The 123,654-nt window shown below is 54.4% G+C and overlaps 1 protein-coding gene across 3 annotated transcripts; it reads left to right on the top strand.

Moving 5' to 3' along the window:
- The first annotated feature begins 30,452 nt into the window (after positions 1-30,452).
- Positions 30,453-100,701, top strand: LOC128772680 (uncharacterized). Of its 3 annotated transcripts, XR_008416829.1 has the most exons (4): positions 30,453-30,797; positions 54,455-54,599; positions 69,645-69,910; positions 100,578-100,701. XR_008416829.1 is itself a non-coding variant. In XM_053888602.1 (3 exons), exons 1-3 carry the CDS (start codon positions 30,489-30,491, stop codon positions 70,166-70,168), a joined length of 771 nt encoding a protein of 256 aa, XP_053744577.1. In that variant the 5' UTR covers positions 30,453-30,488; the 3' UTR covers positions 70,169-70,273. The 3 variants fall into 3 exon arrangements, 2 of the variants coding, with proteins under 2 accessions (XP_053744577.1, XP_053744578.1); XM_053888602.1 differs by lacking the exon at positions 100,578-100,701 and having other exon boundaries at positions 30,453-30,590; positions 69,645-70,273; XM_053888603.1 differs by lacking the exon at positions 100,578-100,701 and having other exon boundaries at positions 69,645-70,273.
- Positions 100,702-123,654: the final 22,953 nt, after the last annotated feature.

Here is a 123,654-nt window from a genome sequence, read left to right as displayed (position 1 = left end):
AGGGGACGGGCAGAAAGAGGGACACACAGAATCCAAAGCAGGCTCCGAGCCGTCAGCACAGAGCCCAACGCGGGGCTCGAACTCACGAACCGCGAGATCGTGACCTGAGCCGAAGTCGGACGCTCAACCGACTGAGCCCCCCAGGAGCCCCTGAAGTACTTAACTTCTAAAAGGGAAAGAGGTGTGATGGAAATTTTTTGTTTTTGAAAACCTTGTTTGAATCCCTTCTGAGTGATTGAAATGTCTGCTTCTAATCTCAGTTTATTCTAGCGTTTGGTTTTTCAGGGCTCTGGTCGCTTTCCAGTTCTGCAAAGAACTTCTTGTGATACACATGACATACACTGGACACGGGAATCTGGAAGTATTTTCATCACTGTACTGGGCAGAGACAGCGGGTGCTGCTGTCGGCCACACGCTGTCGTTCCCTGTCCGTCCTGCACCTGTGAGAGTGGTGGCTTCCTCTGTTATTTCCAAATAAAACTTTTTTTTTTTAAAGAATTTTTTTTTTAATGTTTATTTATTTTTGAGATAGAGAGAGACAGAGCATGAACGGGGGAGGGTCAGAGAGAGAGGGAGACACAGAATCCGAAACAGGCTCCGGGCTCTGAGCTGTCAGCACAGAGCCCGACGCGGGGCTCGAACTCACGGACCGCGAGATCATGACCTGAGCCGAAGTCAGACGCTCAACTGACCGAGCCACCCAGGCGCCCCAAAAACTTTTTAGTTTTTTTAAATTTATTTTTGAGAGAGCGTGAGTCAGGGAGGGGCAGAGGCAGGAGACAGAGGATCCAAAGCGGGCTCCGCGCTGTGAGCGCAGAGCCCGATGCGGGGCTCAAACTCACGAACTAGGAGGCCGTGACCTGAGCCGAAGTCCGATGCTTACCTGGCTGAGCCACCCAGGCGCCTGTTAACGGTTCCTCCGAAAGTATTTTACCCTGAGAGAGAGAAATGTAGGGGAACCAAAATATTTTTCATGGGTATTTCCTGTCATAAAATACCATGAACATTCTGTTCTGTCTTCAAGGTGTCCATTTGATAAAATTGGTGATGTCGTCATGGCGGGGCGCATTCCTTGTCCGTGCGTTCCGGGGATGCCGCTGCTGACGCCTTTACCGTGGGGCCCACCCGGCTCTCCTTGCACACAGGTTCCGGCCGAGGTGATCCCCTCCACGGCTTGACCTACGTAGTTTGTCCTAAAACATGGCCTTTGTCAAAACACGTACTAATCTTGAGACCTCTATCCTCCTCACTACTTAATTTCGTTAATATCCGGACTCTTCCGTTCTCGGGGCGATGCTGTAAGCTGGGATGTGCCAGAAACATCTGTCCTCTTACCCAGCCGCCGCCCCCCCGCCCCCCACTGAAAAGTGTATTCCTGAACTTACTTCTTGTTACTTCTTCTGCAGTGTTTTTTCCCTGTTACCTGGTAGTACTTCCTGGCAAAATAAGATGTTTTTTTTTTGTTTTTTTCCCCCGTCAACCATTTCACGAGTATTTCAATATTCGCATTGAATATTTCAACATTTCACCATGTTTCCATGGCAGGAAGAACAGTGTTTTCTAGATGGTATGCTACTTGTTTTTTGCTCTTAAAAGACTCCTAAGCGTTTACGACGCTATTTAGCGAACGCTGCTTAAGGCGTATAGAGTTGGCGTTTTATGGGCTTAAATCTCACTGAAAACATCATGGAGGTTTGTCTTCATCTTCCGGATCTGCAGCCTCTGTGACCATGGTGGCTTGACACTCGTCATTATACAGGAAGAGACAGTCACGCACCGTGAAGAGCGGACATTTCCTACGTGAAGTATCTTTGTGAAACATCTCGAGTTTGGGGGCTCACCTCTCAGCAGATGTTACTGTTTTTTCCTTGTGTGGCTGACGGAAAGCTTCTCTGGGAGTAGAAATGTCCGCTATCGTGGCTCACCGCACTCGCCTCCTGAGACTTCTCTTCGGTCGCTGTTCCTTTTCAAGAGTCTTTTAAAGCCACTTGCCGTCTTAAGAGGGTTTGCTCAGTGAGAACCACGTAAGTGGTACACCCACGTGCGTGGGAACAGAGAGAAAGCACCGTGTGTCACCCCACTGAAAGCAAATAGCACCCCCCCCCACGCCCCATGTCTCCCTTCTGGTCCCCCCGCCCAGCTTGCATGCGGCCCGACGTGGGACTCTGACGGCAGTGGGGGAAGGCCACGTGTTTGAACTTTTATATTTTATATTTGAACTTTTAGCAAAACCTAACTTCTTGTCTCATAGAGATGAAAAGTAAATACGGACAGAGATCCTAGTTTCTTCTTCCCTACCCCCCCGGGGGTCCCCTTGCCCACTCCCGGGGTGTGTTCCCCGCGAGGAGACAACTGCTGTGGGGACTGTCCACCTAGCTAGGGGGTTGAGGCCTGGCTTGTCCAGTCACCCCAGGAGGGGGCTGTGCAGGTCCTCGTGGGGGCCCCAGGCTCCCCTGACCTCGGGCACGTGTCTTGCCTCTCGCTGGAGCCGGCCCCTCCGTGATTCCTCATCTCTGGCCCCCGTGTGCCAACGCCAGTCTCCCCGTCTCCATCCGGGTGCCCTGCTTGGGGCTGTCGTCTAGCTCACGGTGTTTGAGTCGAGGGCATGGCTTCTGTAGTTTGTTCTTTAAGAACAGAGCACCTCGCAGACCCCTTTCACCCAGGAAACCCGTCTTGGCTCTGCCCCTGCCCAGGATCCACCGTTCGGCACGTCAGCCGATTCTGGGTCTAGATAATAAAAGGTCGTGGGGCGCCTGGGTGGCTCAGTCGGTTGGGCGTCCGACTTCGGCTCAGGTCACGATCTCGCGGTCCGTGATTTCGAGCCCCGCGTCGGCTCTGGGCTGACGGCTCAGAGCCTGGAGCCTGTTTGGGATTCTGTGTCTCCCTCTCTCTCTGACCCTCCCCCGGGGGTTCATGCTCTGTCTCTCTCTTTCTCAAAAATAAATAAACATTAAAAAAAAAAAAAAAAAGGTCGTGACACTTTTTTTTCCCCCTCCATATCTCTTTTCATTTTATCCCTGTCTCCGCTGCCCGCTGTGGCTGTTTTCCACCTCAACACTCGGACAAGACGTGTGAAGGAGATCCATTGTGTTTCCTGGTTTTGATTATTGTGTGTCCTGTGAATATCTTCCTTACGCTTTTAATCTTTTGTTTTAAAAGTGTGCTTTCAAAGCAGACAATTTTCTCAACGGTGAATCGGATCCCAGAGAGTTCACTTGACTATAAACGGTGAACATTTATTTGGTTTATCACGGAGAAGTAATCTGTTCAGGTTTGAAATGCGGAGGGGCCCGCGCCTGGAAGCAGAGAATGCTGTGGTGTTCTGGAGATCTGGGTTGGGGTACGCGTGGATGTGGGTGCTGTGGGAGAGATACATTGCTTAAGCCCTAAATGTTTCCTGCGCCTCCGATCGAAGGGTGAGCTACGGTAGCCAGAGTCACTCCCTGATACACCGGCTACAAGAGCCAGCGGACGTGGAGGCGAGCGTGGTCCTCTCCTCTGGCCCGTGCGCCGCGTTTCCACGCGTCACTGTCGTGAAACCTCACCCGCGTCGCCTGCCCGCTTGTCGACGTTGGCTGGTTCTCTGTCGCTCAGCGAGTAAGGTGCAAGCCCTCGGCTCGCGTGCGGTCCCCTTTCCGCCTCGGCCACGACTTCCCTGCGTCCCTCCCTCTCCCGTCACAGACACACACGCGCACGCCCCTTTTACGCTCGTCACATCAGGACCCAGTGTTTCGGGTAAGAGCTACATTGCACAAGTGGATGCCGGGGTTGGTCTGGAGCAAGAGAGGCGGGAGGCCTCAGGCTGTAGTCCGTTCCAGAAAGTGGCCGTCTGTACCAACCAACACCTTGCCTGGGGGTCTCGTTAGCGCGCAGACTCTGACTCCGGAGCAGCTCTCGAGCGGGACCTGAGGTTCTGCATTTCTGACGGCCTTCCAGCCGCCGCTGCCGCTGGTCTGCCGGGCCCTTCGAGGAGCAGGGCTCTGAGCTGCGCGGTCCGTCGCGGTAGCCCCCTCACACACCGGCTTTCGAAAGTTACACTGATGACAATGAGGTGAACTTTGAGACTCACCGCCCGAGTCATACCAGCCGCGTTTTCTGTGCCTGCCGGATGGAACGGCACCGCGAAGAAACCTCTCCACCTCCGCGGAAGGGTCCCTGTAGCGCAGTCCGCCCGCTTAGGCTCCTCCCAAAGTGGGCCGCCCGCCAAGTCAGAGCTGGGACTGGGAATTCGCGTTAAAACAGGCCCTGCAGGGGGCTCTCGTTCTCGCCAAGACCGTGGGACCAAGGATCTAAACTCCGATGTCCCGAGGCGAGCGGGAGCTGGGAACAGGCAAATATGAGAGACACACGTGAGGCGGCCTGGTAGAGCCGACCTCTGACCTCAGAGCCACGTAGGGTGTTCGTCCCAGCGGTATTCTCAGGTGTGCAGCTGGCCCCAGGTTCGGGTGTCCTCCTGCTCTACCAGGTGCTGGCGTCTGCTGGGGACCACAGGCTGCAGCAGATTCAGGATGACCTCAGGCCGGCATGTGTGACCGGGAAACGGCTCTTCTGGGTCGTTGTCCTCCCCTCCCCCTCCCCCCTCCTCCCCTCCCCTTCTCCCCACCCTCTCCTCGCCCTCCTCCCCTCCTCCCTCTCCTCCCTTCCTCCTTCCTCCCCTCCCCTCCCCCTCACCCCTTCCTTCCTCTCCTCCCCTGCCTTCCTCCTCCCCTCCCCTCATCCCCTCCTCTCTCTATTCCCCTCCCCCTACTCCCCTCTTCCTCCTCATCCTCTCCCCCTCCTCCCCTCCCCTTCCCCCCTCGTCCCCTCCCCTTCTCCCCACCCCCTCTTCGCCCTCCTCCCCTCCTCCCTCTCCTCCCTTCCTCCTTCCTCCCCTCCCCTCCCTCTCACCCCCTCCTTCCTCTCCTCCCCTGCCTTCCTCCTCCCCTCCCCCCATCCCCTCCTCTCTCTATTCCCCTCCCCCTACTCCCCTCTTCCTCCTCATCCTCTCCCCCTCCTCCCCTCCTCTCCCTCCTCTTCCTCTCCCTCCTCTTCCTCTCCCTGCTTTTCCTCTCCCTCCTCTTCCTCTCCCTCCTTCCCCCTCCCCCCCTTTCCCTCCCTCTCCTTCCGCTCTACCTCTCCTTCCTCCCCCTCCTTCCCTCCCCCTCCTGTACCCCCCGCAGGGTAGGAGTGGATAACTTCTCTGCCCTCCCAACCGTGGGGCCGTTTCTGCTTGCTCCTGGGGGATCGCCAGGCCCATGGTCGCGAGCAGCTTGGCAGCTCATGCTTGCGTTAGCCTTCCCTCCTCTGAGCCCTCCCCTCCCGCTTCTCGGTTTACTTCACACGACCCACGTTACCCACTTTTGCGTGTTCTACGTGCAATTCCTCATCCCGGGGACCCAGGCTAAGGCAGCAGGTCTGTCCCTTAGAGTGTGTGGGCGTGTGTCATCCCGTGTCCCTGTGGTGGAGCCTGCAGAGACTCCAGACAGAAGAAGTCCCATCTGACACCCTTTGCACGGGGTTGCTGCAAAGGGGAAGCTGACCGGTGTGGACGGATCCCGGAGCAGAGCTCCACGGGGCCCAGCGGCCGCACGAAGTTCCCGTGGACTCGACTTAGTTCTTTTGTTTCTGAATGGGAGCGATGGATGGAGGACAGATAAGCCTTGGTTTAGATGCTCTTGGAGAGCGTTCTCCAAAAGCAGAAAGTAAATTAGACTCTACTGTCTGAGATTACTTTGTGCCTGATGTGACACTTGTGGTTTCTTGCTCCAAACAAAAAACCGAACTGAGAAAAGGCAACATGGAAACAGCCGTGGGTGTGGTGACGTGCCACCTGCCCCTTTCAGCCCCCGGGTAGCTGCCAGGGTGCCTGCTGCCACCAGCCCACAGCTGAGACCCTCCCCTGGCATTGCCCGCGGCTGAAGAGAGTCGTCTTTCCCAAAGTCACAGCCCTTTCCTGGTGGGATCCTGTGCCCAGCGCCTGGTCACTGCGGGGCACGAAGGCTGACTCCCTCACTTTGGATCTGACGCCCCCGTAGAAAATTCTAAGTGCTCCCTCTCCCCCCCCCCCCCAACTGGGAAGGCCTGCAGGCGTCTTCTGGACCACGGCGTCTGCCACAGGCTTGGGGGCAGAGATTGTGCTGGCTGAGGCCGAGTACAGGATGCCATAGCTCAAGGCTCTGGGGTGGAGGCGAGTGGAAACGAAACCCTGGGCATCCTCCCTGAGGCCCATCAGGGTGCCTAACTCAGCAGGGGCTCCGCCAGATTTGGTGGAAGGACCCTGACCCCGGGGGCTGTGTAGGCGGCAGGCTTTTGAGGAGTGATTCCTCTTTTTTTTCTCTTTAAGGTTTATTTTATTTTTAGAAAGAGAGCCAGCACGAGTGGGGGAGGGGCAGAGAGAGGGAGACAGCGAATCCCAAGCAGGTTCTGCGCTGTCCACTGGAGCCCGACGCAGGGATCGAATCCACGAACCGTGAGATCGTGACCTGAGCCGAAATCGAGAGTCAGACGCTCAAGCGACTGAGCGCCCAGGCGCCCCAAGCGATGCCTTCTCGGTAGCAGAATCACCAAACGTCGCCCTCGTTCCCTCTCAGTTCAGACCCACTGAGAGACTGGGCTCAGATGGAGGGCAGGGGAAGCGACAGCCCTGTCCGTAGTCGGGGGAGGTTGTGGCCTACAGGTGGGCCTGCCCGTGCTTGGCTCCCACATTAGGCACACTCGTCCCCCAGCCGGGAGTGAACACCACCGGGCACACACCTGCAGGCCTTCGGCTGGGGCGGGAGCCCGGCACGCGGTGGGAAGCACGTTCTGCTGTGGGGCGGCAGATCCAGAAAGGAGCAGGACAGGGCTGAGGCCGGCGCGCTCAGTCCTCCTGTAACCCGAGCAGGGGAGGGGGCCGCAGCCTTCCCCAGGAGCCCGTGAGGCCGGGGAAATGGAAGGTCCAGCAGCGGTCCCCACGTATTTCCGGATGTTTGCTTTTCCGTCTCTGCGCCGGCGGGCCGGCCACTGCACAGCCATCCCCTCCCCTCTCTGCCCTCACCTCTACCTCCCCTTTTCCCTCCCGTCCTCTCCCCTTCCTTCCCTCCTGTCCTTCTTTCCTTCTGCTCCTCCGGCCCCCTCTCCCTCCTGTTTTCCCCACGCCTCCACCGTGAACCCCAGACGACAGGCCGGTCTGCACAGGAAGGGTCTCTGTCCACGGATGGGGGCCCCCTTGGTCCCCAGGAGAAAGCGGTGCGGTGCGCATGTTCTGCTCGGGCCGAGGGCCACGCGGGAGTCCCAGGCAGTCGGGGAAGTCCCCGGGGGTGCTGGGCGGCCGCCACAGGGGTGCAGGTGGGTAGCCCCGAATGAGGGCAGGGTGAGGAGAGGAGGGACAAGACTCCATACCTCATTTTCTTCTCTTGAAAGTTTGCCCAGAACTGGTGCTGCCTGTACTGTCCTCACCCGTAGAGGCGTTTATTTCTACCATCGAATTCATCAGTCTTTTATTAAAGCTTACGTAAAAGCTACAAAAAACCCCATTGACATCAGGCACCAGAAAGGAAATTTCAGAGAATGATATGATCAGATTTCCGAGCTTATTGAGACCCTCTAGACACCACTGTTTCAGATCGCAAGTGTGGCCGGGTGAGCCTGTCAGTGGTGAGGGGAGGGGATGAGCTCACAGCGGCAGGAATGAGGGCCGGCTGCCCCGGGCCACACTGCAGGCCCCCCGGCTTCTCGGGAGCCGCCCCGGTGCCGTCACAGTGTGGACAGGGCATTCAGACTGCTCGGTAGGTGGAGCCCCGAGTCCCGCCCCAGGTGCCTGTCCAGCACGTGGGACCACGTGTCCCACCCCAGGTGCTTGTCCGGTACGTGGACCCCCTGTCAGCCGCCCTGGGTGCGTGCCCCGTGGCGCTCGCCTTTTGGAGCAGTGACCCCAACCTTCAAAGGCAGGTCACCCTGGCACAGTCCCGAGGCGGTATCACGTCCCCTGCTTTCCAGACGGGGAAACCGCCGGAAGGAGGGAGCCTTCCTAGAACCACGGCGTGGGCGGCAAGTGGGTTTTCCGGTCCCGGCCCCGCTGCTCCCTGTGCTCCGTCAGGCTGTCCCCCTGCCAAACACGCTCTGCAGGGGGGATACGGAAAGAGCCGTGTCGGCCTGTGGGGTGAGTGCGTGTGAACGGCGGACAGGGTTTTAGGGAGGCCCTAGAAGCAGGAGCCGTAAGGGCAGCCTTGGAAACCAAGCTCTGCGGGTTCAAACCCCACGTCCTGGCCGTGGTGACCTTGTGTGAGTTACTGAACTTCCCTGGGTCTGTAAAACGGGGGTGATAATTTCCCCTCATGGGTTTGCCGTGAGAAGGTGAGGGACGCCGTGGAGAAGTGCTCCCCAGGTGCCTGGCACACGGGAAGTGGACAGACGGCGCAGCTGTGGGCCCGCTTGGAATCAGGGCGAGTCTGTGGGCGTCTCTAGGTGGGACCAGGAACCCCCGTCCCTTCCTGCCGTACTCCCTCTGGTCCCCGCAGGCCCCCGGGGCGCCCTGGGTCCCCGCTCCGAAGAGCTGCTTCCGGACCACCCCTGGCTGCAGAAGGCACTGACCGTGACTGGGCCACCCGCTCAGTGTGCCCGCAGCTGGCCGGGGCCTCTTTCCTCTGCTGTCACCAGAGGGGCGAGGACAAGCTGCATTTGCAGAGGGGGTCCTCTACAGCAGAGTCCGACCTCTGCGGCTTGTTGAAAATGCTGATTCACAGGCCTCGCCCCAGCCGACCAGATGGGAGTGTCCGGGGGAGGGGCCCTGGCACCTGAATGTGTGGGGAGCAACCCCCCACCCCCACCCCGTGTCCTGGCCCAGGTCTCAGAGGTTCTGATGTCATCGGTCGTTAATAAATGATGCAAGTAAATAATAAATTCATAAAGCTTAATTTTTAGATGTTTCTAAGAAAGGTTGTCGTGTTTGTTTTTGGTTTGAGCAGTCTTATGAGCGATGCCTCCGTGAGGCCTTCAGCACGTACCCTGTTCGGGGTCCACGGCGCTTCTTACCCTGTGGTTTGACGTCTTCTGGCAGTGGGGGAAATTCCGGTGTTCTCTCTGGACAGAGCACCTGTGCCCCGTCTGTTCCCTCCTCTGAAGGACGCTGATGCACGCGTGCCTCCCCTAACCAGCCCTGTCCTGCACGCTCCCCTCCCTCCAGAATTTGCCATGTGTTGTTTGCGTTCTCTCTCTTCTCGCAACCTGGACCTTCTCTTCTGACCTGTCTTCGGAGTCACTGATCCTTTCTTCAGCTGTGCCTCACGTGCGACCAAACCTACCCACAGAGGTCTTAGTTTTAGCTGTTTTGTCCTTCAGTTCTAGGGTTTTTATTTGATCTTTTATTTATCTTATTTACTTTTTCAATCAGCTTATTTAAATTCCACTTAGTTAACATGCCACGTGGTATTGGTTGCAGGAGCAGAAGTGATTCATCTGTTACACACGACACCCAGTGCTCATCCCAACAGGTGCCCTCCTTAGTGCCCATCACCTGTCTGTCCCATCTCCCCTCTCCCCCCTCCAGTGACCCCTAGTTTGTTCTCTGTATTTAAGAGTCTTTTGTGGTTTCCTTCCTTCTCCGTTTTTATCTTATTTTTCCTTCCCTTCCCCTCTGTTCATCTGTTTTGTTTCTTAAATTCCACATCTGAGTGAAATCATATATCTGTCTTCCTCTGACTTATTTCACTTAGTATAACACACTCTAGTTCCATCCACGTTGTTGCAAATGGCAAGATTTCATTGTTTTCGATCGCTGAGTAACATTTCAGCGTGTGTGTGTGTGTGTGTGTGCGTGTGTGTGCGTGTGTGTGTGCAGCACATCTTCTGAATCCATTCATTCGTCGATGGGCCCTTGGGCTGTCTCCATACTTTGGCTATTGTTGATAACACTGCTATAAACATTGGGGTGCATGTGCCCCTTTGGATCTAGAGGAGAACACAGGCAACAACCTCTTTGACCTTGGTCGCAGCAGCTTCTTACTAGACAATCTGCAGAGGCAAGGGAAACAAAAGCAAAAATGAACCATTGGGACCTCATCAAGATAAAAAGCTTCTGCACAGTGAAGGAAACAATCAGCAAAACTAAAAGGCAGACACCGGAATGGGAGAAGATAATTGCAAATAACATATCGGATAAAGGGTTAGTATCCGAAATCCATAAAGAATTTACTTGATCTTTTAAAATACATGGTAATTCTTTACCAAAACCGTCCATCTGGTTTTTCATTTTCTCCAAAGTCAGTTACTTTGAAAGTCTTGGTTTAATGATTCCAAAATTGTGGAGTCTCCTTGGGTCTATTTCTGTGTCTGTTTTTCCCTTGGTTCTGAGCCTCCCACATGTCCACGGATGCTGTGTCATTTGTTTGCTGAATGTCAGATAATGATGTGAAAATGGTGAGGTGACTCAGGGGTCCAGACGATGCCTCTTCCTTCTCCCCGAGAGGATCCATTTTTGCCTTTGGAAGTGAGGGGACGGGCAGACCATCGTAACCCAGGCTGTGACTGAGCACACTGGAAGCCAGGCTTTGGTCCTTGTGCAAGCCCGTCTGTTGCTGCCAGGCTTCGGGTCCCTCCCAGAGTTGGGGCACATGCCTGTCTCCCGGGGCTTGCCCTGTCCCCCACTCCCGCTCTCCCGGGGGTCAGACGACACGGCTGTGCTTGGTCTCACAGCCTCACGGCTGCTGCTTCTGATTTGTCTCTCCTTCTCTTGGCTTCCTCACTGACCAGCTTGTACAACACACAAGTCGACTGGCTTTTAGGATTTTCTTAAGAATCAGCAAATACTTCAAGGCAAATAGCTATGCCATCAGGTCACCTTGTGGTTTCCTTCTGAGTTCGCTGAGCTGCCTTAAGACCTCACTGAAGCATATTGCTCTAGGATATTCTTAGATTCGATTTATTTATTTTTTTATGAGAGAGAGAGAGAGACAGAGACAGAGAGAGACAGAGAGAGAAAGCTGGGGAGGGGCAGACAGAGGGAGAGAGAATCCCAAGCAGGCTCTGCACTGTCAGCACAGGACCCAACTCGGGGCTCAATCCCACGACCCTGGGATCATGACCTGAGCTGAAATCAAGAGTTGGACGCTCAACCGACTGAGCCACCCAGGCGCCCCTAGGATATTTTTAAACAAAATTAAAAAACAATTTTGTCCATAGTTTCTGTTTGTTCTTCGGTAAAAGCTGATCTGTATAACTTAGTCTATCGTAGGCAAGAATGGAACTCGTAGGAATTGTTTTTTTAACCTCCTTTTATTGAAATTTTAACGTGGGAAGTGCTGGACAAAATCAGCCCTTGGCCCGATCATGAGAAATGGTTAAAAATTCTGATTTCCTGGTCCTGCCCCAGCCATACTGGATGGGACTCTCCCAGAAGACACCCGGCGGCTCGTGGTTCTGACAAGTACATCCAGCAAGGCGTTCTTGGGAAAAGTGGAACAAGTGGTTCTTGAGGGTCCTAAGCGGGGGCATTGTCCTCTGGTTGCCTAAGCATCTTTCTGTGACCCCGGGAGCCTCCCCCCTGCCATAAACCCTCACGTGTGGCGGGGGGCAGCCTGGCCGTCCCTGGGACCCGCTCTGGTTCCTGTCCGTGCTGCACCTGCAAGAGCGGTGGCGTCCTCTGTGATTTCCAGTTTCTTCCTGAGACATTTTAATCGGCGATGGAGAATGATTGGTCTTTTGCCAGCATTTCGATCTAAGAGGAAGTGACGTGCTTCTTAGAGGGACATTAATTTCAGCGGCTTTAGTGCAGAAGGCAGTGATGTGGCAGCAAGGGACCCAGATCCCGGAGACCAGGGATGTGCCGGTGTACGTGGTGGCCCAGGGTGGTTGGAGTCCCTCAGCGCCTCCTGTCCCTTTGCCCGCTCGACCTCCTGCACGTGACCAGTCACAGGACTGGAGTGCAGCTCTGAACCTCTCCGTGGCCCCCTAGCCCTGCTGGCTCCTCTGCTGTCCTGTGGACGCCCTACGGTCCTGTTGGGTCCCCTGTCTTTCCTGAACGGACTTCCTTACCTTCTTTTCTCTCCCTGCCCTCTCTCCTCCCCCCTGCTCCTCCCCACTCACTTCTGCCCACCCCGGAATTGGGACAGGGGTTGTGGTACCCTCTTCCCTGCCCTCCCTGTGTCACACTCCCCACCTGTTCTCTCCAGAACTCCCTCACAGCCATGTGGCCACGTGGAGCTCAGCCAGGGGCCCCGAGCTGTCACCCCCACCCCCCAGCCCACCTAGCAGGCTGGGGAGCGCGAGTCTGATTGGAGATCTCTTGTTGTCCCGCTCCACAGGCTGCCCAGCAAGTGCCCAAATCAGGAGGGAAAAGAGATCTGCCCAGTGGAAACAGAGAAAGGACGTGCAGAGGTATTCATAAAAGAAGAGACAGAAATAGCCATCAATAGACGAAAAACGTCCAACTGCGTGTACCACCAAAGAAGTGCAAATCAGACCTTGCGAGGGGCAAAAACTAACCAGAGCGGCTTGGGTTGTAGCTGCGACGCAGAGGGGTGGACACTCACCCGTGGTACTGGGTGAGCGTGAGTGTTTCAGACCTTCTGGAAAGCATTTGGGCAAAATCTAACAGCAATAGTATGACTTGCCATGACTTTTGACCCTGCATTTTCACTTTCCACGAAATAACAGAAGGTGTCTGCACAGTCATTTGCAAGGATGCCCAGCCTGGGGCTGTTGGCACCGCGGTGAGGGGGCGAGACCGCGGAGTATTGCCACGCGGCAAAAGCGGGCGGTCACGTACCAGGGCACGCTGGGTGGCAGTAAAAGCTTGTTGGCAAATACTTTCAAAGAGGAGGAATGTTCAAGTTCCAGAGTTCTAAGGAACATAGGTTATGGGACACCTAGGCGGCTCAGTCAAGCATCTGACTCTCGATTTCGGCTCAGGTCACGATCTCACGTTTGTGGGTTTGAGTCCCGTACCTGGCTCTGCGCTGACAGCTCGGAGCCTCCTTGCAATTCTCTGTCTCCCTCTCTGCCCCTCTCCTGCTCGTGTTCTCTCTCTCAAAATAAACAAACATTAAAAAAGAAGAAGGAAATTGAAAACAAGATGACAAAGTAGGATGTCAAAATATAATTACATTTTATGGGGAAAAAACGCTAGCAATTGCATTCTGTAGGAAAACAAATCAATGGAAGCAGATACACGACGCTGTGAACACGGCTGCGTCTCTGCTTGGGGCCTTTTAAATCCACGGTTCTATTTTGGCCTCAGCGAGCGCATCGCAGCCCCACGGCCCCGGTCAGGAGATCAGCCCTTAGGATGGATTTTGTCACCATTCCCGGCGCTGCCCTGCAAAGGGAAGCTTCCCTAGGGCCCCAGAAGGCAGGGGGTTGAGGGAAGCAGATGGCCCAGCCGAGGTGAAGCTGGTGGGATCTGGGGGCAGAGGGTCCACACGGTGGGTTGGGTCGTTACCAGGGCGAGGTGCCTGCGTTCAGGGGCGGTCCCGGGAGCGGTGGCCTCGCTGGAGGTCCGGGACCCGGTCCTGGTGGCCGCATGCTGGGACTGGGAGGCTCTGTTACAGCGGGGGGGTGCCGGCTGGGTGGCGGAGGGCCCGGGTTTCTGATTTTAAGGCTGGGAGCAGGCAGGCAGGCATTCCTGGGGAGCCCAGAAACAGAGACGGGACGCGTGCCTGTGTGAGGGCCGCAAGGCTGCATTTTCTGCAGAGCGGGCGGCTGTGCAGAACCGGTGACGGACGGACCAGCGTGGAGACGACGAGGAGCAATGAGCGCGCTGCGGTGAAAACCGGGCAGTCTGCTTCTGCCCCCTGCCCAGATCCTGACCTTCCCAACCGGTGTCCCCCCGCAGGGCGCCCCGGGTCACCGCAGCCATCACCGATGGCTCTTTTTCACGCGTACATTTTCCTCTCGCAGACCAGCACGAAAGGGCGCAGGCTTCCGGACTCCGGAACCGAAGGGCTGGGTTTGCGGCAGAGGCCGCGCGTGGCCTGTGGGCGTGGCCTGTGGGCGGGCCGTTTCATCACAGACGTTTTCGCGACAGCACGCCCCCGATTTTATTACCCAATTGTGGGCAAGATTAAAGTTCATCCGACTACTCGTTCTAGGTGAAATTCCATCATTTCCGAAAGATCAGAGGAACATTCGGGAACACGTGAACCGGTCCATTGCAAATTGCGCAGGTTGATTTACCACCCGTCGTCCGCGCACAGCAGCGGGGGCGCGAGCGGCGCCCGGCGTCACAGGCCTGTGAGTGCGGCACACGGTGTATCTTTCCGTTTCGGCCCTGGAAGAAAATACGACACCTGCCCGCCGGGAGCCATAACTTCAGCGAACGTAGGGTGCTTCAGGCTCCGCGGCTCCTGCCAGTTTGTTACCGCAGATGGATGAGAGCCCACTGTCTCATGAAATTGCTTTGGAATATTTGCAGAATGACCTTTTCCCCACTCCCTCTCTCACCAAAATGCATTAACTCCTTCCGCACAAGACGGGAAGACGCTATGCGGGCCGCTCTCCCGCCAGGCCCACGTGCAACACCGCACCCTTCGCTGTGACGGCTTCCCCGACGGGCTCCCCACCATCTGAGACACCGTCCCCCGAAGTTCCGCTCCAGAGACAGAGGAAAGGGGAAGGCACGGAGGCACCCACCGGGTGACGCCAGGATCACCATCCGGGGCTGGCTGTCTGCAAAGCCTCTGCGTTTCCACGCCCTGGGGCACGTTGTGTGTCCCCCGCTGTGGCCTGTGTCCCCTTTCCCTTGAATTGGAGCAACTCGAGTGCGTTTTCCTTCTGTCCGTGCGGGAGCTCCGGGTGCGGCTCCGTGCCCGCTCCTCTCTGCCTCTCCAGGTGCACCTTGCACCTGGGCGGGTACTCCGCGTGTGAGCCGGGCACGGTTCCGGGAGGCTGGACGCGCGTGCGCTTGGTTCTGTGACAGGGTCAGTTAACAGGAGCGTGATGGTTCCTCTCTGGTGCGGCCGCGGGGGAGGACACGGAGGGCCCCGTCGTGTGCGGTGCGGTGGGGGGTGGGGTGGGGGGAGGGCAAGGGCCCCCTCCCGCGAGGCAAGTACAAGCTGGAGACCATGAGGATGGGCTGGAGTCTGGGTCCGTTCTCCTCTGACCTAAGGTGCGGGGGCCCTGCAGAAGCCAGCGAGCGCCCTGCGTCTGGAGCGAACTTTCCGGGCCCCGTGGCTGGGGAAGCTGAAGAAGGATTCGGGGAGGATGCGCTGGTCGCCAGCCAGTCGTTGCAGCAAAGAGCTGGTCTGCGGCCCAGTGACCGTGCATCTGAGCGCCACGGCTGCTGCTTCCCTGGGGGCGCCCAGGCCTCGAAGCGCGAGCTCACCCGCCCCGGCCGGCCTGGCCACACACCTGTAGCAGGGGGCCTCGGGGAAATGCAGTCCAGCCTAACCACGGTGCCGCTCGAGAGCGTCACCGTGGTCCGTCCACCCTGGCGCCTTGACACGACTCGCATCTCGCTTAGTCTCCACATACAGACGGTAAAAGGTCACGTGTCTGGGACAGCCAAGCCCACGTGCCACCAAAAAGACACAGATCCCACCCCCAGAGGAGGATATCCGGGCCCCTTTTTGTCTCGGGGTAAAGTGTTCAGTCTTCTCTCCGCTGATTAAAACTCTCGCTCTGATGTACGTACGACGCACGTACACACACGAGGGAGAAGGTGAACTGCCGTGAACGCGCCACATCGCACGAGGGTTGACGGAGGGGAGAACACAGGTATACTTGGTTACTACACACAAACGTGTACATCAAAACAGGAAGGAAACACCCATAAACACGAGTCTCGTTTCCACAGCTGGTCCGCCGCGGTCGCAGCCGGTCATTGTCGTAAACTTCCACCGAACCCGTTACTCCTTCGATGTTCCCTCTGCTTTCGGCAGGCACCCCAGGTGGGGGGCCGAGGCCTGGGAACTGGCGAACTGTTTTGTAAAGGCTCAGGCAGCACACACGTGGCCTCCGAGGGCCATGCAGCGTCTGTCTCCGCCGCTCAGCTCTGCGAGGCAAATGGCTGCTGCTGTGTTATAATAAAACTTTATTTACAAACACAGGTAGGGGGCCAGCCTTGGCCTGTGGGCTCTGGTTGGTGACAGCCGGCTTCGGCCATTGGAACTGGATTCTCGTTTTCCAATTCGATCATAAGACATAGGAGACCCGAGAGGCACCCAGGGGACGTCCTGCATTGCACACACGCTCCTCCCGTTTCACAGTGTCACCTTCTGGGTCAGCAGAGTCACCGCCGCGTCCCCTGGCAGACACGTTCTTCCCTCTGGACCGAATGCCTCTAAACCCAGAGCCTAGCGGGTAACTACAGGAGAGGGCGGGAGAAGCCGCTTTCCCCGGAGGGAGCTGCCGGCTCCTGACCAGGTCAGGAGAGCTTAGCAGGCCCATGCCTTCATTCGGTCAGCGAGCACTTACTGAACACCTACTGTGTGTCAGGCAGGCAGAGACCATCACGCCGTTTCTGGAGCTCCCGGTCTGGTAGGGGAGACGCGTCTCACCAGTCAGTAGACACATGATTGCAAATGGATGTTGTGACAGACAACAGAGGGGGCCCCGAAGTCGGGGGGGCGAGGGGGAGCCTCTCTGAGGAGGTGGCTTTAGGGTGGATGCCTGGAAGGTAAGAAAGACGGGCTCTTGCTAAGGGCGTCGCAGCGAGGGAGGGCCTGGAGAAAGGCTGGTCTGTCTGGCTGTTTGGCCAGAGTACCGAGCCCCGCAGGGAACAGTGGGTGGGGAACGGAGTATGCAGGCTGAGCGCTGGCGGCCTGGACCTTGTTCTAGGGGCGCTGGGCAGCGTGCACAGGTCGTAGGTGGGGAGGCGGCCACACTGGTACCGGGAGACGGTGGACAGACAGGCGGCAGGAAGGGATCGGGAGGTCAGGCCGGGCCCTTCCGTCAGACAACGGGTGCACGGATCAGAGTAGTGGTCATGGAAGAGGCGGGGTGATCCGGGGGCACATCCAGAAGGTGGCTTGGACAGTGCCTGCTGGTGGGCGGTCCGAGGGAGGCCGAAAGGGGGTGACCCGGGGCTGGCGCCTGCTGACGGACAGAGAGAGGCCAGAAGGGGGTGAAGGGTGACCCCGGGTTTTGGGAAGGGGGCGCGCACACGCGCACGTGCACAAGATTGGCAGACGGGAGGGAGGGTGAGCAGACATTCAACAGGTTGTAGGAACGTGTTTTCATCACGCGGGTCTGTGCACACTTCAGCGGCAGGAACCCTGTTGACAGTGCTGTGTGGTCACGGCCACTGCCCGGCTCCGGAACCGTCTCATCTTCCCACTCGGGAGCTCGGTCCCTGTCCAGCAGGACCCCCGATCTCCCCGCCCCCCTGCCCCCCACACCCCTCCTCCGTGCCCACCCCTGCGTCCCCCCTTGCCCCCCTTTCCCCCCTCCTACCACTGCACCCCTCCCCCCCGCACCCCACCCCTGTGTCCCCCCGCCTCCCCGACGCTGACTACTGTGTTCCCATGCACTGCACCCCCCGCACCCACCCCTGCATCCGTCACCGTGACCGTGCCTGTCACAGGGACCACACGCTTGTTCTGTGATGGCCGTGGCCCACGTGGCGCCGTGGCACCAAGGCTCCTTCCTGGGTGTGGCCCCCGTGCTTCTCTGGTCACCTGCCCCCAACCCTGGCTCGCAGCCAGGTTTTCACTGTTGTGAGCACTGTTGCCCGAACGTGGGTGTGCAAGGACCTGCCTGAGAGGGGTCTCCCGGTCTTCTGGGGGTGGGTGGGGGGATCCCCGTGCCTGACACGGTCTTGCAGTCTTGGGGGGGCATCCCCGTGCCTGAGAGGGCCTCAGGGGTCTTCTGGGGGTGGGTGGGGGCTCCCCGTGCCTGACACGGTCTCCTGGTCTTCGGGGGGATCCCCGTGCCTGACACGGTCTCCTGGTCTTGGGGGGGGATCCCCGTGCCTGACACGGTCTCCTGGTCTTGGAGGGGGATCCCCGTGCCTGACACGGTCTCGTGATCTTCCAGGGAGGCGGGTGGCATCCCTGCAAGCAGATGACTGGATCAGACACTGATTCTAGTTTCAATCTTTTGGAAGAGTAGCCCTGCCGGTTTCCACAGGGGCCCCACCGTTTCACATTTCCGCCAGTAATTTCTTCCCGTCCTTGCCAACATTTGTTATCTTGTTTGTTTTTTATAAAAGTAATAGGGGCCCCTGGGTGGCTCCGTGGGTCTGACTCTTGATTTCCGCTCAGGTCTGGATCACAAGGTTGGTGAGTTGGAGGCCGAGTGGGGCTCTGTGCTGAGTGTAGAGCCTGCTTGGGATTCTCTCTCTCTGTCCCCCACCCCCACCCCCACTCGCACTCTCTCTTTCTCTCTCAAATAAACATTAAAAAAAATAAATAAATAATAGCCTTTCTAGTGGGTGTGAAGAGATGCTCGCGGTGGCTTTGACTAACGAGAGAAGACCGGTTCGGCTTGGATACTAGGCCTGGGCGTCCCAGGGGGTCAGGCACACAGTATGTGTCAGTCTGGAGCACGGAAGAGAGGAGGGAAGAGGCAACACTTCCCGGGTGACGGTCTGCCCCGCCCGGGGAAGGGGCGGTTACCGGGAGGAAGGAGAGCAGATCGGTCCTGCAGTCAGGCTGGGGACAAACAGTGATCCCTGGGGAGGAAGAGCCAGGGGCACGAGGAGAAGAGGGAGCTGCACGGAGAAGGGGTGGTTCCCTGTAAAAGGAGGGCCTCAGCAGCCTGGGGCCCCTGCGGGGGTGCCGGGGGCTTGAGACATAACGGCAGGTGTTCACTGTGGCCGCTGAGGTTCTTGTCCTCAGAGACGGTGACTCAACCCCGCATTCCTAACCTGCAGGGCAGGGGAGCCTGAAAACACACCATTTTCAGTGGAGGATGGCCTTAGACACTGCCCGTGTCTCCTCTGATGCTAGTTTAGTTGGCTCTGCGAGTGTCCAGTTATCTAGAAGGGTACGTCATTCAGGGCTCGCACCGGCCACACGTAAGAGAAAACAGATCTACCAGTGGCTTAACTACACCGGAATTCGTTTTTCACAAATCACAGGAATCCTGAAGAAGTCTATTCAGGACCAGCGCAGCTGTGTCTGGGGTTTTGTTCGTTTTTTGGCTCTCTGCTGTGTCATTCTTAATGTGTGAGTTTTATCCTCATGGTTGCAAAATGGCTGCTCCTCTTCCAGCCATCACTTTCACATTCCAGGCTGGGCACAGGCATAGGCCGGCTGAGTGGGCTTCATTTTCCCTGAGGCCTCACAGAGTAGACTTCTGTTTGCGTCTCACTGGCCGACACGTTCACCTGGTCACTTCTAACTGCAGTGGAGTTGGGAGGGATTTTAAGTTGGACACCTTGCCGTGCTGAACAAAATCAGCGTTCTGTTACTGACATGGAATTTTGAGGGAAGGAAAGAACGGGTGCTGGTTGAGCCACCAGCACGGTCTCCCGAGGGAGAAGGAGATGGCAGGCGGGGCCAGCAGAGAAGGGACACCCGGGGTGCTCATTACAAAGCCGAAATGTCACGTCAGGAATTTTTAAGCGGGGCTTGAACCGTTTTCACCTCCTTCTCGACTCAGCAAATATTTCAAACGTCTCTTTCTTTACAAATGCCCAACTCATGAGACCGTAACATTTCCCTTTACTTATGAATAATCCTTTCTGGCTGCTTAGGGAAAAAAAAAAAAAAAGAAGCAGCAGGATAAGTTAAAAATACATAATTACCCAAAGACGGTGTTAATTGTACTTCCAGATCCCAGCAGGGACCTCCATCCTGGAGAATTCATGAATGCCTGACCCGGAGAACTGTAATGAAAAAAAATGTCACTGGAGACCAACATTTTGAATTATTGATTAGAAGGGGGTTTCTAGGCTCTTTCCGTTTAATTACCCAGAAGAGGTGAAGCAGAGAGAGAGAGAGAGAGAGAGAGAGAGAGAGAGAGAGAGAGAGAGGGAGAGAGAGGGAGAGAGAGAGAGAGAAGACAGAGATTTGAAGGAGCCGGGGGTTTGGAAACTGCCGTGTGGTACCCCCTTTGTGTAAAGCTGTATAGCTGTGGGGCCGCGGGCCCAGGTTCCAAGAAAGGGGGCTTGGCAGAGGGGGCAAAAGAATGAGTGCTGAGGACCCGGCTGGGACAAGAACGCCAGGTCTGTCCTGCTGAGTGAGCAGGCTGGGTGCCCGGTCGGTGGCCTCGAGCTTCCCTCGCACGCTCCTGAGACCCCAGGACCTTAGCCAGGCACCTGCAACCCCGCTGTCCTGAGGATTTGCTGGGCTGCCCGAAAGAAACAGCAGAGAAGCCTCTTGGGACTCAGATCCTATTGGGGTGCAAAGGGATCAAGATCTTGAGAGGAAGAGGGCAGATCGAGGCCGCCTATGTTTGGGGGAAGCGTCTACGAAATGAGAGCCCGCCGGGAAGGTGTGCACTGCTGACCGAGCCCAGGGCGGCCCTAGTGAGCTTGTCACAACTTGCTGTCCGGACTGGCAGTGCCCTCCGCCTCGCCCTCTGTGACCGTCCCCCGGGCCGACCCCGTTGCCCCTCGGGCGTTGTTGGCGGTCCCTGTTCAGCCGTGATCGCTCCGACGTTGCCGTTCCCTCCAGGAGGACCCGCCCTCCCTTCCCTGCCCTGGACCGAGGCCTCCTGGCACCCAGTCTCAAGCTTCTGATACCGCGTTCTCAGCCTTTAACACTTTACGTGTTGATTCACGGACGACATAAAGCAGCATCCTAACCACTGGTGGGTGTAGGGGTGCAGTGGCTGCTGTGTGAGCACGTTGCTGTGTGACTGTCTGCCCCAGCCACCTGCAGAGTGCGGCTTGTCTTTTTTTTAACATTTATTTATTTTTGAGACAGAGAGAGAGAGAGCATGAACAGGGGAGGGTCAGAGAGAGAGGGAAACCCAGAGTCCGAAGCAGCTCCAGGCTCCGAGCTGTCAGCACAGAGCCCGACGCGGGGCTCGAACTCACGAACCTCGACATCACGACCTGAGCCGAAGTCCGACGCTGAACCGACTGAGCCGCCCAGGCGCCCCGGAGCTCACTCGTCTTGCTGGACTGGAGCTGCGACCCCCACTCTGGGCTCCCGCGACAACCATGACCTTGCCGTGACCTTGACGAGCCCAGGTCCATCACATTCGCGGGGCCACACGCCGCGGTCTCTGACGCGGACTTCCTTTGCTCAGGGGTCCTCGGTGCTGCCCCGGGTGCAGCGTCTCCCCGTCTCCGAGGCTCAGCGAGCGACACGCCCGCGCGTTGGCCACACGGTCCTTTCCGCCGCCGCTGGAGCCGGAACCGCCACGGCGCGTTCCGCAGCCACCGTTGTATGTTCCCGCCCACAGCGGACACGGCTTCCGGTTCGGGCCCGGCCCGGCAGTGCCTGTTGTTTGCCGCTTTGGGACAGGGGCCGCCCCGGTGGCTGCCGGGTGGCGTCTCTGGTGGTTTTGATGTGCATTTCCCAGTGGTTCGCGTGTGGAGCGTTACTGAGGCTGCCGGACTTTGTGATGAGACGCTCGCCCGGGAGGCGAGCGGCTCATCCCGCGAGTGTCCCTCGAGGCTGGGAGTCCAGGGGGCGGGGCCGGCCCGTGGTCAGCTCCTCAGACCCCCCCCCCCCCCCCAGCCCCGCGAGGCACCTTACAGTCCCCGCGTTACACGTGAGGGGCTCAGAGAAGTCCGGTGACCTGCTGGAGGTCACACGGCCGGTGTGGGTTGAGCCGGGAGCCTTGCTCTCGGCACCCGGGTCCCCGGCAGCTGCCGCACGGGGGTGGGCACCGCCCAGCAAGCCTGCTTCAGAGCCCACGGCGGGCAGCCCTGGTCCTGCTCCAACCGACTGGCCTCCCGTCCCGGGATTTGCCGTCGTGGCCTCTGTCCTTGTCTGGGCCCATTCGGGCCCGAGACCCTCGCTCCAGTTGGTACATGAGGTCGCACCATCAGCCCCCTGTTGAGAGTTTAAATCACTAGGTAGGAGTCTGCCTTGGCATCCACTCCGTGTGGCCGAGCAGCCCGCGGGGCCTTGACCTGGCACGTCCCCCCCTCCCTCCCACAGGTCCCAACAGGTGCACACCCTAATAGCCCACAGGGTCCCAAGTGGGTGTGGGTTCCTGAGGTGGTTTCCCCCCGCACTCCTGGTGGGGCACAGCCTCTCCTGCCCCCCAGCTCCCTCCCCTTGTGTGGCCCCTTAGAGAAAACCCCTCAGGGCGCAGCCAAACCCTGCTCTTTTCAGTGCAAGCCAGCCAGCCATGCACCTGCCGGGAGTCCCAGAAGCACCCAGTCCGTGGACCCTAATCAGGGCGTGTGCCCGGGTCAGGCTGCTCCTGCCCGGTCCGCACCCCGTCCTGGCTCCCCGTGGGCCCCTCCAGGCGGGGAGCTTCCTCCAGACCTGTGAGTCATTCTCTTCCCTGGTTCACTTTCCCTGGTGGTCCCTGAGCCGTGCCTCCCCAGCAGACACCCCACCCGCACTCGACGGGTGCTCACGAAGTCCAGCACCCCTGTGCTCGGCCAGGCTGGCCTTTGGGATGCCGAGCCGGACTCCCCACCTCGTCCAGCCTGATTCTTCCCTCACTTTTATCCTCCGAATTCAGGACGCATCCCGTGCTAGCAGGATGTGCTATGTGACCGTTGGGAATTTAGGCCATTTTCACCCCAGAGCTGGCCCCTTCCACACTCCTGCCTTCCGTGGGGACGTCCATCCCACCCCCACGCCCTCCGTGCGATTCCGCAGCTGGGACTGGGTCCCCGACCCCAGACCATGTGTCCGCCCACCCGCCGTGGGTACTGGTCCCATGGTGGCCCAGGGACCCTCTCAGCCAGGGGGAGCCTGGCAGGCTGTGCGGAAGCATATGGTGCTGGAATGTGGTGGGGCTCCCCTCCAGGGCAGGGGAGAAGAGAGCAGGCTTGGACGCGGGGCTGGGTATTAATCCCACACCGAGATGTGCCAGGTGCCTCCTCAGAGCCCTGGGCAGAGCCAGCGGCCTGCAGCCAGATGGGCCCCGAGGCCACCAGCCTGCCGCGTGTCCTGGCTGGGGAGGAAGGCACGCGGCGGAGGGGCCCGGAGGGAGGGTGGACAGCCAGCCCGAGCATCTGACCTCCCTCCCTCCGCCCCTCCTGCACTGTTATCTCAACCCCTCTTTACAGACTCGTGTCCCTGAGGGTCCCGGCATCTCGTGCCCCAGGCCCAGCACTAAGCTGGGGGTCCCGGGCCCCACCGCCCGGGAATTCTGGTCCCGCAGGCAGACGCACTGGAGACGGGACACACCATCCACCGACAGGTGTGAACCTCGCTGCCGGGACGCCCTGAAGAAGCAGGACGGGAGGGGGCGAAGGGATTCCGAGCAGACTTGCTGAGGCGCCCAGGCCGCGGCCAGGAGGACACATGGGTGCCGAGTGGCGGCAGAGAGAGGACCCGCGTCCCAGGCCACGGAGCGGAGTGTGTGTGGGCAGGAAGGGGCAGGGGGGCGGGGTGCAGGGGCCTCCGCTGACTCTGAGATAGGTGCAGGGGGGTGGGGGCCCGGCAGGCTCGTTCCGCTGCAGGAGGCACGTTTTCCGGCACAGACGGGGAAGGTGGCTGGTGACGATGGCCGTGGTCCCGGTGCTCTGTGGTGGCGGTGTGGGGGCGGGCTCCACGGGCTCCCGGGTCCCCCCAGGGAAGAAGGGGCCAGGCCACCGTGCGGACCCGCAGAGGGTGGCCGGGGCTGCTCGGGCAGCACAGAGGGGGTGCCAGCAGCCCCACGCGCACCCCGATTCCCACGCTCATCAGCGCCACCACTTTACGGTCGGGCTGGACGCGAGGCCGGCGATGGAACGGGGTGGAGAGCCGCAGCGTCTCTTCTGCTTTGCCTTTCACCTGCAGGGCTGTCCCATGCCGTCACTGGTCTACAGTCTTCCTCATGCCGCCTGGTGTGACCCTCCCACATCTCCAGCCGCCATTTCCGGTCGTGCTCCCTGGCAGCGGGCCACATACTCGCTTCCCGGCACACGGTGCCAAGCTCTCACTGCCTCAGGGCCCTTGCACATGCTAGGCCGTCTGCTTGGAGTTTCCGTCCCCTACTCAGCCTTCTGGTCGGATCTCAGATGTCGTCCCCCCCGCTTCCACACAGATCGCGTGTGCTCATTTCCCACCGCAGGTAACCGCGTGCCTGTCTTTGCGATGGTTCAGGTTGGGCATCCCCACGAGGCCTCCTGGAGGGCAGAGTGGGGTCTGTCTTGCTCGTGGCCGCGTCTTCGGCACTCGGCACGGGTCTGCACAGAGCCGGTGCTCAGAAGTAGTTATTTCTGCGACTCTGTGAAAGGCAGGGGCAGACGCTCTGTAGGCCTGACCAAGCTCGCTTTCTGGCTCGCTTCCCCCAGAAGGCCCTGTGTGCACTTCCGGCCCAGAAGGCGGGTCTTTGTCGTGAAACCAGCTTTGCCGCTTTGCCTGGGACGGAAGCAGATGCCACCCGGTCCCTATGCGTGGCTTCTGGCCGGCAGCTTGTCACCCGCGAGCGCCTGAGTTGGTCTGTGACCCTCAGCCCCTGCCCACGCGGTGGGCTCAAGCCCGGGGAGGGTGGCCCCGTGGGGTTAAGCTCTGCCCCCACAGCACTGGGTCATTTGGTGATGTGCCCTTTCCTCCCCGCTCCCCCTCGGCCCCCAAATAAGCCACTTGACTTATTGACTTATTAGCCAAGTTGACTAAGTAAACATTAAAAAATTAAAAAAAAAAAAGAATTCGATACTTTTTAAAAATGTTTTACTTATTTTTGGGAGAGAGCAAGTGGGGGAGGGGCAGAGAGAGGGGGAGACACAGAATCCGAAGCAGGCGCCAGGCTCCGAGCCGTCGGCACAGAGCCCGACGTGGGGCTCAAACCCACGAACCATAAAATCATGACCTGAGCCAAAGTCAGATGTTTAATCAACTGAACCACCCAGACACCCTCACTACTATTTTTTTAATGTTTAATTATTTTTGAGAGAGAGAGAGAGAGAGAGAGAGAGAGAGCACAAGCAGGGGAGGGGCAGAGAGAGAGGGAGACACAGAATCCGGAGCAGGCTCCAGGCTCTGAGCTGTCAGCACAGAGCCCGACGCGGGGCTCGAACTCACAGACTATGAGATCATGACCTGAGCTGAAGTCGGACGCTTAACTGACTGAGCCACCCAGGTGCCCCTAGGAATTAGGAACTTTTGTGTTCATTTTACAGATGGGGACGTGGAGACACATCAGAGAGGTAAAGGTGCTTTGCCCAATGCTGAACAGCTAGTCAGCTGTAGCCCCACCTGCTGCTCAGGGCTCTGTTCTTTCTGTCACTGGGCCCCCGAGGCTGAGGGTGACGGGTCCGCACCACGCAGGTGACTGTGTGGAGACCGGCTGTGTGCGAGGCCCAGGCTGTGAAGGGTGAACTCACACCCGACACCACTGGCCCTTAGAGGTCAGACGGTCAGGCGTAGACGCCCACACACAAGTCCCCAGAGACTCGTGCAGACCCACGACGGCCATTGTGTGCACACTTAGACCCCACGGGCAGGAACGTGCACACCTGTTAGCAGTGACCACGGTTCTCGATGAAAACCAAACAGCGGGACACGTTCGCACACGCGAGCTCAGAGGACCTGGAAGCTTCCTCAGGTTGTCTGGCCCAGCCTCCTGCTTCTAAACTGTTCAGACACCCAAACCAGCACGGAACGAGGCCTTGTCTGCTCGGAGAGGGCACGCCCCCCCAGCCACCGAGTGAGCGCTGGGGACCCTGGGGTAATGACAGGCTTCTCAAAATGGGAAGGTCGAGTTTTCTTTTTGACAGAGGTTGAAAAGCACACAGTAGAGCTGATAGGCCCCTTTCTGCCTCATGATTATGTGTGTCGTGATACAAACACTCCAACGTGTGGCTGCCGGTCCCCTCGGACGAAGCTCTGAGAGTCTGGCGGAATTGTAATACGGTGGCAGGCGTCACGCCGTGGCTTGTGACAGTCCCTGTGCTCAGCTGATGTGCTGAGCAGGTGCGCCTGGGCCAGAATCCAGGAGGAGGGCCGTGGGCTCCGTGGGGCTGTCACGGAGCCCCAGGACGAGGAGGCCGGAGCCTGGAGGCTTAGGTGGGTGTTCAGTCTCCACCGTTTCCCCTCCGGAAGCACAGAGCTTCCCGGATGCCACGTCCACACAGGGACAGCCCTGCGTGGCTTCATCTCCATGAGTTAGCGCCGTTCCTGCCACGGAGGAACTTGTCCCCCTTGAGGGAGGAGGGATCTTCAGCCCCCAGCACCCAGCCCCCAGGTCCCAGCACCCAACCCCCAGGTCCTAGCCCCCAGCACCGAGCCCGCAGCTCCCAGGCCCTAGCACCCAGCCTGCAGCACCCAGCCCGCAGCCCCCAGGTCCCAGCCCCCAGCACCCAGGCCCTAGCACCTAGCCCCTAGCACCCAGCCGCCAGCCTCCGGGTCCCAGCCCGCAGCCCCCAGCACCCAGATCCCAGCCCCCAGCACCCAGCCCCTAGCACCCAGCACCCAGTTCCTAGCACCCAGCCCGCAGCACCCAGTCCCCAGCACCCAGCTCAGAGCCCCCGGCCTCGTGAGGATGTGTGCCCCTCCATGCCCGCCCCTGTCTCAGCCGTGCTCGGTGCCCCGTCCCTGGGCCTTCCGTTCACTTCAGCTGTGACGCCTGTCTACCCACACGTGGGCCCCTAACTCGTATCTCACCGGACAGCCAGCCTTCCTCGGACGCCGGCCTTCCGTGCTCTCGGCAGCAACTGTCAGGCCGTGAACGTGACCCCTCCTGCCGTCCTCTCGTTGGAGGCTGGTGCTCCAGGCCGCGGGGGCCGCGCGTGTGCTGGGCCAGGCTGTATCCCGAAATGAGCTCTCCCTGGGAGCCGAGGTGGGAGAACAGCCACGTTTTATGAATGGGCCGGAGAGGTGCTCGAGGTTTTGCAGAAGGGAGGACCTTGGGCAGGAGAAGGGAAAGGGCTCGGCGGGCCGGGGATTCTGGAGAGCTTGCTCAGGACTCTGGCCACATGGCGCCCGCGGGGGATCCTGGGGGGCCTCGCCCAGACGCCCCCGCGGGCCAGGGCTCCGGCTTCAGCCGCTGTGCGTGTGCGCTGCCCCATCTCTGCAGCACCGCCTTCGGTCAGCGGCAGCTACTTCCCTGCAGGTTGTGTGTCCCCTCCCACCTCCCCTGTGCAGCCCGCAGCCATGCCCGGGCCCGCACACGTTCAGGAGGCCCTGCCTCCCGGGGCACCAGGCCTGGTGTGATCCCCGTCCTGGCTTAGCTTCCTCTCTGCTTCCTCCAGCCCCTGCTCCTGAGACTTTCCCCTCAGTAAGTCTCCTGCACCCACATCCTGGCTGCGGACTCTGCGAAGTGTTACAAAGACACCTGTCAGACTGCCCACCGTGCTCCCTCCTGCCGTTCAGACGTGCCCACCGTGCTCCCTTCCGCTGTTCAGACGTGCCCACCGTTGAAACGAGCCCACCGTGCTCCCTCCCACGGTTCAGACATGCCCACCGTGCTCCCTCCTGCCATTCAGACGTGCCCACCGTGCTCCCTTCCGCTGTTCAGACGTGCCCACCGTTGAAACGAGCCCACCGTGCTCCCTCCCACGGTTCAGACATGCCCACCGTGCTCCTCCTGCCATTCAGATGTGCCCACCGTGCTCCCTCCTGCCGTTCAGACATGCCAGCCGTGCTCCCTCCCGCTGTTCAGACGTGCCCACCATTGAGACGTGCCACTATGCTCCCTCCTGCCGTTCAGACATGCCCACTGTTGAGACGTGCCCACCGTGCTCCCTCCCGCCGTTCAGTCGTGCCCACCGTGCTCCTCCCGCCATTCAGACCTGCCCACTGTGCTCCCTCCCGCTGTTCAGACGTGCCCACTGTTGAGACGTGCCCACCGTGCTCCCTCCCACCAGGTGGCCTTTCTGTGAGCTCTTCCCTCTGCCTCGGATGTTGTTCCTGCTGCTGTTTGTCTAGTTAGCCCTCGTCTGCCCCCAGCTCTCAGCAGACGTCACCTCCTCAGGGAAGGTTTTCCTGGCTTCCCCGACTGAGTCAGCGTCCCTGGTACTAGATCCCCCCACCATGTAGTGTCCCCTCTCACTGTACAGTGCCCCCCTCCCCCACCGTGCGGCGTCCCCCACCTATGATTGGGTTGTTACGGTTGCAGTCTCACATCTGTGTGTGTAGGTGTCTGGTGTGCGTCTTTCCCATTAGCGTGTAGCATCCATAAGGATGGGAACTGGTCACCGCCGTATTCCCGGCGCCTAGACTGGTGCCTGGCCCGCGCTGGTGGAAGGAGGGAGTATTTGTGGAAGGGACTGCCAACAAAGGACAGCTTGAGAGAAAGTGAAGCAGGGGACAGATCGCGGGGCCAGTGCTGGCGGGTGTTCTGGAAAGGCCGGCGTGTCGAGGACGGGGAACGTGCCCTTTGGGTCTGGTGAGTGGAGGTCCTGGAAGTCAAGGTCTTGCAATGACGGAGGCTGGAGGCTGGGCCACAGCGTGGCGGGACAGCGTGGCGGGGAACTGGAGAAGGAGTGGACGTGGCCCCTCCTAGAAGGGCAGGGGGGCCAGAAAAAGGCCCCAGAGGCGGGGGGAGCCCGACCCCTCCTCTCTAAAGCCGGGTTCCACTGCAGACATACCCGCCGTGTCCCCTCCAGCGCATGCCGGTAAGCCAACGGGCCTGCTGGAGTCCTGGGGGAGGCAGGGAGGCCGGCCTTTTGTGGCCTCCCCAGGGCCGTGTGTGCCTGGAGCCTCCTCGCTGCCCTGGCACGTCCTTCAGCACACGTGGCTCCCGTCCGGGTGGCTGGTGTCCCGTCCCACCGAGAGCGCCCCTGGGGACGGCGGGACTGGAGCCACGGGGCTTCTTCAAGGTCTAGAGCAGGAGGTAAGCTTGACGGACACGGGTCATTTCCGTGGAAGAATCAAACTGGGCGCTGAGGCCGGGACACGGCGATGTCCCAGTGCTAAGGTGCCGGGAGTGTGCAGACTGGCCTGTGCGTGGAATTGAATGACTTGTGGCCCTTAGACCCTACAGACCACCGGGTTCAGCAGCCACGCGTGTCACGTGGCCAAATGCCAGCAAGGTAGCCGCGGTCCTGTGACCTGACACCCCCAGGGACAGGAGCTCCTGCTTCCTAAGGCAGCCGATGCCATCTCGGGACAGCTCTCAACCGCGTTTTTGTAAAGCTCTCCTTTCTTCTCAAAATAGATCTCCCTTCACGTTGAAAAAAGCCTTTCTTCGCCCCTGCCTATCCTTTCCTCCCTGTCGCCTCTCATCGGCCCATCCCTCTGTAGGCTGATGGAAACAGAGCTACAGAATGTTTTGGTTGTCAGGTCAGGGACCTCAGTCCACACTGCATGTTTCTGGGGAGCAGACCCTGTGGCGTCTCTGATCTCTGAGATGAGATGTCTGCCCTGCGAGAGGGGCCCTGGGTGGGAGAGGCAGGTAGGAGCCTCCCCGGCTGCCATCCAGGCTAAGGAAGGCCTGGCAGAGCCACGGCGGGTCCTGGAGAGGAAGCCGGCCATCGGGGAGCTCTGCGTCCTCCGGGACCTGGCCTGCCTCAGTGGTCCTCCTGGACCCCATCACCGGAGGGAGGGACCCCATCACCTTGGCAGACGTGAGGCTGGATTTCAGAGGCAGCTGGAGTTGTCAGGGAATTACTCTCTCTGTAGTTGGAGATCCGTGAGGCACGTCGTGGTGGTCAGTGTCCCACGGTCTCCTCTCTGTGTCTGCCTCAGAATGAAAAGAAGGCCTTGTTCCTCCTGGAAAGGGCTGTTGGTGACCACAGATATGCACATGTTTGGGTCTAGGGTTCCCTTCACCTTGTACGCTAGCTCTCCTCCCAGGCAGTCTGCTCTCTGTCAAAAGCACTGCTTCCTGTGATGTTGGCTGCTGCTGGCCCTGAGGTGCCCCTCGGCTCCCACTGCGGGGGACCCGGAGTGTCTCCGTGGGCACGGTACATTTGGTTCAAAGGGTTCTCCCACCCATTGTCCCATTGGACCCTCACCAGAACCTTGTCAGGTTTCCATTTTATAGATGAAGAGACCAAGACTTAAAAAAGTTAAAAGAGGGGCGCCTGGGGGGCTCAGTCTGTTGAGCGTCTGACTTCAGCTCAGGTCATGATCTCACAGTTCGTGGGTTCGAGCCCCACGTCGGGCTCTGTGCTGACAGCTTGGAGCCTGGAACCTGCTTCGGATTCTGTGTCTCCCTCTCCCCCTCCCCTGCTTGTGCTCTGTCTCTCTCTCTCTCTCTCTCTCTGTCTCAAATATAAACATTAAAAAAAATTTTTTAAAAAAAGAACGGAGAGAGGCCCTCTCATCCCTTCCTTGCGGCGTGGAAGTCCTGCTCTGCCCATCAGGTACCAGGGCGGAAAGGGTCAGTTTCTGTTGTATTTGGCCAAGGATGCCCCAAAGCTTCAGAAACACTTGTACCGGGGGCCCGAGAGTAAACTCAAGGCCTCCTGACTTCTGCTCTGGTAATAATAGCTGTCACTATAGGAATGTAGTGATAGTAACAACTAACACTTTAAAAACCATATAACAGCTTACAAAGCGCCATTTGTACAAATTGACTTACTGCGTTTACTTTCTCTCCTGCTCGCAGGTCCTCTGCGCTCCAGAACCACACGTGGCCCTGCGGAGATGACCGTCCTCAAGGTCAGCAACGTGCTACCAATTTCACCTGATTACTGTGTGCAGAATACGGAAAGCCTAGGTGTGGTCCCCAAGGGTAATCTCCAAAGGGTGCGTCTTCCGTGGCCCAGCTCGGATTTCAACCCCGCGTGCTTGCTCATTGCGCCCCAGCCTCCACGTCGCGTTCTTTACGAGTTGACGGTGCGTTTACTGAAAGCAGAGTTAGCCCTCTGTTAGGACACACGTGTGAGAGTGGGTTTCTGCCTGGTGCAATTCGATATCCTGGCTGTGAGCCACCGAAAGACGGCTGAGGTCTAGGTGAGTATTTAAGTTTACTCAGACTGAGGCATCCCCTACCATGTTTTTGCCAGGAAAGAGGCTGGGAATGGCAGCCTGATTTGCATATGCAAATCCGATCACCATACTGTGTAAATACGTATCCCTTGTTCGTCGTCACTTCTGTGGTCGGCAGCCCCACAGCGAGCGTCCGTGCCAGCCAGGCCTGTTCCTGAGCCAGGGAAGAGACTTCTCCACACGTCCTCCAGCTTCTGTGCAAGTGTAGTCTGAGCAGGGCGAATTGGAGGCTGAGTGTGTGCGTGTGTGACGGGTATGGGTGTGTGTGAGTGTGAGAGTGTGTGTGGGTGAGTGTGTATGCGTGTGTGTGACGGGCATGAATTCAAAGTGACACCGTTTAGTGGAAAGGCTGATTTATGTTCCCTCCTGCCTTGAGAACACTAATTAGGATAATGGGAGAGCCTTTCTAGTTTGGAAAAGCGTTCGAAGGGGGTCGGGGAGGACTTTTTGTCTCCTCTCTCAGGCCTCCTGCCCCTCAGCTGTGGCCCGTGGGCTCACGGGGTGACACAGGGGAGGACAGGTGGCTGTTAGGGACACTTTGTAGACTCCAGGGCCCCTGCCGACATCACGGGGGCAGAGAGCTCACCACGTCTCCTGGTCGGTAGAGTCCACTCTGATCAACGTGTCCACGAATCAAAGTCCCGTCATTCAGACCAAAAGAAGTAACACCAGGGCGCATAGGACGTACGGCAGGACAATCCTTACAAAATTCCAGCTGCCGTTTGGGATTAGGACAAGCTGGTCCTAAAATCCAGATCGAAATGCAAAGAACCCAAAATAGGCACAGAGAATTTATCGAAGAACTCACACTTCCCAGGCTCAAACTTACTACAAAATGACACAAGTCAAAAGAGTGTAATGCTAACACAAGGGTAAGTATACAAATTAATGGGATATAGTCGACATTCCAGAAATAAAGCCTCACGTTTATGGTCAACTAAGATGTGACAAGGATGCCAAGACAACTCAATGGGGGAAGGAGAGTCTTTTTGACAAATGCCGCGGGGACAGCTGGACAGCCTCACACTGAAGAATGAGGTTGGACCCCTGCCTCAAAGCCCAGGCAAAAATTAACTCGAAAGGAATAGACGTAAGCACTTTAATTATAAAACTCTTAGAAGAAAACATAGGAATAAATCTTCCTGATGTTGGATCGGGAAATGGTTTTACAGACACGAAACCAAAAGCAAATGTGACCAAAGAAAATACGGGTATTTTGGACTCGCAGAGATTTTTAGTGCTCCGGAGGGCACTATCGACAGAGTGAAGGATGGAGGAAAATATTTGCCAGTCAGGCGTGACAGGACTGGTTTTCGGAACTCTTAGGCCCGAGTAACAAAAAGACAAAAAAGGGCAAAGGATCTGAAGAGACATTTCTCCAAATAAGATGTGTAAATGGCCAGTGAGCACAGGTGTTCACCTCGCTGACTCTTAGAGAAATCAAAGTCAAGACCACAATGAGTGACTATTTCACAGCCATTAGTGCTTCTAAAGTAGAACACTCAGGTAATTACAAGTGTTGGTGAGGATGTGCCGAAATTGGTACCCTCATTCGCTGCCGACAGGGATACAAACACGGCTCAGAACGTTAACTATAGAGTCGTTACTTGACCCGCAGGTAGGAGACAGGACAGACCCGCACAAACGCTGTAACGGGAATGTACGTAGATCACGTGTAGCGTGTAAACGGCCACGGTGTAGAAGCAGTCCCGATACGAATCAATTGGCGAACGGGCAAACACAATGTAATCTGTCCGTACAGTAGAACGTTATTCGGTAGTACGAGGGAAAGTTGATTCACGCTCCAATGTGGATGGGCCCTAAAACATTACCCTAAGTGAGAGAATCCAGACACAGAAGGCTGACTGTTGTATGATCCCGTTTATAAGAAGTCCTCAGGCGGGGACCTCCATAGACACAGAAGGTGTAGCAGCAGCTGGGGAGGCTGGGGCTGGGGTATCGTGGGTATTTGCAGAGGCGTTAAAATGTTCTGAAATTTCCTGTGCTGTTGGTTGCACAACTCTGAATATACTAACTGACTTGTACAATTTAAATTGGTGAATTGTATGGTATGCGGGTTATTTCTCAATGACACTGTTAAAGCAAGGTGCAAAGGTAAAGGCCCCTTGTCTCTCCTTCCCCGTGCCTTCCCTCCTTTCAGAAATAAGGGTGGCTGTCGGTGGCACCAAATCCCGTTAAGTAAGTTTGTAAAGTTCCTAAGCTGCGACTTGAAAGCCGCCCCTGTGACTCTTTGCGGGGAGGCATCTTTATCTGAGGGTCGCATGCAAGGCCACCCTCCGGGGAGGCCTGTCACTGGCTGCTGGGAAGGGACCAAGAATGGATGAAGGAGCAGGTGTGCGTTCAAAGCTGGTGAGACCCAGAGCTGAGATTTCAGGAGCTGGGTGTTTAGGAGGTCCTGAGGGTGTCCTGATCCTTGCGTCCGGGCGGCTTGGCTCCTTGGGACTGGTTCTGTTTTGGGGAGGAAGTGAGTGGAGAGAGGTGTCAGTGAGGCTGAGAGAGCAGAGGGCCGGGGTCCTGGAGCAGAGGTGGCCCTGAGAACCCACAGCCGCCAGGATCCACAGACACCGTGATCCCTCTCAGGGCCGGAAAGAGAGAGTTTGCATCAGGCTTGCCTAAATCTTGAGACAAGGTGACCCTAAGATGGGGTTCACGTGCTGGTGAAGTTCTTAGTCCAGAGCAGGCTGTGAACAGGTGGCCCCCGCTCTCCACCCCTCCTTCTGTCCCCACCAGAAGCTCAGAGAACATAGCGGCTGACGCTCCATCTGACAAAATCTTGCCACGGTTTCTGCCCAACCAGGACCTGTCTCTAAAGAACCTCATCAGCAGCTTCAAAAACGTTTGGGGGCATCCGGGCGGCTCAGTAGGTTGAGCATCTGCCTCTTGATCTCGGCTCAGGTCATGATCTCACGGTTTGTGAGTTCGAGCCCCACGTCGGGCTCTGTGCTGACAGCATGGAGCCTGGAGCCTGCTTCCGATTCTCAGTCTCCCTCTCTCTCTGCCCCTCCCCACCCTCTCTCTCTTAAAAAAAGTTAAAAAAGAGTTTGGGAATCAGACAGGGATCCGCGTCACCATCAGCCAGCCTCTCGGACCCTTGGGTATCTTGTCTTCTCCCTTTGACAACAACCCGTGACCCTTTATGCTGTACGAATCTTCGTTACTGTAGTCACTTCACGTCTGGCTTCCTGTCGGACGCTTCTGGACGGGGCTGCACTTCTCCCGGACACATCAGTCACAACGGGGTGGCCCAGGGAGGCTTGCCGCTGGTTCGGCCGTTCTTTGTACCGTTTCTGTAGGCTGTTCTGTGTCCTTGCCGGGGCCATTTCCGGGGACAGAGCAGACGTTTGCAAGCCCTTCATATGAGTCAGGCCCTTGACTCCACATTTACCCTGGAAAAGAGGCAGGGCTCCCGTGTAGACTTTGTCTGCACCAGAGGTGGTCAATGGGGGCAGTGGCGCCCCCGGGGAGCACTGTCGATGTCTGCAGACATGTGGGAATGCCAGAGTTCGAGAAGGGGCTCTGGTGTCTGGTGGGTAGAGGCCAGGAATGCTGCTAGCAGTCCCATAGTGCATGGGGCTGAGAGCTCCAAGCCTTGGTGTGTGTGTGTGTGTGTGTGTGTCTGCTCACAAGTGACCGACACCAGGGGTCTCGACTGGCTGGGATTTTAGGGCTTGGATGTGAGGAAACAGGGATACAAGCAAACACTGACTTTGCAGTAAGACAGATGAAGATATTAAAGAGGGAATATCAACCTCTCTGGTCAACGTGAAAGAACTTTCTATTCCTAGTGGAAAACAAACTAGCAAAACTGAAAACCGCCACCTTGGGGCTTCCAGGCAAGTCCACAAAGAACAAAACCAACATGGTAGGCCCCCAGCGCCGTCACCCCCCACCCCCCCTGCCAAACTAGGACTTCCCTTGTTTAAAAGGCCGTCTAGACGATGGTGTCTGCAGACGTGTTTCGCACTACGAGGGACCCTTTGGTTCTGAAGAATGATGCTTAATTACTCTCCAGGCACTATGCTAATTTCTAAGTGCGGCATATTGGAAATTCTCTTTACTCTCAGCAAACGTGATTGGCCGGCATTCTCAGCGATGTCATTTCAGACGGGGGCTCATTAAATTCTGGCTGAATAACCAAAGCATCGGCTTAACAGAACTACATTTCCGGTGATTCATCTACTCGGCTACTTGGTTTAATTAAACATAAACGCGTGCAGCTTCAAACGCTTATATTTGGCTTTCCCTTCAAGACTCTGGCCGGGACCCTAATTTGGCAATTACCCGTGGCAAGGAGCAAGGAGATGTCGGCATCTGGTCACAAATGCCCATCCAGCCAGGGGCAGGTCCCCACATTCCCCAGAGCCTTTGCACGGGCATCTGGATGCGTGAGTGCCAAGGGCTCGGGGTGAAGAACCCATAGGCCAGGCCCACCTTCTCCCCCGGAATCCTCCTGAGACGTCCCTCGCCCATTGGCTTGGTCACCATTGGGCGTTTGATGACCCCGTTTCATTGGGCGTTTGATGACCCCCTTTCATTGGGCGTTTGATGACCCCCTTTCTGCTGTCTGCAGGGAAAGACCAAGACCAGGACCCTGGCTGCTGTCGCCGGTGTGGCTGCCTTTCCTGCTCTGTGCTGGAAACAGGTCTCTCGAAACATAAACACGGTCTCTGAGCCAGACCCAGGCGAGCCTGTTCTGTTGTCGGGCCCCAACTCCCGGCTTGGCCAGAATGGCAAGGTGTCCTCACCTGAGAGTGTGGGGGGCGGGGTCTCGTGCCAGCTGGGGGCTCTGCCTTTCCAGAATTAAGCCCAGCAAAGCGCTTTGACGCACACCCCTTCAGGTCGGCATCGCAGCCCTCCCTGGACCACAGCTTCGTCGCCCTCGTTCCGTGCACGTAGCTGCCGGGGTCCTTGAAGCTGCTTCCTCTCCCCCCAGCTGAGGACCTGCCTCTTCTCCCCTCCCCACCCCCTCGTCCAGCTCTCACCTCTCGGACCGGATCCAGCGCTTTCTCTGCGTTCCCGAAGCCAGCGTCCACAGACCACGGGAATACTCCCAGTCTGGCTCCAAACTGCGTCTCCAGCAACACCCGCCCTCTGTCCTCTGCGTCCACCAAGCTTCCTGTGGATTGTGTGATTTATGGAAACATGTCACCCACACGAGAGGTGAAGCTCCAAGTAGCTCAGGATAAGCTGAGATTGTACTCAGCAAAACAGCCAGCAGCCAAGAGCAATTTTAGTTTTTTTTTAATTTTTTAACGTTTATTTATTTTTGAGGGAGAGAGAGACAGAGCGCGAGCAGAGGAGGGGCAGAGAGAGAGGGAGACACAGAATCCGAAGCAGGCTCCGGGCTCTGAGCTGTCAGCACAGAGCCCGACGCGGGGCTCGAACTCACGGACCGCGAGATCATGACCCGAGCCGAAGTCGGACGCTCAACCGACTGAGCCACCCAGGTGTCCCCAGCCAAGAGCAATTTTTAAAAACTTGCCATTGTGCTCCTGTCCGTGGACGTTGATGGGAACCCGGTGAGCCGTCCACAGAAACAGTTCTTTCCTGGAGATCACGCGTGGGTACTGGGATCTGGGCTGGGGAGGCGCGTCTAGAGAGGCTACCCGGCAGACACGGGGAGGGTGACCGCGTCTGGCTGCAGCAAGTCCCAGGTGTCATGGCTGATCCCTGCCTGCGCCTCTGCGGACAGTCCCTTTATCAGTCCGTCTTCAGATGACCCGGTCCCGGTGTGTCCTGTGCGTCCGGCCGGGGCTCTGCCTGATGCCGGAGTTAATCACGTTCTCTCTACGCCCTCACGGCGTCTTGTGCCCGCCCCTCCTTCCGCACACACCGTGCCGTCTCGTAGGACCCGATTCCGTGCTGGTGTTCCTGAGAGAGCTGTGAACTCCGGGGGACAGGGACAACGTCTCGCTCACCACTCTGCCTCGGGGCCAAGAAACTGTCTGGGGGTGTCTTTGCGGATGCAGGAGATGAGGCGGACGGTGCCCCGGGCAGGTGGGAGAGAGTCCCAGGCGGTCCTACCAGGCCGTGCCGCACGCGGGCGGGGGTCTCCCACGAGGCAGGGGTGGGGAGCGGGTCCAGATCCGGGAGCAGGACTGTCGGCCGTATGCCTAGTGTGCACGCCCAGGAGCCAGACGACCTGCGTTTGGAGCCGACTTCATCGGCTCACCGGTTGTGTGCCTTTCCCTGCCCAGGTTTCTGTGCCCATCGTACGGTCATGAAACAGTGCCCACCTCGCAGGATCCACGTGTAGATGGGGTGCGATGCCACGTGCGGGCGCATGGTGAGCCCTCGGTCGCCGTGAGCTTGAGCATGAGCAGTGCTCCCAGGGTTCAGGTGCAGGCCGGGGCACAGAGGGGTCTGGGCTCTCAGGTCAGCTGTGTCGTGTGCCCGCGACAAGCCGGTTCTGTCCTCTGGGTCCGGAGAGCGCTTCTGGGCCGACTTTCTCGCACCTACTGGCCGAACAGTTGTATCCGAGCTAGTCTTCATGGGTTTCTGTAGGTAGAATGGTCCCTCTCCTCTCCCCGTGTCACTGCCGGAGCCCCTGAGCCCTGGGACGCGGTTTCTGCCCATCTCTCTTTGTTTGCTCAGCACTTGGGGACAGAGGTGGCCGTCTCCTGGCTAGGACCTGTGTTCTGCGTCTCCGTCTGTCCTGGAGTCTTGTGACCTCCTGCCTTCTCTCTGCCTCCCATGCGTGATAAGCCACCTGGGACGGGTGTGGCCCCCCTAGGGCAGGGTGGGGATGGGGTGGGGGTGGCTCCCACAGGGCAGGGCGGGGGTGGGGCTAGTGTGCCCCCCTCCCTGCCCCATCATGCAGGGCAGGGTGGAGGTAGGGTGGGTGTGGCACCCCCACGGGGGGGGGGGGGGGGGGGGCAGAGCAGGGTGGAGGTTGGGGGGGTGGCCCCTAGAAGGTAGGGTGCAGGTGGGGCGGGGGTGGCCCCCACAGGGCAGGGTAGGGTGGGGCGGGATGAGGCAGCCCGCAGTTACCAGTGGTCCTGCGCAGCCGGGTGTGGGATCGCTCTCCTGTGGGCCCACGTGGGACGTTCCTGTCCTGCCCGACCGCACCGACCCCGCCAGCACTGAGGCAGGTACTTCGGTTCCCGGAGATTCCCGCGTCTACTTCTCACAACGTGGAACAGAGGGGGGCGTGGACAGGTGCCGCCCTCAGTCTCCAGCGCCCGCTGGGCTGACTGGGGAACGCTCTACGCGGCCCCAAGGACAGTGACCAGAATCCTGCCTGGCAAGGCCTGACGGGCACAGCCGTGGAAGTGTTCGTGACGCTGCCTGGGGTGTGCGGCCCGGGACCGCGTGTCCCGACTGGTGTTTGTAGGCGAGCCGTGGGTTCAGTGGATGCTGGCCGCACGGGCTGCACGGATGGGCCTGTGGGCCAGGCAGCTGCCCAAGCAAGGCTCTGCCTCGTGCCCATCTTGGGGCGAGCCGGGGGAGCCGGGGACCCCCTGAGCGTGCCGGCTGAGGGGGGCCCCTCTCTGGGCGGGAGGCTCGTCTGAGGGAAGGGCGTCTGAAGAAGCGGCTTCACTCCTTGGGACCTTCAGCGTCCCACGCGGGGAGGGCGGTCAGTCCTTCCTCCTGGACTGCGGGGGAGGCGGGTGATGGGGCCTTGGGCTCAAGTGCGCTCACTGAACCCCAGTGTTCCCGGGCTCGCTCTGCTGAGCACTGGGGGGGGCTCGCTCTGCTGAGCGCTGGGGGTTGGCGGGTAAGTGCGTGTTGTGGTTCCTTCCGCCTTCATGCTCTCCGACCTGCTTAAGGGACTGGTGTCCGGCAGGAACTTTCCCACTCCCGTCGGAGCGGAGAAGCTGGAACAGGGCAGGGGAGAGTCAAAGCCGAAAGGCGAGCACGTGGCAGAAGGTGTGGCCTATCCTCGGGGTTCCGAGGGAGCCCCCTGGGGCCGAGGGACTGTAGGCTGCGTGCCTGGCTGGGGAGGAGGACCTGGGAGCACCGTGCCCGGTCGGGGAGGAGGACCCGGGAGCACCAGTGCACCCTCGAGGCCGATTTCATCCCCTGAATCCCCAGCGAACGCTCACGGGTGGGAACTGCAGACAAGCCTTGCACATGGCGGGCATCCCGGCGGGATCGAGACGGAAGGGTTTCTCTTCCCTCCCATGATTCCTCTGTGGACCTGAGACGCCCCTGAGTCTCTACTAGAGGGCTTGCTCACGCAGGAATGTGGGTACGGGGACCCCGAGTGCAGCTTTCTGCAAACCTAACGTTCCCGGGCTGCCTGCTCCAGAGTCGGGGATTGGGGGGTGATGGCGGCCGAGGGCCGGCGATCGTGTTCCGTGTCCCGCCCGCTCGTGGGCTCTAGGGTGTGGGGCTGGGAGAGAGAGACCGCAGGGACTGCCAGCTGCTGAGCTGCTGACGGATGCCCCTCTGTGCCCAACCTCCCATGGCCAGACGGACGGACTGGGGAGAGAAAGAGTTGTCAGGATTCGCACCGACACTCGGGTATGAGAGAAGGGGACTTGTTTTTGTGCGTCGGGCTTTCCTGGGAAGTGAGGTGGGAAGGGGTCCGGGGCTCCATGTAGGCGACAGGCTTTGTAGCTCCTGGCACCTTTCTCTCGTCGCCCCCAGGGCCCCGTCTGCACCGTGTGGCTCCGTGTAATTCGACATCACAGCGGGAACAGCGTGTGCCTTCTGGCCTACAGGTCACAGCGGCCTTTGGTTAACGTGTCGTGTGGGGCCACCTCGGGGTCTTTCGAGGGGCAGAAGGTGAATAGCCCGTCCCTGGTCCCAAAGGAGAGGTTGGTGTCCGCAGGGAGGGGGGCAGGCCTGCGCCTCTGCACAGGGGCCCTCGCACGCCTGCTTGACCGCAGGCTTCCGTGCTGAGCCCAGAGGGCAGAGCGTGAGGCGTGTAAGAGGGGCCAGCCTGTCCCCTGGGAACCTCGCGTTGTGGAGGGTTGGGGACCCGGGGGGGGGGAGGGGAGGTGACTCACGGGGCTGGATTCCCCGGCCTGGAAGGGGTGCTCCTTCCAGGAATTGCTGCCGTGGCCTCCTCTGTGTCACAAGTCCACCGGGAGGCGTCCAACCGTGGACACCTGTGGCTAGGAGGGCGTCTAACTCACGGGGAAGGAGATCCCGCCGCCATCAGGCTGGCACACTGATCCCCAGCCAAGTTCCGTGGGTCTCCCGGCCGGAAGAGGGAGAGTTAACGAGCTCGCTCAGTCCCGCACTCGTGCTCCCTTCCACGTGGCCCCGGCCTCACGGGCAGTGCTCCAGCCACGGGGCCACGTGTGGTGTGGCCTGCACACAGCCTTGCCAGGTTCCCTGCACAGGCCACTCCTGTGCCGAGGGGCACGAGCTGTGAGGGCGTGTGGATGGGCCTCCTGGAGGCCAGCTTGGTTGGTGCCTGGTCCGCGGTTGGCACTCAAAGACCAATTATGGAGCCGACTGTTCCTTAAAGTTCCAGAGAGGGGGCCGCACGTGTCTCTGGAGGGGGGACCGCACGTGTCTCTGGAGGGGGGGACCGCACATGTCTCTGGAGGGGGGGCCGCACGTGTCTCTGGAGGGGGGGCCGCACGTGTCTCTGGAGGGGGGACCGCACGTGTCTCTGGAGGGGGGGCCGCACGTGTCTCTGGAGGGGGGCCGCACGTGTCTCTGGAGGGGGGGCCGCACGTGTCTCTGGAGGGGGGCCGCACGTGTCTCTGGAGGGGGGACCGCACGTGTCTCTGGAGGGGGGGCCGCACGTGTCTCTGGAGGGGGGGGCCGCACGTGTCTCTGGAGGGGGGGCCGCACGTGTCTCTGGAGGGGGGCCGCACGTGTCTCTGGGGGGGGGGCCGCACGTGTCTCTGGAGGGGGGCCGCACGTGTCTCTGGGGGGGGGGGCCGCACGTGTCTCTGGAGGGGGGGCCGCACGTGTCTCTGGAGGGGGGGGCCGCACGTGTCTCTGGAGAGGGGGCCGCACGTGTCTCTGGAGGGGGGGCCGCACGTGTCTCTGGAGGGGGGCCGCACGTGTCTCTGGAGGGGGGGCCGCACGTGTCTCTGGAGGGGGGCCGCACGTGTCTCTGGGGGGGGGGGCCGCACGTGTCTCTGGAGGGGGGCCGCACGTGTCTCTGGAGGGGGGACCGCACGTGTCTCTGGAGAGGGGACCGCACGTGTCTCTGGAGAGGGGACTGCATGCACGTGTCTCTGGAGAGGGGACCGCACGTGTCTCTGGAGGGGGGGACCACACGTGTCTCTGGAGGGGGGGGCCGCACGTGTCTCTGGAGAGGGGACCGCACGTGTCTCTGGAGGAGGGGGCCGCACGTGTCTCTGGAGGGGGGGCCGCACGTGTCTCTGGTGAGGGGTCCACACGTGTCTCTGGAGGGGGGGCCGCACGTGTCTCTGGAGGGGGGGCCGCAGGTGTCTCTGGAGGGGGGCCTGCACGTGTCTCTGGTGAGGGGTCCGCACGTGTCTCTGGAGGGGGGTCCGCACGTGTCTCTGGAGGGGGACCGCACGTGTCTCTGGAGAGGGGACCGCACGTGTCTCTGGAGGGGGGACCTCATGTGTCTTTGGAGGGGGGGGCCGCACGTGTCTCTGGAGAGGGGACCGCACGTGTCTCTGGAGGGGGGGGGCCGCACGTGTCTCTGGAGGGGGGGGCCGCACGTGTCTCTGGAGGGGGGACCGCACGTGTCTCTGGAGGGGGGGACCGCACGTGTCTCTGGAGGGGGGGGCCGCACGTGTCTCTGGAGGGGGGCCCGCACGTGTCTCTGGTGAGGGGTCCGCACGTGTCTCTGGAGGGGGGGCCGCACGTGTCTCTGGAGGGGGGGGCCGCACGTGTCTCTGGAGGGGGGGGCCGCACGTGTCTCTGGAGGGGGGGCCGCACGTGTCTCTGGAGGGGGGCCCGCACGTGTCTCTGGTGAGGGGTCCGCACGTGTCTCTGGAGGGGGGGGCCGCACGTGTCTCTGGTGAGGGGTCCACACGTGTCTCTGGAGGGGGGGCCGCACGTGTCTCTGGAGGGGGGGGCCGCAGGTGTCTCTGGAGGGGGGCCCGCACGTGTCTCTGGTGAGGGGTCCGCACGTGTCTCTGGAGGGGGGTCCGCACGTGTCTCTGGAGGGGGGGCCGCACGTGTCTCTGGAGGGGGGGCCGCACGTGTCTCTGGAGGGGGGGGCCGCACGTGTCTCTGGAGGGGGGCCGCACGTGTCTCTGGAGGGGGGACCGCACGTGTCTCTGGAGGGGGGGGCCGCACGTGTCTCTGGAGGGGGGGCCGCACGTGTCTCTGGAGGGGGGGGCCGCACGTGTCTCTGGAGGGGGGCCCGCACGTGTCTCTGGTGAGGGGTCCGCACGTGTCTCTGGAGGGGGGGCCGCACGTGTCTCTGGAGGGGGGGGCCGCACGTGTCTCTGGAGGGGGGGGCCGCACGTGTCTCTGGAGGGGGGGCCGCAGGTGTCTCTGGAGGGGGGCCCGCACGTGTCTCTGGTGAGGGGTCCGCACGTGTCTCTGGAGGGGGGGCCGCACGTGTCTCTGGAGGGGGGCCGCACGTGTCTCTGGAGGGGGGGCCGCACGTGTCTCTGGAGGGGGGGCCGCACGTGTCTCTGGAGGGGGGACCGCACGTGTCTCTGGAGGGGGGGGCCGCACGTGTCTCTGGAGGGGGGGCCGCACGTGTCTCTGGAGGGGGGGCCGCACGTGTCTCTGGAGGGGGGGCCGCACGTGTCTCTGGTGAGGGGTCCACACGTGTCTCTGGAGGGGGGGGCCGCACGTGTCTCTGGAGGGGGGGCCGCACGTGTCTCTGGAGGGGGGCCCGCACGTGTCTCTGGTGAGGGGTCCGCACGTGTCTCTGGAGGGGGGTCCACACGTGTCTCTGGAGAGGGGACCGCACGTGTCTCTGGAGAGGGGACTGCATGCACGTGTCTCTGGAGAGGGGACCGCACGTGTCTCTGGAGAGGGGGCCGCACGTGTCTCTGGAGGGGGGGCCGCAGGTGTCTCTGGAGGGGGGGACCGCACGTGTCTTTGGGGGGGGACCGCACGTGTCTCTGGAGGGGGGGGCCGCACATGTCTGTGCTGGAGACATCTTACAAAACAGTGAGACTCCTCCACGTGCCCAACCTGAAATTTGTGAATATTTGACCGATTTTTCCCATTCTGCCAGCTCTTACCCATGTTTTGAGAACTCACTGGTTAATCCGAGAAGGAACTTTCCAGATGCAAAAGTGAAAGAGCCGCCACCCTGGCGCTGTTCCTGCCTGGGCCCCCGGGACTCGGCTCCGTGGGAGGGACGGGGCATGAAGCATCCTCGTGCATTCTCTGCGGTTCGCACGCCGACACGGTGATATCCGGGTTCGTCGTGTTAAATGAAATGCGTATCAGTACTTGTTTCCTGTTTCACCTGTTTCTTTTCTTCTTTTCTGTCTTTCTTTTTTTGTTTTTTCGTTTTTGGAGAGAGCATGTGTGCAGGGGAGGTGCAGAGAGAGAGAGAGAGAAAGCGAGAGAGGGAAACCTAAGCAGGCTCTGGGCTGTCAGCACAGAGCCTGACATGGGGCTCGATCCCATGACTGTGAGATCATGACCTGAGCGGAAATCAAGAGTCGACACGCTACTGACGGAGCCGCCAGGCGCCCTTGTGTTGTTGTTGTTTTTACCTTCTTAACAAAATGCGGCTGCTGGAAAATTGTAAATGAACGTGTGGCCATCGGACGGGGCCGTCCAGGGCGCTGCCCGTCTTAACACTCCAGGTGTCTCCCCATCGTGGGCCGTTTCCGGGGACCGGGACGGCACCGGTTTGCACCGTGTCCTCACCGTTCTCTGCCCTTGCGTCACTCCTGTCCATGTGGGCCCCACGCTGCGCGTGGTCACTGCCACACTCTGTGAGTCTCATGACTGGGTGAGGGAAGGGACCTGGCCCCCGAGTCCCGCCAGCAGAAATCAGCCTGAGTGTGCCCACGGCCGTGACGCTGCGGCTGGGTGAGGGTGAGCGGGACTCCAGGGGCCAGTGTGAACGTCCCGTGCGTGACTCATGGCCCTGACCTGGGTGCGCTGGAGGGGGATGGGCACAAATGCTCACTTCTCCGCTGATGGAGACGTTGGGTGTTTTTAGCTTCACGGCTGAGCTGCATCGTGACAATAATCAGAGGAGGAACCAGGGCTCTGTGTCCAGGCACACAGCCAGGAGGGGTGCCGCATACGACACGGGACGAGGGCGTCGCCTTTGGAACGGTGACCCGGTGCCCCAACCGGGGCTCCTGCACGCTCAGTAGGATGTTGAGCTCTGGTCACGACACGGCAGTTTAAATGGCCCGATTTTTCTTCACCAGAGTTTACTTAACACAGACTCATTGAGGTGGAAATCTAGTTTGTACAGAATTACGTACAGTTTGTTGGTTTTTTAAAAAAGGATCTGTTTATACGAAGGCACTTAATGGGCCCAAATGAGCCGGCCTCAGAAGCCCGAATCGTCTCTCGGGTCTCGTCTCATCAGTGCCCGCTAATGCGCGGTGACATGTTTCCTCGTTCCTCCTGTTTTCCTGCCGCTGCCCTAATTTCTGGTTTAGTCCACACACTGGACACCCTTGTCCTTTTCCTGCCTGGCATCTCGTGCCGTGTCTTAGTGGGACAGGGTACCTCCTTCCTACTACAGAGGCCAAAACCACTAGACGTTTGCTGTCTTGCGTCCTGGGAGCCGGGGCGCCCTCCGTCGTGTGGCCCGGGTCTGTCCAAGCACCTGTTCACGCCGGAGACTGTGAGGCTGGGGCCAGCGAGGCAGGGAAGTAGGGGGCGTAGGCTCACCCGCTGACAGTGACGCCCAGTGTCTCCGCGAGACCGTGACATGAACGGTCCCAGCGGGCAGCAGGGGCCAGCGGCGGTGACCCGGGTGGGGCGGTGATGGCCCCGGGCTGGAGCCCTAATGTACTGAGGCCCTTCCCGCAAACTCGCTCCCAGCACCTCTCGCCCCCGTACCTTTCTCTGCATTTTTAAAAGGCTGCGTTTGCCATCTTTTGACACACTGTGTTATTTACGTATTTTTCATATTTACTGCTAATATGTGTCCAGAGTGAAGTCCGCGGGATGAGCACTTCTGTCTGTTTTGTGTGCCCACGTGTCCCAAGTACGTGTCCCAAGTACATGGCCCGTGTAGGCACTCAGTCCGTACTTGTTAAGTGACATGTTGGTGGCAGGAAGGAATGAGGTCCTCCCGGGATGGGGTGGAGGCGGCCGGGCCTCCCTCTGCTTTCTTCCGAACCCCGACCTCCGGAATCTGCCGCTGCCCACGTGTTCCCATTCGTCCCCTTCCGCCTTAACTTAACCAGAATCGGTAGCAGCCGTTTGCAGGCAAGGTCTGCAGGGGGCGTGGGGTCACATCCCGAAACTTGCAAACGGCTGGGGCTCGTTTTGTCCCCAGGGACGATCTGGCCATTTCCAGAGTCAGCTTTTTGTCACTACGTCCGGGACGTGCTGCTGGCGTCCAGCGGGGGAGGCCGGGGAGGCTGCTGAACATCTCACACAGCAAAGGCTGGCCTGGAGGGTGGTCCCCTGGTAAGTGAAGGAACCTGGCCACGACCCCTGTAGTTTCAAGGTCACACTCACCACGGGTGGAAATAGAATCAGAGAACAAGTAAGGCACGTGACGCAGAAGCTGGTGCTGTCACACAGGAGACTTAAAATAACAATGCTTCCTGTGTTAAAGGGTTAATGGAAAAGATGGGCAACGCGCATGAACAGACAGTGATTTAACCTGAGAAGCCGACCAGTGAGAGTAACCAAGTGAAAATGGGAGAACTGAAAAGCATACTAACAAGGATAAAGAACGCCTTCTTTGGGTTCACTCTTAGACTCAGCACAGCCAAAGGAAATAATCACTGAGTCTGGAGGTAGGGTAATAAGAATTACCTGAGTGAATAGAAAGGGAAAAGAGTGGGGCGAGGGGCAGACCAGATCATGCTAGACCCCCATACAGCAGCATCGGCGGCATACCACAGCTGGCTGGCATTGGCTTATGGAAGCCAGTTACGCACCTCTTTCCTGCTCTTTGTTCAGTGGCAAAGAACCGGCTTGAAATCCACAAGGACGCAGTTGTTTATACCAATGCCACAAATGGTATAAATGCCACCAATCAGGGCTTTTTCTCCCCTGGACAGCTGCTGTCACACGCTGACCAGCACATCACTGGACACACGCACTTAGATTCCCAGACTGGCAAGGGGGAGGCCAGGGGGCAGAAAAAACGGTGACAAGAAATTTCAAACTTAATAACAAACAGGTCTGGGAACAAATACCTGGTCTGGGAAGTTCAGAGACCACCAAGTAAAAGAAAACAAAACCATCTAGGTGTACTATCTCCAAACTACTGAAAACCGAAGACTAAGACAAAATCTCAAAGGCAGCCAGAGAAAAAAGGCGCATTACATAAAGAAGATATTTGTACAAAGATAATCATTACAGCCGATTTCTTATCAGAAAATATGTGCATCAGGGGACAATGAAGCAGCATCTCCTGGTGCTGAAAGAAAAAAAATAATATCGTCAGTGCAGAATGCTGCACCGAGCAACATATCTTTCAAAAACGCAAGGGAAATAAAGACTTTCTCATAGAAAAAACCCAAGAGGATTAATTTTCAGAATACTTGAACTACAAGAAATGCCAAGGAAATTCTTCTGGAAGGAATATGGTATCAGTACCAGACGGAAACTTGAATCTATCCAGAGAAATAAAGATCATTTGAAATGGAGTAAAATGAGAGAAAGTGGAAAATTAATTTTTCCCTAAAAGATAATTGATATCTAAAGCAAAAATAGTAGAAATGTATTGTGTGTTTCTGATATATGTAAAAGTAAAATGTATACCAACAATGGCACAAAACATGAGAAGGAGAAATTGAGAGTATGACATTGTAAAAGGCTTACATTACGTGTGAAGCCATATTATGTTATTCACAGACTTGAACTCAGATGTATATTGTAAATCCTAGTGGAATCACTAGGAACCTTAAATTTGTTTAAATTAAACATTAAAAAATAGATACAAGTAATAAGACAATAGTGGAGATAGGACAGAATCATAAAAAAATAAAAAATGAAATTAAGTATACAGTTCCGTTGACAATAGCATGAAAAGAATAAATTTAGAAACACATTCATGGAACGCCTGGCTGACTCAGTCGGTTACGATTGGCTCAGGTCATGATCTCATGGTTCGTGAGTTCGAGCCCCTGGCTCTGTGCTGACCGCTCCCTCTCTACTGTGTCTCTCTCGCTCTACGCCTCCCCTGCTCCCACACTCTCTCTCTCAAAAATGAACAAACGTTAAAAACAATTTAAAAAAAGAGACACATTCATGATTTAGGATTGTATAATTTATACAATTACATAATAACATGTATTAAGTAATATGTACATAATATAATATCATTATACGTTATATTAATTATTAATTAATATTAATACACTTATCACTATTATATTAGTAAAAGAAAGGCAATATTTGTGGGCTGGGATGACAAAATACTGCTTAGGGACAAATGAAGGTCTCCATCAATGAAGAGACATTTGTGTCCGTGGGCTGGAACTCAACATGTTGGAGTCTCCCCATCAGGATAATCCACATCAAAATTCCAGTAGATGTTTTTTTTCCGGAAGTTGATAAGAAGATCCTGAAACTTATATGGAAATGCACAAACATTTTGAATAGTCAAGACAATTTTGAAAACAAAACAAAACAAAACAAAGTTGGAGAGTTTTTATTTCCCGACTTCAAAACGCCCTTTACAGATCTTGTTACCAAGATAGTGTCGAACTAGAATCAGGACACACATATCGACCAACTGACCAGGATTAGGAGTCTAGAACTTAATCCTTACGTCCACAGTAGATTCAGTGTTTTACAAAAGTGTGAAAGCGGGTGTCTGGGGAAGGGATAGTCTGCTGGACGGCTGGCTCTGGGACAGTTAGACGCTCACATGCTAATCGCCCAAGGTCTGCAGCTTACCTTAGGGTTTGCTCTTGGTGTACGTTCTGTGGGTTGAGACAAACGTTTAATGACATTTATCCATCACTATAGTGTTACGCAGAGTATTTGCGCCACCCTAAAACGCCTCTGTGTTCTGCCTTGACTGCCACCACTGGCAGTGACTGACCCATTCGTTGTCTCTGTGCTCTTGCTTTGTCTGGAATGTCGATTTTGTTGGAATCATAGAGGGTTGGCCTTTTCAGATTGGCTTCTTGCACTGAGTAATACGCATTTAAGTTTCCTCCGTGTCTTTTGAGCCTGATGGCTCATTTGTTTTTAGTGCTGAGTCATATTCCGTTGTCTAGGTGGAGACGGTTTATTAATCCACTCACCTGCTGAAGGACATCTTCGTTGCTCCCAAGTTTTGGCGATTATGAACAAAGCTGCCGTAGACATCCGCGTGCAGGTTTTTGTGTGGACGTGACTTTTCAGCTCCTTTGGGTAAACGCCATGGAGGGTGATTGCCGGATTGTGTGTAAGAGTGTGTGCGCTTTTGTCAGAAACTGCCGACTGTCTTCCCAAGGGGCCGCCCCATGTTCCCGCCAGCGGAGAATGGGGTTTCCCATCGCTGCACGTCCCCGTCAGCGTCTGGTGTTGTCGTGGTTCCAGATTTTGGCCATTCTTCCAGATGCATGGTGGTGGCTCCCTCATGTTTTCGTTTGCATTTCCCTGGTGACCTGTGACGTGGAACATCGCTCTGTATGCTTACGTGGCGTCGTATATCTTCCGCGGTGGGGCGTCTGTTAAGGTGTTTGGCCCACTTGTAATGGATTGTCCGTTTTCTTATCGTTGAGTTTTAAGAGTTCTTTGTGTGTTTTGCATAACAGTCCTTTGTCAGATGTGTCTCGTGCAAACGTTTTCTCCCGGTCTGTGGCTTGTCTTCTAATTTCTTGACTGTGTGTTTCACAGAGCGGATGGTTTTAATTTTAATGAAGTCCAGTGAAACGTTATTTCTTTCATGAGTTGTGTCTTTGGTGTTGTATCTAAAAAGGCATCACCGCACCCAAGGTCATCGGGGTTTTCTCTTCCGTGATCTTCCGGGAGTTTTCTAGTTTTGCATTTTACATTTTGGTCTCTGGCCCATTTTGAGTGGATTTTTGCGAAGGGCATAAGGTCCGCATCTAAATTCGTTAATCTGCACGTGGACGGCCAGCTGTTCCGGCACCATTTGTTGGAGAGACTGTCTTGGCTCCTTTGTCAAAGATCAGGTGACTGTATCGATAGGGTTTTCTTCTGTGCTCTTTGTTCTGTTCTGTTGATCTATTTGTCTATTCTTTTGCCAATACCACACTATTTTTGTTAGTACTGGTTTGTAGTAAGTCTCGGTGTCGGGCAGCATCGAGTCCTTCAACTTTGTTCTACTCATTCAGTATTTTGTTGGCTATTCTGGGTCTTTTGTCTCTACATATAAACTTGAGAATCAGTTTGTTGTTAGCCACAAAATAACTTGCTGGGATTTTGGTTGGGATTTGACTGCATCTACAGATCAATTTTGGAAGAACTGACATCTGGACAATACTGAGTCTTCCTGCCCATGAACATGGACTATCTCTCCATTTATTTAGTTCTTTGATTTCATTCATCAGAGTTTTGTAGTTTTCCTCCTATAAATCTTTTATGCATCTTGTTAGATTTATGCCTAAGTTTTTGGGGGAAGGGTATTAATGTAAATGGTGTTGTGTTTTTAATGTACACTTCTACTTGTTCATGATTGATATTTAGAAAGCAGTTGACTTTTGCATATTAAATCCATATCCTGCCACCATGCTGTATTTGACCACTAGTTCCAGAAGATTTTTTCTTTTGTTCTTTTGGATTTTTTACATAGATGATCGTGTCATCTGCAAACAAAGACAGTTTTATGTCTTTCTTCCCAAAGTGTATTCCCTTTTCTCGTCTTGTTGAATTATCAAGGACTCTCAGTGTGATACTGAAGAGGAGTGGTGAGGGAGGACATCCCTGCCTTGTCCCTGGTCTTAGTGGGAAAGCTCAGCATTTCTCCTCATTAAATGTGATGTTCGCTGTAGGTTTTTGGAGATAGCTTTTATCAAGTTGAGTAAGTTCCTCTCTATTCCTAGTTTATTGAGAGGTGGTTTTTTTTTTAAATCATAAATGACTATTGGATTTTGTCAGATGCTTTTCCTGCATCTATTGATATGATCATGTGATTTTCCTTTTTTAGTCTGATTAACATATGGGTCGTATCAATCGATTTTCAAGTGTTGAACCAGCCTCACGTATCCCAAGTGGGATACATCCCACTTGGTTGGGGTATATATTTCTTTTTATAATTTTTTAAATTCAATTTGCTAATATTTTGTTGAGGGTTTTTGCGTCTATGTTCATGAGAGATATTGGTCTATAGTTTTCTTGTAATGTCTTTTTTCTGGCTTTGGTATTAGGGGAATGCTGGCTTCATAGAATGAGTTAGGAAGTATTTCCTCTGCTTCTACACTCTGAGAGAGATTGTAGAGAATTAGCATAATTTCTTCCTTAAACGTCTGGTAGACTTCACCGGGGAACCCATCGGGACCTGGTGTCTTCTATTTTGGAAGATGATTTTATTGATTCCATTCCGTTAATAGATCTAGGCCTCTTCAGGTCATCTGTTTCTTCTTATGTGAGTTTTATCAGTTTGTGTCCTTCAAGGAACTGGTCTATTTCGTCTAGGTTGTCACATTTATGGGCACAGAGCCATTTGTAGTATGTCTTTCATTTCTGTGGGATCGATAGTGATCTGCCTTCTTTCATTTCTAATATTAGTACCCTGAAGGCTCTCTCTTGTTTTCTTAGATAGCCTGGCTATAGTCTTACTGATGTCATTGATCTTTTCAAAGCACCACCTTTGGGTTCATTTATTTTGTCCGTCGATTTCTTGTTTTTAATTTCACTGGCTTCTGCTCTAATTCTTGCTTCTTTTCTTCTGTTTTCTCTGGATTCGCTCTCCTTTTTCTAGTTTCCTAAGGTGGAAAGTTACATAACTGATTTTATTTTTAACTTTTTTGAGGCTCCTCCGAACTGTTTTCCAGAGAGGCTATAACCAGTCTGCATTCCCACCAACAGAATGGGTTCCCCTTTCTCTGCATCCTTGCCAACATCTGTTGTCTCTCGTGTTGTTGATAGATAATTGATTTTAGATCTTTCTTCCTTTCCAGTATATGCATTTGATGTTATAAATTTCTCTTTAATCACTGCTTTCACTGCATCCCACGATTTGTGATAAATCGTGTTTAATTTTTATTTAGTTCAAAAATATTTTAAAATTTCCCTTGAGATTTCTTCTTTGACCCGTGTGTTACTTAGAAGCATGTTGTCTATTCTGCATGTATCTTGGGATTTTCCAAAACATTGATTTCTAGCTCAATTTCACCGTGGTCTGAGAGCAGGATTGCGTGATTTATATTCTTTCAGATTTGTTAAGGTGCGTTTAATTTTTTTTTTATTTGAGTGTAGATGGCACACCGTGTTCCATTAGTTTGAATCCACAGTGATTCGACAAGTTTATATACATCACGCTGTGACACTCGTTACAATACAGATGGACCCAGAGTGTGTTATGCTAAGTGAGATAAGTCAGAGAAAGACAAATACCATATGATTTCGCTCATATGTGGAATTCCACGTGTGCTTTCCGGTCCAGAATGTGTTTGGGGAATGTTCCCTGTGAACCTGAGAAAACAAACGTGCATTCTGCTGTTGTCGCATGAAGGTGTCTACGGAGGTCAAATACGTCCATTCAGTTGGTGGTGGTGACGGTCCGCTATGTCCTACTGTTTTCCTACCTCCTGGCTTTGTCCGTTTCTGGCGGAGGGTTGGTGGAGTCTCCAGCCGTCACCGTGGATTCAGCTGTTTCCCCTTGATATTCTCTCAGTTCCGCCTCAGGAAAAACCGGATGATTTGTTGCTAGGCACATGCATTTTAAGGATTGTTATATCTCCTTGGAGAATTGGCTCCTTTATCCTTAAGTACTGCCTTTCGAGATCGCTGGTAACTTTCCTGACTTTGGAGTCTGCTCTGCTTTATTGATATAGCTACCCTTGTTTTCTTTTCATTAGTGTTAACGTAGTATGTTTCCCCCATCCGTTTACCTTAAATTGATACGTGTCTCTCTCCATGAAGGGGGTTTCTTGTAGGGAACACAGAGCTGGGTCCTGTTTTTTGATCCACCCTGACAATATTTTTTTACTTGGTGCACTTAGGCCGTGGACATTCAAAGTGATAAATATTAATATATTCCTTTTGTCTTGATGCCTTGATCTTTCCAAATGTTCAGAGACTCTTTGCTTTCTCAGGTGGGCAGAGAGAGGTAACTGGCTTGCCATTATTGAGTTTTAAGCCGTTAAAAACTATGTGGATCCTTTTCAAATCTTTTACCTTTAGAAAAAGAGGACAAAAACTAATTTTTTTATAGTAGTTTGTCTTGTTAGATTAGATGTCTGTTTACCGGGGAGGGGTCGGGGGGAAGGGAGTTACAGCCACAGGCAGATTTTCAGTACGATCCCCCCCGGTGGGCTGAACGATGGCTTTTCCCTGCCCCTGGTAGGGTCTCAGCACCAGCCGGGCACCACGGCCGAGTGCGTGGTGGGTGTTAGCTGGTGACGCCCTAGCTCACCCACCCCCACCCCCACCTCACCCACCGAGCGCAGGCTCCGAAATGTGTTCCGAGCTCTGAGACCTCTCTCCTTCTTAGGAGTGTGCGGACCTCTCCCTTCTGACTATCCACGCCGGCCTTGCTGCTGCAGGTTGAGAGGTGGTGTTTTTCACTCTAGAGTTCTATTTTTTTAATGTGATTTATCGTCAAGTTAGCTAACATACAGTGTATACAGTGTGCTCTTGGCTTTGGGGGTAGGTCCCCCAGATTCATCACTAACATACAACACCCAGTGCTCATCCCGGCAGGTGCCCTCCTCCATGCCCATCACCCATCTTCCCCTCTCCCCGCCGCCATCAGCCCTCAGTTTGTTCTCTTTATTTAAGAGTCTCTTATGGTTTGCCTCCCTCCTTCCCTCTCTGTAATTATTTTTTCCCCTTCCCCTCCCCCGTGGTCTTCTGTTAAGTTTCTCAAGTTCCACATACGAGTGAAAACATATGGTATGTGTCTTTCTCTGCCTGACTTATCTCACTCAGCATAATACCCTCCAGTTCCATCCACGTTGCTGCAAATGGCCAGATTTCATTCTTCCTCGTTGCCAAGTAGTATTCTGTTGTGTACTTAAACCACATCTTCTTTATACGTTCGTCAGTCCATGGACTTCTAGTTGGTGGTGGAGAGGCGAGCACAGTCATGCTGCAGGGAACATCTTCTCTGTGTTGGTTGGGGCGTCTCATTGAGCGGCAGACGACCCTCCCTTGATTCGGGCATCAGAGCCCGCTGCAGCCACAGCTCAGCTCTCCCTAATACCCGGTTAGTTCCGCGGAAAGGCTGGAGACGAGACATACAGACGCCGGCTGTGTGCCCAGCGCAGGGGCACGCCCGTGAGCAATCTGTGGGAGCAAGTGCACGTCTCTCCCAACCCCGCTTGTCTTTAAACCTGCTGTTGCCGGTGAGGTGTTTGCACTCCACTGGGGACACTTCGCACCTGCTCCCAGGTGAACCTTCTCTTCGGATCCACCTGCCAGTTAGGGGACGATTGGAAATTTCCCCTAAACCAGGTGCGTTCTACGTAACTCACGTAAACCTAGTATTTGGTGGCACCTGCCATCCACTGATAGATTTCCTATCTTTCTCGTGTCTTTATGTAGTAGCATATTCGAAAGTCAGGAGAATGGGACGGTGCGTGCTTGAGCTCCATTTTCATCTGGAACCAGGCCAGCAAAGCTCTTGACCAGGACAGTAACGTTATTTAAATGGTCCTTTTGGAGCCTCCTTTCTGCACCGTGCCCGTGCACGCAGACAAGTCCTCTGCTGCCGTCTCAGAAAACCTTGGACTAACCGTGCTTGCAGCTGGCTTGTGCCCGAACAGCTCCTGGGCTGGGGCAAAGCACCGTCCCCTGGTCAGAATCTCCTTGTGGTCCATGGTCGGGTCACTGTGTAAACTCTGATCTTTATGGTCCCGATCCCTCGTTCCCGTCTCCTTTGTCAGAATTTCTTCTTTGTTAGACTGTTTATGGAGTGCGGTACCTTTTGCCCCCCACTTGCTAACTTTGCGTGAGTTCTGGGTGTCCCAGTTAAGGATTCGGATTGCCGTTGTTTCAGCAGGAATCTAGTCTGAACATTACAGGGTGACAGGGTGGAAACTGCTGTGTTTCTATGCTGTAGCCATCCTTTCTCTTTCTCTTACTAAAGGAACCCCAGTGTTGTTGAGAATGGCATTGTGCCTAGATCAAAGATTATTATTTTGTACCATTCTTGAAGCCAATACTTGTCAAAGAAAAACTTGCTGAGGCTTATTGAGAGGGTTTTACTTTCCTGATATAGATACCATGCCTTCCTCCTTGTGGCCCTTCCTAATTCTCAGAACTCGGATGTGATGGCTGGAGCTGAAGCATTCATCTTGCAAATGTGAGGGAAAAATGAAGATGATTTCAGAGCCCCTGGTCCTGATGTCCTTGAGCCACCAAACCAGTGTCAGAGATCACCTAGCTCTAGACTTGTTGTTACAGAAGAGAAATGAACTCACCTCTTGTTTATGCTTCTCTTACTTTAGTTTTCTGTTATATTCAGCCAGACTCGCTTGCTGACGGACCCTGGCAGTGCGTTGTTCGGGATGTGTTCGGATGCAAGGAAACATGACGTCCACTCAGTTCTGTCCCAGATGCACCGAAGAATTCGAGACCGGAGCCCAGAATGGGGAGGGAGAGTTGACCGAGTAGGTAAGTACAGGGCACTTTCAAGAGGGAAAGCGGGTCACTGCTGAAGCAAGAGAGGCAATGGCCCTGTGAAGGTCCTGCCGCATCCTTTTAAGCTGCTTTCTGCACGTGTAAACTTGGCTTTGAGGGGCATGTTAGATTGACAGCTGGTGGTTATATAACATTTTGGCTTCTAAGCATGTGCCTACCTGTGAAGCCTTCTGTTATAATTGTATTTATTTATGTGTTGCATATTTGTGAGTTTCTAACGACCCTTTGCTGTGACCTTGAGGGCAAGGTGCACCTTTGTGCGCATTCTCAGCTCTCACAAGTCCCCTTGTGGCTCTTGAGCCCGCTCTGTGGCTAAGCCTTTGCTGTTCTGCCACCCGTAGAGGTGGCTCTGAAGGTGTGGCCGTTACCCTCGGGGGTGGCCGGCACCTGCTTTACCCCTCCCCGCTCACGCCTAACTGCCTAACATCCCCCCGCCCCCGCCAAGTGATTGGACCCCAAATCATCGGGAATTGGGGCGATGACCGCTCTGGCTTCTTCATGCTGTCAGGGGGTGTTGTGGGGATTTGGGGCGCCCATCACTTGCCGACTATCGAGGAGATAAGGCGATGGTGGCTGGCCGTGTCCGTTCAGGGGCTTCCGAAAGGGAAAGAGCTGTAGGTATCTGATGGTTGATATCCTTGGTTGAGGACCGAAAGGGAAAGAGCTGTAGGCATCTGATGGTTGATATCCTTGGTTGAGGACTGAAAGGGAAAGAGCTGTAGGCATCTGATGCTTGATACCCTTGGTTGAGGACCAAAAGGGAACGAGCTGTAGGCATCTGATGGTTGATACCCTTGGTTGAGGACCGAAAGGGAAAGAGCTGTAGGCATCTGATGGTTGATATCCTTGGTTGAGGACCGAAAGGGAATGAGCTGTAGGCATCTGATGGTTGATACCCTTGGTTGAGGACCGAAAGGGAAAGAGCTGTAGGCATCTGATGGTTGATACCCTTGGTTGAGGACCGAAAGGGAAAGAGCCGTAGGCATCTGATGGTTGATATCCTTGGTTGAGGACCGAAAGGGAAAGAGCCGTAGGCATCTGATGGTTGATACCCTTGGTTGAGGACCGAAAGGGAAAGAGCTGTAGGCATCTGATGGTTGATATCCTTGGTTGAGGACCAGATGGAAATTGATGGCCTGTAGCCTGGAGGTGACAAAAGATACCAACGTATTGATTAGTTGTGGTCCAGAGAGTAACAGTAAGAGAGCCACTAGAGTGAGGGAAATCGAGGGAGTAAGGGTGTAATTGTACCGGAGGGACCAGCGAATTTTTATCTTACATGATAAGGAACCTGCTGATAGGACAGACTTGAAGTGTGGCGCTCCAGAGCGCCAGCTGTCCGTCTCCGTGGGTCTTGGCTCCGCGTCTCTGTGCCTGGAGCCTTCATCCTCGGGTCAGGTCAGGTGCGGGTCTCCACCCTGCACCCTTCACCGTCCGGTCAGGTCAGGTGCGCGTCCGTGCATGGCAGGCAGTGAAATCTCCTAATAATGTCTCCAAGAGCAGAAAGCAGAAAGCGTCGCTCCCTCAGAAGGCGGGTCATTAACTAGGGCACCTCGACTGCGCACGCCCACGTGGAGATAAGCTGGAGACCGTCGTTACCGACTCCCAGACACCCGGCCCGCACCCCGCAGGCCACACTGACAGCTTAGCCTCTCGGAGCCTCCAACGTGTTTGGTTTTGGTTTTTCTTCTGGTAAAAGCAGGATACTAAGAATTGCGTTACCGCGTCTCCCTGCTCAGAGGGCGAAATAATTCTGTACAAATGTATGTTGAATAAGTGGGGACAAAAACTGAAATCGAATAAGGGGGAGGCACTTCGGAAACTGGTAAACATTACGGAACTCAACCTATTAATCCAAAAGTTAATTCCGCAAACACTCATGACTAACCACTCTGGGCCAGTAGCTGGAGATAGAGTCAGGGGAGACCCCAGGTGTAAGCTGGGAGGAAAGACGGACACGTGAATAACTGTGTCACTTACAACGTGACAAGAGCAGGCCTGGATCTCCTTGTGATGCAGCTTCTAGAAGAGGGCGTTAGACGGTGCAAAGGGGTTTGAAGGGTATATTCGTTACGATACCGTGGGCTGTAACCACGGCAGTGACGATGACAAAATCCAAGCTTTCAAGAACTTGACGTTATGAAAGAGTTCTTACTCATTTAAGCCAATCGCAGGTGCCCTTGGCTGTGGGAAAAGGAGTTGGCATGAGGCAGTGAGGAGACGGACAAGTTCTGCTCCACGTTTGGAGACCAATAAAGGCCCTGCATCTTCAACACGTTGTGCCTTCTCGCATCTCCGCAGCCCATGGGGGAATAGGGAGATGTGGGGTGGCACTCATTTCTTTCCCTTGTATTTCACTGGTTAGGACCAGTCCCGTGGCCCCATCTAGGCCCTAGAGGGTCGTAAACACAGTTGCTGGCCAGGCCGACTTTCTCCAAACACGGCCAAAACCTACAGAAAGAAGGCGTGAGTCTTTGATGGGCAGCAAGCCCACTGTACTCCAGAGGGCTTCCTGGAGGAGGTAGGCTTAGTGCAGAGTTTGAAGGATGAATTGGAGTCAGAAACTCCAGATACTGACCTGCATTCCAGCCGGAGGGAGCTATTTGCGACAATAATCATGAGGAGATTTGTGAGAGATTTAGAATCATCTTTGTCCGTTGAAGAGCTTCCAGAAGTTTCATATTTGACCAGAGTGTTATGATCCGTCTGTGTGGGATCAAAACCTATAAACCCAGTTCTGGGTGAAGAGTGATGACTTCAGTTTTCTTGCTGGGAGACCCGTCTGGGTGTGGGGTTTGATCCTGAGTTATCTGAGGTCTGGACAGAGCCCGGTGGGTACTGGGCGTGCTCCATCCAGGGGCCCTGAGCGCAGTGAGCTGACCATGACCTTGGGGCCGGGAACGAGCCGGCCGAGTTGCAGCGGTGGATGGGTCTTGAGCAGCAGGGACAGCAGGTGGGGCGGGTCTGACCAAAGGGTCAGCGTAATGACTGGTCTCTGAGAACCTTGGCTTCTTCGTCTGCGAGACGTGGTTCACGTGGTTGTTGGGGACAATAATGAGCAGATGAGGGGAGATCCAAACGAGTAAGTAATGTAGACGGAGACACTTGTAAGAGACTAGATGCTATGCATATTAGCCCATTAATTAACCTGCACTTCCCTTCCGTGGCGCTGGATGGATACTTGCTCTGGACAAGACGTTGAGCTAGAGGGTAATGAAGGGCAGTGAACACGAGGCGATGAGCGGGAGCATGTTTTCTGTAGGCCGGGGACCGTGCTCAGCCGAATGGCCCGGGAAAAGCATCCTTTTGAGAGGACCGGCTGGTGGCCATGTGACGATTGCGGCCCTGTGTTTTCCGAATCGCTCTTGAATTCGCTCCCTCCTCCCCAGTCCTAGAGGCATCCCCATAGTTCATACCCTCCTGTCTCTCTCGTGGAATAGATATTGCAGGAAAATCTCCGAAATGGTCATTTTGCCTCTAGCTCTGTTTGCTCATTGGTTCCTTCCTTCATTCAACACCTACTAAGCTGTACCACTCATGGGGCCTTGGGCGTGTGGCAGCGAATTCTGCCAAAGTGTCGGTCTCCCCACACGGCTGCTCTCTCCCACCGACACAAGAAAGCGGAACCCCTGGCATGGCACAACAACACCGCCCACCCCCCAGACTCGACCCGTCTCCCCAGCCTCAGGGCTTGGAGCCCCTTTCTCTGCGTGACAGTCTCCTCGTACTCTGCACACTCTTTGCTCTTGAAGTGCTGAAAAGGGCTCCAGGATCAAGACTGGGTATGAACTCTGGTTTGGAGAAGTCACTTAGGCTCAGTTAACTTACTTGTAAGTAGGAAATACAAACGGGCCTTGACCTCTAGCGTAAAAAGCCACTGACGTAGGAACGTAAGCTGATTAGCACCACATCCTAGATGAGTTGGTGTGTGTTTGGTCACAAGCAACAGAGAACCTGACCACAGAGTTTTAAACAAGTAAACGAGTCTTTAAACAAGTCTCTATACAGAGACTGAACGTAGTTTTCGATGTGGCTTCAGTGGCTCAAAGAGACAGGACTGCCTTTCTCGACCCTTCCCTCGTGCTGGTCACCTCATGCTCAGAGGGTGGCTGCGGTGGTCCCAGACTTCGCATCTACATCCCAGGTGGAGAGAAAGGGAGAGGGGCGGTGCCTGCCGGGTCCCTCCTGTTTCCATCAGGAAGGCATCGCTTGCCTGGACTGCACACGGCAGAATTCCCATTAGGTCATCTGGTCTGAAAGCAGATCACGCGGCCGTCTCCAGGCGCCAGGGCGGTCGGGGACTCGGAGAAGGTTGAAACAAGTGGAGATCGGGGCTGGGCTCGCTGTACTCCGAACGCCTCTGGAGGTCCGCCGACGGAGGAGAAGAGGCCAGCGTTGCCTGGAGTGACTGAGCGGTGTCGGCAGACCTTTTCCCCCCGAATCGCTGCCGCGTGCGGACGAACGCCCCGAGCGTTTGCAGGTGGTGAGTCGTGAGGGCTCCGCACCGTCCGCCAACTTTGTCTCGTGTTGTGTTCTTTCTTCAACCTCGGTGTAACTCCTCAAGGACACGCGGAGACCCACGAACTGGCCGCCCCGGGACTAAACCGCCCCTCTGCCTACCTCTGTTGTCTTCAGTTTGTCATTATTCCAGGCGAGGGGGCCCCGGTTCTGCCGGGCTCATGTGGTGGCCCCGCGCGCTGCACAGAGGGTCGCGTCCAAACCTCGGAACCCTTCCGTCACCTGACACGCGTGCGAGTGCAGGGCACGGAGTGAGTGTGCCCTGGCGAACGGTAGAGCGAGGTCGCACGCACCGAAGGTGATGTGACCGCAGAGCCTGTGCGCCTGGTGGGGACCCACACCCAGAAGGACGCCTCTGTGCGAAGGCCAGCCTGTTCGGGGCCTCCGGGGGGTCCCGTCCCCGTCCCCACGGCCTCCGGGCTCAGAGTCTAGCCTCCCCTGGCTCTGTGGCAGCTGCCCCTGGATGCACTCCTTCCGGCCTTACGTGGGCACCTCCTGGGGTCCCCTGGTGAAGCCGAGGCGTGACGTCCAGGGACCCTCTGGGCACACACGTGCAGCCGGGAAGCGGGAGGAGCGGATGCCTCCCGGGGCAGACCCCCCAGCCAGCGGGGGCCGCAGCCCCGGGCCACCTCCTGCACACTTCCTCCCTGCAGGCGGAGGTCCAGACTCTCGGTCGCCGGACGAGGCGACCTTGTGGGAGGCGGTCTCGTGAGGTCCAGCAGTCAGTCTTCCTTCATACCGGGCAGTGGCCAGCTCGGCAAAGGCCCCCACAGGCCATGGCGGCCCTTTCCTCTCTGCCTCATCCCTCCGTTTCCCCACGCCTTCTTCCTCGATCACCAAGCGTTAGCACATAAATGTTCATAATTTCAGCTCGGCTTTCCGCGCGGCCCAGGCTGAGACCGTGCGTGACGCTATTCCACTATTTAGGATGATTTCCTTTGTCTAGAAACGTCCCCGCGGTGAGAGTCCTGAGTCGGAACATAGACGTATTCTCACAGCTTTGAGAACTTTATCACAGGCTGCGAATCAGCCCACCCCCGGCCCTCGGCTGACACCACGGAGGAGTGTCTCCATGTCTCTGAGTCAGACTGTCCTTCCTCATCACGGAGCCAGGAGTGGAGCCAAGGCCCTGCCGGCAGTGAGTACAGAGAAGGCTGCGGACAGGAACGCGTGTGGCCACGACATTTCTACAACCGGAGCCGCTGCGGTGTTGACGGATGGGGACGCGTGGGCTTCGCCGAAAGGGACGTTCGCCACGTGGGTGCACGTTTCCAAGGGAAAGAAAACCCAGGCACACGGCCTTCACGGGGTGCGGCCCCTGTAATTGCCCTAATTGCCTGTGAGCTAATTAGGGACCAGTGCGTGGCCAGGAGTGAGATTCTCATCCCTCAAAGTGTGCACTTCCAACGAGGGGCTCACGATCTGCGCGTCACAAGGTGAGCGTTCCCTGCTGACTTCCTCTCCTCGAGTGCGCGCTGGGCTCACCCCGGGGCCGCCGCACTCAGGAGTCATCGGGCAGAGCCCAGAGAAGCCAGGAAGAGGGCGCAGGCTGCCGGAGCCCACGGACGGGTCTGCAGTCGAGCGCACCCCGGAAGCGAGTCTTTGGGGGGGAGATGGAATTCGGACGGCTCTTCGCAAGAGCTGCTTTTGAGTCTGCTCGTCACAGTCACAGGCTTTCCGGAAGAACCCAGACACCAGCCACCTCCCTGAGTCAGAAGGCCGTTGTCCGGGCCCTGAGAAGAGCCCAGGGGAGCCTTCCGGTTGCCCGGGTGGGCCCGCCATGTGAGTGGAACACTAGACATGACGGCACAGGTGGGGGTCCCCGTGGCCACGAGCCGCTTGGTTCCTCTCTGCTTCTCCGCGGACTTTCACCCTGTGTGTCTGAGGTTTCTCCGCTGTCCCCAGCGGACGGAACCTTCCGTCCTCAACCTTCTCGCTTCATGCCAGGGTCGTGCTGTGTTCTCACCTTCCCCGAGAAGTGAGTGAGAGGAGACGGAAAGGTGGCCTCCTTCGCTGGTCAGCTCTGACCGCAGACGGGGGGCTGCAGGACCGGAGGTGCCTGGGGCGGGTTGTGGCCCCGGATGGACGTGGTGCCCATGGCCCGAGCCGCTGGCCGTGCCAGTCTGCGGCGTCTTGACGTGTGAATTACAGAGGTTACTAGGCTGCACGGTCTGCGGGGTGGGGTGGGGCGGGGGTCGAGTTCCTCGTTCTCCTCACTGACTGTGTGCTCTGGTCCTTTCCCTCCTCCTGCGGCCGGAAGGTTAAGACCCAGAAGGAACAGGAGCTCTCTGTCCCTGCCATGTTGGTGGCTCTTCGCGGGCGTCCCTGCTCAACAACACGTTTACTTTACCCTGAACTTGGCCTCACGACAGCGCATATACCTGATAACCACGCCAGCTGAGGTTGGATTCCTGTCCCCCCAGGATCAAATGTCCCCAAGTCCCTTCTGCTAACTGCCTGGAAGCCAGTTGTTTCCGAGTAGGTTGACATCAGAATTGAAATCGGTTTGCTCTGATCATTTGCTGAGCAAACCCCCTCCCTGTCCGCCTCCAGCCGCGAAATCCAGCCACGAGCCCCCTGCATTCGCCTTCCCTGGCTGGGTAACAAATCAGCACGAACTTAGCAGCTTGAAGCAACGCTTCGTCTCCGTTCGTCATCTGACGGGCTCATAGTTTGAAGCCCAGGCAAGGTCAGCCGCTCGTCTGGCGGAAATCTCGGTGCCTGCGGCCTGCGCTCTGACCTGGAGGTTTTGGACGTAAGTCCACTCCCAGGCTCTTGGGGTTGCTGGCAGAATTCAGTCCTGAGTGGTTGTATGACTGAGGTCCTGCTTGCCTGCTGACTGTTCGCTGGAGTTCTCAGCTTCTAGAAGCTTCCCCTGTCCCCCGACTTGTGGCCCCTTTGTCTATAAAGGCTGCAGCGATGCCACAAATCCTTCTCGTGCTCCAGACCTCTTGGACTGTCCCCTCTACCTCCAGAAGAGTTAATACCGACTCTTCTCAGACTCTTCCAAAAAATAGAAGAGGAGAAAAAACTCTTCCAAAGTAATTTCCCAGGCCAGCCTTATCTTTATACCCAAACCAGACAAGGATGCCATAAGGAAAGAAAACACCATACATACAACCTACACAAAAATAAAGTAAAAATGGATCAAAGACTTGAATGTGAGACCTGAAGCCATAAAACTCTCAGGAGAGAACATCAGTGGCAGAGCTCCTTGACATTGGTCTTGGTGATGATTTATTTGACTTGATTTGACACCAAAAGCAAAGACAACAAAAGTAAAAATAACTCAGTGGGACCACCTCAAACCAAGCAGCTTCTGCATCAACAAAACAAAAAGGCAGTTTATGGAATGAGAGAAGATATTTGCAAATCACGTATCTGATAAGGGGCTAGTCTCCAAAATACATAAAGAGCTCGTACAACTCGATAGCAAAATGAAACCCCGAACAATCCAACTAAAAAATGGACGGAGGCCTGGAACAGACACTTCTCCAAAGCAGACATCCAGAGGCCAACCGACACGTGAGAAGACGCCCAACACCACTCATCATCAGAGAAATACACGTCAGAACTACAAAGAGTTACCACCTCCCATTTGTCAGAACGGCTAGAATCAAAAACACAAGAAACAAGTGTTGGCCAGAATGTGGAGAGAAGGGAACCCTCTTGTGCTGTTGCTGGGCATGCGCACTGGTGCAGCCGCTCTGGAAGACAGTGTGGAGGCTCCTCAGAAAGTGAAATAGAACTACCCTACGACCCAGCAGTTGCCCTGTTGTGTACTTATCTGAAGAAGGCAAAAATAGTAATTCAAAAAGATATCTGCCCCCCCCCCCCAATGTTCACAGAAACATCATTTACAATACACAAGACATGGAAAGAACCTGAACACTGACTGACAGCTGAATGGATGAAGACGATGTGAGACAGATGCCATATGATCTCACTCATGGGTGGAATCTAAAAACAACGCCACACAAAAACAAAGAAACTAAACTCAAATATGAGTGGAATAGATGTGGAATTTAGGAACCACATGCGAAGTAACCGCTTGAGCTAAAGCCGACCCTAAATGTGGAATTTAAAACAAGCAAACAAACAAACAAACCATAGATACAAGCTCACAGATACAGAGGACAGACAGGTGGTGGCCAGAGGCAGGGGGTGGGCATGGGCGAAATGGGTGAAGGTGGTCAAGGTACAAGCTTGTCGTTATAAGGTAACTAAGTCCCGGGACGTAGCATACAGCATGGTGACCGTAGTTAACAATACTATGTTGCATATTTGAAAGTTGCTGAGAAAGTGGATCTTAAAAACGTTCTCGTCGCAGGGAACAAGTTCTGTAGCTACGTATGATGGGTGTTGACCAAACACCGTGGTGATCGTTTCGCAGTACATACAAATACCGGATGGTTTGGTTGTACGCCTGAAACTAACATGGTGTCATGTGTCAGTTACACGTCAGCAGAAAAGGGTACATTCTACTGGGGACCAGTGTCCGTGCCACGTCATAGGGACTGTTTGCGGTAAAGGTGGGCACAGCGTGTATGGGTGGCAATGAACAAGGATGACCGATTCTGCTTGGGGCAGTGGTGGGGAGGTGACCCCGGGGGAGAAGTTTGCCGAGAATTTGGATTTCTGGCTGGATACCCGCTGATGGACTTCCGCCTGTCCGAATACTACTTGGCAAGTTCCTTTTCCTCCGAGAATCTCGCTTCCTCGTCAGTGTTGCGAGAAGCCTGTCTCACGTCTCTTGCCGTTGGAACTTGAGGTGCTGGGAGCGTGCGTGTGAGTGGGCAGGATGGTCGTGCGGACGGCTGGGGATAACGGGGGTAGGATCGTCTCTAGGGTCGTGTCTTGCCTGCCTGCTTTCACTGGCACCTGGGTTCCTCTGCCCTGCCCAGAGGGAGGCCAGAGGTGAGATCTAGACACCAAGCAGGGCCCAACACAGACGGAATTCGAGCTGGCGTGGGCAACAAGGCCACGTGACGAGGGCTTCCGTGCTCCTAATCCAGGGGCACACGTATTCTTCCCGAAACCCTGCGGGCTCCGCTCTCCTCCCTCCAGCTCGGAGCTGCAGATGTCACACGTGCAGCAACATCCAGAAGGGGAAACCCCTGTGCCTTCTTTCTCAGAGCCATGGGCCCTCGGGGTTGGTCAACCGGAGGGTGGGGGAGGACCCTGTGTACAGGGCATCACCCCGGGGTCCCCACGCATTCGTCGGTAAGAGCACGGAGCGCCAGGACTGACTGGGACTGGTCTACACACGGGGGAGTGGTGAAGACTCCCGGCCCCTCCTCTCGGGACACAGGACACTGGGCCTGGGGAGCAGCGGTCCAGCCCGCTTTGCTGGGGCACCGGTGACAGTCACTGTTTCGTGGCTCTCTGGGTACCAGAGTGGGGCGTGTGGGAGGGCCCTGCAGAGGCACAGGTCAGCCCAGGGCAGTGATGATGGTGACACTAGGGACATCGAGTCCGTCGGTCAGCGTCTGAAAGCCGCCCAGCAGTGAGTACGTGCAGCTCAGAGGCCACGTGAGCAAATCCTGTATAAACGGGCTGTGCCCTTGGAATAAAACATAGGTATGTGATGCTCACTTAAAAATGTCATGTCTCTTTAAATCAAACCTTCCTTTTTTTCCAGGCAAAATAAACAAATCGAGTGCAAGGCTCCGTTCCGCAGGCTGGGGCTCGGCGCCCCTGGCTCAGCCTCGTTCCGGAGGTGCAGGAATTCATAATTGGCGTCCCCTTGTCACCAAGGCACCTTAATGGCATTTTAGAAATTATTTGTGGTGCGAGCAACGTTGATGGAAACCAGACTGGAAAAAAGTTAAGCCGTGCTCCAACCATATAACGAATCAGCTGTTCTTGGTTGTTGACGTTTTGTCCCAGCTGTTGCCTGTGTGCACACAGAATCCAATCGCAGGACTGCCCTTGTGGTATTGGCACACTGTGAGTGTATTCTCTGTCTATTGTGCTTTTTTTAAAATGTTTATTTTTGAGACAGAGAGAGATAGAGCATGAGCGGAGGAGGGGGGAGAGAGAGAGGGACGCACAGAATCTGAAGCAGGCTCCAGGCTCTGAACTGTCAGCACAGAGCCCGATGCGGGGGTCAAACTCACGGACTGAGATCATGACCTGAGCTGAAGTCGGACGCTTTAACTGACTGAGCCACCCAGGTGCCCCTCTATTGTGCTTTTTAAGGGCTGTCGGGTTTCTTTCTTTTTAAGTGTATTTATTTTGAGAGGGAGACGGCGAGCAGGGGAGGGGCAGAAAGAGGAGAGAGAATCCCAAGCGGGCTCCACACTGTCAGCACAGAGCCCAGCCCGGTGCTCGAACCCACGAACCCCGAGATCATGATCTGAGCCGAAATCAAGAGTGGGACGCTTACCCAGCTGAGCCACCCAGGCGCCCCCAGTGGCTTTGGGCTTTCTGCCCTCGATCTCCCCTCCCCTACCCAGATCTGGAATCGATTTGAGGTCAAGTTTCCCCTGCTCCTGCTTTGCTTTTGGGTAAGGGGTTGCCGCCGTTAGGCGAAGGAAGGCAGGCTGTCGGGACGCAGCAGGAATTGTGCGTCTCCAGGGAAGGCCGCCTTCTTCTGCAGAATTTGTTCCCCTTAATGATCTCGCTGCTTTCATTGTCCAAACATTTTCCTGACTCTCTTATCTGAGAGCCCGGGAATTGTGAGGTCTGGAGACCGAGGCAGAGTGAAGCCTCATTAGAGCTTTGTCTTAAAATAGGGCAGCACAGACCCAGGGTGCGGAGGTAAGCCCCGGGCAGCGCGGGGTCACCGTGGCCCCGCGGCCCGGCCTTGTCCTCCCTCCCGGGAGGACGCGGGTGCTGTGTCCTCACGCTCCTTTACCCTGAGCTCAGACGGAGACTCGGGGCCGTGGTCCTCGGGCCGTGAGCGGCCAGCAGCAGCTGCGGTCCACGTGCTGTGTCCGGGTCGGGGGCAGAAGTGCAGGGAGCCTGCAGGGGAGCGTGTTGTGACTTCCCTCTGCGGCCCAGCCGCCGGAGGCTCCCAGAGGCCGAGCCCTGGGGAGACCTGGGGGAAGATGTGAATTCCAGCAGGTGTGAGCCGACTCACCTGTGGGATGTCCCGGGAGGGACCGAGGGCAGCACAGCCCTGGGGAACTGACACCAGCAGCTCGTCACCTTGAACGCGGTGGGACCCGCGGCCTCCTCCGGATGAACGAGACCTTCCTAAGGGCTCCTGTTCCTGTCTCTCCCACAGCCCCCACAGCAGGGCTCCCCCGTCTCAGGGCTGCGGCCCTCCTCACAGCACATCACTGCTGCCCGGAACCACCGTGGCCCCGAGCAGGTCGAGGCACACTCCGGTCCTACGGGTGGGGCCGAGGTGTATGTGTGAGCTGTCTGCGGCCGCCCAGCCATGAGGATGTCTGGGCTGTCCTTGCCGTCATTGTCACAGTGAAGGACAGATGAAGCTTGCTTGCAAGAATGATCATGTTTTATTTTATTTTTTTCGATGGAACGAGAGAAGATATTTGCAAACGGCATATCGGATAAAGGATTAGTATCCAACATCGATAAAGAACTTATCAAACTCAACATCTAAAAAAACCAAATAATCCAGTGAAGAAATGGGCGAAAGACATGAATAGACACTTCTCCAAGGAAGACATCCAGATGGCCAACCAACCCATGAAAAACTGCTCAACTTCACTCATCATCAGGGAAATACAAGTCAAAACCACAAGGAGATACCGCCTCACGACCCTGTCAGAATGGCGAACATTAACAACTCAGTCAACCACAGATGTTGGCAAGGATGCGGAGAAAGAGGATCTCTTTTGCACTGTTGGTGGGAATGCAAGCTGGTGCAGCCACTCTGGAAAACAGTATGGAGGTTCCTCAAAAAACTAAAAATAGAAGTACCCTACGACCCAGCAATTGCACGACTAGGCATTTATCCACGGGATACAGGTGTGCTGTTTCGAAGGGACACACGCACCCCCGTGTTTATAGCAGCACTATCGACAATAGCCAAAGGATGGAAAGAGCCCAGATGACCATCGATGGATGAATGGATAAAGAAGATATGGTATGTATATATATATACAATGGAGTATTACTCGGCAATCAAAAAGAATGAAATCTTTCCATTTGCAACTACGTGGATGGAACTGGAGGGTATTATGCTAAGCGAAATTAGTCAGAGAAAGACAAAAATCATACGACTTCACTCCTATGAGGACTTTGAGAGACAAAAAAGATGAACATAAGGGAAGGGAAACAAAAATAAAAACAGAGAGGGGGACAAAACAGAAGAGACTCATAAATACGGAGAACAAACTGAGGGTTGCTGAAGGGGTGCTGGGAAGGGGGATGGGCTAGTCAGGTGCTGGGCACTGAGGAGGGTACCTGTTGGGATGAGCACTGGGTGTTTTATGGAAGTGATGAGTCACCGATTCTGCTCTTAAAGCCAGGACGACACTGTATGCTAACTACCTTGAGAATAAAAAACATTTACAGTTAGTTTATTTATTTATTGGTAGAATCCCAAGGAGACCCTGTTGTCAACACAGAGCCCGATGCGGGGCTCGAACTCACGAACTCACAAGACCATGGCCTGAGCCCAAATCAGGAGTCGGTCACTTAACGCGACGAAGCCACCCAGGCGCCCCGAGAATGACCGTGTTTTAACGTTTACAGACGAAACTCGAGCACGGAAACGTCCTATACGCAGCTGCCCCAAGGGCCGATTGCAGGAGGAGCTGGGGGTCTGCTGATGGGCTGCGGGTGGGATGCACCTTCTCGTCCCATCACCATGTGTGGTGACTGCTGCCTGCTCTGGAGGGGACGTTGAGGCTCCTGCCTCCGAGGCCTCTGGGACGAGGAGGTGGCTCTGACTCCTCCTGAGCTAGGCCCTGGCCTGGCCCCGCGTTCTGGCCTCCCTTGTTGAGTGATCCCTCGTGTCACAGGGCTGGCCTCTGGGAGGGCCCGCCCAGGCAGCCGCAGCGGGGGCCTCGGTGCCCCGTCATCTTCCCGCCTGCCGTCTCTACGGCAGGCCTCCTCCTCCCCTTCCCCCTCGTTCCCTCTGGAGTCAGGACCCTCCCAGCTGTCGACGACAGGACCCCACTCAGTTCTGTGAAAAGAATCAGGTACGTTCACATCTCACTTAACGGGAACGTGCCCTCACTGTCGAGCCTCGTCTCCTGACCGCTTCATCCTGCGAGCCTGAAGCTCGGTCCCCATTAAACGGCCAGCCCCTGTCCCCCCGCCACCTCCTTTCTGGCCTCGGCCCCCCATCTTCCCACCTGGGAACCCCGCGGGGGCGAGAGAACGGCTCTCCCGAGGCCGTATGTTAATCCCCTGTACCTGGGGTGAGGGGCCCGCCTGCGAGAGCAGCACAGCAGACCGGCAGACAAAGCTCTGCTCCTGATGACGCCCTTGACCTGCTCACCAGAACTGGGTCTCACCACCTCCAGACGTGCCCTTCACTGCCCCGGCCTCTGTCTGTGTCACTGCTTCCAGGGAGCACAGGATACCTGCCGTAGGGCGTAAACGCGATAAAACCTCACCCTAGGAAAGAAGACGGGAAACAACAGGCGGTGATCGCTAGTCCTGCCACACAGGAAGACGCAATTTCCTCCTCGGACAGTGGAGTCGTTCATCAATCAATCATATTGGCCACCCTTCATTTTGTTCTCTGTGAAGAGCTCTCCTGTCCACTGAAGAACAGATTCAGCTGCTGTGCTTTTTTTTTTTTTTTTTTGGCCTGGAATGCAGATGTGATGGCTGGGGTTGCGGCAGTTATTTTGGGTTCATGAGGAATGGCCAAGAACATCTGAGACTTTTAGCCCTCGGATCTTAAAGCTACTGGATCAGTGTCACCAAACCATCTACCTCCAGCCTTCTTGTTATATAAGGAAAAACATTAAATAAATACTAAGTTTCCTCTGAATCTGTGCTTCATCTTTTTTATTTCTGCGTCTGAGCCACAGGCCTTGATGTTTTGCGTTATAGTTTCCCTCAGATGTGGCCTTGTGTCAACATGAAGCTCAGAACATGAAGCTCTTCAACATGAAGAACAGACCCGGGAACTCCATCCCCTGAATGGGAACCCCCATCAGTATCTGTCTCCGGCTCCATCCAGGGCCCAGTCTTACCCTCCGCCGTGTTTCCTCTTCACTCCCAGGAAGCTTGTGATACCTTTATCTTGGGGTGGAGAATTTGGATTTGTCAGAAGAACCTTTCTAGACACAGCCGGGGCCCATAAAATGCCCAACAGTGGTTTCAGAACCAAGTATGAAAAGTTGCACTTAAGTTCCACTTAAACAGAAACGCATTTTTCATTCATAGCCAAATTAAAAGGCTTCGGGATCTGTGAGTAATCTTGGGCTGCTCTTCCCCCCCCCCACCCCCTTAACTGTCAGTCTCCTAATTTAACCATCTGGAATTCTTTTTAAAGTGCCATCCTATTCAGCATTTGGAAACGAGGGGCCCGGCTCTAAATGGAAAAAAATCTACATTTCATTGCAGAGGGAGAACTCGACGCCAATGTCCTATTCGACAGAGACCGCAGCAACCTGTATGCCTCGCGGACGGCAGAAGGGAGCTTCGGAAAATTCATTCCACGTGTGACGGGAGACCCCCAACTGGGGGAATGGACGCGAGAACTGGAAGATGCACTCCCCGAAGACCCGGGCGCCTGCTGCTGTCTCCCTCTGACGTCCGTGGCACGAGGCTTTGTCACGTGTGGCCACGGCCTGGCTGACACGGAGCGCCAGTGCCCAGACGCTGCGAAGGTACTTGTCGTCTCCCTGCGGCTCCAGTGCGACTGTCTGTCCTGTCTTTTCATTTCCTGCATCAGCACCCCCCGCCCCGACCCACCGCCCCCGGCGGGTCTGGGCTGCCTCTCCCCGCGTCCTCACAAGCACCAGGGGAGGCGATGGTTAGTGCAGCTGACGGGTGACCAGCTCCGGTGGGGCGCAGACCTGACCTTCCTGCCCCCCTGGTCGTGGGGCAGGACCCGACAGCTAGTTCTGGCCCGTGAGCGGGAGTGAGTACGTCGTTCCTGGGTTGGGGCATCGAATAGCCTGTGTGTGACTTTCTAGAATCCCCCGCTGAAGTAATTATGGAAGCAGAAGTGAATTTGGAGCCCCCCCAGAGGCTCAGACCCCCGAGTGGCTGGAGGGACCAGAATGGCCCTGCCCACCTGCAAAGTCATGGAGCAGGAGGGACAAATAAGTCCGTTTTGAGCCTGAGGTTGGTAAGCCACGGCCTGCAGTCCAAATCTGGCTCGCTACCTGTTCTTTAAATGAGGTTTGCCTGGGACACAGCTTGCCCGCTCGTTCATGGGTTATCTGTGGCCGCTGTTTTGCTGCAGTGACAGAGTTGAATAGTTGTCACAGAGACCCTGTGGGTCACAAAGCCTCACATATTTTCCATCTGGCCGTTTACATACAGAGTTTATCAGCCGTGTTTTCAGCCACTGCCTTTTTGTGACTGGTTCTTACCACAGCCCAACCAGCCTCTCCCGGTGGCTTACAGAGCACAGTCTTTAAAGCTTGTTAATCTCGTGGGCTAAAAAAAAATAGGGTTACGTTATGTTTAGTTTACATTTCTTTGATTATTCCTGGAGTCCCACCATTTTCCATTTGTTCAGTGGCCGTATTTCTCTTTTGACCGTTGATACTCGTTGCCATTTTTTTCATGAAGGGCTGAGTGATTTTCCTCTTGATCTGGTTGAGTTCTCAAAGGAGGGAGGGTATTAATCGTTTGTAGCTTACATTTGATTTATTCTACCGAGTCTCAGTTTAGGAAAGAAATAGTCCCTTCCCTCCAGAAGTTGGATGAATACTCAGTTATATTTGCTTTAGTCTTTGTATTGGGTTTAAAAGCATATTTTAATCCAACAGCAATCTTAGCACAAGGGAGAGGGTAAGGGACGGGGTGGGATGCTTGTCTCAAGCTATTTGTCGCTCAGCTTCCCCTCCCCCATCGTGTTTTTGACGCTTACCTCTTGTAGTTTGATAAGTTCTTCTGTATTGAAATAGCCCATGTTAAGGCTAGTTTTTCTGTCGCACGGATTATCCTGATTATTGTCGCAAAATGCTTTCCTCATAGTTTCACGGTTTACACGTGAAAACGCAAGCGTGAAGGTCTCACGTGTGCACACGGTCGACCGTACAGAGAGGGCTGTCGCCACAGTGAGGCAGTACCCGTCGTAGAAACAGCCCGGGAGGCAAGAAAAACTCTAAGACGTTAAGAGCTACAATGTTTGTCCGAAGCGGTTTTACGGTTTTCTCCATCTTTCCAGTTCTGGCCATTTTCACAATCTTCTCATATGCACAATAATGGAAAACTAATTTATTTTGTGGGAAAAACCGCATCCCAGGATGGAACCTCGCTCCCCGAATGCCTTTGCCTGCCTGCGCTGTTGACTGCCGTCGTGAGAGTTCTGCCGCGCGTCTGGAACGCTCCTGCCTTTTAATTTCTCCGCGGCCGTTTCCTATCTTGCCAGGAGCTGCCGCGGTCACCCCCTTAGCTACTCACACAAAGACCCTTATATCCTTCTGCTAGTTTTTCAGGACTCGGTCTCTATTGAGATTTAGATCAGTTCTGGTGAAAGCCTGACTCCTGCGGGGAAGCCACGGGAGGCCGGCCGCGGGAGATAGGAACCAGGGCTTCCAGAATTCTGGGCCCACATCCCCGCCCGCCCGCCCGCCCCACCTACCATGTTCTTTTCTCCTCCGCCTTTGTGTGCCCCCCACCGGCCTCCCCACCACGCTGGCTGCCACACCAGAGACTGGAATCCCGCTCCCCACTGACTGCCCTCACCGTTAGCACCGCCGGGCTCGTGCGCCCCCCGGAGGCCCCCGTCCGCCCCTGGTGCACGCCTCTGCTGTCACTCGTTTGCGTTTAGCGGATCTCCTCCTCTCTGGTCTAATACACTCTTCTAGCGTCCCAGGGCCGTCCTTCTAGAACGCAGAGCTCAGATCAGGGTGTTTGCCCAAAACGCCTACTGTTGACTTTGCTGCCCCGACACCCGTCCTGCTCTCACTGCACAGTGTCTGTCTCATACTCTTGATACCTGAGCCTCAGCATTTCCTAGAGCAGGAGCTCATCACGCACAGAGCTGCTCTTTGTTGCATCACGAGGGCCCTCCTTCGTCCCCAGCATCTGTGTCTGCACACCCGCCCCTCGTGACCAGCCGTGTGTGCTCTGTAGTTTGCTTTGCCTCTTTTCTTTCTTTGTTCATTTGTTTCTTAAAGTCCACATCTGAGCGAAGTCCTGTGATATTTGTCTTTCTCTGACTAATTTCACTTGGCATAATCCCCTCCAGTTCCATGCGCGTAGTTGCAAATGGCAGGAATTCATTCTTTTTGATTGCTGAGTAATATTCTATTGTATATATACCGCATCTTCTTTATCCATTCATCCATCGGTGGACATCTGGGCTCTTTCCATACTTTGGCTATTGTCGACAGTTGGGGTGCATGTGTCCCTTCGAAACAGCACCCCTGTATCCCGTGGATAAATGCCTAGTAGTGCAGTTGCTGGGTCGTAGGGTAGTTCTATTTTTAGTTTTTCGAGGAACCTCCATACTGTCTTCCAGAGCGGCTGCACCAGCTGGCCTTCCCACCAACAGTGCAGGAGGGTCCCCCTTTCTCCGCGTCCTCGCCAACAAGAGCTATTCTCCATGGAGCATTTTTATATGTCAGGCGCTGTGCTAAGAGCTTTATATATATTAACGTATGGATTTCTCATAACTCTGTGGGGACGATATTATCAGTATCTTCATTTTATAGACAAGGACACGAGGTGTAGGAGGCCCAGGTAAACCGCCCGAGCTCTCACGACCCCTGCCAGGTGCGGTGGGGAACCCTGGCCCGACCCTGGCCCGGTGTCTGTGATGCCAGAGCCCACGCTCCTGGCCACTGGGCCTCATTTCCACGCTTTCTTCTCTGACTTGCTCTTTCCGGGTGTCCGCGCCCTGTGCTGACCCAGGCAGACATCCACACCCCGGGTCGTGCTCGTTCGGACCCCTAAACCACGACACCGACACTGGCCGGGAGGGGCAAGGCGTTTATCCAGAGCAGGAACTGGCTCCGGGGGCCCTTGGCGGCCCCTCCCGGCTCCGGGCTGGGTGATTTGTGCAAATGCGTCCTGGACCGCGGCCACGGACCAGTCAGGGCACCGCGGGAAAACGGAAGCGCGTTTGGGACGTCGTGTGTCAGCTCGGCTCTTCGTCCGGGTTCCTACTTCAAGACGGGAGAGGGGGACAGCTATGCGGTCAGCCCGGGGTCGGAAGGTTCCATGTCCCGGGCCGCGTCCGCATCTTACGGGGTGGCGTGGGGGGCGGGCTCTTCCTAGATGTGCTGCTTTTCAAAGCTCCGGCTTCAGTGACGTCGCTCTGACGTCAGCTGACGTGGATGGGAGCATTTACTCCGTGGGAATCAGCACAGTCCATGCAGCACTCAGCAGAACACCACCGGGTGGGATCCACTGGTTCAGGGCGCAGACTCCACCGTCACGAGGCCTGGGTGTGCGTCCCCACAGCAGCACGCGCCAGCTGGATGGCTCTCTGAGCCTCAGTGTCCCCGATGGCCAAGACAGGGATGCAAACAGCAGCGTCATAGGGCAGGCGTGAGGCTTATGTGAAACGATGCGTGTCCAGGGCTTGGCAGAGCGTCTGCCCCTCGTCAAGCCTCAACAAGGGGTGTCGATTATTTAAAAAAGATTTTTTTTTACTGTCTATTTACTTTTGAGAGAGAGAGAGTGCACACAAGCGGGGGAGGGGCAGGGAGAGAGAGGGAGACACAGAATCCGAAGCAGGCGCCAGGCTCCGAGCCGTCAGCACAGAGCCCGACGCGGGGCTCGAACCCACGAACCGCGAGATCACCACCCGAGCCGAAGTGGGAGGCTCAACCGGCTGAGCGCTGCAGGTGCCCCATGGGTGTTGATTGTTATCCCTAATAAGCAGGATAAGGAAGTGCGCAAAAATGACGAGGTGAGCACGGCCACTAAAGTGCCTTTGCGCCCTCGACCACAATACAAGGCGCCAGGGAGACAGGAGCGAAAACAGGGGCGCGCGTTCCCGGCAGGACGGACGCGCGTCGGGGGGTCCTGCGCGAGCCAGGAGGTAGCGGACGGACCGGCAGGAGGAGGCTGTTCTGGGCCAACAGAAGGAGTGGCTCGCAGTCGACTCTCCTCGTGGATTCCAGAGGCGGAGCCACGGGGCCCCGTGGGATGGGGTCTGAAGTCCGCAGACCGGGGCACCAATCCACGACGGGCGCTTCTGTGACCTTGACCCGACCTTTGCGGGCCTGTGCCGTCTCCTCTCCGGACTGAAGAGAACCGACTTCTGCCGCAAGAATGACAGCCAGCGCTGCGTGTGGGGATGACCTCGGGGGAACCGCCGAGCGGCTGAGTCATCAGGGGGCCCGGCCGGGGCCGCCGAGGGCACGTGGAGCCTCGACATGGGGCCGGCACGCTGGGCGGGGCCCCTTCCCAGCAGGGGCGTCTCCTGCTGCAGAGGGCCTGGAAACGGGGACCTCAGGTGTTCTGTGTCCTCGTGAGCGGGCCCCTCGCTTTATCCTCCTCCCGTAACAACGACAGTTCCAACCGTTCTGGGTCCCTTATTTACTAGAGAACGCTTCTTTTTTACTTTACTTTACTTTTATTTTATTTTATTTTACTTTACTTTTTCCTTTACTTTATTTTTTTATTTTTTATTTTATTTATTTTATTTATTTTACTTTTTACTTTATTTTTTTATTTTATTTTACATTACTTTTTACTTTATTTTTTTTTATTTTGTTTACTTTTATTTTATTTTATTTTACTTTTTCCTTTACTTTATTTTTTTATTTTATTTTATTTTATTTATTTTACTTTTTACTTTACTTTATTTTTTTATTTTTTATTTTATTTTATTTTATTTTACATTACTTTTTACTTTATTTTTTATTTTTTTATTTTGTTTAATTTAATTTTATTTTACTTTACTTTTTCCTTTCCTTTACTTTATTTTTTTATTTTTTATTTTATTTTATTTTATTTTATTTATTTTACTTTTTACTTTTTTACTTTACTTTATTTTTTATTTTTTATTTTATTTTATTTTATTTTACATTACTTTTTACTTTATTTTTTTATTTTTTTATTTTGTTTAATTTAATTTAATTTAATTTTACTTTACTTTTTACTTTATTTTTTTAATTATTTATTTTATTTTATTTTATTTATTTTACTTTTTACTTTATTTTTTTAATTTAATTTAATTTAATTTTACTTTACTTTTTCCTTTACTTTATTTTTTTATTTTTTATTTTATTTTATTTTATTTTATTTATTTTATTTTACTTTACTTTTTACTTTATTTTTTTAATTATTTATTTTATTTTATTTTTTTATTTTATTTTTTATGTTACGTTACGTTACGTTACGTTACGTTACGTTACGTTACGTTACGTTACGTTATGTTACATTAGAGGGAGAGGGAGAATCCCAAGCAGGCTTCAGGCTCAGAGCGGAGCCCAACGCAGGGCTTGATCCCACGACCCTGAGATCATGACTCGAGCTGAAATCAAGAGTCAGATGCTCAACCGACTGAGTCCCCCAGGGGCCCCACAAACAAACATTTTAGTAGGAGTTTCTAATTTCACTTTCTTTTTACCACCATATGAAATTACTTTATGTAACTATTCATTTTCTCTTGTGTTTGTTTTTTTTCAACTAGAACATAAGCCCTGTGAGGTTTTGGACTTGATCTGTTTTATTCACCATGGAATTGCCAGCGTTAAGAAACGTACCTGGCAATATCAGAATTCATTGCATGAATGAATGAATGGATTTTTCTTTACAAAAGCGTTGTTTTTTCACGTGAGACACTTCCAGTCACTTCCAGCGTTGTCAGAATATCGTGGCTAGGTGTATCTCCTGACCTCCATAAACTTGGGAAACAGGGAGATAAGAGTGAAATTCATAATAAACAAGGTTAGTTCATAACAGACCAAAAGGTGCAAAGTCGTCTCAAAGAGGCAAAGTGCGTTAAGGTTCATGAGGTGTGACGTAACGAATGTACTAACGCAGGTAAAGGCTGTGACCAAAAAGAGGTTGGACAGTGATGGACGTACAAATGGAAAGGTAGTTGGAGGGCTGAACTTGGGCCGTTTCCTCTGAGGACGCAGGGGAGGCATCCTGGTCGCTGGATTCGAGTGTTGAGTTCCTGTTGAAGGGCTCCCCCACCACGACAAGTGGCCACTGGTTTATCATGACCTCTTCTTGAGTTCCCTCTCACCCCGCCATTTTCTTGATGGCCCCTTACCTTCCCAGCCAGGTCTGCTTTTTTGGGGGAAAGTGTGCGGGTCATAATTACCAGAGGCCCCTGGACCCTACAACTGTTGTACTTCTCTTTGTGACACAACTAACATAACAAATTCTGGTGTTGTATATCCTTCTCCTCACCCTGCTAATGGGAGTCTAGCCCCGTTCCCCACGTGCTAGCAGTTATGGTGTTGAGCCTGCACAGCCATGGGTCAGGCCGACATTTTGGGTTGTTCACCGTGAAGAATGTTCCTTAGTGAAAGCTCCAAAGAGGCCACCATCATCTCTTGGAGCTACCATGACTTTGCTATGGGTCACTCCCCTATGATCCAAACATCTTTGGGAAGAACTGAAGTGGTCTTTGTAACAAACATATGGCACCAGCAGTACCCACCTGGAAAATTCTTCCAGGGAGGCCAGTATTTCTCCAGCCACTTCTCCTCTCCTCTCTGAGAATGACCTTCAAGGCCACTTGGGATCGCTGTCACAGCATGTCGTTTCGTCCAGCCACTGAGCCTGTGCCTTGTGCCGGCTAGAGCACTAGTCACCAAGGGCCATAGTCTTTAGTAGCAAGAGCCCCGGGGAAACACCGGCCCTCACACCCACGATGAGAGCTCCCTGTCCGACTGACTACCAACTCACTGGACTTGGTTCCCAACGTTCCTGTATTTTATTGATTCCAGAGGTTACATCTGCATCCAAAGACCAAAATTTCTTCACCATTCAAGACCAAGACATTTTAATAAACCTACCTCGGTCTCCAAGGGCAATTTCTCTCTAATAAATTTATGTTTCCATAGCGGCAGCATCATTAAAACAGGTTTTACGGCTTGTCTTCATATAGTAACGACTTTGAAGGGACATAATAATTCAGAATACAACCCTAGGATCTTTGTTGGAGACAAAGCTTTCCTCAAAAGCCCTTTTTAGTGTATTCATTCTTAACTCAGCCGCTGGGCAGTCTCACTGTGAGTGTTAGCGTTTTCCATTCCTAAGCACATTCTAGTTTTGCTTACACGTGTGAAAAGAGGTTGTTTTATATTCTTAAATCTCCCTTTTAATATTCAAAGGCCATTTTAAAGTTTCTGAAGGATGAGCGTGGAAATAATACTTTCGCAAAGAATGTACCCAGCTGTCCTCAACCCTGGCTCTGCTTTAAAATCACCTGAGGTGCTTTGAAACTACCTGCCCAGGTCCCATGTCACAAGAAGTAAGTCACAGGCTCTGGGGGTGATGCCTAGGTGACTCACATGTGTGCAACCATGCGTGCGAGTCACAGAGCCCTAAACCTGGCTAGGGTGAGGTGCCAGAGGGGAGGTCAGAGAGCCCTGGAGACCCAGGTGGGGCCCCCACTTTCCTACAACGAGAAACTGTTGGATGCTCACCAACCAGGGGTCTCACTGTCTTGGGCACAGTGACCAAGACACGGAACTTTTCGGATGAAAACAGGAGGGTCTCAGGAGACCTAGGATGGCCACCCTACTTGTGGCTCAACACAAAGTGCTCTCCCTACTCTGCGTTGGAATGAGGCCGCCATGACTTTGTGGCCTTCATCTCTTGGCCAACGCCACCTGGATTTCTGAGCTCATCCAGGGGCCCTCCCTCTGATGGACACGCAGACCCGCTATGGTTTCTCTGCTCAGTCATTTAGTTGCTGGGAGAAGGGATTTCCTCAGAGTTTGTTTAGAGCATGGCTTGGAGCCTTGACCATTAGGAAGCATTGTTTGCTAATCTGTGCTTGAGCATGGGTGCCTTTCCTTGGGCCTGACTTTATTGAATCTCCAGGATATGGGGGAAGAGGAGGAAGGTACCAATGTTTATTGTGAGCTGTTTTAGGTATGTGATCTCATGTGATCCTTCTAGCAACCTTATGAAGTCGGTTCTTTCAGATGAGAGAGAAAGCTGAATCCCAGACAGGTTAGGTCAACCGTCCAGAACAAACTCAGATCTATACGACTACAACTCTGTATTCTCCACACAGCGTTACCTCTTTAAAGGCTTGATCGACAAGGTGAACAGGGAAAATTGCAGATTTCTGGTGATTTTGTAAAGTAGCTCTGTAGGCTGCTCCTTGCTGGGAGAAAGCACTGAGCGCTGCCACGGCAAGTTCTCAGTTGTCTTGGTGGGTGTGGGAAGGGATGCCACATAGCATGTGGGGTTAGCTTCAGTTCAGAGCATCACGTCAGGAAAAGGCGATTCTGCTCGTGAGTGTGTCACAGCAAACAGCTGGGATATAAGGAAACATGATGTCGAGCACTGCAGCTGGAAAAACAGGAGTCAAGGCCTCAAGAGGCCACTTTTCTGTTCAGTCCTGATGCCTCCGGTCCAGTCATTGGGGCAAAATGTCCCAGGTCTCCTGAGGACATGGACAGGATCGTGGGTGGGTCAAGCTGGAAATGGTCATCTATGGAGCCATAGGGGGTGGAAGACTGTCCAAGTGCCCAGGAATGTTCTTCCAAAAGACAATTTTTGCTATAAATGGCATCTCCTCTGTGATAATTTAAAAATAGAATTTATTTTGGTAAATGCTGATGGTGATTTTTTTTCAAATAAAAAATACCATATTAATTATGCATTCCTTTTAATCTTGACCAACTATCTGGGTAGAAGACCATGGTTGCAGATGCAGTATATCCTGATAAACTAGTGAGTACCCAGAAAGCAGGTCCCATTCACTCATTCAGAAATACGCTGAGGAGGAGGCAGACCTTCACCCCTGCCCGTGTCAGGCTTTCAGCCCGGACACCCTAACACAGAGACGGATTAACAGAAGAACAACAGCTGATTAACTCATGCAGTTTGCATCACGGGGGAGAAGCCCAAGCGAAGGGTAACTCGAAACGCTGTCGTAGAACTCTGGCTTACGTGGCATCTGCATCTGCAGAGAAGGGACAGGACGCAGGAAGGTGGTCCCAGGCATACGAGGGCTGTGGACTGTTGAGAATATTCTGCTTGCGGAGGCCTCTGGTGCAGCTGAGTGTCTTGAGTAAGAGGAGAATTTATGTCCTACCCTCAGACAGTAAAGGAGGCTAGAGGGAGCTTGCCATGTGTTTGCTGCTTCTTCATTGCCTGTGGCTCAGAATAACTTTTAAGTCAAAGAAGCATATTTTGGGGTGACATATGATGGTTTCCTTCAGTGTGTTGAGTGTCTACTCAGATCCAGCATTGTGCTAGGTGATGGAAAACAGTAGCAAATGCCTGGTCCCCGTGCTCACAGACCAGTGAGGGAGACAGACAGCTGACCAGTGCCTGTAACTGACTGTGGTCGACCCAATCCTCATAAAGATGGCCTAGGTCACCGTAGATGCCCATAGCAGATGATTCAGGGAGGACTTCCTGGAGGAGGTGAGCTATATCCTGAAATCTGAAGCATGAGTTGGATAGAAGGTGGCTGAGGTTGGGGTGGGGCTGGATAGAGAATATTCCAGGCAGAGGGAACAGTGAAAAGCAGTATTTGGGGAAATAGAAAATGTTTAGTATAAGTGAAGTGTGCATGTGTGTGCATGTGTGTGCGTGCACGTGCATGGGGGAAATGGGGTACGGGTGGTAGTACTGGAGAGAGATTGCAGGATCGAGATCATGCAGGGTTGTGAGCCATGTAACAAACTCTGAAGTTTATTCTAAGCACACCCAGGAATTATTGATGGGGTTACACCCAGGGAATAATAAGATCAGATCTGAGATTTGGGAATGACTGCAGGGTCAGACTGGACAGGGGAAGGGGGGTGCCAGTTAGGAGGAAAAATCCAGAAATCCAGTTGTGACAGGATGCGGCCTGATCGGGGTGGTAGCTGTGGGGCTGGAGAGTAGACCGATTCGGGAGATGTTTAGCAGTAGAACGGACAGGATTTGGGAAGAGGGACAAGGTGGAGAGAGGGATGGTTTGAGCATCCAGCCGTCCTCACAGCTGATGGGCAGGGAGGGGTGTTGGTGGACTTTAACTTGGTTACGCTGTGCTAAGGTGGGTGCCCGAATGGGACTATTAGGAAGTTGGACATATGGGATAGATTTGTGGCTTTGAAAGTCACCAGCCTGTGACGAGGTGTAGAAGGTCTCAGGGAATGGCGTGTGGGGGAAAGGGAAGAGGGCACAGCCCAGAACTGCGTAGATGCCGCATGTAGGGTCTGGACAGAGGGCGAGGCGCTCTGGGGAAGACTAGGAAGGAGGGGTAGGGAGGTTGGAGCATCAGTAGGAAGTTCTAGCATCCTCCAACCCCCACTAAGAGAGTATTTTAAGGAGGAGGAAGTAGTCAGAAGGGTCTACAGATGCCAAGAAGCCAAGCTGGAAAAGGATGAGGTGTGTCCATGGGATTGGGCCTACGGGTGTCCCCCGGGAGGCAGGTCTGGAGGGGGAAGTGACAGCCAGGGTACAGCAGGCAGAAATGCCAGGGGGGACAGGGGGTGAGGACAGTAAGGCTGCACCCCGTTTAGGATGTTGGGTGGGTAGCGGCTGGAGGGGTCTGTGGAGCGGGGTGGTGGTCTCGGTGGTGAAGACCAGGCTCACTGAGGACTTGACCAACACAGAGAAGGAGAGGCTGGAGAGACGGGCGGTGGTGGCCGGGGAGGGCACAGTGCACACGTGGAGATCCACAGTCACGCTTCCTCCCACCTCTGGACATCTGTCCCTGGACACCAAGGTCCAGCTGAGCTCATCGTACAATATCCCCTAGAAGCCAACAGCAGTTCTCAAACAGTGGTCACTGTATTATAGAAAGGCTTTTGGGTGTACGAGCAGGACTGCCTTCGGGGGACACTTGAGTCCCTCGACATAAAGTGGGACTCAGACCTTTCCCAGGGAACGCTGCACCTGACGAGGGCCAGGTGTACCAATCACGGCGCCTTCTTGCTGAGACAGGTGTCACCTCTTGTACAGGTGAGGGCACAGAGGCACAGATGTTAGGGGAGTTATTCAAAACCAACTTGGTTGTACCAAGAGGCAGAACCAAGACCTGAACTGAGTCCCACATCTTAAGTTCATCCATTATGAAATTATCCACTCGGTGCCTTTGACATGGGGAAATCCTCAGCTTCCCTTCTTGTTTTCCCCAGTCCGTAAATGGGACTTTTCCTGTCTGTTTAAGGAGCCATTTTAGGATTATACTTCTCAACAGTTGATTAAGCATGGGTGGATCTTAATGTCTGATGTAGAGTGTCTTTTTAAGTGTTCAAAGATTTTCTTGGGAAATATTTCCTCACCTCCCCCCCCAAAAAGACTCTTCAAAAATGATATTGGGACAATTGGCTATCCTCATGAAAAATAATCAAATTAAACCTCTAACTTACACCATCCATCAAAATAAATTCCAGAGGGACTGGAGTGCTAAATGAATGAAGTCAGACCATAAAAGTTGTAGAAGAAAAGGAAGGATTATTTATAACTTAGGGGTGAAGACGCTTCCCACACAAGATGCAAATTCAGAAGCTGTAAAAGGAGAGATTGATAGACTTGATTACACGTATGAGGATGTGATTACAGCATTGTTTATAATGGTGAGAAATGAGGCGCAATCTAAAGATTCTGTAAAAGGAACTATTTAAATGCAATATTGAGCATGTGCGTCACGAAGAGGTCACGTCGCCTCGCGGTTAAAAGCGTGGCCTTCTGACGCCAGACTGCCTGGGACTGGATCACCTCTCCATCACTTAACCGTGTGTCTTTGGGAAAACAAGCTCTTCAATTTCCTCATCTCTAAATTCAGCAGAATGATTTGATTTATCTTACAGTTACTGTGCGATTGAGTGAGCTAATCACGTAAAGTACTGGGAGTCTGTCCGTATGCCCAGGGAACAACCTGTCCATCAGTACAGGCCGATGTCAGTGCGATCTCAGGCGTGTTATTACAAAGTGGGGACGATGTGTAGAGGAGCGTTCCATTCAAATAAAAATGAGTCCATATTAACGTCTGCGTGTGTGGACACGAGGAGCAGAAAAGACCGCAGACGGGACAACCGCCAGCCTGCGAATGGCTGTTACGTCTGGGGGGCGCGGAGGGCGGGATTGGAGAGCAGTGTTTACAGTCCACACCATGTGCTCTGCACGGCTTTAGTCTTTCCCGGGAGAACGAGGTTACACACTTTGTGTTAAGGAAGAAGCAGGGAGGCAGGGCCGATGTCTGTCACAGTCTTCGCCGTCAGCCTGGGAATAAACTTCATGGTGTCAAAGTCCAAACACCTGTGTGGGGACGCGGGCCCTGTCCTCTGGCACAGCTCCCAGTTCTTGGAAGAGGGAGGAGAGAAGGAACCAGAAACGGTAGCGCAAGCCCGTCGTTCAGATGATCTTTATGATTAATGGAAAAATCAAATCTTAGGCAGCTGCTACATAAAGCCGGCATTAATTCAAATGGAACATTGAGTTACATTTTGAATAAAGGACCAATTTTCTTTTCTCCATCAGACCATTAGCGTTCTTCTGAAAACTTCTTCCCAGATTTGTGCATGTTTTAAATAAGAAGAGGGGCTTTCTCATAAATTCCCAGGCTAGTGGAAGGAGGACAATCAAGGGTCTGTGTGTCTGTGTGTGTCTGTGTCTGTCTGTGTCTGTGTGTGTGTGTCTGTGTGTGTGTCTGTGTGTGTCTGTGTGTGTCTGTGTGTGTTTTCAGTCACTCTGATCTATTGACTTGGTTTGTCGTTGTCTTCACATCTCCAGGGAGGGGACATAATTTAGAGGGGCAAACTCATGGCTTGGATAGAACCAGGGTAAGGAGGCAGGAAACCTGACTCCCCCTCTCCCTGAAGGCAGTGGTTGGTTGTTGTCCTTGAGCAAATTGCTGAGTTCTGTAGCTGTCAAGTGCAGAGATAGGTCAGTTCCCATATGATGACCTTGGTCCCTTTTACTTTCCAAAATTCCAAGATTTGCCGTAGGATTTTATTTTCAAAACCAAACACAAAACAATCCCTCTCGACACGGGGCTTGAACTCATGAGCCATGAGATCATGACCTGAGCTGAAGTCAGATGCTTAACCGACTGAGCCACCCAGGCACCCCAAGAGTTGTTTCCTTAACTTCATTTTTGAATCACTCATTGCAAGTATACAGAAATACAGTTGATCTTTGTACATTGCTATTATATCCTGCAACTTTGCTGAACCCATTTACTGGTTCCAGTAAGTTTTTTGATTTGGAGGATTCCTTATATATAGCATTATTTCATATGCAAATAGAAATAGTCTTACTTCTTCCTTTCCAATATGGATGCCTTTTATTTCTTTTCTTGCTTAATTGCACTGGCTACAGCCTCCAGTACAATGTCGAGTCTTGTCTTGCTCCCGATCTTTAGGGGAAAGCACTCAGCCCTTCACCTCTAAGTGTGATGTTACCTGTGGGGCTCTTGCAGATACCTTTTATCCTAGGTATTTTCTTTCTTCCTTCCTCCCTTCCTCCCTTCCTTCCTTCCTACCTTCCTTCCTTCCTTCCTTCCTTCCTTCCTTCCTTCCTTCCTTCCTCACTCCCTCCCTTCTTTCCTTCCTTCCTCCCACTCCTTCCTTTCTTTCTCCCCCCTCCCTCACTTTTCTTCCTTCCTTCCTCCCTCCCTCCCCTCCTTCCCTTCCTCCTTTTCCCTTTTCTTCCTTCTTCCCTCCCTTCCTTTTCTTCCTTCCTTCTTCTTTCTTTCTTTCTTTCTTTCTTTCTTTCTTTCTTTCTTTCTTTCTCCCTCCCTCCCTGTCTCTCTTTCTCTCTCTCCCTCTCTCTCTCTCCCTCCCTCCCTCCTTTCCTTCCTGTTGAGTTTTCTCAAACTTCAGATTTAGAAAAGATGCAGAAATGGAAGAGAGCACTGCCTTGTCCGTCTCACCCAGTTTCTTTTATTGTTACCATATTTCATCATGGAAATATTGTTACCATATTTCATCATTTGTCAAAACTTAGGAAGATGCCATTAGTACATTAGGATTAACTGAGCTCCGGACAGACTTTTTTGAGGTTTCTTATTGTTAAGTGCTGACAATTCTGTATATATTCTGGATAGAAATCCTTTGTCAGATAGTGATCTGCAAATCTTTCCATCCCATCTATGGCTTGTGTTTGCATTCTCTATATTTAAAATTTGCTCCTAAAATGTCAGCAAAATTATTTAGAGCGGTGTCATTTTTGTTTTATTCTTTATATCCCTCTCTGGTGAATATAGATGTTTTAAATAAAATAATAGCAAAACACTATTCCAAAATACCATGCCCAGCTTAACTTGAATTAAATGGCTTAGGAACCAATGCCGGTTCTGTTAACGTTGTTTTTGACTTACAAATTCCAAGTGTTTTCATTTCCTTTTTTGGTTTAAGACACAAGCCTTAAAATGTCAAGCTACGAGTGTTATTACCCGAGGGCAACACGCTCTGTGGTGATGACATCCAATTGCTTTCATACCTGAGATTGCAAAATCAAGTTTCACTGTGGCTGCAACATCGCAGCCTGGCTCTCAGTGCATGTGACTTACGCCCCTTTGCAGGTTTGAAGCTGTGAATCTTTCATTATTCCGGGTGGAAATCTTCTGTCTGCCCCGCTGTACCTTTTGATGCCGGTGTGATGTCACTGCTGTGGTTCTGAGTCTGTTCCTGAACCCAGAGACCTGATACCGCGTGTGACAGAGCCTGGGTAACTAGGGAGACTCCAGAACCCTCCGGCCACACGCCTGGCCACAGCTGTCACGTAGCTAACGAGGCCGGCCTGGAGCAGGTGTGATTGGCGCCTTCCTTTCTGCCCCAGCGCCCCGCCCGTGAGTCCTGCTTCCACCCCCCCCCCCCCGTCCCTGATGTCTGCCCAGGTTCCGGCGGCTTCCGTGATTCTGATAAGTTAGCAACAGCAGAAGGCTGTCAACCCTCTGTGACTCGTTGGAGAGGGAGAGGCACAGCATGCCAAGGAAACCCAGAGAGACGGGGGCACTGAAGCCTGGCGAGGGAGGCGTCCACTGTAGATGCTGGCCACTCAGCACCCGCTGCTGTTGACGCTGTGTTGGAACGAGCACTACACGGGGAGTCAGCCTGGAGCTTCCGCCCACGGTGGCCTTGGCTCACCGTGTGCCTGCGGCAGGAGTAAAGGGGTCGGCGGGTGGGTGGGAGAGGCTCTCTCCCTCCCTCTCTCTCTCTGGGCTGTTTCCTCATCTGTGGCGGTGTCCTGGTGGTGTGGAGGGGTGGACTGCTTGATCCCCAAGGTCGCCAAGCCCTGATGGTGTAGGACAGGGGTCTTCACCCATTCTGGCTCATGTACTTCTCAACAACTTTCTGGAAAACTATGACTTAGCACATTAGATGATTGATATCTAAAATTTTGAATCCTCTATTTAATAATTGCAAAGGCGAGGATTTCCAACATGCTGTAAGAATTGTAAGGAGAGAACTGACGTGTTTAAAGTTGTGTCGGGGCCCCTGAGTGGCTCAGTCGGTTGCGTCTGACTTCGGCTCAGGTCATGATCTCATGGTTCGTGGGTTCGAGCCCCGCGTCGGGCTCTGGGCTGACAGCTCGGAGCCTGGAGCCTCATTCAGATTCTGTGCCTCCCTCTCTCTCTCTGCCCCTTCCCTGCTCATGCTGTGTCTCTCTCTGTCTCAGAAATAAAACAACATTAAAAAAAATAATAAAGTTGTGTCTAATTGAATCTAAATGACATGAGACCCCTTCATCCACTGCTATAAACAACTCCTTTTCCCCCCAGCTGTTCGAAGTTGTGTTTTCCTTTTACCCATGGATTCACGCCTTCAGTCCAGTTCTCCCACAAAATCTTACCTTAATGCACATGTTTTATACTTGGAAGTTCTTTTTTTTTTTTTTTTTTTTTTTTTAAATTTTAATTCCCGTTAGTTAACAGACAGTGTAATATTAGTTTCAGGTGCACAGCAGAGTGCCCCGACACTTCCGTACATCCCTGGGTTCTCATCACAACAGGTGCCCTCCTAAATCCCCACCCCCGGTTTCCGCCACCCCCTCCCCTCCCACCTGCCCTCTGCCGACCAGCGGTGTGTTCTCTGTAATGAAGAGTCTGCTTTTTTATGTGTGTTTTTCCTTTTGTTTCATACCTGAAAGTTTTTTATTGTTCATTCTGTCGTATTAACCACAATAAGATTATGCCTTATAAATTAAAAACTTTAAGTTTGTTTTATTTCCTGTGACTATAAGGTTTTCAGTATCTAAACGTCCTCTGTATCGAGTTATAGTCATGAGTAGTACATGATCAAAAGTGAGAACATATATGGAATTTTTACTGATAATTATTAAATAGAAATTATTTTATTGGAACCGTGTTCATTAATGAGACGCACAGGAATCTTTCCCAATCATTTCCTGTCTCCGTGTGAACGTGGAAAGTGGAGACCAGCACTGTTTTGTCCCTGCTCTGCCTTTCGTAGACGTAAATGCCGAGAAAACCCCCACGTCAAAGTGCGCAGGAAGAGAACCTCGCTCCGTTACTGTCTCTGGGTCGCAACCTCCTAACCTTTCGAGTCAGAGGCCAGAAATCCCGCTGGTTTATCACCAAGTTTATTTTCAGTTTTGTTAAAGGCAAACAGTCGTTCACTTTTCGTCTTACTGAGCAGTATTTTCGCAGGATCCTCGAGTGTCTCTTAATGAGCCTTCCACTTTTGCTGAGACCATCTTTTTTGATATAATCCTTTGTAATTATCATGTGCTTTGGGTGTATTTTCATCGAAACCTTGGAGCCATGTTTTGTTTATCAAGTACATGTAAATCATCTGATCTACAATCTCTTTGGCGAAGACAGTCCTCACCATAAAACCAGTCGGCTAAATCATTGGTACTCTCTGTGAAGATAAACATCTGATTTTTTTTTTCAGTTCAATCAAACATGATGCTAATAAGCATCTCAGGGACTATTCTAAGTTTCCCTGGAAAAAAATTAGGGCCCCATCTTGGAGGAAAGATAATAAAAGCCGTCAAGTCAGGATTAAAATGATGAGAACTAATGTAATTAATTTATCCATTTTTATGATGTTATCAGAACAAAGTCATAAATCAACAGGCAGTTTCTCTTGACTGGATCTGTAACAGGGCGACACTGTGTGCACGCAAAAGGACGTTTACAAAATAAATCTGGTGAGGGTGGGTGGACGTGGGTATCAGGTGTGGGTTTTCTGCTTTGGGGAATAATTAAACAAGCGTCAAATACAATGATGAGAAACTGCCCCATTAGTTTTCCGAGACAGCACAATCAAACTCGCCCTGGCCGTCGGGGGTAGAGGGAGACATCCAGCACTAAGTGCCCGTCAGTCTGGAGCTTAGGATACAGTCTTCTGTTCTGGTCGGAGGTGGAAAACTCTGAACACATCTTATGCCGGGATGTGACGGCCGTGGACCCGGCTCTGGTGCCCCGCAGGCTGAGGGGCCTGTTGCCGGGCGCGTGGGCAGTGTGTCCGAGCCGCTCTGGGTGGGTGACAGCGCCTCTGTGTCCACGGGCTGGGGGGCGGCGCGCGTGGGACGGGGACCCGCCCCCCCCCCCCCCCCGAATTCCCACAGCCTTTCTCTCTGCAGGATTTTCTCTCTGGCTCCCTGACGGTCTTCTCAGCGTTTTCTTACCAATCTCTCGAATTGGTGAGTCAACCCTCGTCCCTCCCTGGTCACCGCCTACTGGATGTCCTCCGTCCAGGCGGGGTTAGCCCGTCGGTCTGTGGCCCCAGTGCTTGGCCCCCCGCAAGTGAACTGGGCCCACACCTGGAACCCGCTCCTCCTCTTAGTTCCAGAGAGGGACTTGTCCCTGTCCCCAGCTCTCCCGGGGTCAGCACAACCGTGTGTGCCGGGGGGGCCCCGGGTCAGCTCTCCCTGCAGTAACCGGCAGGGGGGAAGGGGGGGCTGCTGGCTCTACTGATGCAAACACTCACCCCCCTCTGGCACGGCGCCCCCGGTGGTGTGGCTGAGGGATTCAGGGGCTGTCGGGTCCCTACACAGCAGACCTCCCGAGCCCCTGCTGGTTTGTAAAGTGTGAGGCTGTTGCAGTCCTGTTGGCGACGTTGAGGGGGTTCCGAGTGACCTGTGACCCGTGGAGGAGGGGGTGACACGCCTCCCCCCACCGGGCGCGTCCCCTGTCAGACACTGCAGCCCCCTGGTCACTGATTCTCCTTCCCACCCCCGGGGTGCTGCCTGCCCGGTTCCTGGCCCTCCTGCCGACAGCCCTTCCCTCCCAAGCGGCCTGAGTCCCGTCCCCAGGGCTGTCCAGTTGGCCCTACCTGCGTCTCCAAAAGGCCATAACTGCAGCCTGCCAGGGCCATGGGGTCCCTTGGGGCCACCACCTCTTTGCACAGGGGTCTCAGTGAGTTCCAGGATGTCTAATGGCGTGGGCCACGGAGCTTGACTGGGGAAGTTACCCCACACAGAGGCATGTGGGACGGCGGCCCCCTTCCCCTGATGGCTGCTGGCCTGCTCGCACCCCAGACAGAGTGACCCAGAGGCCAGGAGAGTCCTCCGCATGACCGCCGTGTGCCCAGGCGCTCTCCTCCCTGCTGACCTTGGCCTTGAGAGTTTCTCCTCTGGAAACAAGAGCATCCCTCACCTGCACCAAGGACAGTGTGCAGTCCCTGCAGAACGGGTGGGTGGCCAGAGGCGGAGGGGCAGAGACCTGACTGTAGGGAGGTTGCCGTGTAGACAGGTGGGAAAAGGCAGATTCTCACATCCATTCTCTTTCCCGTCACGTGAGTATCCCTCCAAGGATGGGACCTGTGGGGTCAGCCTGGGGACCGAGGAGCGGGGGCTCCCTGCCGGCTCTCCGCGCTGTGCCCAAGTCAGAGCTTCTGACCGAGGCCACCTTCCTGAAGCCATTGTGTGCCCCCCTCCCCAGGCTCAGTGGTGCTCGGATGAGCCCTGGTTGGGGGGGGGACTTTCCTCCTGTGGGGGATGGGGGGCCTTACACTCCGGAGAGTGAGGGTGGGCGAGGCTCTGCCCAGGGACCGAGGGTGGGGACCAAGCGTGGGGCCCAGGAACGGGCTTTGGGGTGAGGCCTGGGTGGAGGTCAAAGGGAGCCCGAGGGTGGGGCCTGGGGGTTGGGGGTTGGGGGCGGGCCCATAGTGGGAGCGGAGGGGGGCTGCTGAGAGGCCCAGCAGCCTTGGAACCGAGCACACGGAGGTTAGCACGGAGGGTGGGGGTCGTGGGGGGGGGTGGGAGGAATGGGAGGAGGGGAGGAATGGGGGGGAATGGGAGAGGTGGGGGGTGGCTCCCTCAGATCCACCCGTGTCCGTGTCCAGATACCCCTTAGAAAGTCTCCACGTTCCCTGGGAGGTGGACCTTCCCTGAGGCATGTGACACCCCAGGCCGGTCCACAGTCTAGGTGGAGGCACCAGGCCCAAGGCTACAGTCCACAGAGCAGGTGTGGGAGATGGCCGGCTTGTCGGGGGATCCTCTTCTCGCCACCGATCTGGACACACAGCCACTGGGGGAATCACTATCACCTTTCTAAGCTCCGGGTTAGAAAGGCTGCCCCCACCGCCAGCCCTGCATCCGGCCCTGGCCACGGTGGCCTTCTCGCCAGCTAAGCCCAGACACGGCCTGCAGAGCTCCTGGCCGAGCCCCGGCTGCTGGTGGCCAGGGGCGTCCTGCGGGCTGGGCTGCAGCTCCTTCCACAGCCCCCCTCCTCTGCGGTCTCAGCCGCCGGCCTCTCTGGGCCCTTGTTCCAGACGTGATGCAGGGATGTGCTGTTCTGAATTTCTCCTGTGATTTTTCTCATCCCTCCTTCACCGGGCTGCCCCCAGGCACGGCTCAGAAGGCGTGACCACGGGAAGCGCTCCTCTGTCCTCTGACGGGAGGGGTTGAGTGGCTCCCTGAGTCCTCTCGCGCTGCTGTGACACATCCCCAGCGTCCCAAACTCTGACGTCCTGTCTTCCCGCTGGATTTAGGGCACATGCGAGGGAGGGACGTGTCCTGTCCACCTTACGTCCCAGGGTTGGCACACTATGGCCCGTCGGCAAAATCTAGCCTGTGGCCTGTTTGTACGCGGCCCTCAAGCCGAGAACGGATTTTGTGTTTTTCCAGAGCGTGAGAGACCACGTGTGGCCGGCAAAGCCTCACGTGGTGGTTAGCGGGACTCTGACCGCGCTAGCCTGGCACCTAGTCAGTATGGGATCAGTGTTCACGGATCAACACTGGAGTCTTAAACCGGCTGCCACGAGGGCTGTACCCGCCGCTGAGGTTCTGAGCCGCGTGGGGATCTGGGACATCGCACTGCTTGTTAGCGACGGTCACGTATCGGCTCCTCTCCTGCCCCACTGTGAGCGCCCCCATGGCGCCCCCTCCCCGAGCCGGCGCTGCCTCTCACAGGAGAGATCTAAATCTATGCGTCTGTGTGGCCCTGTCCCCACCCGCCTCCTGTGAGCAGCCTCTGTGAGTATGAGAGAGTTGGGGGGGTGGGGGGAGGAAAGATCGAGAAACACTGCCCTTTATGAGATGACGTGACCTTGCCCTTGTGCGCCTCTCTGCCCTTAAAGTGCACAACCCTCCCTTTCATCAGCTTGCGGGACTTACGCCAGCCTGCTTTCTAGTTCTCAGACAGCCGCAGGGCCTTTGCGCTCCCATATCCTCCGCACGGAGCACTCTTCTTCCGGATCCCTGGGCACCTGCTTGTGTCCAACATTCGGGTCACAGCTCAGTCGTCATCTCTGCAGAGACGCGTCTCCCTCCGTGTCTCATCATCCTGTTTTACGTCCTTCCCAGCCCAGCTCACCGTCCGGAGCTCTCCTATTTCTTTGTTTACCTCCTTAGGGCCTCTCTCCCCACAAAGAATTCCAGCCTGATGCAAGTGGGCGCACTTCTTCCCTGGTGTACCCGCCCCCACCCCCCACCCCCGTCCTTAGAACTGCGTCTGGCATATGACGGGTTCTCAGAAACAGAGTTGGAGGGAAAGCAGTTAGACAGGGAGCTGAGCGCGTGACGTCTCTGTCAGCTTTGTCCTGAGTCCTGAGGCCTGAGACCTGTCCCTGGGGAAGCAGGTGTCTGAGAAGGGGTCACAGGTGCAGGCGTGGGGGGAGGCCGTGTCCCCGTGGCAGGAAATGCTGAGGGCCCCCGGTGATGGAGCCCCAGGGCCAGGCTGGGGGAGCAAACGTGTGCTGTTGTCTGGGTGGGGGGCTGCTGTGTTTATGGACTGAAAGTCTCCCCCCGGGGCTGCCTCAGTGCAAACCCTGTGTCCCCCCCCTTTAAACTGTTGGAGGAGGGTTCCGCATAATGGCAAGCTTTATTGCCCTCCCAAAACAAATAACCGAGAAAAACGTTTCCAACAGGAAATCTGTGAGGCTGGGTGAGAGTATACAACATCCCGTTCAAGGTAGTTCATCATCACGGAGTCTGTCTCCGTTGGGAACACGCACTGACCCTGACTCCTTTCCGCTCCCGCTTTTTCCCACAATGTTTCTTCTTTTTTAAAATTTGTTTAATGTGTATTTATTTTTGAGAGACAGACAGAGACAGAGTGTGAGCAGGGGAGGAGCAGAGAAGGAGGGAGACACAGAATCCGAAGCAGGCTCCAGGCTCCGAGCTGTCAGCACAGAACCCGACGCGGGGCTCGAACCCACGAACCGCGAGATCATGACCTGAGCTGGAGTGGACGCTTAACCGACTGAGCCGCCCAGGCATCCCTCCAGCAGAATTTTATTTTATTTTTTTAATTAATTAATTTATTTATTTATTTTAACGTTTATTTATTTTTGAGACAGAGAGAGACAGAGCATGAACGGGGGAGGGGCAGAGAGAGGGAGACACAGAATCGGAAGCAGGCTCCATCCAGGCTCTGAGCCATCAGCCCAGAGCCCGACACGGGGCTCGAACTTGCGGACCGCGAGATCGTGACCTGAGCTGAAGTCGGACACTTAACCGACTGAGCCACCCAGGCGCCCCAGAATTTTAAAAACAGATCGGGATGGAAGGGTACAGTGGAGAGAACCCAAAACGACTAATCACTAAATAAGCCAGGATGATTGAGGACTGGCATAGACAAGGCTGGAAACCAAACTGTCAACACAGGAGAAGGGCCTGCACAAATAAAGAGAAGGATCAAGACGTAAACAATTTAAGAAGGACAGACAGCTATCAACGATCGGTAAAGATGCACCTCCGTAAAGTAAACCGTGTGCCAGGAAACGGGGAAGAAAGGACACAGAAGCCAAGGACACACAGAAGGGTGGCCAGAGATGTAACTGAAGAAAAATCTCCCCAGAATGAGCAAAACCCTCACAGGCAGCTTGAAAGAACCCGCCACGTTCCAGGGAAAACGGGCACAGAATGATGGCGAATGACAGGACGTCGGTGTAGACGGTGAGAATTGGCTAAGTGCGGGCTGTTGCTCTACAAACGTTTAAAAGAGGACAAGACAGAACCGTCCCTCAGGAGCCTGAGCAGAAACAGCCAGATGCCCGTAAGGGAAGGACGTGGCCGTCCCCAGACATCCTCACGGCCGTGTGCAAGGCCAGCATCGCATGGAACAATGTCCGAAGTCCGGGGGAAGTGTCTGACCCGGGAATTTCACGCCAGCGTCAAGTAGGGGGAGCGCGTACGGAAGTACTCAGATGAGGATTGCAGCACGCACGGGCTTTTCTGGGGAAAACACGGCAGTGAATGCCCGGCTGTGAAGTCAAGGCAGCCCGTTCACAACAGAAGGGTCCACGGTGAAAGGACGGGAGCCAACGGAACGAGATCTGTGAAGCTGTGAACGACGGAAAACGTGATCCGGGAGCGTGATCGGCTGCGTAACGGTCAAGCGGTCTCGTGCGCACCTGACCAGGGGTTTCTGAGCCATGCCTGAGTGGGCTGAGCAAAATCCCATCTGACGGTGCAATCCAGCCGACTGAGACGTTTCCAAACGACCCCAGAACACTGAGGAATGAAAAAGACTGTAAAGGGAAAGGACCGATGGTTCTTGTACTGTGGGAATCACAGCCCAGAAGCAAACACGGGACGTGCAGACCTTGGAAAAGCAACCCCAGTGTCGCCGACCAGACCCGGCTTGCCAGCTGGCTGTGAAGCAGGCAGCGTGCTCGTCTCACGTGGCCCAGCGTGGACCAGACTCTGTCCCCAAAGCCAAGGACACAAGAGCAGTTTCGCCGCGCTTCAAGGTCGCGTGCCGACGCCCTTTGCAGAGCTTTGGAGGGAGTGCCCACAAACAGGTGCTCTTGCCGTCCACGCACCAGCCCCCTGGGGGGTGTACACGTGGGCGTGGGGGGCGGAGGTGGCTGCGGTGCTGTGGCTTTTGCCCCCTCGGGCCTCGGACGTGAGGAGGGGACGATGCTCTGAGACGCCCCTCCCCCCGGTCTAGAGCAGGCTGGCGGGACCCCGGGCCTGGCAGGGGGCTCTGGTTGGTGAACTAGAAGGCAAGGGACTGAGCTGCAGGAAGCAGAGCCCGCCTAGGAGGGCTGCCTTGGGGGCAGGGTCACCATCCGCAGGGCAGATGCGGTCCCGTGGGAGGGAACCGACAGGGAATGTGGACTTGGCCCCAGGGACTTTGTCTGCGAGAGTCAGCAGGTGGACGGCGGGGGCGCGGGGGTGGGGGGTTCCGACAGGGAGAATGTACGAGGTCCACGTCCGGATGCCAGGTTTCAGGGGCTGGGGTCATTTCCAGAGGAAAGACATCTTCAGTGGGAGTTTCTCAGTTTCCCAAACTCCAAGAAACCCAGAGGAGTCTCCACATGCCACAAAAGTACCAGCCAGAGGACTTTAATTCCCTTTTGACTTGTGCTCGGCTGTGGACAGGCCACGAGGCCGCTGAGCAGGTGTGGGAGAAGGGCTGGGAGGGAGGGAGCAGAGCCACCACCAGCCGGCCGCTCTTACGTCCTAGGACCGGGCGAAGGAGCTGGCGTCCTTGGCTTTCCGTTGGGGCCACCTGACCGTCGCTCTCCCCTCTCCTGAAACCTTCCAGCTCCTTCCGCAAATACCCCTTAGCCCTCCTTGTAGCACTGAGGACCAGCCTTCGTGGTCATTCCCTTCTGACCGTCAGTCACTGGTACGTTAGCAGTGGCTTACGGGCCGTCCTCCAGTCCACACCGTGCGGACCTCTCTTCCGGAAGCCTCTGTCTCCTCTCCTCCCAGGGTCTTTTCCTCCCACACACTGCCGCCGGTCGCCAGCAACCGCACCACTTTCAAAACCCTCACTCAGTGTCTACCACGACCTCTGGTCTTCCTAGACTCTTCCCCTACTTCTAGAAAGATCTTTGACCCTGGAAGGACCTCTACTCACCAACTCTGCCTCTTTCGTTTACCTGCATCTGGATGTCCCACAGATTCCAAGGTTCAACTTTACAACAGCTAACTTATTTAACCTTGTCCCTTAACAAGGGACAACCTCAGCCTTGTCCCCTGACTCCCTCTGTCATACTCGACTAATCTGGTTACGGGCGGTCATCGGCTCACTTTCCACCGGGGCTAAGCAGCTGAATGCGACCAGGGAGAAGCCCGAGTCTGCTCCAGGGTCTTGTTCTAAATGTAGGACCGCCTGGCCGGCAGCCGTCCCCACTGTTCTGGTCGGTTCCTCTGCCCATGCTCCTGGGTGACTCTATCACCTTTCTTCCCAAACCCCATTCCCAACCCAACCCCATGCCTTTGTCAGTCTAAGCGACTGGTCTTACTTTTCAAAAAGTAAACACAGTAGAAGTAATCAGGGTAGAGCCTCCTCATTTTCCTCTCCCAGGTCGGCGCATCTGCTGACACGTGCCCACAATACCTCCTCTTCCCTTCTTTCCTAAAGGATAAACTCTCCCGGTTCCGCCCACGGCCGGCTTTTCTCCAAACCCTCTGTCCTACTTGCAAACTTTGCTCCTGTAATTATCATCTCTCTCCTTCCAGAACAATTTTTCCCCTCCGCTGAACCATGCTCGTCACCACTTATCCATACCACAGCGTCTCCCAGGTAAAAAATAACTCTTCCTGGACCCCACGCCGCCCTCCGATTGTAGCCTCGTTTATCTGCTCACCTACAGGCGAAAACATCTTTAAGGTGTCTCTACATTTGCTGGTTCTCTTGAGATCTAATGGCCACTCAACCAGAACTCCTGTTGTCAAGGTCAGGGGTGACGTATGGGTTAAACCCAGTGGTCGGCCCAGATCCTCCCCTTACTGGACCCTTTGATCACCCGGTGGTTGTTGACGCCCTCGCTCGCGACTCGCGCCCTTGCTTGGATTCCAGACTCTGTGCCCTCTGGTTTCCTCTTCCCCCACCGCCAGCTCTGTCTCCGTCCTCTTAGCGGGTCCTCCTCTTCCCCGCCTCTACACGGCACGGTGCCCCCCGGTGCCGTCCCGTACGTTTCTGCCCTCTTCCGCCTGCGTCCACTCCCTCGGCCACCGCGCCGGCTCCGTGGCTCTGAGGCCCTGTCTGTGCCAACGATCCCCGGCCCATTCTGCTCCCATCTCCTAATCTCAGAATACAACTGTCCCCGCTGGGCCCCCAACTCAAGAGTCTACAGATGCCTCATGCACAACGTTTGCCAGACAATCTTTATTTACTTCTTCCCCAAATCTGGTCGCATTGCTCCCCATCCATTCTCCCCCCTTTCTTCAGAGCGCAAACATTCGCTCTACTCTTCGGGTCAAAACCAAGACGTCTCTCTCAACTCCCGCCCCTTTCTTTCACACCCTGCCATGAGTGAATCGTGACTTCCTCCCGCCCCTCCTGTTAAAGTCCTACCTCTCAGGACCTCAGAAGACGTAGGAGTCCGTTGGAGTAGAGGCCCCTCATCCCTCTTAAGAAGACGCCGCGTGAAGGCAGACACAGCAGGTGCCATGTGGTCACCAAGGCAGGGGCTGCAGGTCAGGGGGTGTCGGAACTTTCTGGCAAAGCACCAGAAGCCGGGAACGGCAAGGAACGACTCCCTGCAGGCTTCAGGGGAGCGTGGCCGGGCCGAGACCCCGCCGACGTTGGACTTCCGGCCTCCCGGAATATATTCCGCTGTGGAGCCACCCAGCCTGTCAGGTCCTGCTTGCTCCCAAGGCCCTCGGGAGCTAACACGAGCCCCACGTTCACCAGTCAGCGGGTCTTCTGGCGCCACCTTCAGAAGGTGGACCGGCTCTGGCACCTCGCCACCTGCCCCACCTGGCCCACACCTCCGTCCTCTCTCCTCCGGACGACCGCGGCACCCGGCTGACCGGCCTCCCTGCCTCCGCTCTGCCTGAGCCCGACCCAGGCTATCGCCACCTATCAGTCAGAGCAGCCTCCTCCAAGAGGTCGCGTCACTGCTGTGCTCAGGACCTTCCAGGGGCTTCTCTTTTCCTGTGACTACAGTCTGACTGCCTCCCTGGGCTTGGAAGGCTCTGCCGACCTGCAGCTTCCCCCCCTCACCCCTCCCGCTGCTCGCTCAGGCCCCCCCCCCCCCCACAGCTCACTCAGGCCCCCTGTCCTCACTGCTGCTGCTACTCTGACCCAGCCCAGCCCGTGGGCGTCTGCCCTGCCATCCTCTGCCCGGAACACTCCTCCACCCCTGTTCTCATGGTCACACCCTCACCCCGTGTGGACTCCGTCTCTCGTCCCCAGAGAAGCCCTCCAGGGAGTGTCATCCTCGTTGGCCCCGGCTACGCGTCACCCTGCTTTATTTCCCTGCCCGGCACCAGCTCCCGCTGACTTCATATTTTGATTTTTCCCCGTTGCAGTGCTGGTGCCTGGATGGTCTCATGGGTGCTAAGTGCTCAGTGAATGAGCAAATGAGTTCCCGTGCTGTGCCAAGACTCAAACGTAGAGTTAAAAACCAGTGACTCCCACACCTTCCATTTTTAGCTAAAATTTCCCTAATTTCAGTGGGAGCTTTTAGGAATGAAGATCTCTTGTGCTGAAGAAACATTCACGTGAAGTTCAGGAATGTCTTCGGTTTCTTGTCAATTCCTCTTTGTTCTGTTAAGTACAAGTAAAATTACAGTAAATATCTTTTTTAATGTTTATTTATTTTGAGGGGGGGGGATGAGTGGGGGAGGGGCAGAGAGAGAGGGAGACACAGAATCCGAAGCGGGTTCCAGGCTCTGAGCTGTCAGCACAGAGCCCGACGCGGGGCTCGAACCCACGAACCACGAGATCATGACCTGAGCCGAAGTTGGACGCTTAACCCACTGAGCCACCTGGGCGCCCCTAAACATCTTTTTTTTACTTAAGTAACACGAGAAGCACGATCTCTTCTGCATAAACACCTGACATGAATTGTGACTTTTGCGGGGGGTTGGATTCAGGGCAATGTTTTTTTTGCTCTTTTTCCCCATACTTTCAGGACCTCGGTATTACCTATTTATACTCCGTGTATGTCGTTCCAGTACGATGATGTCACTGTGTTTCGTAAACAAGGTCTCAGTGACTGTGCTGCACAGACTAAAACGGAACGGTTTGTGCTGGACGCGCGCTGGCCTGTGCACCTGCCGTGCTAAGGAGGAAGTCGGGATGGTTTCATTCCATACGACGCAGAATGGGACATCACCTTCTTCACTCAGACCGCCGTTTCACAGCCAGGCGAACTGGGACCGTTGAGCACATGAATTATGGCATCAGCAAGTGGGAGAATTTCCCAGAACTCTGTGCATTAAACTTCACGTATTTCTGAAGAGGCTTTAAACTCTGCCTTCTGGAACTCCATTCCCATGGAGATAGGCCGGGCCTGGAGGGAGAGGCCCCCGAGGCCCGGGTGCAGGTGTGGCTGTGGTTGACGCCGGCCTGGGGGTGTCCAGGGAGTGCCAGCAGGAGCTGGGGCTGGAGCAGGGACGGGGGAGGGGAAGTGGACCCCGGGCAGAGTCGGCAGCGGGGGTGAAGAAGCGACGTGGTCCAGCTCGCCGTGGACTCCAGGGCGGCCGGGTGATCGGTGTGTCTGGGGAGTGGCCAGGGGAGGGGGACCTGGGACGAGGCCACAGATGGTGGGGCCAAACCATGCGGGGGTACCGCCGGCCGGCCGGAGAGTTGGGGTCCTCGCCCGGAGGCTCGAGCGTGTCCCCCGGACAGAATGGTGTGGGGTCTGCGTCTGAGGCTGGCTCTGCAGCCTTCTCCCTGCTCCCGGGGCCTCCCGGAGAAAAGCCCCCAAGCTGCAAGCTCCCCCAGCAAGGGCGCCCGCAGACAGAATGGCTTTCCTCTTCCAGAGAGAGGCCATCGGGGGGAAGGTGGCCGAGCTCTGCAGGGAGGCGAAAGGACAACAGGATTGTTTTAACACGGTCTGTTTGTGCAGAACTCTCTTGTCAGCTTCTCAGCCTTGAGGAAGAACGTTCCTCTCCTCTGGTGTGGGGACGGGGGACATCCTCCCCGTGGGGACGTCACCTCCTGCTTCCAGGAATAAAAAGGAGGCTCAAGGACCCTTCCCGCATCTGGCTGTTTCTCGAATGCCTTTAGCTCCAAATAATCAATACGCCGAAGCTGTGTATTTTGGGGTGCCGTCCCTGGACTCCTTCAACCGCGTGGGGAGGGATGAGGCCTGACGGGCTGGCCAGGCGGTTGCTGCAGTGGTGCAGGGAAGGGGGGATGAGGTCAAGAGCAGGTGGCGACAGTGAGAAAAGTGAAGACGATGCAGGTGCAAGGCTTCAGAGGTAGCAATGACTGAGGCTTGTGACCGACCGCACGCGGCAGGGACGCAGGGACCAGGAGATTAAACAGGGAGGAATCCGAGGGTCCCCCTGAGATGTGCGGCTTGAATGATATGTCGGCAGGGCCGACCTCAGACGTTTATAAAATGGCCCCAACAGTTACTCTATAGGGAATGAGTTTCCGGCTCATAAAATCCGTAAATGTTCTCTTACTGCACGAAAAGTCTCACATCTTTTGAGACCTGTTACTCCTCACGTAACAGGACTGGAGGAAACCATTGCGGCAGCAGCAGGAAACCAGCTTGAGGTCCTGGTTGGCTTTTCTCAGGGGCTGGTCTCACTCAGCCCCGCCTAGGAGATACTTCAGGACACATCCACAGAGGGCAGCGGTCAGTACAGAGGCCTCTGGGACCTTCAAAGAACCTTGCAAGTGGCAGGTGTCCTTTGTAAACCTCCCTGGCGACAGCACCGAGAGCAGGCTAGACCCCTCAGCACCCGCACGTTTGTAAGTCAAGGTGTGAAGTGTAAGCCATCGGCCTCTATTCCCCAGGAAGAAACCGTTATCAGCAAAAACGGATACGGTGGCTGCAATACTTAGATGAAATATTGATGTCTTCTGGAAGCCGCCTGGTGGTCACTGTTCTCTCTGATTCTAGAAGGACATGCCAGGGGTCAGGCTGTGCTGTGATTTCTCAGGGACTGTGGCAGAGGGTGTCAGTCCTCCATATGCAGGAGCTTTAAGAACGTCCCAGCTCCCGGACTCCTACGTCCCCAGCTCACCTTCCATGACAAGAAGCCAGCCCATGCTCCGCACCGACATTTTCCCTGTTTAAGTCCCGTCTGGCCAGTCCTTGCCTGATTTTTTTTTTTAAATCAAAGTGATGAAAGGTTTGCCTGTGAAGCACATGCTTGAAGTTTATCCGGACAGACAGTGGTTCCTAAATAACTTCACGTCCAAGAATTCTAGTGTTCAGAGAGTCATTTCGGGGTGCTTGGTCTTTCCATAATCCTCTCCATCTGGAATGTTGCCTCTGCCCTCTCCTGCCTGTTTAGACCCTCCTCAAGCTCAAAACCCAGCTCGTAAGCTGCACTTCTTGTAAAAACTTCTCCATTTAGAATTTATCCGTCTCCCCTCCGTGCTTATTAGAATTCTGTGTGTATGCCCAAGATAGCATTTACTCGTGTGCTCTGCTGAAAAGAATAGGTCCCTGCTGAAGCATTTAAGGGAGGGGCTATGAATCCGCTTTTGTTTGGGAACTTCTGCTCCCGCTCCCTCCGGGGCCCAGCACAGCGCCTGCCTTCCAAAACAACAGCGACTTGTCAATCTTTTAGTACGATTTAGGCACAAAAGCTGTAATCCTAAAACCACTCGAGGAAGTAGATGCTATTTTTATCTCCGTTTTAAATACTCCTTCCCCAGCACCTCCATTTATAACAAGTTGTCCTCTAAATGTATTTGCACGTGAAACTGACCCTTGTACGAGGTTATTTATTCGGCGCGGACCGTAACGAAGAGTAGACACCTAACTGAGGACCCGTTCAACAAATGAGGGCACATGCATACAAGGGAATCCTCCCATAGATCCCCAGGGAGGGCAGCTCAGCACCATCTGGTGTGGAAGGTCTCGAAGATAGATAGATAGATAGATAGATAGATAGATAGATAGATAGATACTTTTTAATTTTTATTTACTTTTGAGAGAGAGAGAGAGACAGAGTGCAAGCAGGGGAGGGGCAGAGAGAGGGAGACACAGAATCTGAAATAGGCTCCAGGCTCCGAGCTGTCAGCACAGAGCCCGACGCAGGGCTCGAACCCACGAACCGCGAGATCATGTCCTGAGCTGAAGTTGGACACTCAACCGACTGAGCCCCCCAGGTGCCCCTCCTAAGATACACTTGTAAGTGAAAACAAAAAGTTGTATGGATGGCATATACATTACTCTTTGTAAAAAATAGCAGATTTGTGCACGTACTTGCCTAAACGCACACAGATGATCTCTGGGGCGATACGCAACAAGTCGGCAGCATTCGTTGTCTCTGGGAGGGGGACTCGTGTCAGGCTCCCTTCGGTCACATGTGGCCCGCGCACCTCCACCCCGGGGTTCCTTCATCCACAGCCCCTTGCACTGGCACAGGCCACCGCTGACAGTGGCTTCAGTGCCCTATTTCTCAATCTGATAGAGGGGCAGCTGGAGAAATTTGCGTGAGAGAACCGTTCTGTTAGTTAGCAAGGTGCTAGATTTCCTTCTTTTTAACTAAAAGCCCAAACACGGAGACTACGCAGCAGCATGTTAAAACCGCGAGGCAGTGGTACATTCTGTATTCATAGAAATTTCTGAAGGTAATCCTGGGGGAATGTTTAATTATGATCTACAGAGGCCATGGACCTCCCAGATGTCTGTGGAGACAAAAAAGGAGACCTGTGAGCACCCAGGGGACCCTTCCTTCCTGCCCCACGGTGCCTCGCTGCCCCGAGGGGCTGCAGTCCACAGCTTTCCTGGAAAGCCTCCAGCTGGGCTCGCACCCTCCTGGGGCTTTAACGCATGGTGATCGCTCCTATTTTTGTCACGTCCCATCTCTTTGATGCTGTTCCATTGTCCCTCCTGCGGGTTGCCCTTTTTCGTTCTTTAGAATTTTAATTAATGTTGTTTAATTATCCCTGGCCTCCTGAGGCTTTTAAAGGGGCGAATTCAGTGGAGGGACACAATGAGTGAATTCCCAAGTCTTCTGCTCACCTGTTATTAACAGCTTTGCTCCAAGGGGTACAGCTAACCATTTCCAACGCACTAATAATGCCAGAAGAAGGGACTTTTAAGGAGACAAAGACCAACAAATGACTCGCCTTCCTGCCGTGGCTTCTGCCTTTAGATTGAGGTTATTATATGATTGGTATTAAACTTAATTCAGTTATATCTTGTTAGTGATGTCCGTGGGACAGAGAGCGACAAAACGCAGCCCGCTGGCAGGTAACGCCTTCCAGGGAGGTCACATTCAGCTGCGTCGGTCGGTGGCCTTGCCTTTGTCCCTTAAAGAACACAGACGTGACACAGCAGCCAACACCGTGCGGCTCTGCTCGCTCCTCGCACCCTTTCCGTGGTGAGGAGTCGCTCTTTTACACCTGTGACTCAGCTTTCCTCCCAGAGCCCGCTGCCTGTCCTGCCCTCCCGTGGTCGCAGTCTGGTCTCCTCAGCCCAATGGGGCTTGATCTTGTGGTGTCCCCTGGGACCCCACCCTCTCAGCCTCAGTGGCCTCTCACCCTCTCCTTTGATTCCACCGCGTATCTGGTATTTCTCTTCTCTGGACTGTGCCTATGCCTGTCCCTCCACCTCAGCCCGGGCCTGAGCGGTCTCCCTACTGGACCGCTGCAGTCTGGTGTCCTTATCAAGCCCCTCTCCGAACGTTCCCCGGCCAGATGTCCGTACTCCTCCCACTACCTGGAAGGTAAATGCTGGCCGAACACCAGCGCTACGGTGAAAAGTACCGCCACGGGGAATCACCGTTTCTGTGGCACAAAGAGGGCCTGAGTGGGACCAGGCTGAGGCTGTTTACTCTGAAGTTGCCACGGGAAGGGAGGCCGCTACCGTCACTTGCTTTTGGCCAAGACCGAAGGCTGACGGAGGAGGGGGAAAGCTTCACAGCGGGCAAGAGGGGAGGCTGCAGGTGCCCCTGATCGGAGGCTGTCGGTGCCAGGAAACCGGAAGTAGGCACCCCGGGTGGTTGGTAAGGGTCATATTGGCCCTCCCCAGTTGGTCCTGAGTCGGAAGCAGGCACAAAAATTAGGGAAGTTGTCAGTTCTCGGTCAAGTTTGGGACACCTAGGGTGCATTGTGACGGAGGCTGTGGTCGGATATCTCGGACCGGTCGCTGCAGGCTGTAGGTGAGCGTTAGTACAGACTCTGGCCACCGCCAGTTTGTATATTCAGTCTTTAGTTCCGAAAGGCACATATTTTAACATGGCCGATATTAGATTAGGTCTTAGGTTCTACAGCATGTGGTGGGGGTGGGGGGGGGGGCGGTCAGGGCGGGCGGCCCAGGAAGGTGCCACTTTGGCATGTGGATCACCCCCCAGCCGAAGACAATCGAGGCCACACAGACTCCAGAGGAGCCTTTTCCCTCCCCCTTGGCTGCCAAATGGATAGATGGGGCCTCCACCAGGGAAAGAGCTATGGCTGGTGCCAACCCTTTCATGTCAGAGAGACAGATCCGCCCGACACGGCGCTCTTCCTGTCTACTGAACACCCACTCTTGTGTCCTCCTGGGGGTGGTCCTCCTCCCCTTGAAGTCCTGGCCCCCCCCCCTCCTCCCCAGCTCAGAATGAGCCTCAGTTGCCTGACTGTGGTAGGGCCTCTCATGTCCTTGTGGAGCTCACATACAGACAAAATTCAATTTGTTTTTCTCCTGTTAATCCGTCTTATGTCAATGTAATTATTCGGCCAGGAAAAGAACCAACAAGGGAGGAAGGGAAAAGTTTTCCTCCCCTACCGCGTCATCAGTTAGTTGGCAAGGTTTCTTTCTTTCTTTCTTTCTAGTTCATAAAATGACACATTTAAAAAAATTTTTTTTATGTTTATTATTTCTGAGACAGAGAGAGACAGAGCATGAGTGGAGGAGGAGCAGAGAGAGAGGGAGACACAGAATGGGAAGCAGGCTCCAGGCTCCGAGCTGTCAGCACAGAGCCCGACACGGGGCTCGAACTCACAAACTGTGAGATCATGACCTGAGCCGAAGTCGGTAGCTCAACCGACTGAGCCACCCAGGAGCCCCAGCAATGATGCATTTAAAAATTGGTACCTTAAGTTTGATGAAACACAGTACCGTGGGGAGAAACCTGTGAGAGATTCTCCTCTCGAGAGTTTATACTCTAGTAAAGGACAGAAGACACCCCAAAGAGGCGGTATTCGGGACACATTTTAGGCAGCCTTATGCGATCCATTACTCACGTGCTGACTCAGACACAACCACAGGAGCTGTGGAGGTGGAGGGGAAGCCGGATGAGAGTCTCAAGGACAAGGAATTGCAGAGTGGGCATAGCGGCGACTTCGAGAGCGTCTACTGAGGGCCAGACGTTACCTTAGATGCAGTATATAAATCAGCTTCCCTGCAACAAGATGAATTTGGAAAGCCAGAGAAAAGGGAGGAGGGAGGAGGCATTCTTTCAGGGACAAATAACAGATCCACTAACAGTACCTTAGGCGATAAAAGTGATTAATTTTCTCCCATTACAAGGAGTCCAAAGAGAGGCTGTCCCAGGATGGTTTCAGGGCTTGGTGATGCATCGAGGCTCTATCCCCACTCTGTTCTTGTTGCTTGATTGCTCTGCTGTCTGTGGGATGATAGCGTGTCCCTGTACGGCTACCAGATGGCTCTTAGAGCTCCAGGCATCCCAGCTACGTTCAAGGTGGGGAGCGCACGGGGGCGCAGCACCATCTGCAGCTACCCAGTTAATCAGGAAAACCAAGGCTTCCCCAGGGCTTCTAGCAGCCTTCCTTGAATTGCATTGTCTGGGAGACATGGCAACCTCTTCCCTTTACGGACGCCGGGAATGGATGCGAAGTCACATGCTTGGCAAAACGTGACAGGAGAGAAATGCCAGGATGCAACCAAACTACTGCTCATCGCCAGGGCGGGGGCACCGCTGTTGCAAACAGAAGGGGTGCTGGGTCAGGGAGCCTGGAAAATGGCGTGGATGCCTGTTGTGCAGACAACGAAGAGTAGCCTGCCCCGTGCCTTTTGGGGGAGCACACGGTGCCTGCGGAAGGCCTGGGACGCTAGTTTAGCAGGAAGGAAAGCAGGATGAGTGAACAGCACTCATGGGGAGTAGGTCCGGGAAAGCAGGCTCTCCTGCGGCATTTTGAGGAGAGAGGAAGAGAAGAGAAGGGGCTGGGGGAAGAGCTCACTTATCTCCTCCACTGGTACACATTCAGCAAGGCTGGGTTTGGTCTTCATTTTTTTCTTTTTTTTCCCCTTCACTTAAATTGTATATTTGAGACTGGAGGTTCCGCCCCAGGGTGGGCATGTGCCTTTGCGTCTCCCACACAGACTTTGGTGATGGGGCCTCTTAGGGTCGACCTGGTGACATTTGACTGGGCAGGAGGAGCATCTAGTCTGTTTATAGCTCTGACAGGTAATACTGTCCACTTGGTAAAGGCCATGAGATTTCTGACAAATTCTGCAGAAGACCCCAGATAGCCAAAGCAATCTTGAGAAGAACAAAGCTAGAGGCCTCACACTCCCTGATTGCAAACAATATGACAAAGCTAAAGTAATCAAAACGGTATGGCCTTGACATAAAAACAGACACCTAGATCATGTAAGAGATTAGAGAGCCCAGAAATACGCCCATGCACATACAGTTAATTCATCTTTGACAAAGGAGTGGGAATATGCAACGGGGAAAAGATAGTCTCTTCCATAAATGGTGCTGGGAAAACGGGACAACCACATGCAAAAGGATGAAACTGGACCCTTGTCTTCCACCAGACACAGAAATAAATTGAAAATGAATCAAAGACCTAACTGTGAGTCCTGAGCGCATAAAACTCCTAGAAGAAAACATGGGTGGTGAGCTCCTTGATGCTGGTCCTGGAGCTGACTTTTTGGACCTGACTCCAAAAGCAAAGGCAGCAAAAGCAAAGATAAACTTTTGGGACGACATCAAACTCAAAAGCTTCTGCACAGCAAAGGAAAGAATGTACAAAATGAAAAGGCACCTACTGAATGGGATAAAATATTTACCAATCATATATCTGCTAAGGGGTTAACGTCCAAAATATATAAAAAGCTCATACAAGTCAGTAGCAAAAGACAAACAGTCCAATTAAAGATTCAGAGGATGTGAAGAGACATTTTTCCAAAGAAGGCATACGGATGGCTAACAGGTACTTGAAAAGGTACTAAACATCACTTATTCTCAGGGAGGTGAAAATTAAAACCACAACGAGGCATCCCCTCACACCTGTCAGAATGGCTAGAATGAAAAAGACAAGGAAGGGACGCCTGGGTGGGCGGCTCAGTTGGTTAAGTGTCCGACTCTTGGTTTTGGCTCAAGTCATGGTCTCATGGTTCATGAGTTTGAGCCCTGTGTTCAGCTCCGTGCCGACAGCGTGCAGCCTGCTTGGGATTCTGTCTCCCTCTCTCTCAGTCCCTCCCCCTTTGCTCTCTCTCTCTCTCTCAAGAGTAAACAAACATTTTTAAAACATTTTTAAAAAGACAAGGAGTAACAAGCGTTGGTGAGGATGTGGAGAAAAAGGAACCCTCATGCACTGTTAGTCTGAAGATAGACTGGTGCAGCCACTCTGGAGAATGGAACAGAGGCTCCTGAAAAAAATTAAAAATAGAAATACCATAGGTTCCAAGAACCACTGCTGGATATTTATCTGAGAAAAACAGAAACACTAATTCTAAAAGATATGTGCACCCCCATGCTCATCAAAACATTTTGCAACACCCAAGATATGGAAAGAACTCAAGTGTCCACCGATGAATGAATAAAGAAGATGTGATAAATAATATATAATAGTATGTATATGACGGAATACTATTCAGCCATGAAAAAGAAAGACATCTTGCCATTTGCATCTAATGGACTTGAGGGCATTATCCTACGTGAAACAAGCCAGACGGATAAAGACAAATGCCGTGTGATGTCACTTATATGTAAAATTTAAAACAAACAGACAAATAGAAAGACCAAGTTCATAGATCCTGAGAACGGATGGGCGGTTGCCAGAAGCAGGGGGGTGGCGGGTGGGCACGATGGGTGAATGGAGTCAAAGGGCACAAAGTGCCAGTTATAAAATAATATGGCATAGGGCTGTACGGTGTGCTGATGCGCTTGGGTATCTGTAACTTCGATAGCCACCTGTAGGGTCATGCGGTCGTAACTATTGTCATGCGCATTTCAAAGCCGCTAAGGGAGTAGATCTAAAATTCTTCATCACGAGAAAACAATTATAACCACGTATCGGGATAGGTGTTGGCTAAACTTCCGGGGTGATCATTTTGCGATATGTACAAATGCCAGATCATTATGTTGCACGTTGGAAACCGATACAGTGTTAGATGTCAGTTATAGCTCAACGGAAAGGTAAGTGGATTTTTAAACGATCAAATGGTAAATAAGAAATCTAGAGCGGCTACAATAATATTAGATAAGTTAGACACCAGGACAAAAAGTATTACATCAATAAAGGGGCCAATACGTAATCACAAAACGATCAATTCATCGGGAAGACAAAACCACCATAAACAGAGGTTTGTTGACTAACAAGGCCTCAAAATATATGAAACAAAAACTGACAAAGTAGGAAATACGTGATATTAACGCCCCGCTCTAAGTACGCAATAAAATATCTAGAAAAAATGTCACTAAAGACATAGATGGCTTACTTGATCTTTATAGAGCATTGTGCCCAACAACTGAAGAAAAAATGCACTTTTGAGAGACAGAGCGTGAATGGGGGAGGGGCAGAGAGAGAGGGAGGCGCAGAATCGGAAGCAGGTTCCAGGCTCCGAGCCGTCAGCACAGAGCCCGACGCGGGGCTCGGACCCACGAACCGTGAGATCAGGACCTGAGCCGAAGTCGGACGCTTCACCGACTGAGCCCCCCAGGCGCCCCAATGAGTTAAATTTTTAAAAATGGCCGAGTGACACCAACAGGAAGTAGGTTTGGGGAGGCAGCCTGCGACTAGGCCACGAGGTCCCAGAACTCGGAACTGGGACGGAGGTCTGAAGTGAAGGGGAAGGTCTGGAAACCGTTGATTGGAGGCTCTGAAAGGGGCACATTTCCCAGCTGGGAGGGACCCGGGAGTTCATCCACTCCACTCGCAGCTCTCAGACCAGGCGGGCTTCTGTTCGAGACCAGCTGTGGCACAGAATGGGCTCCACTGGGCGTCTCCTGGGTTTGCATGCTGGGCTTTCTCCTCCACCTCCCCGCCGCTCTGTTTCCACTGCAAGACAGGGCAGGCGGCAACCTCCCGTTGGGTTCGTCTGACACTGAACGTGCCCTGCAGATTGGGCACTTGGTGGGAGGGGAAGGCGAGGGGTCACAGGGTAATGCAGCGTCACAGACAAATACCCTCCCAGAGGCCAGCCGGTAAAGCCGATGGGTCAGGTGGACAGGATCTAAGTCACAGACTTCAGCCGGCATCAGCCTCGCTGCCGGGGGGTGTGGGGACCAGCACACAGGGCGGGGGGGAGGGTGCACCCTGAGCTACTCAGCTCCCCCTGGGCGGCAGCACGTAAAAACCTGCCTTCACGTTGTGACTCTTCCCATTTCTTGAACGACACGTCGGGAGCCCAGATTTTTATGTGAAATTTTGGATTTTAAAGTGTGGCACTGGATTTTAATATGAATCACTAGATGGGAAATAGAAGGACAGACAAAGAAGCATGCAACTCAGCAGCCTTGCTCCCCACGGGCTCCCTGCCTGGCACTGTCCCCAGAGGGAAGTCTCCGGCTCTGGATTCGGGGGCCCTCTCGGCCCCCACAGCCCCCTTTGCCCGCCTGGAGCCCCCTGCAGGGTAGCTGTCTATGCAGCGGCCACCACTGGGTCTGGGGGCTATAACTCAGTCTCCCCCATCAGGACAGAGAACTGGCTGGGTGCCTGGGGGCTGTTTCCCGTTTCCGGCCCAAGGTCACCTGGTCCCCCAGTGACAAGCCGGGCACAGGATTGCTTCCCTGTCATGACAGGGAGAGCAGAGCCCCGCCTCACCCGCGCCCCAGCTTAGAGCTGAAAGCCCCCCGTGGACTTTCCCTGCAGACTCTTATTCTGAGGCTGTCACCCACAGACCGTCACACCCAGGACCGCCAACCCGCCGCTGTGCAGAGAGCCCAGCGCTTGTCCCTTCTCAGCACTGCTTGGGATGTTGACGGCTGCCCCACTTTACTTCGGCCCCCGCTTCTGCATAGCTGGAGCCCCCAGGCTGCTCTCTTAGGAGTGATAATGAAAACACAGCCTTTTCTTTCTGGATTTTCCACTGGCCATTAAGGGATCTGTATCTGCCACAGGGAGATCTGCTAATGCACAGTTACAAGTGTTTGTAAACGGCTCTTCTGCGGTCCTTAATAGAACGGGTAGCCCATATTGCTGTGGGAGGGACGGCATGTCCCGTGTGGCCTGTCTTCCTCAGGGAAGGGGAAAGAGGGAGGAGGAGAGGGGAGTTTATTGCTCGAGGACACAGCCACCCTGACGGGGCCGCAGCCTGACCCTGAACACACCCACCACACCCACCCACCTCCCAAAGGGGAGCAGCTGGGATCAGCAGGGCGGGTGAGGGTCATACAGGGATGGGGCAGGACGTATCCACAGAGATGGAGACGCAGAGACCCAGCTTCGTATTTGCACCAGATGAGCAAGGGGGCTGAGCCCGCCAGGCAGCAGTTGGCGGCCTAAATAGGGCCGGCAAAGCACGTCCAGGTCTAGAGCAAGGGCTTCTCTGAGTCTTCCGAAGGCCGGCTGGGTCCTGCCGTCTGCCGTGTGCCGAGTCTGCAGGGCGTCTGTGGATGCGAGCGGGCAGTGGCCTGGGACCAGGGAGCCCGGGGTTCTGTTTCTAGTCCGGCTTTGATCCCGAAACTCTTGTCAGCCACACTGCCGATCAGATTTGTCCCTTTGAAGCTTCTGTTTTGTTCCAGAAAACACGAAGTTTCTGGTGGATGGCGGTACACGCTAGTCTGCGGGGGAAGCCGGCGGGGCGTCTGTCCTGCCTCTTCCCTGACACTCGGCCCCCAGGACTCTGACCCGACTCCTTGGGAAGTAGTGGCCTTTCCGGGGACTCTTCTCTCACGGCACTTCCTCGAACCTCTCTGCGTCCTCGTCTTTCCCGCCCGTTCCCTCTTCCGGACCAGCTCAGTTGTGGGCGGGTTCGTAAGACGGCAGAGGAAGCGTGGCCGCGTGAGGGTGGCAGGGCAGGGGTGCGGCCGCTGTACCGGTGACCCCACGGGTCACCCCTTGGCAGACTGTAGTCTGGGGCCAACGCGGCTCCGCCTGCCTGCGAGACTCCAGTTTCGCTGGAACACAGCCACACCCGTGAGTTTTCGGATTGTCTGTGGCTGCTTTTGTCTTACGCGGGCAGAGTCGAGTAGTCGTAAAAACGACCGTGTGGCCCTCAAAGCCTGAACTACTACCCGGCTTTTTACACAGAACGTTTGCTGAACCCACATCATTGCACAATTTGCACACCTGGCCCCAAATCCCGGCTCCGGAGCGTTCTAGCTGCGGTGTGGAGGGAACCACTCTGGACCTCAGTTTCCTCTTCTGTGGATGGGGGACACTGTCCCCTCCGTACCCGGCTTCTCAGGTTCGCGGTGGGTAATGAGCACAGAGCCCTTTGCAACCTGCAGACTGCTGTGTAGACGGCAAGGGTTGCTGTTCCTCCCTTTCCTTCGAGCCTTAAGGATTGCCCCAGTTCCTTAGCTTCATCCTCTTTGGTTATTTCCGGGACTGGAGCCATTAAAACCTACAATTTGCAGGCAGTGCTAATGCTAATTTCCTAGTCAGCCTGCCTTTCTGCAGCCTGTCAAATGGCAAGGAGGTATTTAAATAAGCATGAATTATGTAGAGGAATTGGTTCATGAATGAAGCCCGCAGTCACATATTGTGCTCCAAGAGTTAAAGAAAATCCCGATTTATACCTTCTCTATTCAGTGGAGAAATTACAGCTGCATGGTAACTATATTTAGATCCTCGTGTCACCTTCTTTGGTCAAATATTCTCTTTGGTTGTAGCAGCAGTTTTGTGCACGCTTCCAGAAAGAGAGGCTCTGAGGACTCACAGGAGGGCGTGCGGACCTGGGTCATTACCCGGGCTCCGGGCACGCTGTCCGCTCGGCTGAGCTGGCGAATATACGAACTAGGAAATCCGCTACGGTGGCGGGCAGCCCCCATGCCTCCACAGGGCTCGGAGGGAGCACACGGGCCAGAGTACGGGGCGCAAAGACCGTCATGCACGTGCGCTTCGTGCAGGGCTCGGCGAGAAATCTGCAGAGGCAGCAGGCTGTGGCCTGTGGGGCCGGATAAAGCCTGAAGACTTGCTTTGTCTGGCTCACGTAGTGGGGTGTGTGCGTTTTTTATATAATTTGTATGTCTTTGGTCGAAGATGTTTGCTGCAGCCCAGCGCCTGCCCTCCCACCTCCCTGATGTGCTGGGCATCGCCACCCGACCTAATAATTCAGGCACTGCCCCACTTCGCTAAGCAGTGGTGGTCTCTGTTAGGTCCGTTACAGCACCAAAGCCTCTTCGGTTCCGGCGAACCCCCCATTCTGGGGGAGAGGGCTTGCTAAAGCCAGACGAGGAGTCCGGACTCCAGACAAGTGTAGGGGGAGGTTCAGGGCAGGGCGGGTAACATCTACAAGGGAACCAGAGCGTGTCGGGAAGTCTGAGGGGGCCCAAACAGCCGGAAGTAGCAACAGAAGTATAAGAGTAAACGTTGGCACCTCTGTGGCGGACCCACAACTGGCCCCTGAGACACACGGGGCACTGGACTGGGGCAGGACCCCCCGTTTCTACGTCCCGCCACTGTCGGAGCTGGCCCGCTGCCTCCTGCGAGGCCTGGCCACGACTGGCTTGGAAACTCAGCAGGGCCGATGCCGTGCCCTCCGTCGAGAGGGTTGGAGGTCTGCGGATGTCGGAGACACAGGCGATGCTTCGTGTGGTGTGCGGTCTCCGTCTTCCGGCACGTGCCTGTCACTCGGCGAGGAGCCAGTGCTGAGGGTATGTGCATCCTCGGAAGGGAAGAGCTCACAGCGGGTGGCGATAGGCTTGATTATCGTTTGTAGCCTTGCTACATTTACGTCTGTAAAATCCCTTGCGTCGTTGGAGGTAGTGGACATCCTTGTTTTGTTCCTGATTTGTTTTTTTGGACAAATACAGGAGTTCATAACCCTGTTTTCATGCCCCAGACCTCTTTTCTGAAGTAAGATTTTAAATGCACAAAGTACATAAGATTGCAAAGGAGACCAGGTACGTAAGTAGTCGCTGAAATATTATCGCTGTATTAAATAGCAAGATATCATGGCAGGTCTGATAAATACCATAGTTTCGAAGCAATGACAGGCATAAATAATATTCTGAGATACTGTGACGACTGTGATATGATATAAAAATATTGGTGATTTCTATTGGCAACAAAATCATAGGTAATTTCCTGCGGTTTACTACTTAACATTCCCAATTGGAGGAAAAGCTACATTTCTGTCGGAGGTCAGTGAAAATAAATCTGTAATCTTTTTATGCATCTAACACGTAGATTAAGAAACATGATGAAAAATCCTTGCTAGTGATTCCTCAGTAAGTGAGATGCCAGCTGTAGGCTGAGGTCTGTGTATTCTTTCATGTTTGGGAAATACCCACCAATTTTTATTTTATTGAGGGTTTTAGAGATGGGTATGGAATTTCCTTTTCAGAATCGATGAAAATGACATGGTTTTCCTCACTTGGGCTGTCAGTGTGATGAGTTACATTGATGGGTTTCCTAGTACTCAACTCTCCTTCCTGAGTTCCATCTTCCCTGGTAACATCCGAAACGTCCTCTCCTCCAGCCCAAGCACTTCTGTCCTGTTGCGATCAGCTGGTCCCACCGGCGCGGGGCTCTGTCCGCCTCCTGGGATTGCTGCCTCTGCCCCTCCAGACAGTCTGTCATAATTCGTGGACAACTTGCCCACACACTAACCTCCTCCAGTTCGGACTATTGTTCCTATACTGGCCAGTCAAGTCTTCAAGTCTGAAGGAGTTCCGTCCTTTATGGGGGAGAGTCCTGATAGGTGATTTCCAGATTTCTTATTTCTTAGTCCATTCGTGTTGCCCCTGGGATGCCCTTGCCGCTCTGGTGAGACCTGTTGCTGGTGGTTGGTTTACGCCCGCCCATGGTCTGAAAGGTTTGGGGGAATATTTTGTCAGGTAGTTTTGTTTAACATCTTGTCTATAGGCTTTTTCTTTTGTTTTTTGCAGAGGGATTAGGGAAAATCTACACCTAAGCCACAGCTCTCTGCAAGAGAGATTTTCAGTTACCACTTTAAATCCTTTCATGCCCATTGGTGTAGCTAAGCTTTCTATTTCTTCTTATGTCAACTTTGGCATTAAAAAAATTTTTTTTAACGTTTATTTATTTTTGAGAGACAGAGAGAGACAGAACACAAGCAGGGGAGGGGCAGAGAGAGAGGGAGACACAGAATCCGAAGCAGGCTCCAGGCTCCGAGCTGTCAGTGCAGAACCCGACGTGGGGCTTGAACTCACGGATGGTGAGATCACGACCTGAGCCAAAGTCGGACGCTCAACTGACTGAGCCACCCGGATGCCCCCAATTTTTTTTCTTAACATTTATTTATTTTTGAGAGACAGAGAGAGACAGAGAGTGAGCAGGGGAGGGGCAGAGAGAGAGGGAGACACAGAATCCGAAGCAGGCTCCAGGCTCCAAGCTGTCGGCATGGAGCCCGACGCGGGGCTCGAACTCATGAACGGCGAGATCACCACCTGAGCCGAAGTTGGACGCTGAACCGACTAAACCACCCAGGCACCCCTAAAACATTGTTTTTAATAGAAATGTATTTGCCGCACCTTGGTTTTAAAGTTATTTATCTCTCATTGTATTTTAAAATCTTGTTTTGTGTGTAATTATTCATACCAGCGGGTTTCCCATCTGGGAGCTTCATCTGGTAGGACAGTTAGTTAATCCTCTCTATTGCTCTCTAGCTCTCCATTTAATTGTCTGCACTTATCTTTGTTATTTCCTTCCGCTTCCTTTGTTTGTTCTTTTTCTAGCTTCTTGAGTTGAATGGTTTGTCCGTTATCTCCAATGGTTTTATAAACAGACTTACAACTGAAAATGTCCCCTTGCTTTAGGTATAGCTCACCAATTTGGACACAATTTTGTTCATTCAACAATAAGTACTCCACAATATCTCCTATGACTTCCTTTGGCTGAATAGTAGGCTTCCAAAAACAAAATAGTATGCTCCCAAACTTTTAGATATGGACGCTTTAAAAAAAATAAAACTTTTGTTCTTTAGTCCCATTTTTTATTACATTGTAGTCAGAGAACATCCTTGATGCGATGTTAATTCTCTGGAATTTGTCGGACTTTCCTGTGCAGTGTATATATATTATCTCCAAAATTCTATGTGGGTTCCAAAGAATGCTGCATTCCCATTGGACATAAACTTCCTCCACTTTAAAAGTGTTAAACATATTCCTTATGTTATTCAAATAGTCTGTATCTTTGCTTACTTTTTAAAATCTGTGGCTCAAGCAGTTTCTGAGACAGAAATGTCATAGTCTCCTCTCAGACTTGCCGATTTTCTTTTATTTCTCCTTGTATTTCTCTCAATTGTTGCATTCCTTTACATATCTTTAGGGTATCTTGTTACGTACGTGTATCTTCTTCTGTTTTTCCTTTTATCAGCGTATCATATAAAGCTTTGTTTCATATCATGCTTTCCCTCTAAATTCTATTTTGTCTGATGTCAAACTTGTTTGCTTGGTTTGGCTCATCTTTGGTCTATCCTTTCTCCATTCCTTTTGGCATCACTTTGTTAAAATTACGTCTCTTAGAGACAAGGTATTGCCGAGTGTTGTTAGTTTTTACTTGTCTTCTTTCTCTTTGCCTTTCTGAAATTCAGTATGAGCTCATCTTCTTTGGGTCGGTTCACTGCATTTGCATTTATTGCAATTAATGTAACAGTAAAACTTTTCTGCGATCTTATTTCTTCTATTTATTTATGTATTTATCTATACTACTGAACATTTTATTCTACTGACTTCGGAGTTGCACATTCTCCTTTTATTCTTCTCCAGGCTACCCCTAGAGTATGAATTTCCATACCAGTATCTACTTTCCACACTTACCTGTCGTTAGGTCACTACCCAAACTTGACAAATGCTTCAGCGGGTCATAAGCTTCCAGTCTTCCTTTTCTCTATTCCCTGCACCCCACCCCGGTATTTCGGTACCGTTTAAAGTTTTAGTTCTGCATTGTAATGGGCACACCTTTTTTTTACATTTGTTTTCCTTTGCTTATGTAGTCAATACTAAATTTTACCAAGTTATTTCCTTTCTGGATATAGTTGGTTTTTCTCGGATTAACCACAATAACAACAACAACAAAACTGTTGGGGAACCCCAAGGATGATTAAAAAACATTTTTTTAATGTTTATTTATTTTTGAGAGAGAGAGAGAGAGAGAGAGAGCGAGGGAGAGAGAGAGAAAGCACGAGCAGGGGAGGGGCAGAGAGAGAGGGAGACCCAGAATCCAAACCAGTCTCCAGGCTTTGAGTTGTCAGCACAGAGCCCGACTCGGGGCTCAAACCCACGAGCCGTGAGATGGTGACCTGAGCTGAAGTCGGACGCTCAACCGGCTGAGCCACCCAGGCGCCCCTCCAAGGGTGATTTTGAAGATGATCCTAGTATGATAATGCTTTCTGAGATTTTGTAAGTGTAAGAGTTTATTTATTTATTTATTTTGAGTTAAAAATCCTAGGTTTACTTTTGGGGGGCGTGACTATGTTACCTATTGGTTCTTGTCATTCTGATGCTTTTTTTTTCCTTTCGGGAGGCTTGTGTTTCACCTTTGGAAGCTCCCGCACACTGTGGGTGTGTCCCTTATTTTTACCACACTGCATCTCACTGTTTTCTCCCCTTCTTATTGGTGCCATTAGGCACTCTAAGAGCCATTTAAATTGAGAATTTACCTGGCTCTTGAATTCTGGGAAATTTTTGGCCATTAGTTTTCAGATATGCCCCGTGCTCCGTCTCTCTCCCGCTTTAGGATGCTATTACGGGATTGCGACACTTGTGCCATCCTCTCGCCTGTGGTGGCTTCAAGGAAGTAGCTCCGAAACTCTTTGGCACCGAGAGGTGGGGTCTGTGCCTCTCCGCTCGAACCTGCTCGACCAGTAGAACATGGTGAGGGGTATGTGTGCCAGTTTCCAGATTCACATCGAGAAAACTTCGGCTCGAGCCCTTTTGTGTCTTTGTTGTCCTTCTGGGGGGATTGAGAGAATTGAGGCTGGTGGAGTGTTCTCTCTGCTACATTTAGTTAGAAGTCTCTTCCTGGTTGATTGTCCTTTTATCGTTATAATACTTTTCACTTTTATTTTGAAATTTTATTTTTCATTTTGTCTCTATTAGGTTTTAAATATGTCTATTTTTATCAGTACGTAGCTGGAGTCGAAAGCCCATTTCATAGTCTCTGATTTAAATACAGGAGTTTAGGGGCGCCTGGGCGGCTCTGTCAGTTGGGCGTCCGACTTCGGCTCAGGTCATGATCTTGCAGTCTGTGGGTTCGAGCCCCGCGTCGGGCTCTGTGCTGACAGCTCGGAGCCTGGAGCCTGCTTCGGATTCTGTGTCTCCCTCTCTCTGCCCCTCCCCTGCTCGTGCTCTGTCTCTTTCTCAAAAATAAGTAAACATTAAAAAAATTAAAAAAATTTTAAATATAGGAGTTTGATTCTTTTACATTTACTTTGGGTTTTACACATTATACTTATTCCTTCTCTTCTTTTTCTATTTCCTAGATCCATGATTTATTTGTTCTCCTTTCTTATGTTTTCTTGGCTTGGTATCTCTCTCCTTTCTCTCCCTTCTGCTAATGCGTAAATTATGCCTTATATTTCTTTTTCTTTTCATTGACATTTTAACTTACATACAAAAGTTGATTTTTCTCAAAGTTTAAAATATATGACTTTAGACTTTCCATTATCTTTTTGATAATATTGACCATACTTTCCTTAGAGTCTTTTTAAAAATATTTTATTCATTTTTAAAAATGTTTTTAATGGTTTTTTTGTTTTTGTTTTTGTTTTTTTGTAGAGAAAGAAACAGAGTGCAAGCAGGGGAGGGGCAGAGAGAGAGAGAGAGACGCAGGATCGGAAGCGGGCTCCAGGCTCGGAGCCGTCAGCACAGAGCCCGACTCGGGACTTGAACCCACGAACCGGGAGATCCTGACCAGAGCTGAAGTCGGACGCCCAAACCGACCGGGCCACCCAGGTGCCATGTCTTTTCTCTTTAGAAGATTGCTTTATTATCCTAAATTTTTTGTGGCTGAATTATTCTGTAAGTTGTGCTAATTGTCTCTCAGAGCATCTGCTGTCCTCATCTGCCTTGCACATTTGGTGTGTGACTCACGGGGAGGGCCATCCTTGGTCCTTTCTGTCCTTGTTGTTCCACTGGTGCTTCTTTATGCCTGGTCGTGGCGACCCCCACCTGGCCCACTCAGCTCCGCGGTTCGAAACCAGGTCTTAAGTTGGAAACTTGAGGCTTTTGTCCGCAGGAACGTTTCGGATCCAGATCCTGAGCCAGCGGGTAGTGTGGCCCAGGCCCTGCCTGTGTAGACATCCCTAATCCCTTCTGCTGCTTTGGGCCACAGCTTAATGTAGGAGGCAGCCAGGAGGTGGGCCAGCCTCCCTGAGCCTCGGCTGGCGGGTGAGGGAGCCCGCCTCAGCTCCTCATTGCACAAGCCGGCCCGGGGTGGGTGCCCGCCGAAGGTGAGCAGGGCGCTCGGTCCGTCCGCGGCCCCGGAGCCCAGAGGCCCACCGCCGTGGCTCGCTGAGGTGCCTGCCGTCCTTGTTGGAATATGACTGAAGTTTGAGACAAGCCATCACTTTGGTTTGGAGCAGAGGGTTGTGTTTTTGTCTTAAAATGCGAACTCAGAGCCCCAGGTGAAACAGAGCTGAAGCTTGTACATTTTCACGGTCTGACCGAGCAGTTCACGTTTAGGAATTTACCCTAAGGACGCAATTGGAGAATATGTGTGTAATGATGTTCAATGTGGTATTTTGTAATCAGAGTGAAAAGCTGGAAGCAGCTCAGATGGTCGTCAATAAGGGATTCAATAATTTATGGCACATCAGTAAGTTATGACACAGCCACGCCTCTGTGGCTGGGAGTGACCCCCCAGCTCTGAGAGGCTCGAATTTGGTAGGTTTGTAAAGCTTTGGCTCTTGTCTTTTTTTAAATTTTTTTTTTTTTTTTTTCCAACGTTTTTTATTTATTTTTGGGACAGAGAGAGACAGAGCATGAACGGGGGAGGGGCAGAGAGAGAGGGAGACACAGAATCGGAAACAGGCTCCAGGCTCCGAGCCATCAGCCCAGAGCCTGACGCGGGGCTCGAACTCACGGACCGCGAGATCGTGACCTGGCTGAAGTCGGACGCTTAACCGACTGCGCCACCCAGGCGCCCCTCTTGTCTTTTTTTAAAAAATAAAATATCCACAGACGATTCTGATTTGCCTACAGGATTAGGAATCACTGCTATGAGAGTGTCTAATATTCTGGAAAGTAGATTAATTTTAATTCCAGGATCACATTTTGTACCGGAACGTTCTATACTGGGGGTTGTCCAACCGCAGCCCGTGGGCTGCTGCCTGATTTGATGGCCCTTATATTTTGCAGTGGTTAGAAAGAAAAAAAGCAAAAAAGAATCATATTTCATGATATGTGAGAGTCACATGAAATTCCAACGTGGGGACTCAGCTGTCGAGGGACAGGAGCAGGGTCGGGTGGTTGTGACAGGGACCGTGTGGCCCACAAATCTTCAGGTATTGACTATGCGGACCCTCACAGAAAGTGTGCGGACCCTGCTCAGGGAGACCGTCTCTCACTCTTGCTGCTGACTGGACGGCAGCTGTTCGATCGCCGGTGCAGGTGTGTGCGCGCGTGTGTGTGCTGTGTCTGTGCGTGCACGTGCGTGTGTGTGCACGTGCGCGTAGCAGGGACAGGCTCCTTCTCCTCCGTCTGTAGCTGGAAAGCGGCCGTCCTGCTGTCAGCCGTAAAGTCTGGGTGCCTGTCTTCTCACTCCACCAAACACAACGAAGGCCGAGCCGCCGCGGGTCCCTGGGGACAGGGCTCCATCGGCCCGAGGTTGCCCAGCAACGACAGCTCTGGAACGACTGGCTTCCAACGGCTCTCGTCCCTCACTCGGGACTCGGGCTCTGCCATTTTGCTTTGTGTCGGTGACGCTGGTCTCGGGGGACGCGGGCACCCTTGGCTGCTGCGGTCACCGGGGTCCACTGGCTTCTCTTGCCAGGCCGCGCGGTTCGGGCCCTGCCTATTCCACCCCTCCCCGCCCTGCCGCAGCGGCGCTCCCCCCGCACCCCCAGTATCAGCCCCCCGCCCCGGGCCCCAGCGTCCCGGAGCAGGAGCCTGAACGCTGGGGGCCGACAGACATCGTCAGACACAAGGGGGCCAAGGGGGGGCCGTGATCGATGCTGCCGCGGGACAGGACAGCCCCAGGAGCACAGGCGCGCCCGTGCATTTCCAAGCGCTAATGGGATGTCAGCAGGGCCCCTGGCACCGTCGCGGACAGCCTGCTACTGACACACCGAGACACAGAGTCTGGGCTCAGGGCGGGAGGCTGGGGGGGAAGGCTGGCTCCGAAACGTGACGCCTCTGGAAGCAGCGGTGGAGTCTGGGGGTCTGATGTGCCCAAGCCCCGGCCCCTCCCTCACCCCCGCCTTGCTATCTGTGCCCCGGCCTCCCTCACCCCCGCCTTGCTATCTGTGCCCCGGCCTCCCTCACCCCCGCCTTGCTATCTGTGCCCCGGCCTCCCTCACCCCCGCCTTGCTATCTGTGCCCCGGCCTCCCTCACCCCCGCCTTGCTATCTGTGCCCCGGCCTCCCTCACCCCCCGCCTTGCTATCTGTGCCCCGGCCTCCCTCACCCCCGCCTTGCTATCTGTGCCCCGGTCTCCCTCACCCCCGCCTTGCTATCTGTGCCCCGGTCTCCCTCACCCCCGCCTTGTTCTCTGTGCCCCGGCCTCCCTCACCCCCGCCTTGCTATCTGTGCCCCGGCCTCCCTCACCCCCGCCTTGCTATCTGTGCCCCGGCCTCCCTCACCCCCCGCCTTGCTATCTGTGCCCAGGGGCAGGGACACCCATGCCCAGGGCCACAGTGGGGACGGAAGAAAACGCGCCCTCACAGCACCCGGCACACAGCCCCCCCCCCCCCCGTGGGACCTGGTTGTCCCCCAGCCACCTCCCATATCATGGCTCGTGACCTGCAGCCATCGGCTCGCTCAGAGCCTGGAACGGGGGCTGGCCGTCACTCAGCAGGGTCTGCCTCAGGGGAGGGAACCAGAGTGACGTTATTTGGGGTCAGTGACCTCCTCCGTGCAGCAGGTCAAGAGAGAGGCGTTTTTATTTCACTTGGGTCTCCTGCAGGGATTCAGATGTCCCTGCATCCTCTTAAGGCAGGACGATGAATCACTCAGGGAACTCGTGCAAACTTGTTATTACATGAAAATAGAAACCTCACGGCCCATCAGAAGGGCCACCGCTAACCGCAGACCTCGTCGCCCGTTGCCGCCCTGCATGCTTCCAGGATTCAGAGGTGCGGACGCAGCCGCCTCTTTACTGTGGCGTGCAAAGGCGCGGGTGCCCACGCAGCGTCACTGCTGGGGTGTCTCACCAGGCCTGCATGTGGAGAACATTCCGGACAGGCTCGCTTCCCAGCAGGGGCTTCTCTCCCGTGCGAACGTTCTCCTGCCCTTGCCACGCTCTGTGGCCAGCTCCAGGCTGCCTCTGCCGTCCCGGCGCAGGCCTCGTCTGGGCCCTCGGACCCTCGGAGCTGTCACAGCCGCTGGGCCCGGCATTGGCGGTCGGTCACCCTTCTTTGTGTTTCTGTCTTCCGCTAGTTTCTGAGTCCTGGAGATCAGGACCGTGCCTTGTTTTCGCGTCCCGCACAGTGGGGCCGTCAGTCCCCGAGGGTGAGCCGGTGCGTCTGGGCTGGGGGCGGACGGGCTGAGTTTCTCACGAGCTCCCGAGTGACCCCCGAGCCGCCAGCCCAGGGACCCCACCCTGGTAGCAAAGCCTCAGGGCCTAACCTCCCATCTCCTTCAGTGCTTGTCAAAAGCGCAAATGTTCTGGAACCAAGTATTACATATAAAAACACTTGGAGAACCGTAGAACGTTTGCGAACACATCAGGACCAGATGTGACTGATTATTACATTTTAAAAATAAATAGACATGTGATTTCGGCTGCTACAACAGCCAGCTGAAAAGTGGTTGCTACAGCCAGTACACGGATTAAAAAAAATAATAATGAAAAACAGAACAAAAAGTGGCTGACTCTTCATTTTTGTATTTTTTCATTAGCCGATTGAATCTGCTTTCTACTTTGGCAGTTGGGGGATGTAATTTATTTAGATATATTGGCACGCATTTGGAGACTGGCATTTCGTCTCTGTTCAATTTAAAAAATGCCGTCTCCTCTAAAGTCACTTCAAAGTTAATCCACTTGAAGAAACAAGGGAAAGCGAGGTGAGCCTCTGTTTACAGTGACGGGAATGTCCTCAGTCATACTGAGCCCCCGGCTCATCCATCCGGGGGTCTGAAATCCGCACACGGGTCCCTGCCGGTGGCTGGGGCTACTGACGGCCAGGTCACACAGCACGAGGCTCTGAATAGACGCCTTCAGCAATTGCCTTCCTCGGGGCCCCCCAGAGCCTCCGCGCACCAGCCTCCGAGGCTGCGGGAAGCCCGGCTGAAGGCTGCCGGCCCCGCCGGCCGTCCCGTGTCAGCGGGAAGCTGGCATTTTCGCCCTGGGGTGATGCTCCCGGGATGGGTTGGTGCCTCGGCTGGTGGAGTCCACAGATCGTGCCTGATGGTCAGGATGCGGGAGGAGGGTCGTTTGGACACGAACGGGCTCCAGCGGGCTCCGTTCACCTCGGTGGCCGATGCCGCGAGCTTGGGGTCCGATGCCTTGGATGTACATCCTGGCTCTGGTGCTCGCTTTGAGTTCTTCCAGTGTTCTCTTCCCCAGTGTCCCCATCTGTCGGCGAGGACCCCGGGCGTGTCCTGAGAGAAGGGTGGTGGGCAGCACTCGACGGCTCCAACGTAAACCAGTGGGCACGGCGCCCGCCTCGGAAGCGTTAACTGCTCTGCTCGGCCCGGTTGGGGCTGCCGCTGCTGACTGCCAGGGGCTGGGGTCGTCAGGATGCTCTCGGCCAGTAGCGGGAAGCCTGAGCCGCGGCGGCTCACGCGGCGAGGACGTTGATTCTGTCGCCTCACGAGAAGTGAATCGTAGGTGGGTTGGCTCAGCGTCCCCGTGCCGGAGGGCCGGACCCAGGCCCTGTCCAGCAGCCCCGATGGGTGGCCTGGTGTCCAGGCCGGTTCCCCTCGTGGGAACAAGACGGCAGCGGCCGCTCAGGCTGGCGGTGTTCACATCTGGCTGCGGACTTGGAGAGGCTCTCCCTGGACCGTGGGGAGTTCGTGCCTCCCGTCAGCGTGAGTAGACTCGCCGAGGTCCGATGTCGCCCTGAGCCGGGAACAACGGCGAAGGGGTTGACACATTCCTTACCAGACTCACAGGCAGAAATCGTAACACTCAAGGGGCGCCTGGGGGGCTCAGTCCGTGGAGCACCCGACTCGGTTTAGGCTCAGGTCACGATCTCGCGGTTTGGTGGGTTCGAGCCCCATCCGGCTGTGCATTGATGGTGCAGAGCCTACTTGGGATTCTCTCTCTCCCCCCCTCCCTCTCTCTCTGCCTCTCTCCTGCTCACACTCCCTCTGCCTCTCTCAAAACAAATTAAACTTAAAAACAAGGGCGGGGGGTGGCCGGGTGGCTCAGTCGGTTAAGCATCCAACTTTGGCTCACGTCATGATCTCCCGGTCCGTGAGTTCGAGCCCCGCGTCGGGCTCTGTGCTGACAGCTCGGAGCCTGGAGCCTGCTTCGGATTCTGTGTCTCCCTCTCTCTCTCTCTCTGCCCCTCCCCCACTCATGCTCGCTCGCTCTCTCTCTAAGTAAATAAACATAAAAAAAATAAAAAAAAAAAAGAAAGATGTCATAACACTCAGATTCCTGGGCAGGCCCCCCCGAGTCCGATTCACTGGGGGCGGGGCCCAGGCATGTGCATTTCAGAGGGTTCCATAAATTACGTGGAAGGGAAATACTGAGCGTGCATTGATGGGGAGCCCCGCACCAGACTGATGCGGAGGTGGGCACGGGCGTGAAACCACGCTGCACCACGAGGGAGGAAAGCTGGTGGCAACAACCACACCCTCTGGGGTCTGGGGCCTAGACACTGGGGCCCGCCGGCCAGCGGGGATCTCAGCAATCCCAGAGGACCTTCGTTCACCCAGTATCTCTTGCTGGACGCCTGCTCAGTCCACGACCTTGCGGGCAGTGAATAAGCTACGTCAGCCGCACACGGGCTGGGGGCAGACATGTAGCAACCGCCGGTTCCGGGACACCAGGACAAGCACGCATGGCGGGGGGAGGCCGGAGGGAGGCCGGAGGGGGACGTACCTGGACACTCGCTGTCCTCGGGCTGACAGAGAGCCTCCCAGGGCAGGGACCCCAACGTCCTGCCCTTTGCTTTCAAAAGACGGACCGTCTCAGAGAGAGCGGCAGCACAGGGTTCCCGCGTCCGCGAGGCTGAAGCAGAAAGGCCGGCAGTGGCCGGGCGATGGCGGGGAGGTGACAGGTGGCCGTGAGCTGCGGTGCACACCGGGCTGGGGGTCAGTGCGTGCACAGCGTCGTCCCCAGTCTCACAGTCAGACTCATGTGCGGGGTTGACGGATACGGAGACCACAGCCCAGATGTGTATGGAGGACGTTTCTCATTCACCTGCGGCCACCGACACCGACGGCCAGCGCCACCGATTAGGTAACGGTGCAGCAAGAGTTATGACACCGTGCGGCTGCGGAACGCTGCGTCCCCTCCCCGTCCAGCCGTCCCCGCACACGGCGGCCCACCTCTTCCTCATTGTTGCTGTTCTGTTTCAAAACAGCTTCCGCAAGCTGTCGGCCAGACGGCCTGTTTCTACCATCGTCTCCTGGACCGATTTCCCTTGACAACT

This window comes from Panthera pardus, unplaced genomic scaffold (genome assembly GCF_024362965.1).
Source record: "Panthera pardus isolate Hobbes unplaced genomic scaffold, ASM2436296v1 HiC_scaffold_23, whole genome shotgun sequence".
NCBI classification, from domain to species: Eukaryota; Metazoa; Chordata; class Mammalia; order Carnivora; family Felidae; genus Panthera; species Panthera pardus.
The sequence above is the reverse complement of the archived record's forward strand: the minus strand, read 5'-3'. Positions and strand labels throughout refer to the sequence as shown.

Bases quoted from the DNA above. Each gene is read 5' to 3' on its own strand.
- LOC128772680 (XM_053888602.1), top strand. From the start codon at position 30,489: ATGACCGTCCTCAAGGTCAGCAACGTGCTACCAATTTCACCTGATTAC. The intron at 30,591-54,454 runs GTGCGTCTTCCG...ATATTCAGCCAG, and splicing joins CCAAGGGTAATCTCCAAAGG to ACTCGCTTGCTGACGGACCC. The intron at 54,600-69,644 runs GTAAGTACAGGG...ATTTCATTGCAG, and splicing joins AGGGAGAGTTGACCGAGTAG to AGGGAGAACTCGACGCCAAT.